At 39.8% G+C, this 144,179-nt stretch overlaps 4 protein-coding genes, 1 long non-coding RNA gene and 1 pseudogene across 18 annotated transcripts in view; 4 read left to right on the forward strand and 2 right to left on the reverse strand.

Annotated features, from left to right (window-relative positions):
• The first annotated feature begins 6,237 nt into the window (after positions 1-6,237).
• Positions 6,238-9,106, forward strand: LOC124880086 (tripartite motif-containing protein 16-like). Its single transcript, XM_047384988.1, has one exon. The coding sequence runs from the start codon at positions 6,425-6,427 to the stop codon at positions 8,114-8,116; it is 1,692 nt and encodes a 563-aa protein (XP_047240944.1). The 5' UTR covers positions 6,238-6,424; the 3' UTR covers positions 8,117-9,106.
• Positions 9,107-14,921: 5,815 nt separating this feature from the next.
• On the forward strand, positions 14,922-16,865 carry LOC124881132 (annotated as a pseudogene).
• Positions 16,866-18,900: 2,035 nt separating this feature from the next.
• LOC124880487 (SH3 domain-containing protein 19-like) lies at positions 18,901-43,275 on the reverse strand. 12 transcript variants are annotated; one of them, XM_047385629.1, is made up of 18 exons: positions 42,808-42,892; positions 33,770-33,806; positions 31,999-32,098; positions 30,956-30,996; positions 29,913-29,970; positions 29,234-29,369; positions 28,910-29,066; positions 27,647-28,831; positions 24,977-25,033; positions 23,461-23,695; positions 22,756-23,011; positions 22,460-22,669; positions 21,557-21,603; positions 21,201-21,451; positions 20,387-20,412; positions 20,055-20,229; positions 19,692-19,786; positions 18,901-19,608 (listed from the first exon to the last, which is right to left on the reverse strand). In XM_047385629.1, the coding sequence occupies exons 3-18, from the start codon at positions 32,004-32,006 to the stop codon at positions 19,501-19,503; spliced, it is 3,045 nt and encodes a 1,014-aa protein (XP_047241585.1). In that variant the 5' UTR covers positions 32,007-32,098; positions 33,770-33,806; positions 42,808-42,892; the 3' UTR covers positions 18,901-19,500. The 12 variants fall into 12 exon arrangements, 10 of the variants coding, with proteins under 10 accessions (XP_047241585.1, XP_047241583.1, XP_047241581.1 ...); XM_047385627.1 differs by lacking the exon at positions 31,999-32,098 and having other exon boundaries at positions 42,808-43,033; XM_047385625.1 differs by lacking the exons at positions 31,999-32,098; positions 33,770-33,806 and having other exon boundaries at positions 20,387-20,409; positions 42,808-43,273.
• A 4,827-nt stretch (positions 43,276-48,102) lies between these two features.
• On the forward strand, positions 48,103-75,429 carry LOC124880023 (FHF complex subunit HOOK interacting protein 1A-like). Of its 2 annotated transcripts, none has more exons than XM_047384897.1 (17): positions 48,103-48,278; positions 53,497-53,761; positions 54,184-54,382; positions 54,468-54,689; positions 54,915-55,077; positions 56,999-57,110; positions 60,632-60,733; positions 61,041-61,097; positions 61,372-61,458; positions 62,552-62,719; positions 62,799-62,878; positions 63,042-63,214; positions 63,300-63,411; positions 70,539-71,845; positions 72,838-73,016; positions 73,092-73,212; positions 74,884-75,429. In XM_047384897.1, the coding sequence occupies exons 2-17, from the start codon at positions 53,657-53,659 to the stop codon at positions 75,114-75,116; spliced, it is 3,420 nt and encodes a 1,139-aa protein (XP_047240853.1). In that variant the 5' UTR covers positions 48,103-48,278; positions 53,497-53,656; the 3' UTR covers positions 75,117-75,429. The 2 variants fall into 2 exon arrangements, with proteins under 2 accessions (XP_047240853.1, XP_047240854.1); XM_047384898.1 differs by having other exon boundaries at positions 73,092-73,200.
• An 18,955-nt stretch (positions 75,430-94,384) lies between these two features.
• On the forward strand, positions 94,385-110,604 carry LOC124880858. 2 transcript variants are annotated; one of them, XM_047386242.1, is made up of 10 exons: positions 94,385-94,994; positions 96,949-97,029; positions 98,867-99,012; positions 100,572-100,647; positions 101,831-101,860; positions 104,321-104,400; positions 104,503-104,593; positions 104,697-104,798; positions 105,121-105,300; positions 109,704-110,604. In XM_047386242.1, the coding sequence occupies exons 1-10, from the start codon at positions 94,964-94,966 to the stop codon at positions 109,841-109,843; spliced, it is 957 nt and encodes a 318-aa protein (XP_047242198.1). In that variant the 5' UTR covers positions 94,385-94,963; the 3' UTR covers positions 109,844-110,604. The 2 variants fall into 2 exon arrangements, with proteins under 2 accessions (XP_047242198.1, XP_047242197.1); XM_047386241.1 differs by having other exon boundaries at positions 94,389-94,994; positions 104,694-104,798.
• Positions 110,605-121,032: 10,428 nt separating this feature from the next.
• Positions 121,033-144,179, reverse strand: part of LOC124880077 — a 28,265-nt gene continuing 5,118 nt past the window's right edge. The window contains exons 2-4 of the long non-coding RNA XR_007041231.1: positions 126,891-126,995; positions 121,478-121,529; positions 121,033-121,367 (exon numbers count right to left, since the gene is read on the reverse strand). This is a non-coding gene — a long non-coding RNA (uncharacterized LOC124880077). The remainder of the gene's footprint in view (positions 121,368-121,477; positions 121,530-126,890; positions 126,996-144,179) is intronic.

The following is a 144,179-nucleotide window of genomic DNA, read 5'->3' on the forward strand; positions in this document are numbered from 1 at the left end:
TCTACTGTCGCTCCAGGAACTGTACACCTCCAGAACCCTGAAGCGGGCCGGGAAGATTCTGGCTGATCCCTCCCACCCCGGTCACAGACTCTTTGAGACTCTCCCCTCTGGCAGGAGGCTGCGGTCCATCCGGACCAAAACCTCACGCCACAAGAACAGTTTTTTCCCATCTGCCACCAGCCTGGTTAACAAAGCCCGGAAACCACCTTGACACTCTCCCTTTCCCCCACACCCCCCCTTTTTTTGCTGACAGGACACCTGTAACCTGCAACTCTATGCGTTACATTAACGCTCAGCTTGGACTCCTGCTTTACTTGCACTGCTTTACTTGCACAATGATCACCTGCACTGTTGTATTGCTCTTGCATCTTATACTGCTCTATATTTACTCTCACTCACTTAAAACTGTGCACATATATTTATATTATATTGTAGATATGTTTATACTGTTTAATTTGTACTGTATTGCACCGACTACGCCAAAACAAATTCCTTGTATGTCCAAAAACGTACTTGGCAATAAAGCTTTTCTGATTCTGATTCTGAAGAATGTCATCATAGTTGCAGTGGCCTAATATCTCGTGCCATGTCTGTATATCGTGGCAGGTGTTACACTTATCAATGTCATCAGCTTCGGTTGGTAAATAATACAACTTACCATGTACACTAATGTTAAACTTAGTACCGTCTTTGTGGGTTAGCATGTCCTGTCCTTGTTTAAAGGTGACTGTTGCTGACTTCACCGAGAAAATGTCTTGGGGATATGACGGAATAAACAGCGCGCCTCTCAGCGTTGCTCTGTGTCGCTGTCCTACACGGTCGATCAGGAAGACCTCAGCATCTCCCCGCCGCTGAGTGACGCCTTTGCAGAGGGTTCCGTCTGCTAACTCCACGCAGTGCGTTTCAGGTTTGAAGGTGTGATCGAAGCTCTTAAATTTGCCTACGTCATTAATGACGTGTGACGTAGCTCCCGTGTCGACCATCAGACCTTTCTCCTTGATGCTACGCGCTGACTGTTGCTGCTGGATTTTGACTTCTGCTTCCTTGATCTTGAAGGCATAATCCGCCGCTGCCGCTCCAGATCCGATGCCGCTCTCATCTGCGACTTTCCGCGCTTCATCTTGTTTGTCTTTGTGTCTACAGGTGGTATCATTGTGTCTACAGGTGGTATCATTGTGTCTACAGGTGGTATCATTGTGTCTACAGGTGGTATCATTGTGTCTACAGGTGGTATCATTGTGTCTACAGATGGTATCATTGTGTCTACAGGTGGTATCATTGTGTCTACAGGTGGTATCATTGTCTACAGGTGGTATCATTGTGTCTACAGGTGGTATCATTGTGTCTACAGGTGGTATCATTGTGTCTACAGGTGGTATCATTGTGTCTACAGGTGGTATCATTGTCTACAGGTGGTATCATTGTGTCTACAGGTGGTATCATTGTGTCTACAGGTGGTATCATTGTGTCTACAGGTGGTATCATTGTGTCTACAGGTGGTATCATTGTCTACAGGTGGTATCATTGTCTACAGGTGGTATCATTGTGTCTACAGGTGGTATCATTGTGTCTACAGGTGGTATCATTGTGTCTACAGGTGGTATCATTGTGTCTACAGGTGGTATCATTGTGTCTACAGGTGGTATCATTGTGTCTACAGGTGGTATCATTGTGTCTACAGGTGGTATCATTGTCTACAGGTGGTATCATTGTGTCTACAGGTGGTATCATTGTGTCTACAGGTGGTATCATTGTCTACAGGTGGTATCATTGTGTCTACAGGTGGTATCATTGTGTCTACAAGTGGTATCATTGTCTACAGGTGGTATCATTGTCTACAGGTGGTATCATTGTGTCTACAGGTGGTATCATTGTCTACAGGTGGTATCATTGTGTCTACAGGTGGTATCATTGTGTCTACAGGTGGTATCATTGTGTCTACAGGTGGTATCATTGTGTCTACAGGTGGTATCATTGTGTCTACAGGTGGTATCATTGTGTCTACAGGTGGTATCATTGTGTCTACAGGTGGTATCATTGTGTCTACAGGTGGTATCATTGTGTCTACAGGTGGTATCATTGTGTCTACAGGTGGTATCATTGTGTCTACAGGTGGTATCATTGTGGTGTTGCTCTTGCAATGACGGCACCACGTCTTTCGTCTGCATGCTTTTGCTCGGTGCCCTTTTGTTCCACACTTAAAGCACACAATGTCGGCATTACTATGTTCTCTGCTCTGTGTACTTGACCTGGTGTCCTTTCGCCCGATTCTTGCCACAGTCTTCATTAAATTGTCAGTGGATTCAGCCGCGGTTAACTTTTCAGTGTCTTCAAAACTACGCAACTCTATTTTAAACTCAGAAAACGTTATATTGTCCTTGTTGTGTGTCACATGTATTGCAAAAGGTTTAAAACTTTCAGGCGGTCCTTTTAAAACCATAGCAATCAATAAGCCATCGCTTAATGTCTCACCCGCGTTTCGTAGAGCCGTAATGGCGGCCTCTGCCCTGATGATGTAGTCAGTAACTGTTTCGTCGTTCCGCTTTTGAAAAGATGTCAGCGTGGTGTACAGGTGGATAATGCGGGGTTTACCCTTTCCGGCGTAGTAGTCCCTCAATATTTTAAATGCCTTTCTTCCATTATCGGGTGCATCTCTCATAATTAACGAGAGGCTTTTATCATCCAAAAGTTGAATCAGCTCGGCATACGCATCAGCATTTTTCTTACCATCTGCCGCTACTTCGGCTTCACCGTTGGGTTCCCTCAAAACGGTATTCTTCAATCCTAATAAGTGCAAGTGTCCGAGGACTTTAGTTTCCCAAAGTTCATACTTGCTCTCATCTCCGTCAAATATAAGTCGAGGTGACCAGCTTGTCCCTCGCTGATCCATGATGCTATCCCGCCGTTAGCACGCTATCCGTCGCGACTTTCTATCGGTGATAAATCATCAGAACAAAAATTCTCCTCGAGTTGCTCCTGGGCCCATAACCTTTTGAGCACTGCAGCTTCACTTGCGCTGAACTCGGAGGAATAATTTGATGGAGGCAGTGATTCTCTTTAGCCCCTGTGGCATATTTATTCAGTCACATTAACAGTGAACATCTTCTTCTCTTAAATTACATCTCAACGGAGGGAGGGAAAAAGAAACGTGACGACACAACATGTGTCTCTGACCTCTTTTACTTACGCCTCACAGTGGTGAACATTAGGTACTACAACTCACTTGGTAATAATACACCTAACACACCTTAGCATTAACATGAGTACACAAATTGAATCTCCTAACAATACAACATAACCACTAGAAATGGTCAATGTTGCTGTTTAGAAATGTTTGAATAAAACTGTGCCTATATTTGAGAATAAAACATGTTTAAATCATTTAGATTTTGTTTTAATATTTAGACAACCTAGTGTTCCAGCTGTACCTGAATGCAGCATGCACAGAATGACAGCCGTATTTGGACATCCGCTGATTTTTCTCTAGTATCTGTGATGCTTTTATTCATCTTGACGTTGTTTCAGCTCAGTAATTAAGTTCAGTTTGAAGCAAGCTGTTGTACATACCGTATAACTATTGAAAAACACTGATGTAAATCTTTGGTTCAGTCACCTTTCTTTCTCCACTGTTGCTGCATGTTCCCAAATAGCAGAGTTTAGTGATAGCTGGGAGTCATCTCTCTCTTGATTTGGTGTCACGTTTTCAAGATGCACTACAGAACGTTGCATTGTGCACTTAGATTGACTCCTAAACATTCTGCATGTGTTCTGCTATAAAACAACGCTGTATACAGTGCATCCGGTAAGTATTCACAGCACTAAACTTTTTTCACATTTAGTTACGTTACAGCTTTATTGGAGTGGCCAAGCCAGAGTCCAGACTTGAATCCAATTGAACATTTCCGGAGAGATCTGAAAATGGCTGCTCAGACGTCTCCCATCCAACCTGATGAAGCTTGAGTTGTACTGCAGAGAAGAATAAGTGAAACTGCCTAAAGATAGGTGTGCTAAGCTTCTGACATCATATTCAAAAAGACTTGAGGCTGTAATTGCTGCCAAAGGTAGATCCACAAAGTATTAAGCAAAGGCTGTGAATACTTAGTTAACGTGATTTCTTAGTTTTCTCTTTGTAATGAATTTGCAACAATCTCAAACAAACTTATTGTGTGTATTGTGTGTAGAATTTTGAGGAAAAAGTTTAATTTGATACCATTTGTAATAAGGCTGTAACATAACTAAATGTGGAAAAAGTGCAGTGGTGTGAACACTTTCCAAATGCACGGTACATTCAGTACACATGCGTACCGAACCAACACGAATGTACTGGATATTTGCTGTATGAATACCATTACAACCCTAGTATTATTGGATACAATGTTTTCTGGGCTGACAGACCAAACAGAGGAAGAGAAATATTCATATATGTAAACAGCAGCTTGCCTGTCGTACTCCATTGTGTATCTCAATTAAAACATGTTTAGTTGTTAACTGTTGATGTAGAAGCTTCTAAACCACTTCATACTACAGTTATTGGTTGTCATAGACCTCCATCACCAATTAACAGGCCTCTGTCCGCTTGGATGAGCTTGTTGCCAGATCTCAGTTCTCATAAACCTATTGTCATTGTAGACCTAAACATAATGACCAGTCTGCTATTCTCTTAATCTCCTAGTTGGTTGAAGAACCCACAAGGCCTAACCAAAAAGGCCCTGAAAAGTCATCCTCAAATAACCTCATCTTAATTAAAGTACGCTTTGATAATTTCTTACAGTTCCCTTTTTAAAGTTGACTTTAGAATGCATTGATGGTCTCTCCCAGAGTTAGTGAGCAGAATGAATCTAAAAGCTAGTGGCACGGGGGTTGCAACAAGAGGAACAGTTAATAGAGGCTGCAAACCACCGAAATACAGAACATCATTTGGTCAGTCAACTGGGAGACATTCACCCCTTCATGACAAACAATCTTTTCATTTATATTCAATCAAGCGTAAAAGTTTTGAATGATAAACATCTAAACAGTGATGGAACTACAACTTCCATCTTGGTATTATTTGATCTTTGTGCTGCATTTGACACAGTTAATCATAACAAGCTGACTGCCAGAAAAATGGGTAGGATTGTGTGATACTGTGGGAAAATGTTTCTGATCCTATTTGGCTTACATCTTATAAATCTGGGCAAACCTAAATTTATTATTGGGTTCCCTTAAGCATGTTTATTTACATGCCTTTAACATCTGTATTTTAACATATGTTTCTTGTTGTTCTTTTATGCAATGCTTTCTGTCATTTCTGTGTGTCCCCTGCTTTCCTGTAAAACCCCTTATATTGCCTTGTGTATAAATATTGGTAAATAAACTTTCATTGCCTTTATTTTAAAAACAAGAATTCAAGACCAGTATTTAACATATCAACGGCAAACAGTTCCCAATTCACTGTAGCTAAGAGAAAGCAGACTGACTAAAAACCCCTGGTACATGTTTCATAAGACCATGAGCTTATTTTAACCCATCATTGAGCACCTGTCATGATTGTGCCTGGTTATTTGCCCACTCTTCCTGGCAGAAGTCCAAGCTTCAGCTGCCTTGCTGTTGATTTGATGACATAGAACATTTTGGAGGTATTTCTTCTTCATTATTAGATGCAATTTGTTTAATGCACCAGTATTGATAGCAGCAAAACAACCTCAGAGTATGATGCTAATAAATTGCAGGTTGGAGATCAATACTGGTTACAGTTTAACTTCTGTATCAACGTCCAACAGTAAGGTCAAAGTGCATAACTGTCTCCCAACTGGTGGCAAATACAGGTCAAGGGTTTTATTTAAAAACTTACATTTTACATTGATATTAAAGCAGCTACTTCTTCACTTAAAAACACATATGTAGTTTTATCACATACAGTCAAGATATTTACATACCCTGTATAAAGAGATTTATCCTTCTTTGTCACTACGTCCTATTTCATGTCACCTGAAGTACCAAGGAATGACCACTAGGTGAAAGCTAAAGACTATCAATGTTCTCTCGTTTTTAAATAGAAAAATTATTTATTTCGGGAAGTGAGGGCACTTGCTTTCATTGATCAAGTCATTTCTCATAAAAATATAAACAGAAAAAATTATAAACCTTAAATTTAATAAAGCATGACAGGAAAAGACTGAAGATGGTTGTGCAAGAAGTAATCTGTCAAACAACAGATTTCCTGGAAGAGGAGCTCCTCCCCGTTCTCAAAGAGAAGGGAGGAGCTTTTGTTCCAGGAAGAGAAAACCTTTTTAGCCCTTCCTTCCGACTGACTAAACAATATTTACCTTTCCTGGTTACTCCTCTTTCACAGAACTGAAACTTTACCGACCTGTTAGGTATCAGATTATTTGCTTCAGAGGAAACAAAACCTATCATGCAGTAACCATCCACCAGACGAGAAATGGCACAGCAAGGATTTCAGATGGATTCTATGAAATTCTCCTGTTCGATCTGTTTGGATCTGCTGAAAGACCCGGTGACTATCCCCTGTGGACACAACTACTGCATGAACTGTATTGGAAGCTTCTGGGATGATGAGGACAAGAAAGGAATCCACAGTTGTCCTCAATGTAGACAGGCGTTCACACCAAGGCCTGTTCTGATGAAAAACACCATGTTAGCAGAGTTAGTGGAGGACCTGAAGAAGACTGGACTCCAAGCTGCTCCAGCTGATCACTGCTATGCTGGACCTGAAGATGTGGCCTGTGATGTCTGCACTGGGAGGAAGATGAAAGCTGTCAAGTCGTGTCTGGTCTGTTTGGTTTCCTACTGTGAGAATCACCTCCAACCTCACTATGATGTTCCTGGACTGAAGAAACACAAGCTGGTGGATCCCTCCAAGAAGCTTCAGGAGAACATTTGCTCTCATCATGATGAGGTGATGAAGATCTTCTGTCGTACTGATCAGCAGTGTATCTGTTATCTTTGCACTATGGATGAACATAAAGGTCATGAAACAGTCTCAGCTGCAGCAGAAAGGACTGAGAAGCAGAAGGAGCTCCAGGTGAGTCGACAACAAATCCAGCAGAGAATCCAGGACCAAGAGAAAGATCTGAAGCTGCTTCAACAGGAGACGGAGACCATCAATGTCTCTGCTGATAAAGCAGTGGAGGACAGTGAGAAGATCTTCACTGAGATGATCCATTTCATCCAGAAAAGAAGCTCTGATGTGAAGCAGCAGATCAGATCTCAGCAGGAAACTGAAGTGAGTCGAGTCAAAGATCTTCAGGAGAAGCTGGAGCAGGAGATCACTGAGCTGAAGAGGAAAGATGCTGAACTGGAGCAGCTCTCAAACACAGAGGATCACAACCAGTTTCTCCACAACTACCCCTCACTGTCAGCACTCAGTGAGTCTACACACTCATCCAGCATCAATATTCATCCTCTGAGATACTTTGAGGATGTGACAGCAGCTGTGTCAGAGCTCAGAGATAAACTAGAAGATATCCTAAGAGGCCCATCAAAAAACATCGCACCGACAGCCACTAAAGTGGATGTTTTAACACCACCATCAGAACCAACGACCAGAGAAGACTTCTTAAAGTATTCAGTGAAAGTCACAATGAATCCAAACACAGCACACAAACATCTGGAATTATCTGAAGGCAACAGAAAAGTAACAATGACCAACGAAAGCCAATGTTATTTAGATCATCCAGACAGATTCACTAAAAGGTGGCAGGTCCTCAGTAAACAACGTCTGACTGGACGTTGTTACTGGGAGGTGGAGTGGAGCGGGAATTCAGTTGAAGTAGCAGTTGCATACAGGAGTATAGAAAGAACAGGGGACTCAGACGAGAGTTCGTTTGGTTTGAATGAGAACTCTTGGACATTGTGTTGCCGGCCAACAGATTGTACATTTTACTGTGATGGTAATGATGTTAAAATCCCCTGCACAGTTTCCTCCAGAGTAGGAGTGTACCTGGATTACAGAGAAGGTATTCTGTCTTTCTACAGCATCTTTGGACCCACCATGATTCTCCTCCACAAAGTCCAGACCACATTCACTCAACCTCTACATGCTGGGGTTTGGCTTTCACGGTCAACAACAAACAGTGCAGAGTTCATTAAATTCAAGAAGAGTAATAACTGAAGCAGGGTAGCTCAGTTTGTAGCACTGGTTTAATTACACCGATACGTACGACTAGTTACGAATTAATTACAAGCTAAAAGGTTCCACTTTTCTTGGTGACTTTAAAAGCAGGGAATCATGTGACGTATTTTCAAAATCTCACATAAACGGTTAAAATATTGATTGAGCAACTTTAAAATATTAGAATGTAATTGTAAATAATGTTACATATCTGACATAATACCATTGCTTTAATTATACAAAGTTATCTTTTACAGCTGTTAATATTAAATCTATAGATTTTAAATTGTCGCTTATTCGAATATGGTTTCAGTCCTAACTAATAGTATGACTTTGTTTTTATTTAACTGAACAAGCATAGGGGTGGCACACTTTGAGCTGTTTGTCATTTTAAAATGTTTTATAACCATGCAAATCATAGAACTATCTATGAGCTATAGGTGCATGTGTGTTTTATTAATGAATGACATCTAATCCAATGTTTAATTACATTATTGTATATTGATTCTTCTTTTTATCCATTTTGGTCCTTTTTGAAACTGATTTAAACTTTGGAAATATGAATACTAGAGTTTATTCCTTAAGATGTTTGTGTTTTAACTTGAATAAGAGTTACTAAATTCTTGCTTTTATTAAATTAACCATTTTATGTACGTTTCTGTCTGCAGTAACTGGAGATTACTGACCAAAATAATAATACAGTATGTTTGCTTTCTGTCAGTGTCAAGTTGATTGATTTTATACCGGTTATAAAAGCCTCACATCTGTTAAGACTGCAATCAACTGTATTTAGAGGCTGGTGTTGAAATTAAATTTTTACATATTGAGATAATGTATACACCTGATATGGGAGCTTTGCTTTAACTTAAAAAATTACAACTACTGCATTCAATTAGAAAGTCTCCACCTTGGTCTAAATTTGTTTTGTTGGTGTAATTAATTTGTATTTCATATTATGATGCATATTAAAGAGGCTTTATGCTACATCAATATTTATCTTACTTTGAGGATGTGACAGCAGCTGTGTCAGAGCTCAGTGATAAACTGCGGGACATCCTGAGAGACACATGGACAAACATCTCACTGACCCTCACTGAGGGGGATGTTTTACTGTCAGAAACAAAACCAAAGACCAGAGCTCAGTTCTTAAAACATTTACAAGAATACACTTCAAATAATCCTAAGAAAGAAATGCAAACTTACTTTACCATCTTATTATAGATGCAAGTATTTGTCAAAAGATATCGACAACTGGCATCAAGTAAGGTGAATATTTGGTCATCATTTATCATGTGGCTTTGAATTGAACGTTCTTCATACAGGTAACAGGTAAAAGAATTAGTACAAGTCTTACTATAGGTTTTATTCTGCAGATCACCCTAATTTTGTGGTTACAGATACATCAAAACAACCATTTATAAACAAATGTGTATAACGAGAAAAAAAAATAACAACCTACCAACCCAAATGTTCTTTTCACGTTGTTGATACAAAGTCTACGGTGTAACAGGTCATGAGTAGTTCTTAATCTGAGGTCACCTTTACACAAGATCTATTGACCAAGTTTACTTTAGTATTGACTGATAATGGTTCATGTAATCTGCAGTACCACCAAATGAACACTAGATGGAAGCTAAATTCTATTTACCAAATAAAGATTTCGATGCTGCATAAATATCCAAGATGTATAATTGTATGAAACAAAATGAACATGAGCAGGGTCCATATAACATTTTTGGTCTTTTTCTCAGGGGAGGACCTACGGTTGTTGCTCGGTCCTCACATTTTTAAATACATTTTTCCTTAACCCACTTCACATAAGGAACAAAATAGAGGGATGCATGGATAATAAAAACTGAACTTGAAGTGATGCAGCACAACCAAATGGTTAAAGCCTTGTAACTTTCTTATAGCATGACTGCATTTCTAGCTCTAAAAACTAAATGTGCAAATATCTGCTTTTCTAACACTGTAAACCAAGCACTTCCAAGAGTTACTATTTTATAGCACTGAAGCTTCTGTTACCCCACAGAATGTCATCATCATCGTCATCCTCACTCTCTTTCTGACCGTCTTCCTTTATTTCACAAATAGCAGAGGATGTGGATGTACCAAGCCTACTCCTTTCTCCCTGGGTTAGCCTGCTGTCTGCATCCACAAGTCAACAGCTGGAACTGGGTCAAAGGTCTGTGCATTAGAGATGAGAGGTGAGAGTCAGATAGGGAGAATTTGTACTTGTTTTTTATGATATTCAAATGTGAAAATCCTCTTTCACATGCAGCACTGCTCACGGACAGTGTAAGGGACATGATAAGGACCTTCTGAATGTTGGGAGCAACTGTCAGGATTGCTCGTGTTCACGACATTCACCAGGTCATGCACAGAGAAGGCTGCCAAACATTTTCCAGCTTGCTTTAAACGCATCCACTGTTAAAGTGGAGTCTTTGTCAACAGACATGTTGGCCTTGTATTTCTCAAGGATGTTACTGAGAGCTGTGTTGCCAAAACTGTGGAGATCTTTCATTTCAAGAGGTCAAGTTATGGGATCAAAAAACAAAAACTGATCACATGATTTAAGGGATTCAGATCTGCATTTAAACACATGAATTAGAGCTTTCAATACATCAATATTGTCCTTGTCAGCATCAGCATGTGACCCAGTCTCTTTCCTTTACTTGCCCTCACTCTCTGTCAGTAGCTCATCTTTGCATTCACCAATAGTTAGATTCTTTTGCTGAAACCTGAGGGAGGCGAGCTGTAAAATGTTTCTAACAACGAAAACGCTCCTTGCAGATGTGCTTCAGGCTCAGGTCATGACTGGCTGCCACTTTAATCTGGATGGCTGGTAACATTCTCCATATTTTCAGCAGTCTCCTGTCTCCATGCGGAGCATCTGATATTGTGAAAATGTCATTTGACAAAGGCTGTGCCTTTCTCCTCCTTTTTTTAAGTAAAATCTTATTAGATCAACATTGGATTAATTAAATGACTCAGAGTATGGGACAGCGTGATCAGCTGATTTGCCGCGGTTCTCCAGGGTGTGGGCGGTGCACAGAATATGCACAAGGGAATCCATGATGTCCACCATCCGACGTAATTTGGGAACAACCCTGCTGAATGTTCCAACGTTAACAGTGGCTCAGTCCGATTATATTGAGACCAAAGTGGTCTTCTGCTCCATCAAACAGCAAGCGTGTTCCTTCTGTCCCCCATGTCCAGTGCTGCTCAATTGACCCCCAGATTAATTAATTAAAGGAAATCTGAGCTGAAATGTCCATTGCTGGACACAGAAACAATGTACACAATTTCCAGTCATATCTTCTGATCCATCAAAGAGCACACCCCAAACTTCAGCTGCTTACAGTTTTTCTTTCAAGTCTGAAGTTATTGTCTGTGCAATGCACTGGATGATACAGCTTTCCCTTCTCGAGAATGATACGCATCCCTGATGTTAACTCCAAGCCTCCTCAGAAGCGCAATATCTTCCTCATATGAATGCATAGAACGTCCATGTTTTGCTTTGGCAAAAACTAAAAGGAGAATATTACTCAGTGCGTGATGCTGTTCTTCATTCAGTTTGTCTTTCCATTAGTTGAGTGGACCACTGGGCCTCTGGTCTTGGCCAGTCTGTTTTCATTATCAATTGCTTGAACTACTTTCTGGTGTTCTCTGCTATGGGCATGCTTATCAAAAGCTGGATGACTGAAGTTTTTAGTACCGCCAGAGTCAGATTTTCACTGCATACTCTGCACCACATCTCTGTGCGTTCATCATTCGTTTGAAGCGAGCTCACCTCCTGCAACCACGTTTCCGAAAACACGCGCTTCTTTTGCGGTTCAGACTCAGTCTGGCATTTCTTTGGAGTTGTAGAAACACCAAAGTAAAGCTTGGCCGAGCTCAATTCGTGGCAGTGGCAGGTAGAAATGGCACCCTCTGCACCCCCAGTCAGCTTTTGGGTCTAACACTGTTTATTAAATAAAAACCAATAATGAAATCATCATTTGAAAGTAATTATTGACTAACAGTCAATAGCTAATGACTATAATTATATCCCGTTTGCCGATAATCAGCATTGGCTTCCACAAAAACAGTGGCAGCCACTGTGGCAGCACGTTAAAGGCTTTTATAGCCAGTCTGGCACTCTCTAGCATCCTCTGGTACCTTCGCGGCACCCCCTGGAGGTGCCATTTCTACCTGCCACTGCCACGAAATGAGCTTGCTGTCTCTCCCAAAGGAATTGCTTAGTGCAGCTTGCTTCTTTGACATTTTGACGACGTTCTAAAACAATGACTCATAGAGCTTATCCTGCAGGACAGATTATGCACCTATCCATCCCCAAATCTTAGGTATGCAAATGAGCCTTAGATTTCATCCAGTATGCTTTTTTATGGACAGCGCATGAGCACCGGCGCACCACTTATCTGCACCTCGGAACATGAGGTTGGCAGTGAGTTGTACTTTGAAGTGAAGAAATTTAAATCACTCCGGGACTTATTTGAAAGACTTGTGGAAGCTGAATGTATTAGGTAATCTACAGGTTGCAACAATTACAGTGATGTTACTGCTATTATTGATCTGTTGTGGTAAAGAAACAAGGAGCTGGAAGCTTGAAACTGTTGATTCACCAGTTGGTCTCTTATCCAACTCTCAGACAAGGTTTAAGATTATGAGAATAGATCAAAAGAGTGGAGTGCAAACACCAGCGAAGGTGCAAAGGGTTCAAGAACTCCTTCCTAGGGATAGAGTAAAGAGCTTAGCAACTACTCCTCCACCCAGCATGTGGGAAGAAGGATTTACAACTTTCGTTTTGCAATTTTTGGGACAGGTGGCCCAATATGACTGCTAGTAGCATGAGGTCGCTAATGAATGTCAACAGATGAGGTGGACTTGTGGGTCCTGATTGGCACACCAAAGCACCACCAGATCATTCTGGGATTTTGTAATATTAGCTGCCACGCGCTTCCTAGTAGCGGGTCAGCTCTATTAGACATTTGAAATTTATCTTGTGTAAATATAATTACAATGGGGGCCAAATTTGGCAAATAATACAAAAGAAAGGTTAAACACAGCTATAACATCTGGAGCAAGGCATAAGAAATGGGGACAAGGTCATTGGAGGCCTGTTGATTTTTTTTCAAACTAAACATGGCTTATAATGGGACCCTTTAGTATCTCCAACTGAACCAATCGTAAATCGTTAGTTCTCAGATGACTGAAATAGTTAGCCTCATCCCAGATGAGGACAACTCTGATTACAGACAGTGGACATAGGAATTGTGGACAGGTGCAATTGGAACCATCTCAATGCAGTGAAAACCAAGGAGCTGGTGGTGGATTTCCACAAGTACAGACCCACCACACTGACACGGGTGCACATCCAGGGAACTGAAGCTGAGAAAGTACCAAGGTGTTCACCTGAACCATTAACTGGACTGGACCCAAAACTCTGATGCTCTTTAGAGAAGTATAAGTTGGATGGTGGATGTTTTACTGTCAGAACCAGAACCAAAGACCAGAGCTGGATTCCTAAAATATTCACGAATAATCACTGGAACCAAACAGGGAGCTGTTATTATCTGAGGGGAACAGAAAGGTAACATTAATGAGACAACAGTCTTATCCCGATCATCCAAAGAGATTCACTTATTATGATCAGGTTCTTAATAGAGTCTGACTGGACGTTGTTATTGGGAGGTGGAGTGGAGAGAAGGAGGAGTTGGTGTAGCAGTCGTATACAAGAACATCAGACGAGCAGGAGGATCGGATGACTGCATTTGGACGCAACTGCAAATCTTGGGCTTTACCTTGTGACCCAAGTTGCTATCAATTTTGGCACAACAGCATTAAGACTCCAGTACCAGGTCCAGGTTCCTCCAAAGTAGAAGTAAATAGAATAGAGCTGGTTGGATCTCAGCATTGATGTAATTTGGTTTAAAATACTTATGTCTGGCCAGAAGGCAGCAAACACCCTGGACAGGTTGCCAGTTTACCACAGCAAATAGAGTCAAGTAGCTAAAAACAAAATATAAAAACACAAATTAGGAAAAACTGAAAAAATAAAATAAAATGATGGCATGTGTCAAAGTTTTTCTAGGTTTAAATGTAGGAGCCGGTGATCATACAGGAACGTTTCTTCTACATTCAGACTCTCAAACCTGTTTAACATGTTAAAGACATCATGACCATTTTGTTTCTGTGTAAATGTAGCATGAAGAAACACAAAAACTGAACTTGAACATACTTATTTACTCTCACTATTCTGACAGAGACTGTTAAAAAAAACACATTCAGGTGATAGAGAGTTAAATAACCTTCATGAATCATTTTTTTCTGCAGATCAAGTGTCAGTACACTGAATTTTACCTTGTTTTGATGAGGGACTTATCAGCAAACATGTAATGTGTGTAAGCATTAGTGAAACATTTACATTATCTATCATTACATTCAGTAAATATAAAAAAGTCTGAAAGTCCTAACAGAGCCTCCACAACAATAAGTGTGTTCTGTATAGTTCATGTCAAAGAATACATATTTTTTGTTGCTGTATAAATAAGATTACAGACACACATAACAACAAAGCTGCAAAAAGTAAAAAACAGGAACAAAGCATGAAAGGTCCCTCCCTTTTTTCACTACAGTTCAGCTGTGACATTTGCTGGTTCCTCCAATTTCACAGATCTGATGGGTGGGGATCAGTGAAATCATTGTGCTGTGGATTACGAGATCTGCCAAGCCTGACTGCTGTGGATAACAGAAGAAAAAAACTAACTTTGTATGAAATTTTTGAAGGAGTAAGTAACTTTGCTTTGACAATAGCCTTTGTTCAGACGTGAAATGGCACAACCAGGAAGTCTTGGATTTAGTCAAATTTTATTGTTCGATCTGTCAGGAACTAATGAAGGATCCAGTGACTATTCCCTGTGGACACAGCTACTGTATGAACTGCATTAAAGGCCACTGGGGCGGGGATGATGAGAGGAGAATCCACAGCTGTCCTCAGTGCAGGAAAGAGTTCATACCGAGGCCTATCCTGGAGAAGAACATAATGTTAGCAGAGTTAGTGGAGGACCTGAAGAAGACTGGACTCCAAGCTGCTCCAGCTGATCACTGCTATGCTGGACCTGAAGATGTGGCCTGTGATGTCTGCACTGGGAGGAAGATGAAAGCTGTCAAGTCCTGTCTGGTCTGTAGGGCTCCTTATTGTGAGAATCACCTCCAACCTCACTATGAGTTTTTTACTTTTAAAAAACACAAACTGGTTGAAGTTTCTACTAAACTTCAGCTAAAGATCTGCTCACTTTATGATGAGGGGATGAAGATCTTCTGTCGTACTGATCAGCAGTGTATCTGTTATCTCTGCTCTATGGATGAACATAAAGGTCATGAAACAGTCCCAGCTGCAGCAGAAAGGACTGAGAAGCAGAAGAAGCTCCAGGTGAGTCAACAACAAATCCAGCAGAGAATCCAGGACCAAGAGAAAGATCTGAAGCTGCTTCAATAGGAGGTGGAGGCCATCAATGTCTCTGCTGATAAAGCAGTGGAGGACAGTGAGAAGATCTTCACTAACCTGATTCATCTCATCCAGAAAAGAAGGTCTGATGTGAAGCAGCAGATCAGATCCCAGCAGGAAACTGAAGTGAGTCGAGTCAAAGATCTTCAGGAGAAGCTGGAGCAGGAGATCACTGAGCTGAAGAGGAAAGATGGTGAGATGAAGCAGCTCTCAAACACAGAGGATCACAACCAGTTTCTCCACAACTACCCCTCACTGTCAGCACTTAGTGAGTCTACACACTCATCCAGCATCAATATTCATCCTCTGAGATACTTTGAGGATGTGACAGCAGCTGTGTCAGAACTCAGAGATAAACTACAGGACATCCTGAGAGACACATGGACAAACATCTCACTGACAATCACTGAGGTGGAGGTTTTACTGTCAGAACCAGAACCAAAGACCAGAGATGACTTCCTGAAATATTTCCAAGAAATCCCTCTGGATCCAAACACAGCAAACACAGATGTGTTATTATCTGAGGAGAACAGAAAAGCAACATTAACAAAAACACAACAGCCTTATCCTGATCATCCAGAGAGATTCACTTATTATGATCAGGTTCTTAGTAGAGAGAGTCTGACTGGACGTTGTTACTGGGAGGTGGAGTGGAGAGGAGAAGGAGTTCGTCTAGCAGTCGCATACAAGAGCATCAGACGAGCAGGAGGATCAGATGAACGCGCATTTGGACGAAATGGCAAATCTTGGGCTTTACGTTGTGACAAAGATAATTATCAATTTTGGATTAACAACATTCTAACTCCAGTATCCGGTCCAGTTTCCTCCAGAATAGGAGTGTACCTGGATCACAGAGCAGGTATTCTGTCTTTCTACAGCGTCTCTAGAACCATGACTCTCCTCCACAGAGTCCAGACCACGTTCATTCAGCCTCTACAGGTCCTTCTCAAAATATTAGCATATTGTGATAAAGTTAATTATTTTCCATAATGTCATGATGAAAATTTAACATTCATATATTTTAGATTCATTGCACACTGTATATCGTGTTTCCACTCGTGATTAACCATTCTACTCGCAGTATGATGCTGCTGGGATTTGGCTTGTGTGTTTTCTTCTTTGAAACTTTTTTTTGTTGTTTTGTCAAAAACAGTAATACTGAATAGTGAATGTTGTCTATAACAATGTGGTTGAGCTCTTACTCAGGTTATTGTACAGCAATAAAAATCTAAACTATTATACGAGGCCTTCATATAATTCTGGTCTGTTGTTTGAAAGCTGCATAAAATTAATTAGTTACCAGCAATTTCTTCTTTTACATCCTTGTTGCTGTCTTTTGTAGTCAGCCTAACAGTTCTGCTGAACAGCAAACGGTCCAAACTCCTGCTTTAAAAGATTTTTCACATGTAGTTCTGTTCAGTTAAAGCGTTTTATTAGCCTAAAATGGGTCCAACTGACCTTTACAACCAGTAAGGTGGAATTGTGATTTTCTTTTTTTTTTTACTTGATTTTGCAGTTTAGCTTAATTCCTGCTCAATAAACAAAATTAAAAAAAGGTTAAGCTGTTTTGTTAATCTGAAGTTGTATTTAGGGGGATGTTAAATACACCGATGAGTTCTGTACAAGCTTCAGAGCTGAAAGAGGGTGTACTTAGTTATTAAATAATAGCCTTGACTATTTGTCTCAAAATCACTCTGTCTCTACATTCAAATATCTACAACATAGAAATAAATGGTATTAAAACTGAATACTTACCCATTTACAGCAGAGCTGCAGAACCCTTTGGCTGAAGAAACTAACTAGTAGTTTGTGTTGAGTGCTGATCCGTCCATCCTTTTAACTGTAGATCCATCTACGTACACCTATTCAACTACCCGCAGCGTGCATATGTACATCTACCAATGTATCTACATTCTACCTAATTACCTGCACATCTATCTACCTTTCTACCATGTTGGCACCTTTACGTCTTGTTTAAATGTTTTTGCCTCTTTACAGATTTCTAGTTTTTGCTAAATGCATCGGATCATCAAGCAAATGTTAATATGAGACAAAGATAACCCGAGTGCATACAAAACTGTTATCAAACACTTTCATTTGTCAAGAGAAAAATCTTAAAATGAACATGATCCTATTAAAATAATATTGTACCCCTTGTTATATTAGGAATTAGCTGTGACTCAGCATATTTTTGGCTTCAGCTGAGTTTAATATCTTAAACCATACCCAGACCGGATTACTTTCAGACTGCAGAATCGACAAACCACAGACCCAGTCTGCACAATTAAAGAAAACATGGAACTGTGCATTGAAACCTGAATTTTCATGCCTGAACCTGGAGCAGATGCTGTTCAAGCTGGTAGAAAACACAGATAATTTATTCATATCATGTTTTCTTGCAATGCTAGCTGTGTTGGAACAAGGTCAGATCACATTTGCACCATCAACAAACCTCTCTAGAGCTCTGAGACCGTATGGAGCAGGTGGTCTCGGTACGGTGGTCCTGGTCCGCACCCTAGTGAATTTGCTGTATCACATCTACATAAATAAACCTAAGGGAGGCAAACAAACCAGAATTTATTTTAAAATGATTAAACATCTCAAGTGTGAAAAACCTCAAGAAATCCACACCTGCCAAAAAAAAAAATAAAACCCTCGATTCAAGACTTCCGTCTGTGGACTGACGAGACAAAAGTGGACGTCCGTCTGTGGACTGACGAGACAAAAGTGGACGTCCGTCTGTGGACTGACGAGACAAAAGTGGACATTTTTGAAAGGTGTTCGTTTTATGCCAGATGTAACGAGACGAAACAGGATTTCAGAAAGAGATAATCACACTGACAGCTAAACACGGTGGTGGTAGTGTGATGGTCTGGGTCTTGTTTTCCTGCTTCAGGACCTCGATTACTTGCTTTATGAATGGAACCATGAATCGAGCTCTCTACCAGAAAGTCCCGAAGGAGAACGTCCTTAAACTCCAGCAGACTTTATAATAAACGCACCAGTATTTTGACAGATGACTTCAACTACAGTAAATCCTTTTAATTAAAGGACCATCATAAAAACAGTTCAATTATATGGCTCCTCAGGCCTTGGAGCACATAGAAAACTGTTACATTTCTTTTCATGTTATCAAAACTGTGTTTCACCTCAGGAGCAGGAAAAGAAAGTCCTACCTGCAGCTAATACTTACCTTAGAGAACTATTCTGCAGCTGAGTTTACAGCTCAACGTTTTTCGTGTTTTAGTCCAATCACCAGACGTTTGAGATGAAAAAAGGAAACAATATCCTTTATTTTGAATAATCAATTAACGGTTCCGTTAAAGTGAATTAATTGCATATTTTCGATTTACAGACAGGTCATAAGAGTTGATGTTTAACAACTGAAAACAGAATAAAGAAAGAATTAATGAGAAGTAAAGAAGAAAAGGGATCTGATCTTTTTTCCAATAATTCCCATCATGCTGTGGTCTACGATCTTCAGTCCTCCTACTAGTCAGGTAAAACAGTGCATAAAAATAATAATCAAGTCCAGATAAAACAAACTAGCAACAATGTGTAAATCATTTCAGTTCATTTCATCTCAGATGTCCAAATGAAATCAAAACATGCCGACTCCCTCCTTCTTCAGCTTAGTAACAACTCCACCAATAACAACAATTCAGGCTGATTTACTGTAGGTCCTTTAATATCTGCCTGGCAATAAAAAAGCTCAGTCTAAAAACACTGGAATGGATTCATGTTTTCATCCAAAAACACTCTAAATAAAATAACAACCCCAGGAAACCTCCCCGTGGTGTCGTTAAAAGTTCAAAAGTCTGTTTAACGATGTGGTTTCAACTTTTCCACATCAGCTGACCGAGCAGATTCCTCATCAGAGCAATGAAATGTAGTTTCTAGGCACCATCCCACGCTTTCCGCCCACAGCTCCCAGAATCCATTGCTCATCAACAGACTCCACGTGGGTGATGACGTCACCGACCTACAGAAGAAGACAGAATAAAATGCATCTTTCAACACGATTTGAAGGCATCCTTAGCATTTAATCTAACAAAGAAGATCCACCTTCAATGTGAGCTCATCCTCGTTCTCTGCCGTGAAATCAAACACAGCTTTAGCTGTTCCCTTTGCTGCAGACTGCTGGCCTGTGATTGGCTGAGCTGATTAAAAATAAATAAATAAATATTTGAAGTTGCATTTTTAGGTCAACAAACCCATGAACTCTCACTCCATGAAATATCAGGCAGACAGGTTAAAAAGTGTTTTTTAATTAGTATAAGCTAATATTCAACAGACTAATGTGACTCAAACTTAACTGTAAACTAATTTTCTTGCTAATATTCCTTGTTTTATTTTCCTTTGTCTAAAGCCTTAATGGTGGCTTTGACCCTAAATCAGCTGCTTTATAAACGAGTGGATCCTTTGTACCCTGACAGGGTTGTGTGAAGGCAGCAGGATAAAGACCCTCCCTCCCATCCAGTCTTCCTCTCCTCCACTCTGCATCGACATGCTTCGTCACTTGAATCAGCTCCCCCTTGTGGAAGGACAAGTCCTCTACAGTCTGACCCGGGAAGTCGAACAGTGCCAGCACCCACTCATCTGTCTTTTTACACAAATAAACTCAGTTTCAGAGACTAAATAATCACAAAAAACGGACAAAAATCAGTGCTGCTTTCAAGGACACGTTGTATAAGTTTTAATGATATATTAGGTGGCACCATAGAAAATATTTGACAATAACAGAAAATACAACTACTCACCTCTAATTCTGATGGTTTGACTGCTGCTGGGGAAAAATAAAAAACAAGACAACAGATTATTCATACAGACAAAACCAGGTCTAAGTAGCTTTAAATGAATGTAGAGGAAACACAAGAAGCTTACAACGAAACCATATTTATCCAATTATACTTTTACATAAACATGTTTAAAAACTAGCTGTGCTCACTGTTTGCTAGTCCAACAAATAAATGACTTTTTAAAAGGAGAATTCTCGGTTATTGTGCTAAAAGACTCGTGTATAATTACATCTACAGCTCCTGTACTCTGAGGCTTTGATTCAATCAAGAAGGATATTCTAGAGAGACTCTATATTTACATTGTGAGGCTGTCTGGTGTCGTGTCATTCAGATACTGACCTTAGAAGAAACCACGACGTCCAAACTGGTGATGACTAGCTGTGCTGGGCCTCTCTGCTACAGATATAATCCTGACTGCTCAATCACAGAAGGTACACTACCATCATAAGGTCTTATTTATCCCCTGTGTCTAATATATAATCTAGATGTTTTTATGGATTTCCTTCAGGTCAGAGAATCTGATTAAACAGAAACATCAGAAGATCTGCTGATGATCTGCTGGTTGCTGAGCTTCCATCTAAATGTGTGGCATAGGGAAAGATTTTATTTGTAAGTCAAATTTGATCATATGTGGTGATATTTTGTAGACAGTTTTGAACAGATGCTCCAGTGGGACCCTCCTTACCAACTTATCTTAGGGGACATCGACTGTGGTTATTAAAGTAGACATTTGAGTCAGCAAAGTAAAGGAGAATACGAGCTTTCTTTGTCTCACCACAGTTTTCTGTTCCTCCTGTTTCTGCTGACTCTTGTTTAGACGTTTCTCCTGGTGAGGATGTAGGCTTTGGGAGGAGCTCCACCACCTCTGTGAAGTTCAGTGGAAATATTCCAGTTCGCCCATGGATCTGGCCCCGCCCCCACTCCTCATCAACCAGCTCCAGGAGGCCGATGACGTCGCCCTGAGAGAAGGTGAGCTCGTCATCATCCTCTCCCTCGTAGTCAAACAGAGCGACACATCGTGGGCCGCTGTAGAAACCGACATCGTGTAACATTCATGGGATTAGTATCTGTGTGGTTTTCTACAGTTCTTGAGGTTTTTAGCTTTAATTCATCGTGTTGTTGCTCTCTCACCTGACAGGAGAGTCCAGTTGCTCTTTGAGCTCAGCAGGCAGGATAGACTGGAGAAAGACAAAGAAAACCTGCATCAGAGTCCTGTTAGTGCTGCTTATTATGCTTTAGTTTGTGTAAAAATATGATGTCTTCACTGTCGGTTTGAACCTTACGACTGTATAAACTTCATCTATAACAAAGGAAAACAATGTAGCTGTATTTATTAACGTTTTCCATCTATAATACACTTTGAAAATGTACTGGAATATCCTGAAGTCTGATTTATTTTCTAGGATCTGCCTTTCTTCATAATCATAAAGCAGAAGACCTCTGCAACCACACAGGATTTGTCTGATTTGTTGCCGCCGCTGCAGTGAACTCTTAAAGCAACCATATTTCCTCACTGCAGCTTTGTGGTATTAAACTGGTTACTCTGCCACCTAGTGGTGTTACTTATACAACATGAGGCTTATTTTTACACTTCAAACTTTGGCTCCTGAAGGACTGAACGATGAATTAATCAGGAATATTAGATATATAATGCTCTAGGAATATGTACACTGACTCTCAAATGGGGTTTTTCTTTAGTAATGAAAAATGAAAAGTAATATATTCAAATAGATGCTATAGATCTCTTCTGTTTTCCATTCTACTTCAGGCCAGCACGTCATCTCATGCCTAACAGCTCCAGCAGCTCAGGCGAACATCCAGCAGTGAGAGAAAAGCTAAAAGTGAAAAGCATTAAAGATTGTTTTGGGGTTTTCACCATCTCAGTGATGAGGACCAGCTGTAATTATCTTAAGAATCAATATTTGGTCAATAAGATTCCAGGAATCACAGTTTCAAGAATAAACTTTTTACAATGAACAAATAAAATGATTTTTTTGGCATCTTAAAACGATATAAAAACTGCCTGAGCGGTACTTGGAAGGTTGATGGGTTGAGGTCTTCTATGGCCATTTTTGACTCGCTGTCCTTATCTTGGACCGGCTCTGGCTGGGGGTCCGAGTCCAGGAGACACAGAGACGGGCTGATGAGGGGCGCAACGCTACTGGGATCATTCCCTTCATTTGACTGCTGTGTCTCAGCAGGAGCAGGGTTTGGGTCGTCCAGGACAATCAGGACTTCCTGTTTCTGGGAAACAAATTTAAATGAAATTCTGAAAAACGAACATCAGGACTATCTGAGATGTATTTTTTTATGTGCATGTGTCTGAGTACCATGTAGCTGTCAAACAGTGGGTGTCCAGGTTTAGGGCGAGGCGGTAGAGGTGGTCCTTTTCTTGCCACCCTCTGATTGGCTGTTGAAGGAGATGAGGAGGTCTGTCCAGCAGGTGAAGTGGAGACAGCAGGTACGGCATTAGAAGCAGCGATCTGATTGGTTGAGGATGCTGCGTTAATGGCTGGGGGCGGCGGTCTGCCTGGGGCAGATTTGATTGGTGGAGGACGAAGAGGGAGGAGTTTAACGCTTGTTGGACTTGAAAAGAAGAAGAAAAAAGACCCAATATGAAGGAAACAAAACCAAGTCTGAACTTGTAATCCTTTTAGCTTAATCTTAGGACCAAAGGGTTACTTTAAAAAATATCGTACAAACACTGCTTTCCACAGTAAATATGTCTGAATAAAAGCTGTGCAATGTGTGAGTTTCTTCAGCTACCTTACCGAAATACTTGCAAACATTCTCAGAAACATAGAAACTGAAGTAAAAGTACTGAAATGGAAAAATTATTTCTTCATCAAACCCTAAACCCTGGTCTGAATATGGATGCGATAAAAACCTCCTACGCTCCAGTAAACCTTAACCCAAACACGGCTGTTGACCTAGAGGTCAAACCCACATCAACAGACAGAATGTGGCTCTTAATTAACGTGTTTAGGCCCAATTATTCACTCCTCTTTAATGTGATGACATCCATCTTTTCTTACCGCTGAGGGAGAGAAGGTTCTGAGGAGCCCGGGTTTGCAGGGTTGCTAGTTTCAGCTTTGGACTGAGGTATGGAGCTTTTCCTCATGGCTGGGGCCGGAGCTGCTGTTGGGGGTTTTGGTGGTCCGGGAGGTTTGCTGGGTGCAGCAGGATTGACAGCTGTGGGTTTAGGAGGGACTGGGTTTGGATCTGGACGTGCTGGTGCTACTGCAGTTGGTTTGGGGGCCAGATTTGGAGCTGGAAGTGAAAAGCAGATGTCTAATTGTATTTATTCAACAGATTATGGTTAACCTCCTAAAATAAATAAATAAATCAGCAACAAAACCTGCAAGAAGATTAAAGTGAAGCATAAATACCCAGCAGTTCTCTGCAAGATTTTCAAAACTACTTTTATAACATATTTCTATTGTTTTATTCCCCTCCAACACACCCGAATCATATCAAACATGTAGATGTGGAAAAAACCCTTCACATGATACCTGCACCTTCATCAGTGGACCATCGCTGGTTACTGAGTTTATTTATCTGCTGTGTCGCTGCAATGATCCGATATGACATCGGCATAAAATGCAGCTTTAGTTACAAGCAGTTCATGCTGTTGTTTCTTACTGTACTTCTTATTCTTCTACATTGTTTTTCAGCACGGAGCATTTAGAAGAAACTTCATTTGGACGTCAGGCTCCTATGGATGAGGACCACACTTTGTGCTTAAGCCCGACTTCTTCGGAGCGGGTTTATGTGTCAGGACTGAGTTCCAGACGTCTTTCCAGCAATTTGGGAAACTTTGTAAAAAAAATGAGCCTTCCTGAGTGACACATAAATAATAGACAACTTAAAAATGAAATTCTCTGATGTATCGTATAAACTACAGATCCCAGTCATTACTGGATGATCGGTATCTGGGTCGCTGAGTGTATTTTTAAACATTTTACTGTTTTTTTTTACAATATGCATTGGATTCTCAGAGTTTTACTAAATACTCACACATGCACTGTTTTACTTTGTTTCAGGCTCAACTGGGTCAGCCTACCTTTTCACTGACTGTAGACAACATGTTTTTGCAGAACTTCAGTGTCGTATTTCGCAGGATGACAGTGAATACTTTGCTATTTTGAGAGCGGACATTTAAGTGTACGCAGTGGCAGGCTTCGATTCCTACAACAAAAAGCCACCTAACGTCTGCAGCAAGAGGGAATAAAACAGCTGAAAACACAGCCAGCAACACACACTGAGGCTTATACACACTTTAAGTACGCAACAACAGAGGGGGCTTGTTTCTTCTCACACAACCATCCCATTTTCCTCCCACAAAGTTTAGATTGCACAACACAATCCTCCCTCTTTGTGTCAGACCCAAGCACACAGTCACATACAAACACGCAGCACATGTTTGAATGTTTTCCTGCCACAAAACAAATGAGCTTCATTTGTGTCACTGAGCTCTCAAACACCCCAGTGTGCTGCAGCTACATCCAGATCACACACAGATCACACACACTGCAGGGACAGCAGTCTCACCGCGAGGGGAAGTCGGCGCTGCCGGTTTGACGGTGGAACCGATACTTCCTCCTGTAACTGAACAGGACATAAACACAACATGAAAAATCATGAGGACAAAACATTGAGAGATTTTTTACTCATAATGCTGCTGTTAGTTAGGACCCTGATTAAGATAAATTAAGATAAATTAAGGGTATTTTTTTATTTATTTTTGACTTTTAATGAATTTTGTGACTGATTGCCATTTAAAAGATGTTTACGACCAAATAAATCTCAGAATTCAGAACTAACTTTTACAGTTACGAGTCTGTCAGAAAACCTTTGAAGTACAGAAAAATAAGTAATTTATTTGCCATTTTGTGTCTATTAAAAAGGCACCAGAATGAATTGTCTTGTGCGGATAATAAGCAGCATCTTCCTTCAGATAGAAATGGTGAACGGCTTGCAGTTCTATAGCACTTTTATCCAGTCTGAGGACTCAGTCTACCCCAGGGCAGCTGTGGCTAACAGAAGTGGTGCTGCCATACAATCAGCGCCATAAGGCCCGATGAGCACCATCAGCAGGCAGGGGTTTGAACCAGCAACCCACCGGTTACAGGACGAGGGTTAGTCATGTCATCAAGGGTGTTACTGAACAAAAAAAACCATTTTTTAGGACACATGTACCAAAGCATTGTCTAAAACCTGAACATAAGCAGAATGTTCATGGTACTTTCTACCTTCTGTTGTGCCACTTTAAAAATTACAAGCAAAACAAAATGAAGAGGACTCCCCGCCATCAAGAGAGTCTGCTATTTGGGGTCATTAACATTTGTAAGGCAGCAGCGACGATGGAGAATCAGACGTGGAGTGAACCATCAGCATGTTTCAACGGCAACAAGGTTGCTCTACACTACATATGTCAAAGTCAAGGCCCGCGGGCCGACTCCGGCCCGCAAATTAATTATCTATGGCCCCCTGGATGATATTTAATTACTATTAGAACCAGCCCGCAGGACACAGCCGCCCGCTGGCGTTTTGTACGCACCAACACTACATTCCCCACAATGCAACGGTAGTCGGCGAAGTCACTGTAGCGTGCACAAGCGGCTTCGTTGTTCATCAGCAATCACAGCAGAGATCAACTTTCAGGTACCCCCCTACATGTTCACGGAGGCAAAAGGCAAACCTGTGTGTCTTCTGTGTAGAAAGTTGGGCTGTAATGAAAGAATATAATGCAATATAAAGTTTATAATGCACACACTTTTATTTATGTATTCATCTTGATATTAAGAAACATACTTTGTTTTTCAAACCAATGAAATTTTTTTGCTGTTTGCCTGTTGAAAATGTTTCCCCTTGAGGTGACTGACAGAGCCATAACAAAATATTGCTTTATTCATTTAAATATTAAATAATGTACTCTGTGTTAGGTCTTGGTTCAATAGGCTATGTGCAATCATTTCAATATGTTTTAATAAACATTGAACCAGTCTGGCCCTTGGCTTGTAGGAAATTTGGTTTTTTGGCCCTCGGTGTATTTGACTTTGACATCCCTGCTCTACACCGTCTCCACGCTCTGTGCAACCTCACTAGTTCAGCAGGCAGCCATGCAGCTCCTGCTCTGAAACAAGTCATCTATTATCGCCCAGAGATCACTGAAGTTATCCTGTCAGCATCGAAAACAGGAAAAACAACAATGTAGCGCATGAAGGTATAAATAACGTTTTCCCTGAATAAGGAAGACTGCCGACATGTATGCCTTAAGCCATTCTTGTAAAGAATAAAAATAAATTTCAATTCAATTAAACCAATTTCAAAATGTCAATAAAAAAAAAAAGAAAAAAAGGTGGTCAGAAAAGTGATGCCCTGACGATGAGAAGCAGCGTCGTTGTTTCCTGAGGACAACACCTCGTTCTATTCATGTTTGTGATTCTGCTCTGAGAAGCCGAGGTGTTAATCTCAACGTGCATCAATGCAATGTTTTTATATGGAGCGAGTTGTCATCAACTGTTGTTTATTTGGGGATTGTTATGAGGATATGTGATGGTTATTTAGCTTTAGTTGCTGAGCTGATCTCTGGTTAAAGATCAGGTTTAAAGTGAAAACTAGACCTGGGATATTGAGGCTATTTTTTAGGATTTTAGACCATTTTAATTTGAGTGACTACTGCAGCATTCAACTTCAGAGTTAAACAGAGCTGATAATAATCATCAGATCTGAAGATCATCTGTGGGTCATTGTGCAGTCCAGTCAATAACTTCACTTCCTTATCTGCAGCGGCTGCTCATTCAGGTTATCAGGTTGATACGCAGCGTAAACAGGAAGCACTTCCTCTCTGGTAAATATCTGGGAAATAACCAGAACCCTTTGCAACAAAACATGTCGAGTTTCACAACCACATCAAATCAAGCTTTCAGAGTTCAACCACCATCGCTGCTCAGGCGAAGTCATGAAAACCAGAATAAACGTGGTCCTTCAGATCAGCTGAAAATGATTTAATGACACCAAACATAGAGGCAGGTTATCTTCCTGAGCTGAGTCACAGCTTTTCCACTGAGTGTCAAAGAGGTCAAGCAGCATCAAAACACCTGATGAAGATGCTGATGACTGAGAAAAAACAAAGACGTTGTGTTGCTGCTGCACCGTTATAACTGAGAGATAATGTGCTGGATTCTTAAAATGTAACCTGACTAAGACAGCCCTCACCAGTTTGGGTCATGGTGTTCTGCGCAGGTTCACCTCCAGCCTCCACTGAGCTCTTTTCCTGCTGTGGAGCTCCCAGGCTGGCTCTGGGGGCCACTGGAGGCCTGCGTGGTGGTAGGGGATGCGGAGGGGAGGGACTTCCGCTGACAGAGCGCGTGAGTTTGGGTGGAGGAGGCCTCGGAGCCGGGACAGGGGTACTAGATGGGAGCGGTTCTGAAACAGTCTTTGGTTTTGGTGTTATGGCGGGCTTTTCAGAGGTTTGGGTAGGTTTGAGTTCTGATCCTGGATCAGACTTCGCCGATGGTTCTTCAGAAGTTTGAGCTTCAGAGTTTGACTCTGCAGGGGCGGTTTCAGATGTTTCTGTGTTTCCTGTTTCCACTGTAACACCTCCATCTTCCCAGAATACCTTGCTGGAGGGTTTGGGAGGAGGTGAAAAGCTTTTGGGTTTTGGAGCAACGACAGGTGGGTTAGATTTGGGTGGTTGACCCTGGAGACGAGGCCGTGGTCGAGGCTCAGGTCTTTTAGTGGCAACAAAACCCTCAAGATTCCCAGTATCTATGTCCGTAGTGTCTCCACAGCTCCCATCAGCGGCCGGCTGCTGCTGCTCGAATGCTTGTATCCTGGCTCTTAGAGTCGCCATGTCCTCGCCGTCCTCTTCCTCGCTCTCTGACTGGCTGCGCTCGCTGCTGTGATCAGGGAAGCCCCAGTCGTCCGAACTGAACGCCTCCAGCAGCTCCTGAAGATACGTCCCCTGGCTCGCCTCCGGGTTTGTGCCGTCGCTGGCTGCCCGGGCAGTTAACGTGGCCAAACCGTCCTCGCGCAGTTTCACCAGAGTCTGAACTTTAACCTCGTTGTTTACTGGCTGGCGACCTAGCCTAGTACGAGGGCGTGGCCTGGGACGCTCCAACAGGACATGTGGGGATGTGTCAGGAGGAGGAGCCTGTTCCGCAGCAGGCAAACACTGGTCGGTTTGAGCCCCACAGGTTGATGTTGAAGGTAAATGCTGGTCACCGAGGAACGAGGAGCACTGGGTGTGTGTGGAGGTGTGTGTTAACGGGTCAGGACGTGTGTTTGTAGCGACGCTGCTCGTCTCCGAAGAGCTAACAGTTGACTGGCTGGAGGTGATGTTGAAGTCAACATTCGATGGTCTCGGGGGAGGCGGCCGTGGGGGTCTCGCTGCTCTTCTTTCTGAGAACAGAAACAAATATGAAACATTTAAACATAAAAGCACATTTATAACACGGTCCTATCAGGTTCCTAGTTTACCACGAGTCTCCTGAGGATCAGGAGCAGATCCTGGCTCAGTCTGCGTGGCGATGGTTGTTCTAAAAACCAGAGGTGAGGAGGAAGAGGAGGAAGCAGAAGGAAGGAGAACCTGCTCCTGTGTTTTCTCTCGGATCACCTCCTCGTAGGAGGGAGGAGGCTGAGGAAGGAAACAAACTTTAAAGTTAGGTTGCCAGGCAGGTAAACACAGAACACAAAGTATGCACGTATATAATAGTTGTACATCTGCTGCTAAATGTCCTATTAATAGGAAGAAATGAACATTAAAGTTTTAAGGTATAACATCCTGTTAAAATGGGACCTCACCTGAACAGACGGAGCGATTGTGGATCCCCAGATATGTGCGGGTGGAGGAGGCGGAGGTGGGATTCCTCCAACGGCTCCTGGAAACCAGGAGGTGGAGGGCAGCGGTTCTGCTGCCAAGATGGTGATCTCTGGTCGCCTAGCAACCGACAAACAGGAAGTCATAAAGAGAAAATGAGGAGAAGACTGTTGAGACGTACCAATCAAATCCAATTAGTTCCTAATAACTAATCAAATGAAGCCCCAGGAATCATAAATGAAATCTTTTCTTCCATTCACGATGTGGAAAGTATTTTGTTCTTATAGTTACTAACATCTATTCATCAAGGTTATCAATAAGAAATATGTAATCTTTGTTATAATTAACAACTTGCTGTTTGTTGAGTCAAACAAAAGAGAAACTATTTTAAAATAAAATCATCATTTTTGGACAACTGCATCTCTCTGAAGACAAAATGAACTTCGTATGTTTAAAGTTCTGCTCAAACCCGTTTTATTATAAAACATGTTTGTTGCAAACTGAATCGTGCTCTTGCGTAAATAGTTATTTATTGCCAACCTTTCAGCACATTCAGACAGAAATGCATTCAAATCAACAGCTATAATTTAGCCGACATGTGCTGGAGGACACTGGCTTCACTGCATTTATTTCAGCTGAGATCAAATGATCCAACGGTTCTACCTCCGGTCCCGGTCTCGGTCCCGGTCTCTGGGTGTCTCTAAGACCGAGGACCTCGAAGCTGACGAGAGAAAAAACACAAGCAGACAACATGAAATGAAAGCAGACAGTAGAGCTGAAAGAATATGAGGTTAGTTATCTAAAACGTATCGTTATGTAATTATCTGTAGCTTCACATGCTGAACCTGAGCCATGTTTCAAAGCATGGACCAATGTCTCGAAAGTTAGCAGAACAATGCTTCTATGAACAGAACCAGAAGTCACATTTAATGGGTTATTTTTTTTATGCCGTTAAAATGTTATAGAGTTTAATTTTAAACTGATGTTTTTACTGTTTTAAACTGGAGGTCTGCTAAGAAATGAGTTTCCTCAGTATTTCAGGCGTTGCTGGAGCCTCCAGCTCATCAGATCTTTATCCGTCTTCATGCACCTGGGAAGCAGGTGAAGTTGTGCCAGAAACCTTTGGACCTAAACTCCAAGTAATACACTTAAATACGACAAGCCTCTACACCTTTGCAATAAATGCAAGAAGCTTGTTTTCCTTTTATTAGCTCCTTATGTCAGGATCTGTAATCCTGACGTTTCATTCAGGTCCAAACAGCCGTATTTAAAGCTCTGCTAGAACATCAAAATATGAAATCAGATGTGTGGGAGCCGTCGATTGGATGATCCAGCTAAGAAACTTTGACCTCTTGAAACAGATTTAACTTTGCAGAAGCAGAACATGTGGAGCATTTCAGATACTAAAAACCCATATATATGGGTCTGTATTCTAGAGCCATGTGAGAGGATGGGTCCATAGACATGGACTTTATTGAACCTTAGTTCGAGCTCAAAAAGCTCAGATAAAACGATGGGGACAGATGCTTTGGAATATATTTGGTAAATGGTATAATTCCTTCTTTTTTCTGCTGGAATAAAAACCCATCAATGAACCGCTAAGATTTTCTTCTGGTTGATGGTATTCAACTTGAGTAAATGTGGATTAAAGGCTGCTTGTGCTGATGTTTCTACTGAACATAGGTCATAGAGAGGTTGTCACCTACTTCTCTTGATGACGGCTCGGATGGAGGAGAGAGGACCTTGGCTGCAGAGAGAGGAGACAGAAAACATCACTATTTCACAACTCTTCTTTGTCTTTCACCTTTTAAAACACTCTTCATGCTTTTCAGCGGTAAATAATGCTGATATCTTCAGTATTGAGAATTTACGAAAGTTATTTTGTTATGACAATTATGTCCACGCAGAGCTAATATGGTGCAAGTTAAACAACAAATGCTTCAACATTCGTCTATGCAAAAACGAATAATCTCTTCATATTTAGGAACAAAGGAAGCATGAATGAATGACCATGAAGGTAAACCCCTGCTGGGTCTCCAGACATTAAATAATCATGATGCGATAGAGCAGAAAAGTGCACAAAGTATTTAAAATGACATGAATAAATAGATTCAAAGCTTTATCTCAAAGAATCAACATTAAAAACATGAAACCTTGATCTCTGCACAAACTGCTACCAGGTAGTGAGAAGCCAAAGATTCGCCCGGGATTAACATCGGGTTTGTTAAGACTTTCTGTAAACACAGAACAAAAACACTTTTCCTGGACCGCGTTGCTAAAGTCAGACGTCCGTCATCCTCCAGGAGCTCCAGGATCAGAGGAAAGTCAAAAACAAAGCCAAAGCTGTTGGTTTTTATTGGAAAATATTCCTATAACTCTGTTGTCTTTCAGTGTTTGGGTCCAAACGTTTTTCTTGGAGAGTTTCCTATTAACAGACAAATAACTCATTGATACTCTGATGGAAAAACAACCCATGTTGTGTTCCTGTTTAAATAAATAGCTTACGGATGAAGCCACTGAAATGAAACATGTATTAAATGACTTCCTCTGAAGTTTCAGTTAGTTTGCTCAGGCATGCTGGATTATTTCTGCTCCATTACATCATGGCTGGGTGTGAGTTTATCTGACTGACAGCAGAGCAGTTCAGGCCGATAGAAATGCAGGGGTGGGGGGGTCGTCAGTATTTTAAAACAAAACCAGTTTTGCACTTTAACAGCCCAGTTGTTCAGAAAACTTCTGTCCTAGTTACCAAAACATGAGTCTCTCTGAGGGAGATGCTGGAGAATCCTGGGAATGAGGAGGACGAGCAGCTGACTAAACTTCAATGGTGGAGAAGTCTTTAGAACAAGCTAGAATGAACAAATAAGTGAACAGAAACCCGTTAGTTGAGCTGGTGTCTGGAGAGGCTCAGGAAAACGACGGTTCTGATAAATAACAGCTGGATGTTGGACAGTGAACCTTATGAAGCCAATTAGATCAAATTAAGATTATATCCTTAAAATGTGCATCAGATTTAGATACTGCATTGTTCAATGTCAACCGGTTTGTCTCTGTTGCACAGAAATGTAGGTTGCAGGTGCAAGTTTTGTCATTCAGCAAAAAACACAGAAAAATGGTGTCGGAATCTACTGAAGATGAGGGAATAAAATGTAAAAGGGAGGCTTATTTTATCCATAAAGTTTACTGTGTGAAGAGAACAAGATGTTTAATGAACGCATTCATTAAAACCACGACAGTCGTACTCAGCAACAAAAAACCTGCTGCAGGTCTAACCTAATCCACTGTTTCTTCATGCTCATCCAGGAGGAGTGAATGCTGCAAGTCACCAACTGGATGCAATCTGCTGGGTTTTCCTTAGATAGAAAACTTTTTAACTACTTTGAATAATAAACTGCATCTAACTGCACTGTTTGATAGTAACACAGATAGTTGAGTCATTTTTTTTTTTATGATACTCAAATTCCTCTTTATGTATTTAGCTTTAAATTACAGCAGATGTCGTCTCCAGGCACTTTATAAAAACAAACCATCTAATTTAAATTCAGTTATATAAGAACCATGCTGTCCCAATTCAATATAATCAAATTCAATGAAATACATTCCAATAATGTTGTCATATTTAGATCCAACCTACAGTCCAAGATGAGCATCATTATTATACAGTAAATTAAAATGAGCTAACCATATAAAGCTATCGGGACAAAGCCGTCATAGAAGGAAACGATAACTCCTTTTTAACAGCAAGAAACCTGCAATACATCCAGACTTTAAAAGAAGGCTCTTAATAAGGATTTATTTCTGAATGTTATCCTTCTTCTCTAAGATCATATAAATAATGGTTTCCAACCTCTCTGGTTGGTTTATGATGTGGTTTACAGTTCTGAGTCATCCTCTGTGGGGGATTTAAGGGACTGCATTCAAAGCTGCCTTTGTTTTCCACTTTTAAACATGTGTTTTGCTAAAGGTCAGGAGCTGAAAGTAATTACTGCGGCACAAGCCTCTGATAATTTGTAGGTAACTTAATTAACATGTAAAACCTAACGTGGCACCGGCAGAACCAGAGCGGTTTAAATGATTCAAACCCGAATCATGGATCAGGTTCCCCTGTTTTTAATGAATAAACTCGGGGGGGGGGGGGCTCGCTGACTTTTACAGGTCGCTATGCCAACCAGCCAACAGACTAAATACTTTCAGGAGAGTGTAATGACCAAAGGGGAGAAAAGTTAAACTTGGAAGTCTGCAAGGAAACAGAAGAAATGTCTGAGCTGCAGTTAACTGCATGCAAATGTTTCCTGAACATCTGAAGACGTTTCTCGTTTGTTCTGCTCAGCCAGATAATCCAAACTCACTTAAAACAACCGTCAGGAAGCGGAGATCCAAAACCTTTCACCTGGATTCGACATCAAATACCACTGATTGAACCAAGCTGTCTCCTACACGGGGGGAGAAATGAGAGCGCCCTTCCTGGTGGCCGCTGCTCAACCTGACAGGCAGAGATGAGGGAAAGAGAAACCTCCTACCTGTGGCGTTGTTCTGGCTTGCGTCTGTCAGGGCGACCTGAGGAGAAGCCGAATAGTAGATTGAATTTATTGTATCTGTAAACTGAAACATTTAGCAGCTAACCTGACAAAAAAAAAAAAAGAGCTTCACATTATTAGGAAAACACGCAGTCTGAATATGGTAACAATACCGACTGCAATGAAGTAACGTCTCCCACGACCCAACCCTCTTCTGTCCCTATAATCAGGATGTTCTCTTCACTCTGTGAGCTTTAGTAAGGTCTGTAAATTATATCGTGTGTGTGTGTGTGTGTGTGTGTGTGTCAAAGTCAGCTAAATTCAATCTAACTGGTCAAATGTGTTGTTAGGAAGCAGCGTGGTGTAGAAACACAGCTTACATGTAGCATCGATGCAGCATCCAGGCAGGCTGGGTTGTTTTGTTGCTCATATTGATTTTATCATGACAGTCATTTCATGTATTTAATCTGGATATAATGTAACAGCTCTAAAAATAGAAAAAAAGACACCAGCAGCTTTTATTTTGTGTTATCCCACAGAATACAACCGCAGAAGACAATAATATGTAACAAACATATGGCAGATCGGAAATAAAATAACTCTCCTTTTGTAACAAAGCAAAACGTTAGGGATAAACCAGGAAAAACAGATAAATCAGTGATTAGTCTGTATTTGTACCATTTCTTCTCTTCCTACTTCTATTTTCTGATATCAGCAGTCTATTTATCCAGGATGTAAAGGATTTCTGGAGGTAAATCAAAACAGGGAAGTCTCATGTACAATTTAATTTAAATCTATTTTATTTTCCAGACATTTTTCATACGTCCTATTGACCGTAATTGTTGACCAGTTGACCATATGACACCTTTTTGCACCCAAACAGTGATCAAAACGGAGCCAAGTGACCAGAACCGGCTCACTTCTACTAAATATAGTCGACTTTAAGATTCTCCGCTCGGTAACAGCTTCCACACTGAAGACTGTTGGTGTCCTTACCAATCACTGATCGGAAAAAGATCGGACTGTTGATGTTCCGGACAGCTGGTGAGGTGGAAAACGGCCCAATCTGGTCATTAACCAAATACTCAGAGTATCTCTAAGGATAAATATTATGATTTGCACGAAGCAGGGAAAGAAAAACTCCCCTACACCGGGCTCTGACCTGTGAACTGTGGGAGGACCAAGCCTGGATCATTTTGTACCCAAACAACCGTGTTACTCTACATGCTGAGTGTTTCTTGCTACTTTTGATTCATCCAGTTAGTTCATGTGTGCAGGAAGTAGATACATCTGTACAGGAAGGTCGACAGATTCATGGATTCTTGTTTATTCTGGTATCTTTGTAGCGAACATGAACAGAAAGAAAAGCGATGAGCTCATCTAAACCTTTTGAACACAAGATGAATCACTGTTTTTATCTGCCTACTTATTGTTGAACTTTCAACACAGGCACCACCTTTTTTCCGTTCCTTTCCTTCATAAACCACCACTTCTCCACCAGTTTTCTTGATGACTTGCGATTTTTGCTCGCAAACAAAGGAAAGTCTTATTTAAAGGTTTCCTGGGGTAACAGGATGAGGCAGCAACAGGAAAATACTGAACAAACTTTGATTAAGCCGTCATTTTGTGGAAAATGGCACTGAACTTTTCACTGTATTTCTGTGAATAAATCCACAACTAAACCTGGGATGAGTTAAAGACAGACATGATCAGCAAGAAGCCGTCTTCCATTCCCAGCTGACAAACAGAGAAGAGCTTAATCCCATCGCTAAAAGCCCAGCTAGACAATGAGAGGAAGAGTCAGTCCCATCCCTCAGATAGATGTTTATCTGTCCGCTCATCAAAACTAGCATCAACCAAGAAAAACGGAAACGAAGAACAGATTACACGTTTCAGCTGAAGCTCCTTCAATCACATGTTCAAACTTTCACAAAACAACTAGAGAGGAAAAGATTTTCCTGTGTGGATATGAATTTTTCCATTTCCTACCTCCTTTCCCCTCCTCTTCTTCACAGTCCAAACTGTAAACCAGGTCAGCTTGATTTGCTCCAGAACCTTAAAGAACTGAACATTTGCTCATCTGAAAGGATTTTATTTCTTAGTTTTCTGTTTGTTCTGCGGGTTTAAAACTTGAAAATGAATCTCCTCACTCTTCTGTCTGCTTCTTCTCTACTTTCTCAGTGTCTGAAACTCTTAAGCGGACCACCCATCAGCTCCAGCTGGCTCCCCGATTGGCCGAGAGCTTCCAGGAAGTGAGGCTGTGATTGGCTGCAGCAGGATTCTGCAGGAGTCACCAGTGTTTTAACATTTCCAGATGTTTGTCTTAGCTTGGTGCTGGAGCTGCGTTCACACACGCAGATGACCAACGCAGCACATTTTACTCTGCACTCGTCATCAGGAAGAGTTCAGAGGTCAAGGGTTAAAGTAAAAAGATGGAATGTTTTTTCCCCAGAAAAAGAAACCAAGCAAAAGGTTAATATCTCTGCAAGTCAGTGGAGGCTTTCAGGTTTGAAGAAACCTTGTTAAACACAAGAACCTCAGGACAAAAAAGTAAAATACTGATATTTAAGATGCAAACTTGTTGATAAAAACTGCTCTATCAGATGAAAACAGAGCAAACTTAAAGCTTCCTATTAATAAGTCTACTACTAGATACATTTTCCTACACAATCAACAAACTGAAGCCCTCCCATGTGACTTTTCTCACCCGTTGGACACCAAGACGAGCATCTGTGTGAAAAGTGTTCAACATTTAGAGCCAGTTCAACGTGTCACCAACATCCAACATGTTTCTGATAACGTCGGTGAGAAAAGGAGCTCTGGCTTAACTTGAGATGGTCGATTGCAAGGTTTCATTAAGCTTCCTTTGCCTGAGTCGAAACAACAATAACAACCTCCTGCCTTTAAAAAAAAAAAAAAAAAAAAAAAAGAGTCCAGATGCCAGAAAAATGAATAACAGATTGACGTAGACCCTCTGAGAGCCGAGCCACAACTCTGCTGACAATCACGTTATTTATCATCTGCTCGGCAGACAACCAGTCAATGTTATTATTAATCTTTCATTGTGTTGCGACATATTGTCTGAGAGGGAAGAAATAAAAGCACTGATTTAAAAATGTAACGATGTAAGCTAAAGAAAATAATTAAGCTCAGAGTCTGAGAAACACAAGTTATTGAATGTTACTTGTAAGAATGTGGAGACCATCACAGATCCAGTTAATTAGTGCTCTGACTGTAAATACCAGCAGGTTTAGACCAGTAGCTTTTCTCGTACCCATTTCCTCACTTAAAAGATCAACATACATCTACATGACTTAAATGGTATGTTCTCTTGTCTTCTTCATTTTATAGGATAAACTTGAGGAAAAATACAACCGTTTCATGATATTAACACAAAAATGCATAAAATGACCCAACTACTTAAATTTAAAAGAGCAAAGCTAAGTCTACAACATCCATTTCTACTGCTGCTAAAATTTAAATAATGTAAGCAACATGCAGCGGTCATTTAGATTTATTTTTTTTACACAGACTTAAAACAAACTAGGAATAAAAACCCACTAAATTTAGTAACAGTTTTAGGTAAAGTAGTCCTTTAGTTTCCACTGAATAAACTGGTTTCCTTCTAAGAGAAAGAAAAGACGAAGCTTTCCGTGAGACAGCTGACTGGCATGGCACAGCAACAGGTGGGGGAGGGGAATCGCTGCATGCTCCAAACAGCTGAAGAAAACAAGCCTACAGGGACGGTTCTGACCACCAGAGTTAAGAAAATTAAAGTAAGATTCATGATCAGTTTATAAATCTCAGATTCGTTCTGGTTCTGTTCTGGCTTTAAGGTCTTTCTCGGAAACACCAGTGGAGGAACTAAAGCAGGCGGTCTTCTGTCCCAATAAAACCAGTAAAAATGGAGATTGAATTTCATTCCCATGATCAAGTAATCTGGGAATGATATTTTGGTTCATATGTTGACCTTGTAGTGGATAAAGCATAATTATTTGTTTAATAAGACTGTAAACATGCTGGACTTTTCTCTGTTTTTTTATATTTAAAAGGTCAAAAAGACAGATTAGAAAAATAGTTCCTGATTAATGTTCTTATTGTAGCAGCTCTAAAAGGTAATTCCTCATATCTTTGTTTTCCGGTGCTTCCTGTAGCCCTGAAAACTCGATCATAGTGAGATATCTTCAGCTGCTTCAGAGCAGCTCTGATCTATCAGAGAGCTGGGAGAACGAGGGTACGTGGATTCTTGGCAAAACATCAGACATTCCAGCTCATGATTCATTATCCAAAATGTTATAATTAAAGGTGAACATTTAGGCCCTGATCTTCAACAGTTTGCATGTATTAAAAACAGGTACAAACTTGTTTGCGTGAACAAAACTGGTCTACAAACCAGGTGCAACATCACCAGCCAGCAGAAAACCATCGGAGCCAAAGGGACATTCCTTCTCATCTAGTTGAGGGATGTGGTGGATGCTTCTACCACCACCACAAAGTGTTAGTAATGTTTCATTGTTTTACATTTATTAGTTTCAGATGACACTCTACATAAGTTTAAGTTATTTTATTTTCTAATGGGTGCACACTTTAGTTAAGATTTGTCTGAATGGTTTACTTATACTTGGTTTTTTTTCTTTGAGGTTCTGCAAACGCAAACCATCTGGAGGTGGAAATCAGGAAGATATCATTATTCCAAAAGACTGAGGAGGGGACTTCACTTCTTAACTTGATAAAGTTGTTATTTTGTCACTTTAATATTCACTTATTTGTGTTAAGTTAAAGATTAATTTGTGTCATTTATGTTTGTTAATTAGTTTGTATGTATTGTTTTCCATTTGTTGTTCTTTTTATGTTGTGGTAAGTCTAGGTTATTCCACCCCTATTTAAGTAGTTTTTGTTTTTTGGTCTGGAGGTCAGTTTTGTTTTGAGTTTTGTTGCTGTTCAGTTGACCTCAGCTGAGTTGGGCCTAAACTCCTGTCATTTATTATCTGAGATATTTTTGTATTGAAGTTGACCTTTTGTTAACTATTTTTGACAGTATTAAATTGAAGTTTTTCCAGTTTTTGAACAACTTTTGTCCTTGTTTAAGTCTGGTCCACCACAGGGGACATAAGTGTATTAATGAGGTACGGGTCTCCGTTCTGGTTGTCATCTACGTTTGTTTACTTCCTGTACTGAAGGTCCAACATCCGTCCTGTTATGTTATCCAGGATATGCAGCAGCAGAGCTGTTATAATATAATATATAACGGCTGTTATAATGTCAACATTGAGAGCGTTTGACAAATATAGTCGACAACATAAATGCACAAAAGTCACAGCATTTAATTAAATATGTCAACATCAAACTGTAACACTGCTAAAAAATAAAGCGGGTTTATTATAAACGTTCAGACACATTACCCACCTGAAACCTGAAAGTATTTGCTGGTTTTATAATGAATGTTTTGCTTTGGTTGACAAACACGGGTTAACGATTAAAACTAGCGTCAAAGTGGTAGTAACCCTCGGAAAGGAACAAGGAAGGATTCGGTGAAACCAAGTTAAGAACAGAAACCTATCCAGGGATAAATAAATAAAGATAAACATACATTAAACATGCAGCAATGCTGCCATAAAACTTGAATTAGGAAGATTTCAACTTGAGAAGAAGAAATAAAACCATCTAGTGAAAAGAAAAACCTCTGTGCGACTATAGCACGGCCCCTTCACAAACTTCACAGTAAACAGAAAGAGATGCAACCCTAAAACCACCTGGACTGATATTATATTACAGACAGACAGGGTCTGTCTGCATGAGGCAGGAAATGTACCATCCAAGCCGTCGCTGGCCAGGCTGATTAGCATCTGAATTAGCTTTAAACCTGCACCAGGTCCTGTCCTGCTGAAAGAGGTCGGCAGTTTAACATTAACAGCCTAAACAAGCAACAGCTAAAAGTAAACCACTGGTTGTAAATAGTTTGCTCCGTTTATATTTGGTCTTTCTCTCTGTGAAGGAGGTCAGACACGGACCTTCGTTTATTCATGAGGTCTGACTCGGTTTAAACTCTGTAATTTAACCCTGTTATATTATAGGGAAGCATTACAGCAGTAAACCTGAGGAAAATCCCAGGAACAGTCAAGTCTGGTGCTTATTTGAACTTAACCCACGTTTTAGTTTGCTTTTTATCGTTCTAAATAGGATGAAGTGGATCCTTATTGACTTTGGCTGACTGAAACTGTGTTTTTTCCCTAAAATCCAGTAAAATTAGCTGGTAAAATTCAAATGAAGCTACTGGACTATCCAGTCTAGTCCAATCTAATCTAAATGAGCTTTTTCCTCTTCCTGTTTAACTTCATTAATCTGCTTGAAAATACTCCGCTCTAATGTGGCGCATTGCTTGGTTCCTTCACTTCTTTATTTTCTGTTTGAATGTTTCCATCTTTTGTTCATCACCGACCTTTGCCTAACTGTAGATGAGACATCCAGACGTTAATATCTCCTGATGTTAAAAGGTTGATAGAATCTGGGAGTCTGGCAGGAAACAATATTTTTTTAAATAAAATTAGAAGCAGACATGTGAAAATAAACTTTCTAAATAAGAAAGTGAGAGTAAAATCCAAGGCTGTGAATTTGGGGCTAAAAAGGAAAATCTAAAACTGTGACTTTCTATAAAGGAATCCACAGCTACCATCTTTTAGTAAGTTATAATTTCTCTGTTAAAAACAACTGAAAATAGCAACGTTGTGGCATCTGGCTGGCTTGTGATGATTAAAGCTGCAACCACAACACTTCAAATCCGGCAAAAGTTGTTGACGTCTAAACCAAGAGAATTTAAATAACCTCAAGGGGAAGCAAAACAATTACGACATAAAACTGGTGCTACTGAGGAGGATAACTGTTTAAAAACCTGCTTAGATGTGCAGCAGGTTGCAGTTTTTCTACATTTACAGCCACCTTAACCGCAGGGAACAAGTACAGGCATCATCTGCTAGGTTTATATGGGATTACACCTGCATTACTCACACAGTAACAAAGAACAGTCACGAACAGGTAAAGGTGTAAAATGACTGCTTTCTGTTTTGATAAATGAACCAAAAATATTCTGGCAAATGAGGAGATATGTGGAGAATCAAATGGCGGTTAGTCACGGAGGAGCAGGCCTTCCCTGAGTTTGGTTTCTGCGAACTTTGGACCGAGCAGCGATGCAACTGAAAGTTGGCTTGAAGGTTTATGGCTTGGGGTCGAGGCAATCCACGCCCACTCTGACACCGCATGGATTGCCCACACTTGTCTCGCTGAGTCACTGAGTGCAAAGCGTAAGCAGCTAAGTTCAAACTTTAATCTTCACAACAGATTTGTGGCGTGTTATCATTGATAATCCTGTTGGATGTTTTCCTTCAGTGATACCAGAGTGATCCTTCAGGTCATGTCATCTCACAAAAATAGCAAGAAACTCTAAGCTAACATGTTAGAACTGCGTATCTGTCCAGCCAGGACTCCAGGGTTTACAAATAAGATCCTTTAGAGGATAAAGAAGAGGAACCTACAATCAAATATCATTTTTCTCAATCGATTAAAGCACTTACCAACAACTGGGTGAATAAAAATACTGTAAATGAACCAACTATTCCAGGTCTGAGCATAAAGTTTTACAGTAGTTCTGTTGCTATCAACGAGTTGCCGGCTGCTGTCTGGCAACCAGTCGATTAATTAGTCAAAATAACACTCTGTCCCCTTAAAATAAAACCTTGTTATTTGTGGGCTGAAGTTTTAAGAAGCTCTCTGATGAAAACATAAAGTAAACATACAGCAGATATCATTTATTTTTAATATTTTTAATCCTGATGAGAATAAAAATGCAGTTACTGTTCGGGTGTGTCTGATTTACCTGAAGACGCTGATCTGATGCATGAGTTCATACTTCATCAGCCCCACAAGAACCTTTCCATCAGAACCATAAAACTGTTTTTATCTTAGTTTCAGAAGGAGAAACAAAATTGCTGGGTGTTTTTTCAATGGTGGAAACACTTTCTATGGAAACAAAATGTGATCTTTTGGCTGAATAAAAAGATTATTGTCATTTCTTCTAGCTACTAGGACCAAACAATAATCAAACATCACTTAGATCGTTTACTTCAATATGTTTTCTATTAATCTGCTGATTACTATTTTTGAATAATCAGAGAGCAACAGCTGCTTGATAGGAGATTTTTACAGGATTTGAACCAGACGAAGCTACAGTTATGCCACTAGATTAGTTCTGGATAGAAGATATTTACAGACAAAGAAGGTTTTTCATCTTAAATGCAAAATCTAAATATTTCTGGCCTAATTATCGCTCTGAGCGGGTTGTTCTTTCAGCAAATCGCATGTTTCAGGGTTTGTATACTGCAACTAACGATTATTTGATTACTAAATAATCGATTAATAAGATTAATTGCTTCAACCCTAATTTGGATTACAACATTTAACACATTTTGATGTAAAATGTCTTAATTGTTCACAAACAACCTTAATCTTATCAGAAGGTGCTCCAGCATTGCTAACAAACCTAACTTAATTAATCTGCATCAGTAGTTAGCCTAAACATAAAGCTTTACAGGAAACTTTACGGAGGCTTAGAAGTCAAATAAAACATTTTAAATACTATATTTAATGAGTCTACTGAGTGTAGGTTGATTTTAAGATTAGACAAGGTGGTGTTTAAAGTTGATACTTTGGCTGAAGAGGAGAGGAAGGTCACTTTAATCAGTATGTACTGATAATAAATACCTCACAGTAAAGTATTTCACAAGAATACTTCAAATATCACAGCAGGGTTCATTTGAAGCTGGGAACAATACTGCCGCACCTTTAAAGAGACAGTGCACTTTAATTGAGTTAATGAAAATGTGTTGTTATGGAGACTAGTTATAGGGTAAAGTTATTCTTCCTGTGTAATAAATCCCATTTAGCCATGACAGCGTGTTTTTCCCACACGTATGAATACACTGAGATGTCAGCAGGTGCATAGAGTTTGAAACAGACCCGTAATATGAGCCTTTTTCTGCTCTGTTTACCTCCGGAGCTGTTCGGCTGTCGTCGGACCACTTGTTCCCGGGTGTCTCTCCTCAGGTTTTCCTCCTCTTCCTCCGACCGAGCCTCTGCCATGTTTAAACCCCTCTTTGCCTCTTGCTTTTGCCCTTCTGCGTGTCCGGGTGGAAACTGAGCCCCGGTTCAGCACAGAAACCGCAGCGATGTTTTCATCTCCCCTCCCGTTTTCCTCCGCTTCTTCGTCGCTTAACATCCACCGCAACCCGGGACGAGTTCACCTAAGCACGGGTAACTTTTCAGCTCGAAAACGTCTCCCCCGGAGTCCGGAGGTCGTTCACGGGTAAAACTGTGTAAAAACCGCCGCGGGTGTCCGGTGGAAACTGGCTCTGAAATCCCGTTTCGTCTGAAGACTTTCTACAAGCTTCCCTGTTTCCCCGCGAGCTCCTGACACGGAGCCGCACGAGCTCCGGCAACGTGACGTCACCAACTGAAAAAAAAAAAAAAAATGGAGATGAGCGAAAATGATAATTAGCTGCAGAGGCGATCCTAGGTTTGATGGGGCCCAAAGCAACATTTCAGTTTACCCAGCAGAAACAGCAGTGTCCTAACATTTAATTTAAATTATTCTGCGAAACATAATTAGCCGTCTAGTGTGCTCGTACTAAATTCAAAAGGTTAATAAGAATTAGTCATTTTACATTCGTGACTAAATAAATATCCTCCTGGATAAAGAATGACGGCTGTAAATGAACTCAGGGTTGGTCAGCATTTCATTATAAAATCTGCAGAGTTTGGAAGCAGCGGCCATGTTTGATTTGTTGTGCTTTCAGTCAATAAAAACAAAATGTTCATTATTTGGTCAGATTTATTTGCTGTATGAAATGTAACGCCACAAATGCAAGCAGCAAAAAATACAACTACAACAGAGATGTGTAATTATGACTTTTAATATTTTCCTCTGTATAACTCGTTTTTTTTTTGTAAATTCTTTAAAATCTTTATTAAAATTCAAATTAGTTTAAGCTCAGTATCTGGAAACAATAGAGCACATTTATTCTTGATGCACACTTTTTTAATACTGCTTTTTTTATTTTAAGAAAATGTCAAACATATTTTATTATACACGAAATTAGAACACAGTTATCTGTTTTTCCCAAAGTACTTCAATATTAACTGAATTTAACCTTCATTTTTGAAAAACCTTTTAATTAATGACACATTTCAAAAAGCTTTAGTGACAATTCAATGGATTGTTTTCTTAGTATCAGTCTGAGAAAATAGGTTTTTGATTTTGATTATGCTTTGTAAATGAAAACAGGCCTTTCTTGGAGACACGGCCCCTTTTTCAGAACTGTTAACCCTTTTACTAGATTGTGAGACATGATTAAAAAGTAAATATACATTACCAACAGATTGGATAACATGGTACAAGAGAGGTGAAGAAGCTAGAACCGGCAGGGTAGAGTAGATGGAGATGAGTGCCAGGAGAGATCTGTAACAGAAGGATGGCTGAAGGAGAGAACGGGAAGCTTTACAAGATGATACTGAGACCTGTTTTGACATAATGTAGCGACGGTGTCACTGAGAAAAGAAAGGAGCTGAAGCCTAAGATGATCAGATGCTGGGAGCAGGAAGTTGGGACTTAGGGTGGCGAGTGGCGTAGCAGTAGAGCGAGTATCATCCTAAATTCGTTTCCCAACCTTATGACCTCTTCCTGCATGTGTTTCCCCCTTTACGTCTGCATATTTACTGTCTGATTACTGTGAACAAAAGTCACTTATGCTACAAACTCTTAAACCAATAATTGAAGAAAGTTAGAGCAGTCTGTGGGGTAAGTTAGAGAGGTGAGGCTTAGATCATTAGGACATGTATTATCGGAGGGACAGTGGACATATAGAGCAAAAGATGTAGAGCAGCAAGATATGAGGGACACCTTAGGAGAGATCACAGAGCAGGTTCATGGATTTAGTGAAGAACATGGTTGATGTGGTAGAAGAGGAGGCAAAGGATGGGCTGAGATGGAAGCTAAAGGGAATAAGGGGAAAAATAGATGTTTTTATGCTTATAGTGTTTCCATCATCGATTATATATATTTCCCCTTGCACAAAGTTTATCTATTATTGTTAAACCTGTGTGGATTAGCTCTTAACATGGTAAATGCTGTTTGTACCCAATAAAATTACCCTTTTAGTATTGATGTAAAAAAGATTTGTTCATAATTGTTTATGCAACGTGCTTCAAACATCAAATGTAGACAGTAACACACAGTGTAGCCTTAGTAGAACAAATAATAAAACAACAGAAACAAATAACTTTAAAAATAGACACAAAGGAGACTTAAAACGCCCTCAAGGACATCCAAACCAACCACACTGAGAGGACTGTAGCAATATGAATGACCTGCCAGCTCGAAGCTTGGTCAGGATTCAAAACAACAATATATATTAAATATGTATACGGTAACAGATGGAAGTCCACCGTCTGTTCATGGGCTGTTTGGACTGATTGCTTGAAATCATTTTATCATCAGTTTGAGTGCAGTGGAATAAAATTAAAGCAGCTGGAAGTCATCACATGGCTAACAACACAAAAGAGAAACAGACTGAGATACACTGAAAACAAGTTGCTGCTGCATCCAAACTAAATAAAATTCTTGCCACTTATTTTGTAGGACATTTTAAATCCTTATCGCCATGTTCTTCGCCTTTTTCTTTTACAAATTTAAGCAACGGAATAAAGTTGCACATATTATTGTTACTAGCCGGATATTTAAAAAAAAATAAAACAAGGTTTGGTACAACATTGTTCACCGATTCCTCAAAGTTTGATTTAGATAATAATTGTAGTTTTAGAATCTTGCCACAAGATGGTGCTGTATTACACAAAACAAATACCAAAAATAAAATCAATAAAAAGATAGAATAAAATAAAAAACAAGGCTGGTGAGGATTGTTTGACAGAAAATTGTGAATGGCTAATATAAAGAAACAATCAATCAATCAATCAATCAAATATTATTTGTAGAGGGCATTTAATAACTTTCTATGCAACACAAAGGAAGATGTTTTACAAAGGTTAAAATCAAAGACACAAGCATAATTGTATTTGTTATTAGAAAAACACCATAGATGGATGTAGATTTTTTAGACATGAAAATGTAAAAATACAAAAAAAATGCTTAAACATGAAGCAAATAAATATAGAAATTATATTTAATTAACATTTAATTTATGGCAAAAATACAACAATAGTAAAAGCCCAAGAAAAGTTATAAATAATCTTTATGAAATTAAGATTTAATTAAACAAATAAACAAATCATATGTTAAAAAACATTAAAGGAAATATTTCAAATCTAGAAATCGCTGGCGAGTGTGGCTGGTGGGAGTGTATATCTTAACAAAATACTGATAAGTTATTTTAGTACAGCATTCAGTTCAGCATAACTCTTAAATAGTTTATTTCCGTTTAAACCATATGCAACCAAAATGAAAATATTTTATTCTCATTATAAAGGTTATATGGTCACTAAAGGTGGTTCCTATAGTTAAAACTTGATTGTGATGAAGAATTATTTAATTAGTTATGTCACATTAAACAAGATTGCTTTGCACAAGATAGAAGGTAATGTTGGATGAAACTCAGGTGACCTGTGCAGACCTACAGGAGTTGGACAATGAAACTGAAACACCTGGTTTTAGACCACAATAATTTATTAGTATGATGCAGACAATACAGCGTCAATTCCTCTTGAGAATAACATATATAAGTCCTGCACAGTGGTCAGAGGGATTTTAAGCCATTCTTCTTGCAGGATAGTGGCCAGGTCACTACGTGATACTGGTGGAGGAAAACGTTTCCTGACTCGCTCCTCCAAAACACCCCAAAGTGGCTCAATAATATTTAGATCTGGTGACTGTGCAGGCCATGGGAGATGTTCAACTTCACTTTCATGTTCATCAAACCAATCTTTCACCAGTCTTGCTGTGTGTATTGGTGCATTGTCATCCTGATACACGGCGCCGCCTTCAGGATACAATGTTTGAATCATTGGATGCACATGGTCCTCAAGAATGGTTCGGTAGTCCTTGGCAGTGACGCGTCCATCTAGCACAAGTATTGGGCCAAGGGAATGCCATGATATAGCAGCCCAAACCATCACTGATCCACCCCCATGCTTCACTCTGGGCATTCAACAGTCTGGGTGGTACGCTTCTTTGGGGCTTCTCCACACCGTAACTCTCCCGGATGTGGGGAAAACAGTAAAGGTGGACTCATCAGAGAACAATACATGTTTCACATTGTCCACAGCCCACGATTTGCGCTCCTTGCACCATTGAAACTGACGTTTGGCATTGGCATGAGTGACCAAAGGTTTGACTATAGCAGCCCGGCCGTGTATATTGACCCTGTGGAGCTCCTGACGGACAGTTCTGGTGGAAACAGGAGAGTTGAGGTGCACATTTAATTCTGCCGTGATTTGGGCAGCTGTGGTTTTATGTTTTTTGGATACAATCCAGGTTAGCACCCGAACATCCCTTTCAGACAGCTTCCTCTTGCATCCACAGTTGATCCTGTTGGATGTGGTTCGTCCTTCTTGGTGGTATGCTGACATTACCCTGGATACCGTGGCTCTTGATACATCACAAAGACTTGCTGTCTTGGTCACAGATGCGCCAGCAAGACGTGCACCAACAATTTGTCCTCTTTTGAACTCTGGTATGTCACCCATAATGTTGTGTGCATTTCAATATTTTGAGCAAAACTGTGCTCTTACCCTGCTAATTGAACCTTCACACTCTGCTCTTACTGGTGCAATGTGCAATCAATGAAGACTGGCTACCAGGCTGGTCCAATTTAGCCATGAAACCTCCCACACTAAAATGACAGATGTTTCAGTTTCATTGTCCAACCCCTGTATATATACATATGTATTTGTCTGTCATATCTGGCATTTTCATACAGCTTCAAAACTGATATGATCTGTTGTTTAGGCCTATTGGAAGTAATCATTTATCTTAACACTAATTTAGACCAATTTTCACACAATACATTTACTTTAAATACATCATGACATTCAATTTCTCACGTTTAAATCAATATGCGATTGCTACTACTAGTACTACTACTATTACTGATATTAATAATAATAATAATAATAATAATAATAATGAGAAAGTCAAACAATCAATTGTATAAATCAAATAAGTCTGTGAAAGACAATCACATTACCTGAGTGGGCGGGGTTTGCATGCCAACGGGGTGGGGCCTATATAAACAATGGGCGGGGCTAAAGTGGACCTCTCGGACAGAGCAGAATGATTGACAGTTGAGCCGCTTAGCGCCTCATTAATGACACAGCGCTCAGAAACAACAGAACCTGTGAGCTAAACCCAACAAACCTCCGGATTTATGGACGTTTCGGGATTTTAATCGATCTGTGGGAAACGTTTCTGTATTTTTAGCTACTTGGAGCAACAGATAGAGAGAGCACAGAGGTAAGAAACGCCTGTTACTAAATCACTGCGACAAATAAGTTTCAAGAGGTAAAGACTGCATTGTTTGTTAAAAAAGTTATGGCATTATTATATATTATTATATGGACTAGGCCAAAAAAGACGGGTAACTCTCACAATAGAAACGCTCTTTTTCAATTAATTAAGGCTATAACGTAAAACACAATAACAATAATCAGCATTATTCTAAAGCAGGAATAGCACAAGATCACATCACATCTCTTCAGTTTGTTTAATAAGTGTTTAATATAATATAGGGGTTTATTGCTGCTGAATAATGCTGGTCCTGTGAGTGTGTGTGTGTGTGTGTGTACCTGTATGATGTGTACAGGATACAGAGGTGCAGCAGGGCTCACACTCCTGATTCATTGCCCCTCGTCGACCTGAACACACTTTAAACTGATTTGTGCTGATCTGGGTTCAGCTGAATACTGCTGTTCAACCAGAACCATGTCCAAAACCCAACCAGAATCAGGAAATGGAAATGTTTAGGAAGAGATCAAAGAAATGTTGCTAATTAACAGCTGAATTTTAAAGAACAGAAGTCAGCACATAGTGTTGCTTGTTCTGTCCTTAAACTGAGATATTTCCTGTAAAGTTCTCAGGCTTTATATTATGCACAGTGTCCCTTCAGATGCTGATTTAACATTTTTCTCATGTGACCATGTAGACACAAGCTGTTTGTTCAGCTGGATCCATAAATACGTAATTAAATATCTAATCAAAAAATGCCACAAAAAGCTTCTAAGCTGTCAGTGTGGACTGATTTGGAGATTTTTATGTGAATAGCTTCATGTGGCCAATTCCTGATTTATGAAGATTAACACACAAATGTCCTGCCTGGATAGCAGGTTCTTGTGTTTTTCCTATTTTTACAATGGGCTAAAAGAAATTGGGCCTCTGTGTCACATCAAAGTTTTACCCTAGGGAAACTGGAACTCCTATATAACAAATTAAATGTTCCTAAACAGCCTTAATCATAAATTATACTACAAAGAACTCTTAAGGGTGCTAATAGATTTTATAATAATTTGTGTGCGGTTTGTTTCCTCTGCAAATAAATGTACTTGAATCATAGTTTGGAACATATTACACTTTGATGAGTGAAATTAGACTAATGCAATAAAAGCAGGAGTTATTTTAAGACATTTGAAGCATCTTTACCAGGGCTACAATGAATTTTTAGAGGGCATTGTATTAGTACTATTAGTAATGTTTAATACTCCAAATACTAGCTTATTTCTCAAGGGTTTAATTCCTATCAGTTTGTTAATATAGCAATGAATCACAACACAATGTGATCTGAGGACACAGAAACAAGCTAAGCCAATTACAATCATGTTACATTCAAACAATGGAGTTTAGTTACATTAGTCATGTTAATATTTAACCCAACAGAGTCCATTTTAATCCATTTGAATCAATCTGATTCGGGCCAGTTATTTAAAAAAAGAAGAAGCCGTTTTTATGATGAAATCATCAGATTGCATTAAACCTTCACTTCCATCCAGAACCAGAGCAAGTGGAGAAGAACAACTCTCATTTAACAGGAAGAAACCTCCTGCAGGACCAGTGATTGTCACTAAATTTAAAAGGTTGATCCAAAAACAAAATTAACCTGTAAACTAAAGTAGTATTGCCTAAATTATAAGAAATCTACCACAAATGTCCATTAAAACCCAACTTACGGACACATGAGCTCAGTGCAACCTAAAAGTTTCAGGAATATCCTTTATAACACAACTTTACTTTCTGGTGAGCCATTTCTCCTCTGTGAAGGTAAGGTACGTTTATTTATTTAGCCACATTCAAACACAAGGTAATATAAAGTGCTCTGAGAACAGAGCCTTGAGGAACCCCACATGTGATCTTTGTTTGCTCAGAGACATAATTACTGAATGACATATAGTTGTGTCAGTCTGATAAACACGATCTCAACATGTAGGTTCTCTTTAGGTTCTGTTGATCAGGTTTTTGCCTGTTGCTTCCTCAGCTGTTTTTATCAGATTTTTAAATGAGAACCAAGCAGCTGTTGTCACACACTGGTGATGGAAAAGACCTTGAATTCAGAGGCTTAGGGTCAATAATAATGCAAGAACTCTTTAAATAGTTAAATAAACCTCCACAGTTTTTGTGCTAGCAGTTAGATTACATCCTTATTAACAAAATACATAAAGCATTAAACTTGTAAAGATTAAAACAGGTCAGAAAAGACTTATTGTGTTTGACCGCGTGTTTAATCTCTGGTCTTTGTGAAGGCATGTGATCGTCTGACTGACACAGACACACAAACACAGAGCGGGTTCGGGATTAAACATCACCGTCTCATCTCAGATTATGCCCTTGCTCCCCCCATCTCTGTCTGAAACAGAAACACACACACTGGTTCTTCTATCTTTGAGAGGACGACGGCTGATCCGAAACATTCCTGAACTCTTATCTTAAATCAGATTCAAACCTTAAAAGCCAGCAGGATGATAGAGTTTCAGGGTCTTAAATTCAGTTTTGTTCTGACCTGCAAAAGCACAGCGAAAATACAAAAAATCCTACATAAGACAAGTTTAAATCATAGTGGTATTTCATTCTTTTTGCCTTCTGCTTTCTGGATTATCTGCATGTTGTGTGTGCAAGTAATGCTCAGTGAATTTAGCTTATGCAGTTTTAGTCCAAAGACACCAGCCATTATAAAAGTGCTAACATCAGCTGCATGTTTTACCTAAACATGTGCAGCCATCTCAGCTTGCAGGAATGCAGTTAGGTCTGTTTGTGAGGTTTCTGAGTCTGACTAGACAATTTTCAGCTAACCCTAACCCTTATTCATGTAGTCCAACCACCAGACAATATTTGAGTTCTTATGAATTTTACACTCATTTAAATAAAATGGTAAATATGCTTTTTAAGGCTAATTTGAATGCCAAGCTATGCACAAAACTATTAAATTGCTTTTTAATTCAAAAAGCGACCAAAGCTGCAGAGTTTAGTTTGATCAAATACAATTTTTTTTGCATCCACAAATTGCTGCATAATTATCTCATCTAAAGCTGAGCTAAGAGAAAATGTTCACAGATCCGAGATCTACAGACAGAAACATGCACACATTAACACACACATCCTGTGATGGTCAAACAGGAAATAGGAGCAAAATCCAACAGTTTATCCCAGACAAACCCACACAGATATCTGAAGACAAATGGCAGGGTTTATTTTAAGTTTTGTTGCAATTTGCTAAACGTTTTCATAGATATCGTTCCTTTCCTGCAGGAAAAAAGGCGTCACATTGGCTCCTCAGTGTTTTCCAGCAGCAGAACAGTGATAGGAACGCTGGGCGGGGAGATATCTTCGAGTCCTTCATGGGTATTCCTGGAATTTCTCGGAACGCCCAGGGTGGGACTTAGACAAGCTGTCACTTTTTCCTGTTTGTATGTTGCCACTGACGGCCTGCACTTCCTGTTTTAGAGATGTGAAGTCATTGAAAGTGACATTAAAACCCGAATCAAAGCCACATAGAAAGATGTTCATGCTTTAAATTGAGTAAAATCAGAGAATAGAAAATAAAACATAGAACATACTAAACAAATTAAACGTGATGCTGTGTTTTTGTGATATTATTAATCATTAGAATACAAATTGTTGTAGTTGAGTCATTTTCTCATGCACAGCTAAAAATACATTTCATTGTGATGGATTACAGTCCTGCAGCCTCAAATCTCTGCAAGCTGATTTTAAAATCATATTGGAGTGAATTAAGCCAGAAGCTGCCTGGTGGGAAGGAAATCTATATAAACAAAGTGGGATATGTGGACAATACATGGATGCATGAGTCGTGTTCATGCATGCGGGGGGCAAAACTAACTTTAGTGTCTTAGTTATTACTAAAGTTGGTCACTAATTTTGGAGGACGTTCATTCAGGTGTTTTCCTTTCATAGTCCATAACAGTTCAGAGATATGATTCAAAACTATTTTATTTAACAGCTGAGCATTCTGACTTTGTTAAATGTTCCTCACATCAAATAAAGCCATAGCTGCTATTAATGACCAAAGGAAGGAGGTTCCAGTACCTTTAGGTCTCGTTTATCAGTGATGGTAGGGCGGAGCAGGAGATGATTATAGATGGTTCAGGGTCTGTGGTGAAGTGAACACTGCTCATGGAGAAGAAACAGCTGGGCCAAACAGAAAGACTTTGTCTATCTATGTTCCAACCCATACCTGTGGTCATGAGATATGGATCATGACCCAAAGAGATCCTGGATACAAGCAGCTGTAATGAGCTACCCCCGTCGGCTTTAGCCTGAAAGATAAGGGCGAGGAGCTCCATCATCCAGGAGGACCTTGGAGTGGGGTCTTTGTTCTTTTACATTGAAGGAGTCAGTTGAGGGATTTAAAGCATTTGTATCAGGATGCCTTCTTAAAGTTTCTTCTGGTTTTCCAGTCACGATCCCACAATCCAGAACCGGCTGGAAGAACAACGTATTCTTTCTAGCCTGGAAACACCTTGGAAGTTCCCCAGAATGAGCTGGAGAGAACCACTGGGTAGAGGACTTGACATGACCTGATGGATGGATGGATGGACGGAGGAAAATAATTATGGGCTGATAAAATACTAATTAGTACCTTCTGTTGCACAGTTCGCCATTGTCTCCAGCATAACCGCCTTAGCTGAGGTAGATTCGGGATTCATCCCAGAATCCCAGCTTTATCCAATCATCCACAGTCTATGACGGCTTCTCTTTGGACTGTCTACCAGTCAGGTGCAACAGCTCATTAAGGTCTGCAAGCTTTCATTTCTAACTTCGGGATCATTTACAGAACTAGACTTCTGCAGATAATGGTTTTAGAAAAATACAATTCTTGGATAAAAACAAGAACAACAAAACATGTTGTAACACACCTAATAAAATGGTTTTGTGACACCGTTTAGGTTTCAAACTAAAACAGCTGACTGCACTATATCCAGGGGTAGTGAATATTGTTTGCCCTAGAGATTTATGAAGAAAAGGCAGTTGCTTTTCAATAGATGGACCATGATGGAGAAGAATGGTCTTGGTTCCTCCGTCATTAATTTATTTGGTTTAAGGTTTGGTTTGACATTAAGCCATTCACACAATGCCGCTTAACCAACACGTTCTCATAGTGCATTGTATGTTTTAAGTGTTGTTGATGACTTACCAGGCTGTGTGTCTTTGAACTCTGTATTTACAGAAGCTTCCCCTGCAGGCCAGCAGAAGCTCAATGAGCCCAGACACAGAGGTTGACTCTGGACCGGCGGAGCTGGGGGATGCCTCCAGGTTCTCCCATCAGAAGCCAGCATCCACCTCACATTGAACCGGACAATGGTTTAGCTGCCTGACAGCCAGTCAACATGATGGCCTCGGTGGTTGTCGGTGGCAACCGGAAGAAGTCCCTCACGTTGAGAGGGGTGGACCCAGAGACCTGCATGATTGTGTTTAAGAACCACTGGATGCAGGTAATAAACACATCTGCTCTTATTTCTATCTGCTCATCAGATCTACTCAATCACTTTTCTCCCCTTTTTGATGCATACTTATCTCTGCTGCCTCTCACTCTCAGCTCGTCCTGTTTTCTCATAATAGCTGGCTGAGTGTATGAATAAATGTGTCTGAGTGTGGTTGTTGGTGTTGGTTTGTTATTGTGTGTTTCTGACCCAGACTTTGGCCCCTAAACACTGAATGCTTTTACAACAGGTCTCTGGCTGCTGCTGCACTGTGTGCACAAGAGTGTGTGTGTGTGTATGTGTGTGTGTCCATGTCTGAAGATTTAAAGTCAAAGGTTAACACAAGTTCAGACAGCATGTTATATGCTTCTTTCTTTGCTAACAAAGTTTAGGTAAATGTTCTTTCACTGTTTGTCATTTTCTTCTCTGTGAAGGTGGCGAAGATTCTGGAGAAACATGAGCCGAGTCGCAGCACCTCCAGAGCGCTTAGCTTTCTCTCAGGTCACCATGACAACAGCAGCAACAGCTCTAGAACGTTCCGCCTGGGTCCGATCCCTGCCGATGAGGCCAGCGCGGTGCAGAACTATGTGGAGCACATGCTGTTTCTACTGATGGAGGAAGAGGCGGGGCAAGGTAGGAGGTTACAACAACTTTCCTCATCACAATGCTCTGTTGAGCAACCGTGTCTCCTCACTGGTAATGATGTACTGGGTACCAGGAGGAGCCATGGGTCCCATCCTGGAGTTTGTGGTTCTGGAGGGTGTGATGGAGAGGCTGTTTCTGTGGAGCCTGAGGAGGCAGTTCACTGAAGACATGAAGCTGGAGCAGCTCAGGATGTACCAGATGCTGTTATCTCAGGCCAAACAGCCTCTGCTGCACCACAAACCGGTTCTACGGCCGCTCATGATGCTGCTCACCTCCTGTGCTGGAGCCGCTACTGGTCAGTTGGTAATCAAGTTATTCATCACAAGGGAAATAAAGTTAAATTGTGCCTCATTTTCTTTTTATGCTTCATTTGGATATAACCTAATAAAGGATCCCTTTAGAAGTACCGTGATTCTTTAAAAACACCTTCAGAATTGATTACCAGTCTAAGAGTTGATTTTACCAGCTGAATGTGTTGCTACTGAGATGTTAACCGTTAGCTGGATTTGTTGACCTGCAGACACCGGCGGTGTGGTGGAGGCAGAGCTGATCCAGCTGCTGCACCAGCTTTGTGTGGCTCTGGTCAAAGATCCTTCTGTGCTGGAACTGTTTTTCCACACCAGTCAGGACCAGGGAGCAGCCAACTTCCTGCTCTTCTCCCTGCTTATACCATATACACACAGGTAGGTACTAAAGATGTCCCAATCAGGATTTTCTTTGTACTCAATAGTGATCCGAGTCATTTCAGATTACTCATTTGTTGACGACAACATTAAACATTCAAGTCCTTCATATGCTAAAATAACCCTACATGTTCCAACTGTCTGATATGGTGTATTAGTGCTGTTGTCTTCCACTTTATTCAATAACAAAGGACCTTTTAGGACAGGGAATATGATGGGTGGATGGCTGGATGGACCTTTTGTCTTTAAACATATTGTACCTACAGTTTTCAGTAAGGTCACATGTTGCTTCTTCTGGCAAATGTTTGATGCAGAGCAGTTTGCTGAATGCTATGCTAACATTAGCACATGTACTCTCTGTTTTGATGGGACTCATTGATCATTTGGCTCTTAATATATTTTAGTTCAAAACATAAGTTATACGAACATAACTGTTGGATGGGTGCAAAAACTTGTTATCACTCATGTAAAAACTTTGTGTTGCAAGGCACCTGCACTATGCCTTCCTCCCTGTGTGTGTGAGATCATTGTTATCTTTGTGAGAACCAGCCTCCTTTCCGTCTCACACACACCCTGTCTGAACTGTCTGTTGAACTGTGCATATAAATAAAGAGATAGGGTGTCAAAAACTTTGTAGTTTCACTGCAAAGTGGGCTACCCTTGCTGCAAGTAACTCTGACTGTATCGTTCTTACCTCTGAGTTGACTAATTGAATACCTAACGATAACATTAACAAAACATAACTTACATATTGGCCCTGATCTTCAAAGATCCCAAATGAGGGGCGCTAACTTGGTTCTACAAAACAAATTGCAATAAGTGGGCGTGTTGCATGTGATCTTCAAAGATTGCACGTGCAATGGATAATACATGCAAAAGAGGTGCAAACCACCTTATTTAAATGAGGAAATTGCGTGTGCTACTGGCTGGCTGCTACTGCCCCCAGCGGAACAAGAGGAAAAGTGAACAAAAGCTCTGGTGCTTGAAATGATTCACTTGCAAATCTTTCCCTTCTGCTCCTGTTTTTCTGGACTGTTACAGTTTGTCAACCTTTCTTGTAGCTATTCACAGCTGCAGGTTTGTCATAATCTTATCAGGGCAGACCCTGATAAGATTATTTGTTCTATTTGGTAGGGGTTCATCCTGTAACCAGTGGGTTGCCAGTTCAAACCCCCACTCACTATGTAGTCTACCACTGTCAGTGTGTGAATGTGTGTTTGAATGGGTGTAAATGCAGGCCATTTACCATCTGTTCATTTGTGCAGGGCGCTTCTGAGTGCGTAATTGAGCTTGCAGAAGGCTGAGTTTGAAGTTGTTCTGTAATCAGATGCTTTATTTTGGGTTCGGACAGATCCAGTGAGGCAAAGACCACATTCTGCTTCACCTTTAATAAAAATAGTTGATTACAGGCCATTGTGCCGAAGGGTAAGCTGTGGTCAGAGAGGAGCACGCCCTCCACCATCGGTGAGCACCCGGGGCAGCTGGACAACGCTGCGTCTGCACCATAGGAGCAACCACAGCTTGTTTACGGTGTTGCTCAATGTAACTCAGTGGTGGCATTTTATAAATTGGCCAGTCAATATTAACAATCAACTAACTGTTCATTCATTTATTAGAGGTTCGCTTTCCTTGAACTCTTTATTAGATTCAGACATCTCTACTTTAGATAAGACAAGCAACCTTATCAGCTAAGTGAAGGCAGCTTTTTATACCCGAATAATCATTAGGTACACTAAAAACGGTCAGGTACTGGACTGGAATGAAGGGGAAAAGCAGCCAAAGTAAAACAAAAACTGCAAAGACAGATAACTGGAAGAACGATTTGCCAAACCCACATGAAAAGATTACAGAAAAGTGTGGCGTGAATGTAATAATATTTGCTGTGTTAAACATCTACAGTCTGTTTCTGTTTGTCTTTCAGACAGGGCCTGGTGGGCCAAGAGGCCCGAGATGCTCTGCTGCTCATCATGTCTCTGTCGGCCTCGGAGCCTCGAGTTGCACAGCACATCGCGGAGAACACGTACTTCTGTCCTGTGAGTGTTCAGAACACACAAACACACACATAATTATACAAAAATCCTTCAGCACTGATAGGCCAAGTCCTCATGGTTCATGTCAAGGCAACCGAGGACACAACTGATTGTTTCAGAGTCATTTCTGCATGCCAAAATAATCTCAGGCATTCACTCCAAATTAGATTGGCCAAATACTTCTGGCCTGAAAACTTTTGCTCCACAAGCCAAAGATACCAGTTTATCCTTCAAACCCCTGTTAGAAAGGCTAAAATAGTTATTCTTAATATAGTTTGCCTTGAAGGATTTAGATCTGAATGCCTGGGATTAAGGGTTTTTCCTTGTGTTTTATAAAAAAAAAAAAAAGAAACAGCCAGTAACAGAATGTGATCAGTGAATATTTAACAGATTTTCATGAATCAAAGGGTTGTTCAAATGAATGGAGAGTGTTGCCTGAGCTTTTCCCCCATTCATCTCCCCTCTGCATTGTAATCTTATTATCATGAGTTATGTAATAAACTAATGAGCCCATGATGCCTCCTCATGGGACTGAATGTGTATGGAGAGGGAGGAAGAGAAGCACTGAGGGGGCTAATGAGGGGAAACCAAGAAGGAATGGCAATGAAAAAAGGGAAAGAATGGGTTGAGACTTGTACAGAAATGTGCACATTAATGCACAAAGGTGCCCCCCAGGGGTGTGTTCTCTCCCCACTCCTCTTCTCCCTGTACACTGATGACTGCACTTCCGCAGACCTGTTGGTGAAACTCCTGAAGTTTGCAGATGACACCACCTCACCTCAGTGTGGTTTGGCTCTAGGGTCAGGAAAAGGGCAGCTAAAATCTCTGCAGACCCCACACATCCTGGTCACAGGCTGTTAAGGCTTTTAAACATAGGTGGCACTACAGAGCGTTGTCTGCTACCATCAGCTGCCACAGAGACTGTTTCCTCCCCCAGGCTGTTTCTCTGATGAACAGTTGACAGAGTTCCCAGATCCATACCATGCATATTTGCACTAATTCAACCATGTGTTTCTATTTTATAAAAACACTTTAATATACTAATTTACAAATATACTTTTACTTCTCTTTTATATTTCTGAAAAAATAAAATGTCCTCATTAAGAGCAAGTGGAACCTAAGCCCAATTTATTGTTTGTGTGCTCAAACTTGGCAAATGAAGCAGATTCTGATTCTGCCAAGGAAATGAAAGGCCAGGATTTATTCAACCTAGTGATCAGTGAACATTAGCAAAAGATCGAACTAAGAGAAAAGAGGCAGAAGAAAACTGTCAGCCGTTATCACCAGTTTCTGCTTTGATACATTTTCTAAGCTTGTGTAAGAAGGAAATAGAGATGTCGGGAGTTTATATTTAAAACCCGGAGGCAGCTCACCTCAGCACGTGCCACCTGTGAGCATGTTTGTGTTGGAGTTTTCCAGCTTTAAACCCATGTGACCAAACTCTGACCTCAATCTTTTTGAAGAGAGCAGATTAGTAAATCACCCAGGGATTGTGCCGTCCACATAGAGGGGGGGGGGGATTAACAAGGCTGCACATGATTGGACGGTTGCCTGATTGTTAACAAGACTCCAGGCTGCAGTTGTTGACCACCGAGAATGATGATGCTGGATCTCATCTGGATGACGAGTCTCTCTTTTCTTCCTCCACCAACATCTTCTTTCATGTCTACTCATTTCATTTCTGTTCTCCTTGATGCTTGTTGTTAGTAATAATGAAGATCTTAATTTGTTTTGGCTTTTTAAAAAATCATTAGTCATACAAATTGAAGACTGGACATTGTTTTGACATTAAAAAAAGTTAAGAATCAAAAATAGTGAGAAACATCTTTAGTCACTCTGCTCAGAGGGAATAAAATTGCTGAACCAGCATGTCTTACCATCATTAGGATTGTAACAGAGAAGTAGAAGAACTGAACTCAGACATCAACCAGTACTGAAACTCTATTAAAGCCGCATTAAATGTTTAAGGCCAAAACACCATAACATTTTTAATTCTTTTGTTCTTTATTTTACTATTGATTAAAATGCAAATTGAAAATACATAAAAAGATGAGGATTCATTCAAGCTGAACAAGGTGGAAATGTGGTTGAAAAGAGAAACATAAACGTTTTCCAAGTGTGGAAGGAAAAGGTGTTAAGATGTCTATTGATGTATTCATTTATTTGAATAAATTCTTATTTTTAGCATTTCTACATTAAATTTGTACAGGTTTTGAAAAAGCCACATTTGAAACTTTCTGCTGACCTGAAATCTTTTTAAAAATGATGTCCTTTGACTTCCAGAGGTTGGAAAACCATAAAACAATGAAACATCCCATCTTCTATCTATCTTCAGTAGTTTATTTGACACTACATTTTGTAAAAAAAAATGTTTTGTGATTAAACATCATAAACAGACATTAGTGTTTGATTGTTTTAAACACTGATCTGTCTGCAGACGTGTGTAAAAAGATATAAATATATCAATGGAACGTTATAATTGTTGCTAAAACGCAAACATTCAGTAAAACTGTGGAAACAACAAGCTTTACGCATGAGGTTTCTTCATTACCTTTTATTTAGCTGAGGTAAAGAAATCCAGCTGATAAAATAAAAGTTGGTGGAAATTAATCTCACTTTTTGGTGCAACTTTTAGCAGAAAGTGTTCTAGAGAGAAATCCTGCAGAATGCAGATAAGTTTGGTAAATTAGGTAAGAATGCAAGCAAGTAAGGAAGGAAAAGTATTTATCTTTTGATAAAATAATAAGAAATATGATTGTATTCCTGAAAAGAAACGTTTTTTCTACCTTTGTGATGATGAAAATGTGGAGGCTTTTATCTTCAGACTGATCTAAATAATCAACTTTTCCAGTTGGAGCCAATTTTGAAAGCTTAGAGAACTGTTATCTGCTTTACAGTTTGCCTCTTCTTGAAGGTGCAAGGATTATCTGAACCATTTTCCCTAAAGTACAAAATAAAACAGTGTAATAATTCTTATTAAGAACTCAGATTTCCTCCTATCTGCCCTAAATCTGCTAATCTGCTCGGTAATTTAATCTGTATAAAAGCCTGTGTGTGTTTTCTGGGTCTGTGGGTTTGACCTGAGACTACAAAGAGGTCACAAATAAACAGAACCACCAACATACGATGAAGTGTCTTATTAAGGGATGGATCAGCAGATCAGCTTCGGTGCTTCTTTCCCACCGAGACACGAATATTCTAGAAAAACAGATTTTCCAGCTTATTGTTTTGATGATGGAGCTGGAAAGCATTGATGCAGATCTCAAAACCTTACTAGGTTGTGACCATCTGATAGGAGACGCTGCTATCCCTGAAAACGTAGATCTGGTTTTTAACACAGGAAAATGCCTGGACGATCTTCATGTGAACCTGCTTCTGAAGCAAGATAATGGTCTGGTGGAGAGTCTGGGTGTTGGTTTGGAACCTCTGTGGTCTGGTTTCAGGCTCTTCGTTCAGTTGTCACCTGTCTGTTGTATTCATTTTCTCGTAAAGTCATTACCTCGCCTGTTTCTGTGCATCTGCAGGTCCTGGCCACAGGTCTGTCTGGTCTGTACTCGTCTCTTCCAGCCAGGCTGCAGGTTTATAGTGAAGACTGGCACTGTCTGGAGCCTGCAGACTGGCAGCAGGTGAGGATGCTCATCATCAGCGATTTCTGTTAATGTAAGGCTGACAGTAATGATGTTCAGCCAATACCAGCATATATGTCCCAGGTTTATAGAGAATCTATCTATACAGACGTTTTAATGTAAACTGTGGGGGACGGCGAAGAGAATCTTTTCAATAGTTGGATTTTGAAACTCTGGACCAAAGTAGTGGGATTAATTAACAGAAATCCAAAAAAATTACCTTACAGAATGTAATATATTGAGGTAATTTAGCTTTAAGAAGATTGTGTGTGTAACTGAATCAATTGTTCTTATCTGGTGTTAACAGGTTCCAGCTCTTGTTCATTTCCTGCACTCGCTGGACTTCTGCAGTGCTGTTACCAAGGTACAAACCAGCTCTGAAACACAGAAAAGTTTGCAGATATACACTCTCCTCTGACACAGTGCATTTCCAAGCCTCTAACCTTCATCTCAACCGTTACAACTGAATGCGTAAACTAGATCTTAATTATAAACCTCACTTACTTCATATTCAGGAGCATCACAGTTTGATCCCCGAGTTATCTGTATGTCCCCGGAGGTTTGGGTTCTTTAGGTTCTTCCCAGACCCCATTATGATATAAACCAGTTGTCACAGGTTCTCCATCCATCTGTTTCAGGTGGCCCATCCTTCCATTCGCTCCCAGTTGTTGAGTTACATCTACAACGGCTTCCTCGTTCCTGTTCTCGCTCCTGCTCTACACAAGGTAACAAGCTTCTAAATAAGTAATTCATAAATAAATTACTGATTTATGTCATTACTTAGCCTCTGAAATTCATTGATGTTCCTGTTTTTGTAGTGTAACTGTTAGAAACATTGCTGCTAAAAATAGAGAAATACGATCACTAAATAATATAATCATATGTAGGGCTGCATGATATTAGAAAATCTTGCAATTGGGATAATAATGTTAAATATTGCTATGACAATATCAGGTGAGATGTCTGATATTTTCTTCTTTCCTCTCTTTCTCATCTGTGCTTCCATCACACTGTGACCTTTAGGATTTTGGGCAACCTCATAAGACTCTTTCTGACAGGATAAATATTACATTAGCATAAAAAATGCTAGTTCATAACTATTGGAATATATAAGCCAACAATTATTGCACTCAAGACTGTCCTTTGCAATATTAATATTGCACACACTGATATTGCAAGGATGATATATTGATGATATTATGTGCAGCTTTAATCACATGGCATCTCTCCTGCAGTTTAACCTTCAATCACCAGCTACGGTGAAGTCCGTCTGAAGCTAAACGTTTAAAACATCATGCTAAAAACACAACGCTCTGCACATAGGATGTGTAAGTGTTGGGGAGGTCTTTGCTTGTCCCACTTACTATGTGTGAAAAGAGCTGAAACATAACGTTATTGGAATAAGAGAGAAAGGGTGGTTCTCAGAGGTTATTGGTGGAGTTTTGTTGCAGATAACTGATACATGCATCAGTATGGTAGAATAAAACCTGCTGTTCTCAGTATATGAGCTTTTGGCCTCTGTGTTGCCTTTTGAGTTTTGTTATTAAAAGTTCTGAGATAACACATCTCTGACATGTTTTACCACTAGTGGGTGCTATGTATAGTGAGGAAGCAAATGCAACAGAAAAATATCTGAAGCATGTGTTGAAGTGATTCCTAAAGAGATTCGAGAAGCAGATTTACGTGTTTTTTGTTTAGACTTCTCCAGTGTTCCTTCTGAAAGAATGGAGGAGATCTCTCATGTGTCTCACAGGATATACAACATGTCTTCCCTCACATCTAACTAGTTGGTGTGTGCATGTGTGTGTGTCTATTTAGCTGACCGTGGAGGAGGTGATGACCACCACTGCGTACCTGGACCTGTTCCTGCGCTCCATCTCTGAGCCCGCACTCCTGCAGACCTTCCTGTCCTTCATTCTGCTGCATCACCATGACAACGTTCACATCCTGGACACGCTGGTCAGCAGGGTCAACACGCCTTTCCAGGTACAACACTCAAACGTATAACTCCACTCCTCTGTTTCTCATGTTCTGAATCTTCTGAAGTCTCTCTGTTTGCCTTTAGTTAGGAACCGCGTCTCTGGCTCTGTTCAGAACTCTTATTGGACTCTTCTGTGAAGACGTTATGCTGCAGCTGGTGTTCAGGTCAGTCTGAAAGGTCCACAGAGCAACATCAGTAAGCCTGTCGTCACTATTTCTTTTACTTTTAATGTTAAGTTTTCCTCTGGCTGTGGTGCAGATGTTTTCCTGACTGGCCATAGGGGGCAGTAATGAGCAGTACTGAGCAGGATGGATGTTCTCTCCTCAGGTATCTGATTCCCTGTAACCACCTGAGCAGGAAGCAGCGCTGCTCCTTGAAGCAGAGAGACTGTTACTCCTCCAACGCCGCCTCCTTCCTGCTTCTCATGCCCTCCTGGTGCCCGGTGTACCTCAACAGCACACATTCACTCTCAGAGCACATCCACTGGCCTAAAGGAGGAGGTCAGCATGGCTTTTCAACATGAGACATGGAGAAACATCTTCTAGGAAACAAGATATTGACCTTGATTCTGTGTGTTTGTGTCAGATCTGTCGGTTTCAGACAGTGTTGGTTACTGCCGAGGTTCAGACTTCCTGATGGACGTGAACTACATCCATTACCTCTTGGACGCCCGCCAGGCGATCTCCATCTCCTACAGGTTAGTTGGTCTGATGTCCTGCCTGCTGCTGAATGTGACTGAAAATGGAAAAGTAATGTGGAGAAGATTTTCATTAAAAGAGAAGCAAAACCTGAAATCATTTTGCCACTTTGTACTTCATCAGGACAATAATGGTCAAATAAAAAATAAAAATAAAAATAATGTTTAAAGAGTGCCACATGCTGAGCAGCTGGGGTTACTACATGCATAAATAAACAGTAAAAACTCATAAAGTAATACAGTAAATTTCCTTTGATTTTGAACAAAAAATAAACACAAATTACTTTTAGGGACATATCAGAAGTCTGTTACCTTAAGTAGCACCTGGACACTGTAAACTGAAGAAATAAGGTTGAAAATGGCTTTTAATTGCCATCTGCTGGACAGATGTTGCTATTACAAAGTAAATATTGGCAAAGTAAAGGAAATACACAAAAATGTAAAAGACTTTTTAGAATTTTCCTACTTAATGTATATTTGTTACTATGTTATCACAAAATGCAAATACTGTTTTAAAAAAATCTTTCAGTGTTATTAGGAAGGTTAGATAATGCCTTAAATAAACCAGCTCTTATTCATGTAGTCTCCTTTTTGAAAAGGTCACCAGTAATAAACAACAAATGTCCTCTTGGTTTCAGAACTGCCTTAATTCTTTGTGGAATAGATTCAACAAGGTGTTGAAAACTGTAAGGTATTAATTAGTCAACTCAGAGGCAAGAACGATACAGTCAGTTTTACTTGCAGCAAGGGTAGCCCACTTTGCAGTGCAAACTACAAAGTTTTGACACCCTATCTCTTTATTTATATGCACAGTTCAACAAACAGTTCAGACAGGGTGTGTGTGTTATGCACTCAATACTTGGTCGGGAATCCTTTTGCAGAAATGACTGCTTCAATGCGGCGTGGCATGGAGGCAATCAGCCTGTGGCACTGCTGAGGTCTTATGGAGGCCCAGGATGCTTCGATAGCGGCCTTTAGCTCATCCAGAGTGTTGGGTCTTGAGTCTCTCAACGTTCTCTTCACAATATCCCACAGATTCTCTATGGGGTTCAGGTCAGGAGAGTTGGCAGGCCAATTGAGCACAGTGATACCATGGTCAGTAAACCATTTACCAGTGGTTTTGGCACTGTGAGCAGGTGCCAGGTCGTGCTGAAAAATGAAATCTTCATCTCCATAAAGCTTTTCAGCAGATGGAAGCATGAAGTGCTCCAAAATCTCCTGATAGCTAGCTGCATTGACCCTGCCCTTGATAAAACACAGTGGACCAACACCAGCAGCTGACACGGCACCCCAGACCATCACTGACTGTGGGTACTTGACACTGGACTTCTGGCATTTTGGCATTTCCTTCAGTCCCCAGTCTTCCTCCAGACTCTGGCACCTTGATTTCCGAATGACATGCAGAATTTGCTTTCATCCGAAAAAAGTACTTTGGACCACTGAGCAACAGTCCAGTGCTGCTTCTCTGTAGCCCAGGTCAGGCGCTTCTGCCGCTGTTTCTGGTTCAAAAGTGGCTTGACCTGGGGAATGCGGCACCTGTAGCCCATTTCCTGCACACGCCTGTGCACGGTGGCTCTGGATGTTTCTACTCCAGACTCAGTCCACTGCTTCCGCAGGTCCCCCAAGGTCTGGAATCGGCCCTTCTCCACAATCTTCCTCAGGGTCCGGTCACCTCTTCTCGTTGTGCAGCGTTTTCTGCCACACTTTTTCCTTCCCACAGACTTCCCACTGAGGTGCCTTGATACAGCACTCTGGGAACAGCCTATTCGTTCAGAAATGTCTTTCTGTGTCTTACCCTCTTGCTTGAGGGTGTCAATAGTGGCTTTCTGGACAGCAGTCAGGTCGGCAGTCTTACCCATGATTGGGGTTTTGAGTGATGAACCAGGCTGGGAGTTTTAAAGGCCTCAGGAATCTTTTGCAGGTGTTTAGAGTTAACTCGTTGATTCAGATGATTAGGTTCATAGCTCGTTTAGAGACCCTTTTAATGATATGCTAATTTTGTGAGATAGGAATTTTGGGTTTTCATGAGCTGTATGCCAAAATCATCCGTATTAAGACAATAAAAGACCTGAAATATTTCAGTTAGTGTGCAATGAATCTAAAATATATGAATGTTAAATTTTCATCATGACATTATGGAAAATAATGAACTTTATCACAATATGCTAATATTTTGAGAAGGACCTGTAATTCGCATGCTCTTACGACAGCATATAATTCTGCTGTTTGTGCTGAGCATGTATTGGGTAGAGATTTAGCTTCTATTATCCTATCGATGGTTGTTATTGCATAACCAACTCTATTCTTTCCATATTCATCTTTAGATGCTGAGCCATCTACAAACACAACACATGAATCTGGTATAAGGGTTTGAGAAATGTCTTGTCTGGGTTTGGTGTCTTCTTCAACTTTTGCTTTATAAGAATGTGGTTTTCCATCTTCTGCAGTAGGTATTAGAGTACTTGGATTTAAAGGGCACATCTTTTTAGAGTTATGTTTGGCTGTGATAATAATAGCGATGTCAGTGTGATATGCCTTGCATGTAGCGTCAGGTGCTTCTCTTAATATTCCTGACTTCAACATATCTTGTATTACTGGCTTAGTACCTTCTTCAGCTTCTGGCTTTAAGGGGTATTGACGGACTAATGGCCTTTTTTCAGATATTAGTTTTAACCTTGTATGGTGGGAACCCCTTTATAAGTCCTACATCAGTTGATGATTGGGACCACAGTTCAGGTGGGACAGCAGCTAGGGCAGGATGCATGTTGCTCTCTTTGCTCTCAGCTAAACCCTGTATTTGTCCCTCTGCCTCATCTAAATGTGTCCTTGGATGGACTTTGACTATCCACGCCAGAATGAGCTTCCAGATTCCTGTATTAGGATCTACCTTTGACAGTGTCAGTGCTGTTCCTGCAGAGGTTTAAAGCCTCTGTTTTTCCAAATTCTTATTATTCTTTTTTATCCTATTTTATAAAGTAAGTCCTTATTACATTTAAAAATGAGATCAATATTTTTGGTAGTTGCTATTATTATAAATAATGCTTGGTTTAGTTCTTATTAAAAATAAAAATAAAAACTCACTCACTGATGAACACAAAAAATGAAGGGCATATTATATCTTATAATCTTAGTTTATATTACCCAGTTTTATAGATACAACATACAGTTTCAGTCAGCTTTGTATTTAGTTCAAGTAACTAAAGTTTGTTTCAATTAACTAAAGTTTTATCTATTTCAGTCCAGTCCAGTAATTCTGTTAAGGTTAATTTCATCTTATGTTAAGTTTGAGTCTAATTCAATCATTTTGAACCTGACTGGAAAAAGTCTAAACATCTGTTAAAATCTTTTTATTTTACCATAGAGAACTGACCTAATATTATTATGGTAATGTTGAGGACTCTAATTTTTACATAACATGAAACAGACATTTATTTCACAAGAACAGAAAGTCAAATACAGACATTTGGCCACATGAAAGTTTAAATAACCTGTTTGTAAAATAATTGTGAAAAATTGAAGACGGATCTATGAACTTTCTTATGGTTATCAGTATTTTCAATACAGGTAGAACCTTTGCTATCTTTATATGATTTTTTGGAAAAGATTCTGGAAACTTTATCAAGATATAAATTTGGCAAAGATCATCAGAACATCAGACCTTTATTAGCGCTTTTAAGGTCCCTCAAAGATGCATTACAATGAAATCAGTCATTCCCATTCACACACATTCACACACTTCTTACTTATTTCTCTGTCAGAGTCATTTTATTTGCAAACATTTGAACATAATTTTACTTCTATTATTCTTAAAATGCACATTGTTTCCTCATAACCCCTTTTGTTTCCACAAGGTCTGTTTTGAACGCTTCAATTCTTTTTTTTTATTCACCAAGAATCAATAAGGTGTTCTTAGTGGGGTCCACCTTAAAGGTGTTATCTGTTGGGTGTCATGTTATCATTGTCAGGTCAGTGAGGTTCATAAGTCAGTCAGAACCTTGGTCATTTGGTCTGTGCACATAATGTTTCATAGATCCAGGCTATGATTAGTCAGCAAAACTTCCACCTATAGGAGAAAAATTGATTGTTAATGAATGAGCTGCATTTCCTAGGAACACTGTCTTCCTCCTGGATGAGCATCACCTGTTGAAAAACTTTCATCATTGTTTGTTTCACATATTCAATCAGATCTTTATATTATACCAGTAGGTGAAGTTGTTAGTATCTCATGTAGACTGACATATACTGTTGCATTTGGAGAGGATCTCAGATTAAATAAACTTAGTAAGAGCTTCAATCCAGGTTCATTTTGTGTCTGCAGACTTTAGCCAATTTTTTACATAAAGAGCAAGATTCAAAACATTTTCAAAAGCCAGATTGTGGCAGAATGTAGACAAAACTGCTTATTGATTGACAAAATAACATTCAAGCACACAATCACCATATTAAAAGGCTCTACTTCTAGAGAATCACTAAACTTCTGGGGTCCGGTTTTGGCCCGCGGACCTTGAGTTTGACACATGCAGGGTAGAGTTATTTTCAGACCTTTCAGCAGAGACAGGCTTCTGCTGTTTGCAGAAGTTTTATCTTTGTTTTCAGGCAGCTGCATCTCTTTGTCAAGGTCGTTTCACAGAGCTGAAATTTAACTTCTCTCAAAGAGGAAAAAATCAAGAATGCAAACAATCTGAGCCAAATATGGAAATATTTCCCTCTAAAATGAATCTTTTGCATTTTATCATGGTATTGTTGGTAGTATAACACCATTATAATTTGGGGCTACCTTGGTATTCTAAACTGGGATGGGTGGCGGTCCGCCCCCCTTTATTTGTTATCAGTTAGGCTGAAAGTTTTTTTCTGTGCTTTTCTTAAGGCATCAGTATTATGGTTATGTCAGTTAAAAGCTGCTCTTATTGTTGTTTTTTTAATTAATCTTTTTGTTTTAATCTGTTTATCAACTGTGTGCACTCAGGGACTGAAAGGTCCCCTTTGAAATTATAATCTGGCAAGGTTTTTTATTGTCTCTTGAATCTTTTGAATGCATAATCTCCAGTTTAAGATCCCCGTGTAGTTTTAGGATTTCAGTGATAATTAAGTTACTTGAAAATCCATATTTTTTATGCCATCGTGTACATACTTCTGTTAAATCAGAGATTTTTCTCTGTCCCTTCCCCATTGTTCTTTGTTATTTTTCTTCAAACTATGTATGTCCCAGATAAAAGGTCACTGGCATGAGACTTTAAGGAGAGGACATTAACACGCCCTTCTACTGCGACTAATTCACAGCGGTGTTAATTTTCTGGAATGAAATCCGACCTGAATCTCCAAAGTCACCAGTACGTAGTTTTAATCTGGGCAAAAGAAAACACAGGACTAGCAGAATCCTGCTATGATTCTATTAAAATGCTTAGTCCTCCAAACACACACAACACAGTCACACTGTTAGTTTCAGGTACCTTGTAATTTTTCTAAGTTAACTTGGTGTTATTTTATGAGCTCAATTTACTCCGTTCTTTTTACTTTTATAGCGCTTATTCTATTCCCTCGCAGGGGAATAACCCTTAGTCGTTTTATTTGGCCCCCTTCTTGGCGGGGCCCTACCTTAATTTGTCACTATTCCTTTCACGGTGGAATAAAACCATCCGAATGCAGCGTCCTTACCGGCGACGCACTACCAACGACTTTTTCTTATCTTATGTACTGTATTTTAAAACTGTCTCACCTCGGAGTTGACTTCTTGGTGACTCTCTGGACCCTGTGAGAGTCACCCCGCGCCGAGGAAGGCGATAACCCACTGGCCAGGTGTGAATTCACACACACCGGGACTTTCAGCCACTCCGGCTAATGGAGGCTGTGCAGCGGTGCTTCGCTCGACGTCAGGCTTCCCCCACGGATCCCAGAGTCACTGTTAAAGCAAAGAGAAATAAGGTTATTGAATTAATCCGGCTACGAAGGACCAATAAATGTTAGGTATTATTTAGTCAACTCAGAGGCAAGAACGATACAGTCAGAGTTACTTGCAGCAAGGGTAGCCCACTTTGCAGTGAAACTACAAAGTTTTGACACCCTATCTCTTTATTTATATGCACAGTTCAACAGACAGTTCAGACAGGGTGTGTGTGTGTGTGTGTGTGTGTGTGTGTGTGTGTGTGTGTGTGTGTGTGAGGCTGAAAGGAGGCTGGTTCTCACAGCATGCGATTCAGCCTAGTGTGTGAAATAGATAACGGTCATCCTACACACAGGAGGGCTGCATACCAGAGTATGATACAAAGCGGAGTGCAGGTGCCTTGCATCACATAGTTTTTACATGAGTGATAACAAGTCCTCGCAACCATCCAACAACAACCCTCACAGATTTATTTTGGCTGCAAATCTATGATGTGAATCTCCCATTCCAGCATATCGCAAAGGAGCTTTATTGGATTCAGATCTGCTTACTGTGGAGGCATGTTGAAGTAGGTATCAGATGATGGGAACACTGTGCTCCTAGAAGGAGGAAGCAGGGAGGAGAAATATAGTAGCAAGTTTCACCCACAAAGATGATGAATATCATCTTAGACAGTTTGATGAATGGGTGGAAAAAATGAAAGAAGATGGGATTTTTGGTGATGCAGAGGGGCCCCCATCAAATTCCCATTCAGCTTTTACTTAGAGGCCAAAAGGACTAAAATCCCTCACACCACCTCCAGCCATGATCCATTGATACAAGGCAGGACGGATGCTTGCTTTCATGTTTAAAACAAGTTTTTTTATTTTTTATTTGTGGATCTAGTGGCCTTTATTTAGCACCACACAGGAATATGGGCAGGAAGACATGCAGCAAAGGTCCCAGGGCAGAGAATCGAACCTCAGACAGCTACATGGAGGACTATAACCTCAGTATATGGTGGGCACGCTCTGCCTCTACACCACGTGCCGTCCCTAAAACAAGTTCTGACCCTGTGATGTGAAAGTCACAGCTGAAATTCAGACTCACTGGACCAGTCAACATTGATCCAAAGTGTTATGGTCCAGTTCTGGTGAGCCTGTATGAATTGCAGCCTCAGTTTTTCTTTTCTTGACAGGAGTGATGCCTCCAGACGTAAACGTTGTTTTTCCAGAACTGAGTGAATAAACTTCTGTTTTGTCTCCAGAGCCTGCAGATTTTGGTCGGCGGCATATGATGGCTTCGGCCCCCCACCTCAGGAGTACCGATCCGACACCCCAGGAGATGATATAGAAGACGAGGAGGAATTCATACAACGATTGAAGAGTGACTCTATTTGCTCTTTGGTTGTCCTTCGCCCCCCCTCAACTCTCTCCCCCACACCGTCATCCCCAGATACCGTCTCCACTAGCAACCAGGCAGGCAGGGCCATCTCTGCCATGGAGTTGGAGTGGGACGACATTTTTGGAGAGGAGGATCTCGCTTCCTCGTCAGCCATCTTTACTTTAGCAAATGGATATGTGGAGTCGGAAGGATGTAGGTTTTCACCCGTACCTCCACTGCCGCTGCCCCCTCGGCACATCCAGGAAATGCGACTTACCGCAACCAAACTGGTGCGTGGTGCGTACGTAGAGGAATCCGAGTTTCAGGACGACGTTATCGTCTATGATCTCGTTGCTCAAAAGGACACTAGGACGGGCCTGTTTGAGCGGATCAAGGCATCAAACCGGCAATCACGTGAAAACCTCTCAAAAACCCGGCGGGGGTCCACAGCACCGACAATATCAACGGTGTTGACACCGACAGGGAAGACGGTGATGCAGACGGTTAACAACATCATGTCAACACGGAGGAGGAGCGAGGATGGAGGGAAAGAGGAAAGAAGGAAGAGTGAAAATTATGGCAGATCAGCGAGGAGGAAAAGTGAGGGATTTGGCAATGGAACCAAAGAAAAAGAAGATGGAGCGCCGTATATTGTCTTCAATGGTTTTGATACAAAGAATCACATCATCTGTGAGTTTGATGATTCTGATCAAGAAACTGAGTTTTTTAAGCCAAACCACCACCATGATGACGTCCAAACTTGTTACAACCACACAACACATGACAAGCAGAAACATCCTCAAACAGAGCTCACTACATCTTTGGAGACAAATTATTTAACAAATGACCACTTAGAACCAGAGTCCCTTTGTTTTTTGACAACAAACACCCAAGACTCAGTTCCTCCTGATAACCGAATCACCAAGAATGACTTCCTGTCCCAATACTACGAGCTCATGCTCTCTTTAGGGGTGGAGCCTGACAGCGACGACATCACAGACGACATTGGTACATTCAGGAGGCGAGTCCGAGCCCTGAGGCAAAAACTAGCAGAGGAGGAGGAGCCGCCCATCTCTGACTTTGGTTTCAGCTCCTCGTGGGATGAGGCAGAGCAGGAAGGAGAGGTGGAAGCCATCGAAGCAGAGGAGATGGAGGAAAAGAAAGGCAGCAGGAGACAAGTTCCATTTACAGGTTTGTGTTTGCATGATAGGAATTAAATGCCGAAGTAATAAAAAGAATAAAAACTGCAAAAACCTGCTAGCTGCACGCATTGACCCCGCTTGACGTTTGGAAGCTTAGAACAGAACAGCGGCCCGTCATCTTCAACCCCCCTTTTACTTAAATTATACCCAGGCAGGAGTAGCTTCTGTGGTTCTGCTGGTATTTCATCCAAGGAGCTAGTTTTAAAGTAAGAACCATCAGAAGCGATCCAGTATTTAGACTGATGCCATTTCTAAATGCTTAATGACTACAATTCAGCTCTAAAAACGTTGATCTAATAATGTCTCAGTCCAGTGGTTATGTTTGGGTTTTACAAGCCCATGAAAACTAGAATTACACTGCTTATTCAACACCTAAGTCTTATAAAGGAAATGCCAAAACATATTCTTTTAATATTTGAACAATGTTTAAATATTTATTGTTGGGTCTGTTTAGAAACAATTATTAATATTGCTGTAAATTAACAACTTACACAATAAAACAAACCTAAACCATCTGGTTTTAAGTGATAAATAAGTCAAACAAAAAACCTGTAATATAAGGACTGCAGCAAACAACTTTTTAAAATTTATTGATAAACAGAAAAAAAACAATTTCCAGTTTCGGTTTGATGTGAAGAAATTCAAATATTTTTCAGCAGTGTCATCCATCCGTCTTGGAAGACACTGTACTGCATGTTTTAAATGTGCAGGTTCTGCAGAGGTCTTCTGATAAACCATACCTTTGAATTGGTTTTGTTGAACCCGGGAAATACCCAAACAAACATGTGGAACATTGGTTGTCAGAAACTGTGCTGTTTTAGATCGCAAGATCTTTGCTCTAAAAGGGGAAATGAGATACCAGATAAGGCCTTAAGCTGAAAATTGGCATTTGAAGATTCACTGTTACTCTTTATGGAAGACTGTATGTTTTCTCTTTACCTCTCACTCATACTGACCTGTAATCTCAAAATAATTCACCAGGTCCCTTCATCAGTGTCCTGTTGTCCCGACTGGAGAACCTTCTGGAAAACTCCATAGCCGTCAACCTGCTGGTGACGGGCATCCTGGCCCAGCTCGCGTCGTACCCTCAGCCTCTGCTGAGATCCTTCCTCCTCAGCACGGAAACAGACGACGTGCACAGCGTTCGGACGTTATACCAGGTAGCACCAACAACCTGGGCACATGTTTCTAAAACTGTTTCAGACATGACAACTCTGCCTAAACTGTGTCTGCAGGTGCTGGTGTCGGTGCATGCTCAGATCGAGCGCTACGTGGAGGACAGACCTGAATATCACGCTCTGGTCACTCAGGCTTGGAGGTTCTTGTTGGCTAAAGACCAGGATGGCAAGTTTAGAGGTTAATGAACACAGTCAAGTATCAATACACAGATAAACAGGCTGGAAAAGTTGCCAAACGTATTGGGCTAGTTGCCTCTACACACACATGAATTTTCATGGCATCCCACAACAAATTGTTTATTCATTGATGCTTAGTGATGTCAGACCTAATGGGGCAATCCCCAAACTGTTCCCACAAAGTTAGGAGTTTGAAGTTATCTAAAATGTTGTGGTGTGCTGAAACTCCTAAAATCCCCCTCCACCAAGCTCTACCCCTGACACTATGGAGTCAGGCATGGGCTGTTCTCCTGGTACCTGCCAAATGCAGACTGCGCCATTAGATCGCATGGTTATTTGACTCCAGAGAAAACTTAACCACTGCTCTAGATTCCAGTGGAGAGGTGTCCACAGCTGCAGCTGATCCCCTTTGCACTTGTTGACGGACGACTTGGATGCAGCTCCTCGCCCATGTAACCCATCCTCTGAAGCTCTATTTGTGCTGTTCCTGAGCTAATCTGAAGCCCACGTGAACTTTTGACTTCTGTAGCTTTTGCAGATGGCAACCAATGCCCTGAGCTCCTGTGAGCGACCCATTCCTTCACCGTCTGTAGAAGCAGTCTGCATGCTTAGGTGCTGGATTTTATACACCTGTGTCACCATTCAGTGATTTAGATGGATGTCCCAGTGTTTTTGGCAATATGTAGAGTTTATTTAACACATATTCTGTATGTTGGTCGGTTACGAGTGAACTTACTTTCACTCAAGCAGCCACATCATCTTTTATAGTAGTCTTGACTGTAGTTTTGAAGGCTTTTTAAAAATCTTTTTTCTTTGGACTTATGCTGTATTTTTCTAAAGTCCAGAACCTGTTGTTTTGGGTGATTTGTTAATCCTCTTAACTCTGCCCTATAAATCACTGAGGCCTGAAAAAGCTGCCAAATTCAAGGGATTAATCCGTTTTTGGTCGACTCATAACAGATGATTTAGCAGGGAAAGATTTTACCAGCGTCACAGAGGCAGAATGTGTTAATTCAGAAAAAACCCTATATACCAAAGCTTGACCGGCAAAGAAATGTTAGCAGCAATGAGATAAAATAAGGAGAAAAACTGCAGTGTAAATTGGCATGTTATGAGTACGTCCCTAAAACACTGTCACAACCTTAAGTTCTTGATAGCACTGCTGTTTGTTTTCCATTTGCTTTCATCTTGGTGATGTTCTCATTAGTAAAGTCCTCCGTGCTTTTTTAAAGTCCTGTCAACATTTTTAAATCATGAAAGTTTTATCCACAACATGTTTTTCTAACCCAGACAGACTGGTCATTTGACTGAATGTAGTCCTTAATCTGGAATACACAGTTTATTTATTTTTAATTGCTCAGAATACATTCAGGTTTAAGAATGAGTGCAAAAGCATCTTTAGAAATCTGTTATTCCTGGCAGGATTAACAACAGACTTTAAGGCTTGGTTGCTAATGAATACCATATTGTTTCTGGTACTGTAGTTCATAAATCATTTGGGTCTTTATGATAAGCTGACAGATGTATTCTCTGTTAAACTAAAAGCCAATAAAGATACAGAATCCATAAAAGATTGAACCAGTTGTGTGCTCCCACTGAAAGCCAAAGTTTGAAATGATTCAGTTTAATAAACATAACGAACCTTTTTTTTTTTCTGTTCTGTGTCTCTCAGAGGCGCTCCATTCTCAGGGCGGGGACATCATCCTGGATCCATCTCTACCTAACGGCTCGGTAAAGAACGCCCTGCCTTTGCCTCCCCTCAGTGTCTTACCCCCCTGCCCCTCCATTCCCCCTCAAGCCAAGAGCCGAGTGTTCGCCATCATTCTGTATGCTGAGTTCCTGAAGGAGCTGGCAGCCATCGCCCAGGAGCACAGCATCGCACTGGACCGTTGTTCAGAGGAATAATGCTTTCATCTCCTGGGAAAAAGTGCCGACCCGGTTATGAAACTCTGCACTGAAGGCCACAAAGGACCCTCTAAAAGCCCATCGAAGATCATCAGTAATCATTAGAAGAAGACTTGAGCTCTAAACATTCATCACAAATCAACCTGTGGATTTATGCAACTTATGCGGACAATTTAAAAAGATTTTACTTTAAATTATTCTTTTCTTGCCTGACAGACCTTGAAAATGTTTGCCCATGTGAAAATAGATTATATTTATGAAATGTCTGGAAGGAGATTATTTTGAAGTTTATTGACATAAAATGTTTTATCAATTTGTGGAATATTTGAAACTCATTTTCTATGGTTTCTTGAATCTTTGCATATATTTGTTGTAAATACAGACAACATACAGACAATTGTATTCCTGAAGTGAGACTTTATCTTGGAAAATATGTTGATAAAAGTAAAAATAGATACAATTTCCCTTAAATACACTGAAGTGACTTAAATTAAACATTAAATAGATTTAAAAGAGGTTACAGTAAGTTAGCTTGAGCTGAATTTCTGTAGATTTAGTTTGATTTACAAAACTGCACATAAAAGCAAAACAGTGTGGGAATCCTGCTTTAAAATTTAGATGCGCATAAACATCAGCAGCAGCTGTTGTAAACCCATCTAAAGGAGGTCTCCCTTACAGTGGCAGGTTTGCATTGGTCCTATTTTTTTTTACATACGCTCTTGTTTCTGAGTGAGAAATCCTAACCTAAAGGCTTCACCTCACAACCTGGAGTTGTGTGTGGACAAAGTGCTCAAGAGACACCAAGTAAGGGGTGGAAAGAGGTTTCTGAGTTAGATCATTCATTATGAGATACAGCAACCTACACAGTTATCGACACCTTTAGTAAAGACAAGAAATATATAGTCATCCCTTTTCAGAAAATTAATTTCAATTCAACCTATGAGTTGAGTAAATTCATTCACTTCCACAATGTCGCAACATCTATTTCCATCTAGAGTTGATTAAATGTTTCTGCAAGAACTTGAGGCAACACGGGAGTCGAATCGCACATCTAATAAGATTCTCGATGGGGTTCTGGACTCTGGAGGCCAATCTGTGTGTAAAAATGTCATCTCATGCTCCCTGAATCTCTTGCCCAATTTGAGCCCAATGAATATGTCCGTGCCATCATAACCTGGTCATTCAGTATATTCAGGTGACCTCGTAACGTTGCTGAATCCAGACATGATGAACTGCTGCACCCCAGATCATCATAGCACCCACGGACTTGTCTGAACTAGGCATGACGGGTACATCCCTTCATGTGCCTCTCTTCTTGCCCTGATGCACCCATGTGTCTAGAACAGCGTAAATCTGGCCTTATCAGACATGATATTGGTGTCATTTGCTAATCCTGGCCTGGTGGTTGTGTCAACCTTTTAACATGTTAAAGAAAAAGATTGCATGCTGTCCTTTTGCCACTTTAATTTATTTGATATTAGATATAGGTATTACTTTAAAGCATTTTACACATCTTTATCAGGGGTGGCAATTAATGCACATGGCACTGTTTGATAAGTGCAGAGGACAGCAGAAGAAGAAGGCTGTTGTAAGCATGCACATCCAGCCAGAATCTTCTGGAGGAAGAAGCAGTCTCAGCTCTGAGACATTGATTCATTCTGAAAGTCTGGAATCAGCCTGGTGCGTTTGACAGAAATGCCAACGCAAGCTAGTTTACCTTTCAACTGTGAGAAAGATTTAGATCACACACAAAACACAATATATATTTCATGATACGAGACAGATGAAAAGCTAGCCGAGGCTATGCAATGAAGTAATTAATAAACTCAGATGAAGTTGAACTGGTTCACGTTGGGACTGCAGATCATGGAGCTGATGAACTTAGAGCTAGCTCTTATTGAGGCTGAGCTAGCACATGTTGGATGTTGTAATAAAACAAGAAAAAACTGAAGCAAAGAAAACTTGATATTTATTCATTGATAATCTTATCATCAATGCAGTATGTTGAAGTGATACCGCAGACTGCAGAAAGCATGCAACCCCCACCCACAGAAACAACACCATGATAAACCCAAATTCAGAAGGAAATCCTGTTTTTGCTGCTAAAGCCAAAACTTTTATCTGTTTTTTTATAACTTTAATATCAAAATGTTTTTTTTTCTCTGTTTAGGCAGAATTTCAACCAAGCAAAAGTGAGGAAGAAGCTGCTCAGTACAAAGCAAACAAGTAAAACTGCTTTTTTCTCGTTGACTTACAAGGTGTGAAAAAGATGGTGAGAGGTGTTTGAGAGACAACACGATCTGGAACGTTCAGACGCAGAAGAAAGTCAAGTACATCTATGCCCACCTAAACAAGCTTTCTTTAAAAGAGCTGCTTTTATCAACACGGCTACCTGAGTGCCGAGTCCATCTTAAGATTTTCTTTTTTCACATTTTGTCATATAAAAACCACAAACAATGCATGTCTCTATTATTTTACCAATAAAGATCTGAAAACTGCATTTAGCATTTGAACTCAGCCTCCTTTAATCCGATGTTACCTTCAGAAGTGACCTAATTAGTAAAAAGGCGTGCAGAAATGTAATTTAATAGAAACCCAGCTGTTCTGTGAAGGCCTCAGAGGTTTGTTAAAGAACATTATTAAATAAACACCATTTTGAAGACCAAAGAACACAGCAGACAGGTCAGGAAGTTCAGCTGTTGTCCACTGTCGGAACCTGTCCAGTAATTAGCAAACATGTCTAAAGACATTTAATCAAGATTCTTAAAATTATTTATAAAATTAGCTATTTCTGAGTGTAGTACCTTGAAAACAGGAAGTGATAATTAACAATACTAGTATTTATTGAAGCTTTTCAGTCTGAGCAAAGACAAATGATAACTAACCACATTGTTATCAAATAGTACCACAAACTCAGAACATTGATCCTAAAATCCTAATTATATACTTAACAAACTCTACTACAGTTCTGTTTACTGGATGCTATTGCTATAAGTGTCTTTATGTAAGTGAGTGTGTGTGGGTGTGTGTGTGTGGGAGTGTAAGCATGGGCAGGTGTGAAACAACAACCACAAAGACAGTAGTCAAGGCACTATATTTACCAAATGATACCTTGTGGCAAGTCTGATCTCACAGCAAGATGGCAACTGTGACTGGAACCAAGAAATCAGTTACAAGGGGGTAGATCAGGAGTACCAGCTCACCAGTTGAGACCAGATGCTCTGCACCCGGTGGTATGTAGCCACGTTTGTCCAGAGGACAATCAAGCTATGGAGGAGCAGGATGCTTGAATCTCTCTTGAGAAAGGAAACTTTTTAAAATGTTTTTAGTGGCACTAGTGGCCTTTATTGTTCTCAGTTTTTTAACAGTAGGTTGACAGGAAAGGGGTAGAGAGAGGGAAGAGGGAAGAGATGCAGCAATGGTCGTCTGAGCCGGAGGTCGAACCTGCGACTGAGTTCGTCAAGGACTGAAACATCTGAACATGGGTCTAGTGTTGCACCTCTGTGCCACTGCCACGCCTCAAAGGGTACATTTTTGTTGGTGACTGAGAGGCCAGGTTAAGCAAAGGAGGGTGAGCTGGCATGTTAGAGCCCATCTCAGGGCACTTTCACACCAGAGCTGTTTGGTCCACCTTCAGTGGACCATAATTTCTTCTCAAAGATAGTCTGCATCATTTGGGCAGATGGGAAAGCTTATCCAGGTGCAGACCAAACAAGCAAGCTCTTTTCCCCTAGAAATGTGAGTCTTGGTTCAAATGTAAGTGGGGTATTTGCAGTTCGCTAACAGTGGGCATTGCAAATGGACACTCCAGAGAACCTAAGAGAGGAAGAGAACCTGTTGCAGTCATCTCATGTACAAAGTGCTGGATAACCACCCCACGTGCTGCTCATACTGCGCAGGTGGACAGCAAACGTTATAACCCAAAGAAACCTAGAATCGGGCACTGTTTCATTATTAGCTTTGTTGTGCATAAGGAAGCTGAATAGCTGGATTTCTGATTTGGTCCGGGCCATTGGATGAGCTGAGTTTTCTTCTTCATGTTGTTTTTTTTTCTTTCTGGTCAGGGCTCATTTTGGTGAATACCGCCTCCCAGTTGTAATGCTGGCAGTTTGGGCTTGCATTTCCCCACACAATAAAACCCCTAGGACTATAATGGTGGGGTTGTGCTCTAAAGCACAACTAAAACCACTTAATAAATTAAACAACAATAAATAGGAAGCTGGAGAAAGCCTGTGTCCCTCCTCCACCAATTAGAGCTCAGGCGGCAGAGCAGTAGACGGAAAATCCGACGCCCTTTTCACTTCTCTGAAGAAATGTGCTCTTTTTTCACTTCAACTATATTTATGTTATATATATTTCTCTGTTATTTTTGTTCCAGTTGTAACAATGTTCGTACAGTGTTTTGCTCATATTTGCACTGCATGAGCCTAAAGGAGAACATCAGAGATCAGAGAAGATAATGGTGATTAGAATCTACAAAGATCTGATTGGTACGGTTAAGTGTAGAAATCTAAGTTCACTTTTCTAAGAGTGTTTCTTCAATCTTCCTCTCAGACACACACTTTGCCTTTATGTCTACCGTCATCATCAGGTCCAGTCCAGAGCAATTAGCTTTCTTGACCTTTAAGTTTCTTCACCATCCTTATTAACACTGTTAGCAACCATACCTGCACAATATATCATAAATGTATTGTTATTGCATCACTCTACACAATATGCATATCACATAAAACTAAAGACTAAATATTAGCTAATTATTTAAGTATCATGCATTCAGGCTCTCAGGTCCTGCAATATATTTGCTGACAGAGTTGTAAATAAATAAAGCATCATAAAAAGTCATTAAAGGTAAAAAGGTGATAAGATGGGGAAGTTATTTAGAAACTATAACTGGCTTCAATTGATCAAAACAGCAGATATCAGTCAGACGTTTTTGAATAAAACTTTGCTCAGATGCAAATAATGAATTTTATTTGTTTGCCAATAACTCCAGTCCAGCATGTTTGAGTGTAAACAATCTGTATCTTGCAGAGCAAGTACGGATAATCAGTAGCAATACCTACAGTCCTTTTGTCTTTCAGAGTTTGGGAGGATGGCCTGAAAAAGTGGACTCTGATTAAAAATACCAGCAGTTTTATGTGTCTTGTCAACTTCTCTGCCACAGACAAGAATGGAGGTACAAAAATAACTTTTTGTTCTGTACTAATTTGCCATTCTCTGTGTTTTGTAATCCCTGAGAGCTCGTTAGTTTCTAAGTGGTAATTTTCTCTTTTCTGTTGAGAATGAGATTCAGAGACGGGAAAGAACAAGGCATACTTGTTACTTATTTTCAAAACCTAAAATAGTAACTGATCTTCACTCAGCAGCGCTGTTTGTTCTCTGGTGGCCCAAGCAGAGGGGTTAGGGTTTCTATCCTCCCGGGGCTTTAGTTTACAAGAACAAAACACCCAGCTGCAGGGCATTCTGAGTTAGATTCCTCATCATGATTCCTCCTCTTTTGGTAACCTTTTGAAAATCTTCAATTATTGTCCATCCGCTTCACAATCATGCCCTACTCTGTGTTGGTCTTCATATAAAATCCAAATAAACTACATTATTAAACTACATTAATAAACACACCTGTGATTGTGGAGAGGTTCAAGGAGTACGATTACTTTTGCAAGGTCGTGTATTTTGCAATGAATATGACGCATATCTACTTTACTTTTTAATATCTTGGCTCCACATGAAGCACGTAGCTGCTGATGTGTTCACACTGTGGTTAGCTAGTTCCTGTTAAGCCATTCGACTTGATCTCTTCTCTGTCGAATGCTTGATCACACCTCATATTGACAGACAGCCGAACGTTCCACCAGCTGACGAAGACAGCAGGACAAGATGATGGAAGTGTTAAAGGTTTACTTGCTGATCTCAACTCTAGGTGAGGCTCTCTGAAGAGAACTGTTTGAAAGTCTTTACTGTATCGTGGTAGCGCATGCTTCACTCTTGTGGTAAGGGTTCAGGTGGGTTGGGGGGGTCTTTTGCTACTGATACAGTTGATCCAGTGTTTCATAAGTAGTATTTGTGCACGGCTGTTACAAAACATATCAGCTACTTTGTAGAATTAAGGATTGGAGTGACATTTATGACAGAATCCAACCAACCTCAGGTTTATAAAGAATAAGAAGAAAAATAGGGGAGACCAGCTTGTGTGTAACCAACTGTACAGAACAGGTAGATGATTATCAGCAGCAAACCATCAGAGCCTTTAAGGTTTACCAAGGAGGTACTAAACGGACCTGGATATGAACAAATGTAATTTTTAATTTATATTATTTTTCTAAAAAGAAAGTAGTTAAAGAGAGCACGCATATTTCAAACTTATAGGGTAAAACTTGACCTACAGTGTTTTGCATGTTTGTCACACAAGTGTTTCAGATCATCAATCAAATTTAAATAATAGTCAAAACACAAGTAAACACAAAATGCAGTTTTTTAAATCAAGGTTTTTATAATTAGATGAAGGAGTGGGCCAAAATTCCTCCGTAGTGCTGGAGAAGACTCAAGTTATCGCAAACGCTTGATTACAGTTGTTGCTAAAGGTTAAACCAGTTATTAGGATCAGGGGACAACCACTTTTCACACAACGCCATCTAGGTTTGGTTTTTTTTTCTTCTTTTATAATAAAAACCTTCATTTAACAACTGCATTTGGTGTTTACTTGTGTTGTCTTTGACTAACATTTGAGTTTGTTTGATGATCTAAATCAATTAAGTGTAACAAACATGCAAAAAAAAAAAAAAATCAGGAAAGGGAAACCACTGTACAGTATGTGAAAGAGTATTTTTCCATTGAGAGTTTTGCTTTTATGTTACACTTAAAAGTTTCAAATAATCAAAGATGGTTGAAATCTGAGTGAACACAAAAAACAGATTTCAAATTCTGATTTGCTGTTTTAAAGGAAAGAAGTTAAACCAACCGGACCCTATGGGAAAAAGAAATTGCTGGTTGTCCCTGACGTCAAGTGTTTAGGATAACTACCAATGAGTGTTTTGCATCAATGTGGGGGGATTTTGGGCCCACTGTTCTTTGCCACCTTTAATTAAACCACATTGGAGGCTTTTTAAATATGGATGATCTGTTTAGAATCACATCACAGCAGCATTTCAATTGTATTTATGTTCAGACTTTGACTAGGACACTCTAAAACATTCTTTTATTTGATTCATTCATAGGTGTACTTGCTGGTGTGTTGAGGTTCATTGTGCTGCAAGATGTAACGTGACCTACACTACCGGTCAAACGTTTTAGATACACTTTCTCACTGAACGGGTATCTTTATTTTCATGATTATTTACATCGTAGATTCTCACAAAAAGCAACAAAACTGTGAATGAACGCACAGATTGTTCAAAATAGTCACCCGTTGCTCTGATTATTCTCTTCAAGAACTTCATGAGGTGTTCACCTGAGATGGTTTTCCCAAGAGTCGTGAAAGAACTTCCCAGAAGTTCATTGGGATACCGCCAAAGGTTAATATTTCAGTCGTCACAGCAAAGGGCGGCTACTATAAGCAATCTAAAATATAAAACATATTTATAGTTATTTTACAATTTTTCGTTTGCTACATAATTCCACATGTGTTCATTTAGAGTTTTGATGCCTTCAGAGAGAATCTATGTACAATGGAAATAGTCATAAACATAAAGAGAACCAGAAAATGAGAACGGGTGTCTAAAACTCTTGACCTGTAGTGTGTTGGGATTATGATTATTGATAAATTAATATTTGTCAAGAATTATAATTAAAAATCATAATTTGAGAAAATTTGTTTCTTAACCAAAAATCCTCATTTATGAATCGAAACCAGAGATGTCCTCTGTGTTGTAATTGTGGCTCAAAGCCCTTGATAATTACAATTATTAAATTCTCAGTAATAGTTGATAACTATTACTAGATGTCACTGTTTAATCAACCGTTTGTGCCAAAACGTGGGGAACTTTAACCTTATTTCGACTGACGAATCACTCTTGCACAAAATAAACACAAACGCCTCCTCTTTATCTACTGAATATTTATTAAATCAACAGCCCTGATACAACTCGCTCTTCTGATTCAATAATCTTCACCTAATCAAGCATGCAAAGTTCTACAAAAGGGGTAAAATATCTAACTAAACAAAATAAAACAGCATTGAGTCTGTATGAAATCAAACTAGCAGTTAAGGTAGTTATGGCAAAATACAAAAGGACTTTGGTTGAACGAAGCTCGGGGAGGCCACTCCCCAAAGTGTAGCTCAGTGGGACACAGGCAGTCATAAAACTTCCCCCAAGCAAAGTTGTAAACCCAGAGGACAAAGAATAATACAACTTTTGGTGGCAAGCTAGTAAAGCACGAAGTTGAAGACCAAGAAAATGGTTGATTTTCACCATAAAGTTATTATAGCTGTCCAGTTTCACAGCGCACCTGCGTTCAGGTGTCCAGACAGTAAAACACAACTTACGAGACTCAGCGGCCTCCGAAATTCAACAGCAATCAAGTTTCAAAAAAACAATAGCATGCACATACAATTCAGAACACATTAGACTATAAGTGGCGATTCTAGATCGCACTAAAATCCTACTCTATCCTACCCAAGCTCTTCCTAAAAAAGGAATAAAAGGAACGAACGGACTTTACTTGTTGAAGTCTTCCTTGGGGCAGAGAGGCAGAGAAAGGAAGGGGGAAGAGTTTCCACGCGTGCGTGGGTAACTCCTGTGGGGATTGGTCTGTCTTCCCTCCTTGGCAGAAAGGTGAAAAATATGACGAAAAATATCACTAGTCGACTGGAACCAAAAAAACAAGGAGGAAAATTGCGTCTCCCTGAAAACTCTGTGGGTTTTTTTTTTGGTTACATGTTAAATCCACGCCTTCGATTGGTAAGGTTGAAAACTCCAGGCCTTCCTAGTCCCGGAGCCTCTTTTATGAGTTTGTTCTCGTTGGCCAACGGGGAGAATGAATAAAAGTCCACGTGGGATTTTCTTCTCCAGAATGATGCCGGTAACCGCGTCTCGGTCCCAACTGAAAAAAGCACCCCATTAAAGGGCTCACCTTACTATATAGCCCACTGTGACGTCAGAACTGTGACGCCCCGTCCTATCAGCCGCGGTGCCCGCTGGGATTTGTAGTAGCGGACTATCCTGGAAGGCATGGTGGCATCCAGCAACGTGCAAATGGTCCAATATTCAGCAAAACATGGTCCAACAAGTGTATGTCTTCCAAAAAGTTCCACTTTTGTTTCATCTGTCCATTTCATCATCAAGATGTTTGTTGGGAAATGTCAGCAGTGGTTTTGGCCTTTGAATTCTCCAATATAAAACGCTTTTGCTCAGTCGTCTTCTTATTGTTAAATCGTGAACGCAATTAGATGCCGTTTTGGATTCTTCCGTGACATCTGGAATGTGTTGTTAATGTACTCATGAAGAAATGTTGGTGGCCCTGCCTCTTCTAGGAAGGTTCATCACTACTGTTTTCTCCATTTGTGAATAATGGTTCTCACTGCGGTTCACTGGAGTCCCAAAGCGGAGTCAGAAAGGGCTTCACGGGCGCGGCAGTGGCGCTGTGGTAGAGCGTGCAACCCATGTATGGAGGCCTCAGCAGCTGTCCTCGGTTCGAGTACTGACTTGGAGACTTTAGATGCATGTCTTCCCCTTTGCTCTCCGTTTCCTGTCAGTCTTCTTTCAAAATAAAGGCCAATCGTGAAACAAAAAGATCTTTTAGCCTAATTCTTGTAGTCAGACAGGTTCTATTTAAGCAATTTCTTGATTTTGAGAGTTTCCCAGTTGTAGCCTACAAGTAAAGAAACAAAACAAAGTTAATTATTTATACTTTCATATAGTGCCAGATTGGTTTGGATAGTGTTTTCAATCTAATCAACGAAATCATCATAGGAAAACAGCCTTTCTACTTACTCAGGTTATTTAGCTGTTATTGCAATTTATTTGATGATGTTAAAAATCTAAGTGTGACAAAAAAGCAACAAAAGAAGAAATTTGTGGGGAGGGGAAAACACGTTTTCTATCATTAAAATACAGCAATTTACCAGCAACAATTATGCAGGAGCTTCTATTCAGTACAAGTAATGTTAAACTGAACTCTACAGTAGAGCATCAGTTCTGTAAAACTAAAAACAGTAAAACACACAGCAATTATTAGGCCTTCTGCTGAGTAAATTACAGCATCAACTCATGTAAATGATTATTGTGGGTCATGTTACTGTTAAATGGCAAACCCCAGAGCATTTATTACTGAAAAATGTGTTTTACCTCATGTAAAAATGGAAGAGAACACAGAGAACTTCGCAGTAATGGAAAATATTTGTATGCATTATTCACAACTAAACAAAAGAATCAATGTTACGTTGAAAATGTTACGTTGAATTCACCAGTCAATATATCAGCTACACTTTTGTGAAAGTACATCCCTCCATGAGATGCAATGACAAGTAGCTGAAGAAATTGTAACAGTAATCAAGGATAATTAAAACAACAGTTTTAATAGATATATAACATTTCAGTCTTTCTTAATTTATGCAAATTATATGCTTAAAAAACATAGTACACCAAAATATTATGACAAAATGAAAAAATGTTGAGCTTACTACAATAAATGGCTGCTTCTACTACAGCTGCCCTGTAAAAACATTCTCCCACTTGAGCTATCTTTCTGCAGCTCCTCCAAAGTTACCATAGGCCTCTTGGGTTCTTTTCTGATTAATGCTGTGCTTGTCAGTTTAGGTGGACGCCCATGTCTTGTTGGGCTTTCAGCTGGTCCAACATCGCTCCACGTTCAGATGATGGATTGAAAAGAGCTCTGTGAGGTGTTGAAAGTGTGGGATATTGTTTAAGAACCTGACCTTGTGACCTTTCTGCTGTGTTCCTTGGTCTTCATGGTGCTGTTAGTTCTCTAATGTTCTTCAAAGAACCGAGGCCTTCAAAGAACAGCTAGATTTATGCTGAGATTAAATCAGCGTATCACAGCGTGCAATCCTTCAAAACTAAACCATGTAAACTACACTGCGTAAAAATAATTAGTCGAAAATGCTTTTTACGTTGTTTTATTAGATTTTGTAATGTAATTTGCCAAGGAACAATCCTAATAAATTTGAACACTTTCACATGTTTTATGTCTGCCATGGGTTTTATGTTGAATCAACTTGGTTTATGATTCAATGTGTTTTAAGATCTAAAAAAAAAATGAATCTATCTCACAATAGATTACAGACATCCGCAGTTGCAGATTTGATACTTATGAACCATTTAGATCCGACTGCGTATTTCCGGCAGGAAACTAGAGGTGAAAAAGTTGGGTTAAAAAACGCAAATATTAGGGGACATGCACACTTGAAAGGTGGTTAAGATAATGTTAAACAAAAATTATTCTGCACAAAGTTACCTTTAATGTCTCAAAGCACTTAATTAGGATTTTTACAAATTTCATGAAGTCAATATTTTTTGCCTAAAACTTGCCATGTTTTAAAAAAAATGGAAAGTAGCTGCAGATGTTTGCATGATTTTATTTGGGCAGTTTTGAATTATTCTTTTTTACAGCTTCTCTTTATATTTTGTAGGTGCTGCTGTCTTTTTATCAGAGAAAATTTCATACGCTGACAATGATGGTGACTCTTCCGGAGATGATGAATACTCTGGAGACAGTGAAACACAAAATCTTCTGATCAGACCTGTAAACAACGTCAGCTCCCTTCCCTCCTCAGGTAACCTCAGCCTGCTCAGCTAATGCTTGCAGAACCTCCCAAAATGATTGTTTTAATGCATTAAAACAGACTGACTGGAGGGGTAGACAGGTCCTTGCTTTGCTAAACGTTACATGTAGTGTGAGTTTCTAAAGATAGAAAAAAAATGTACGGCGGCAATATTTGAGTAGATCTTTCATTTTATCGGCTATTCATCAGACGATGTAAGTAAAAGGTGTGAGGTGTAGACAGTAAGAACTTCTAGAAATGGTAGATCTAGAACTTTACAGACGCGAGATCTAAAATCATCTTCAAAAATACCTTAGGTTCATATTAAGCCCAAATTTGTGTAGCGTTGGTCAGAAAATGTACCAAAAATAAGACTGAGTTAAACAGTCATAGCAGATCTTTTACTTTAACTCATTTTACAGATAAACGGAAACATGCATGAGAAGCCCTTCCTTTCCATTTAACACAGTTTATAACAGTCTATCTTCTTCATCTTGGGCTTGACACTGATGTAATCAGATTGCTACAAGCGGGCGACAAACAAGGCTTTGAAAACAGTATCACTTCCAATTTAAGCCAAATTAATTGCTCCACAAACCACCATGAACCCCTACATGTTTTTTTTTAAATAAAGGCAAAGAAATGAGCATTTAAACCTCTGTTAAATCCAGAAACTCGCTTTGCTGAAGATGCTGATGAAGATACTCGACTCTGAAGTTGTGACTTACTCCTATGTTGGCTGTTTATTTGTACGACACTTTCACCTTTTGGCTCGATTTTCAACCTCTGGGCAGAAACATAGTATAGGTGAATGAGACTGAGCTCCGTTATTTACTAAAAACCAAGAGCAAACGCTTAAATGTATAAAATTCTCACAAAAGGAGACATTTGCTCCTGAAACTGTGCTGCCTGGTGAATATTGTCTCTCTGTAATGCAGTCGTCCACAATGAAATGAGGCATTATGCAGGCATGTACAGAGGAAAGACTAAAGCACTGAAGCAATGGCTAGTGTAATTTATTTAACCAGAGTAATGGTAATAAGAAAGTGCACCCCGTTTCAGTTGTAACGGACGTAATAAAATGATGTGGTCTTGACTTCTAATGTGTAAAAAAAAAAAAAAACACCAAACTGATTCCATTTGGTTATTATTTACTAAATAAAGATGAAGCCTAAATGCTGTTCGTGAAAAGCTAAATGCACCCCTGCTACTGTTGCAGGATTTAAGCGGTAAAGTAGCGGCCAGATACTGATAATTAAAGCATTTAGTTAAGGGATTATCAGCAGGTATGATCATGATCATGGTTTTTAAAAGGTCAGCAGAAGGAGATGATCATGACCAAATGATCAGCAGGAGACCAGCACCATAGCACACCCTGCAGGATTCACTGAAAGACAACCAGCAGGGAGAGCGGTGCCCTCATTTCTTGAAGATGCCCTCCATGACTAGTGCTCTGGAGCTGAGGGACTGCTGTGAGGCCCCAACATGGCTTGGACCAAACATTTTAAGCTTTTTACAATGTTTACTTTTGGGTTTAGTTCATTTTTTATTGTAATAAACATTTTAACCCTTGGATCTTTGTCTTCCTTGGTCGACAGCTTTGTCGGCTTCACCTGGTTCCTAAAAGAACATTCGGACTCTCTGGGGTACAATCACCTCTATAAAAGCAGGGGTTCCAGCAGCTTGCTGTATGCTCCTGTATGCTCCAGATATATTTGCTGGTCTGGAGCATACAGGTGTGTGTTAACACAATGCCAAGTTGGAAAGACCTCAGCAATGGTTGTTAGTCTGATAGGAAATCAGAGAAATGACAAAAACACATGAGCCCCCAGTTAAAACAATAAATATAAAGAAGAATCAAGACTTAATGCTGCCAAAAGGCATTTAAGATGTTGAGTCATGGGGTGTACTTAATTTTTTCACACACTTATTTTCCATTTTGGCTTCATATTGCACATATACTTAGATATAAATGGTTTTATAACACGGTGGTGCAGTTGGTAGCACTGTTGCCTTGCAGCAAGAAGGTCTTGGGCTCGATTCCTGGCCAGGGGTCTTTCTGCATGGAGTTTGCATGTTCTCCCCGTGCATGCGTGGGTTTTCACCGGGTACTCCGGCTTCCTCCCACAGTCCAAAGACATGCCTGTTAGGTTAATTGGTCACTCTAAATTGCCCTTAGGTGTATGAATGAGTGTGTGCATGGTTGTTTGTGTGTTGCCCTGCGATGGACTGGCGACCTGTCCAGGGTGTACCCTGCCTCTTGCCCATAGACTGCTGGAGATAGGCACCAGCTCCCCCGCGACCCACTATGGAATAAGCGGTAGAAAATGACTGACTGACTGACTGACTGACTGGTTTTATAACAGATTTATGTCCTCATCGATAAAACGCTGAAAGAGGGTGTACTTACTTTCATGTGTAATTTTAATGCAGTTCTTACCAATGTAACAAATAAACACAGTCTGGTCTAATAATATTCACACTGCATACTTCAATATAAAATCCTGTTGCTCAGAGCCAGTCTGAAACAGGAAGTAGTTTCCGGTTCCCAGCTAACTTCTAATGGTTTTCTTCTTCTCTTCTTCTCTCCTCTCAGCTGTCAAACACTCACCACAGAGAGGAGCTGTTGCCAAAAACTACAGCCTCTGCCTGGTTCCTGCCATCTTAACTGTGTGCATGAAAGCCTGAAAACAATAATGAATAAAAAGAGCAGAGGATGCTGTTTCACACTCTTTATTTATTCTACATTATTTAACTGTGACCCTGCTGATATATGAGATCATGTTGAAAATGCTCCAAATGATTCAAAATTTTCCCCCATCCTCCTAAATCTGTTGGGGAAAACCAACCAAATGAAATGTTCTAGTATACTTTGGGTTTAGTTTTATTTGGGAGCAGATAAAACAATGTGAGCTTCTAGTTTAGTTGTGAGTTGAAAGTAGCTGAGGAAATTCTTAGTTTTTAGGTAACATTTTCTGCTACTTTGTGCCAACATTTAAGAGGGAATGTTTTTGAGGTTTTTTTTCTACATAAAATGCAGACAGGTTGTGTTTTTTGAGGGGGGGGGATCAACATTTTTTTTTTGCTTTATGTTTTCAATATGCTTTCAGAACTAAACAGAACTATTCGTCCCATCTGCATTTTTGTGCATTTTGTTTCTCTTTTTTCTCTTTGGTGTTTAAATCCCTCCAGACCTGCAGGTATTTTAAGCTGTTTGCTTTCTGTTATTGCTATTTTTCTTATTCCCTTGTCTTGGAGTCATTCTGAAAAGGTTTCATTATGCTGTAAAACCACAATTTTGCATATGGGATGTAAAAAATAAATCACATTTGTTGATGAGTTTTTTACAACCATTTGAAACAGTTCTGTACAATATGAGGGAAATATCAACCTTAATAAACCCACATTTTACTGAAACTTTTCTTTACAATGACACCATGTCCCCACCGCTTTCATGAGCTGTATCATCTCAGCCACTAGAGATGTACAGCCGGTGTTGGCATTGACACAGTTAGAGTCCATCCAACTCACCAAACATATTATTGAATGCAAAGCATGAACACCTGATATTTCACCTGTAGCATCCTGTCAATCAGAGCGATCTTTCCAATCGTCACACAGAACAAATCAATATTGCAAAGACAAGTATAATTTATTATACCGTGCAGCTCTAGTTTGAAAGACCTTTAGAAACTCTGGAGAACAACTGATCAAGACACATTTATGAGATTACAAGAAAGTCTGGCTTTTTGGTAGGAAAATAAAAAAGAAATGAAGGAAAGAATGAGACTTTTGCACATCATTAAAGCCTAAAACTCCCTTCTAATATCTTGATGGAAAGTTTGAAATACAGAATAAAAATAAGATGCACACCAAACAGTCTTAGCATTGTAACTGGATGGACTTTAGGTCTTCTGGGGCCAAAAACAGCCAGAATCTTCACACATGTTGGGTGTAAATTGGATGGCTGAAAACATCTTATTTGTTTCGATTTTGAATGTTAACAGTTTTCTTACTTCTGTTCCTTGTGGAAACTATATACTTGACTGTTTGTACAAAAGTCATAGTTCACTTTTTTCTCCATCCTGTCTCTAGATTATTTCATTTTCGTGTCATTTCCAGTAAGTTACTAACATTTTGGAGGGAGAGGAGGGTGCTGTGACTCATTGCTGTGAGAGGAGATGCAGGATATCAACTACAAGTTTTAGGTGCTATGTATCATTGACACATTTTGTCCTCTATTGGACTCTGAATAAAGCTAAGATTCAGCACCATGGATAATCCTGGAGGACTTCCTCCTTCTTCCACCTCTTAAGAGCTAAACAGCCTCTTTAAACTCTGATCAGTAGAAGCATAAGGAAGCCATGAAGCCTGCATTCCTATTGTAATCGTAGTGTCTCTTGGGGATGTACCCTAAAACGCACAGGAAGTTGGCCATTTTGGATCAAAAAATGTTTGCCCGTTTTTGTCATGTTTTTTCCAAGAGCTCTGACCCACATGCAGATAACACTCAGAAGGCAAGGCAAAGGTTTTGAGATTTATTTACACAGATGAATGAAAATGTTCTTCCGGAACTGGAACACGGCAAGGATTGGACAACGGCAGATCTATGGAGAGTCGCACAGTTAGATTTGAATCCAGGAACTTGCGATGTAATAACTTTGAGCTGACTTAGAGGTTTGGTGAATGGATTCCGCCAGGGAGCAATGAGTGGGGTCTTCACATGAGGACAGGTTCAGACCAGGAAGTCTGGAACAGGTACGTTTTTGATCACACAGGTCAGTTTTTACCAGAATCTCTAGATTCTGGTAGAGGTGTGGTGGAGGGTGAGCAAGGTTCGACTGAGGAGGATTCTTGGAGGAGAGGTTGAGTTCTGCCAGCTGGGACTGAGAACCAGGTAATTTTCTTGAATACTTGAACTCCAGAGAAAAGAATCCAGGAGGTGGACAGGAACAGGATCCAAGGAGCAGATTTCCTGAAAAAGACACAGATAGTGTATCTAGGTTCTTTCACTGAACAGGGAACTTACACTATGAGGGTAGAGGGTACCACAGGTCGATATCACTCTGGCGTGCAAATGTTGGCTCAGACTCCTCTTACACCTCCAGTCACGAGGTTTGATTGGCATCACCTGGGAATCTCATCTGGCCAGCACGCTCCTGCTGCCATCTAGAGGTTGAATTTGGATATGACTGGAACACAAAAGGAGAACAGGGTCTCCAGACCCCAACAGTTTTTCACTTTTACACACCTTTAATGAACTCCTTCTAGAGATTTTGAGCTTCGCCCAAATTTTGAATACTTCTCACCACAGCATAACTCAGCATGACCGAAGATCGTATGACAGTTCGCTCAGTGCCAGCTAGTGGCGACGTGTGGAATCGAGTGGCGACCATGTTGGTGGCATGCAGGTGGCAATGCCAGGCTCCCGCGGTCGCTGCACAGGCCGAGTGGCGCTGAGCTGCGAGGGCCTACAATGCTGCTTGCAGCTTTAATTGTTGTTTGTTTTGGTTAATTCAGTTTGTAACATATCTGCTTCTCCAGTAAATTCATGTCAATACAGATTAGTTGGATTAATAAAACATTTTTACTCTTATCAAAGAAGTAGCTGTAGGAGATTTTCCTCTTAGCTCTTGACTGATGTATTTGTATTTCTGACAGTGATAGGTTGCAGCACTGAGGAAAAAACTGACTCCTGGATTTTTTTTAAATGTTTGATAAATGGAGTTTAAATGAAAATTCAACATGGAAGACTCACCATCACCTCCAGCTTCGTCTAATTACTCCTAAATGCAGCTCTGTTCCACCAATCAGCGTCAAGTCTACTTTTCCCCCCAGCCAATCATCCTTCAAGGCTCCGTTTTAAAAGATCTTCATCCATGAATCCCTTCGTTATGCAGTTGAACTTTGACCCTCCTCCACTCCATCTCCACCATTTGGCTTCCAAATTCCTTCCAAATCTCCTCAGGCCTCCACTCCACCACCAGGATCGGATCCCTGGGGGGAAAACATCTCTAAATCTAACCCTAAGATGTTCATTCAAGCGCATGTCATTCTCAGCATTCACGTCTTCCACCGGGGTCCGAGCACCAAAGAAATAAACATTCACTAATACATTTTTCTAATTGCATCTGTGTCTTCTCTTTGTGAGTCTTTCCAGATTGAATTGATATTTTAATGGGAAAATAAAGAGTTCATGTCATCTGGCTTTTATAAAGATGTGAATAACCTGGACAACCCGAGGTGCAGCAGCAAATATTTAGCTAAAAGGCCACAAACCAGACATATAAAAATAATCGGACCAAGACTTATAAAAAACAATTAAAACTTTTATCCTTTTTAAAATCAAAGCAACATGGAGGCTGTTTAACACTAATATGAGACCATAAACCAACATAGATATGAAAAGGATTCATATTTAAACCAAGTAAAAGACCAAACTCATTTTGTGTCAAAGTCACAAACATTCCCATTAGTTTAAATCCCAGCCGAGAACTGGTCAGAGAACTGATGCCACACGTCCCACTGCATTTTCATATTTAAATACTTACGACTAGGCCTCTGTCATATGAAATGCTTTCTGGGCTGAGCATCCAGTGTTTTAGGATCCTGCCAACACCTCTATGCAAGGCAGGATAGATCTGGGCTTTCATGTCATTAACAAAACATTCTGACCCTACCATCAGGTCAGGTCCGACTCCTCGGACCATTTTTTCAATCTGTAATTGTCTGGTCTTAGTGAGCCTGTGCATATCGTAGCTTCAGAGATGGCATTCTGCACTCCTTAGTGATTTGGACCACCTCCACCTTTCCATAATCTCTACCCATTCTTCTCCTGTGACGTCAACAAGACCTTTCAGTCCCCAATTGCTGTTTACTGGGTATTTTCTCTATTTCAGGCCCTTGTCTAGGATCCGGAGAGATGGCATTAATCATGTAAACCCGAGTAGAGCAACAGTTTCTGTATTAGTCAGAGCAACCTGTCTGAAACCCACCCAACATGCCACCTTCAAAGTGACCAAAAATCCCACTTTCTTTCGCACTCTGATGCTCAGTTTGAACTTCTGCAGGTTGACTTTTCTACGTCCAGTTATAAATGTATTGGGATGTTATAGAGGTGAACCTGTAAAAGTGTCTGGAAACTAAAGTGTGCAATATAAAGCTGAGAGGTTGAAAACATCTAAGGTGAAGATAATTGAGGTTAGTAAGTATAATGGCAGGAGAAAACCCTCAGAAAACAACACACAATCAGATCTGAAGCAACATTTACTTTTAACTTTATTCTACAAGCTGTAGCCTCACAGCATAAAAAGCCCGGTTTAGTTTTAAATAACTGATACCTGTGCTAGTGAGGTAGAAGCAGCGAGAAAACAGAGTTACTGTTGCATCCTGTGGGGATGTAAAGCTCGCTCTGTGGGTGATGACTCAGTTCCTGAATACTGAGTGATAACGAGAGTGATTTACAGAAAGACACCCAACAAGGGTGGCAGATAGAAAAAGAAGACTGACAGCGATTGATTTTAAAGAAATATGAGTGGAAGAGAGGGGGGTAAGGAAAAGGTTAAGATGGAAAGAAAAAGATTGCTCGTAGGTGGGGAGACAGAATAGAAGGGGGGAGAAAGAGTGATGAGGAAAACCGAGTCCAAATGACCAATTTCATGCACATACAACAGAGTTTTTTTTGCTGATTTTCTCTCAATTCTGTAGATTTTTGCAAAATTTCTGGCAAAAGATAAATAAGAGAGGCCAAAAAGATCCAATTCTCATCGTCGGCTCCACCTCACAACAAAGAAGCCTGCTGAGATCAGGAGTCGAACGGGCAGGTTTGAATTCTTCAAACCACAAAGCTTAACGTACATTAAAGAGAAGACTGAGAGGCTGAAGAGAGCAGTGCTGAGTATAAGTGTGAGATGAGAGAAAGGGGAGGGTGGGGGAGAGAGGAAGAGGAAGGTAGAGCTTCAAATGTAAAAAGTCAAGGACTGAGAACCGCTGCAGAGAAGGAGGCTTAAAAGAAAAAGGAAAAATAACGCAAATAAAAGGGAAACTTTGCTGCCTTGCTGATGATCACAGCTCATTGTTGAAAAAACATTTAAGTGAGGGAGACACAACAGGAGTTTGAACTATAACGATGAAGCTGTTGTTTCAGCTCCGCTTCCTGGGTGAGTTTACCTCAACTTCTAACTGACTTTTCCTCTCGGCTTCTTCCGTTTTACTCGAAGCATTAATAAAGGATATAAAGATGCTCACTCAAACGTCTAATTTTAAACTTTCACTTCTCAAATTCAGTTGACCCGGATGCTACAGGAAGGTTATTTTCCAGTCATAAATTAGCTATCATAGCATGTGATCAACACAGCTTCATTTAGTGAATGCATAAATATGCATTTGCATAATTTCCACTGACTTTAGGAGTCATTTGATAATTGCCTTTCATGCAGGAAGTGATATAAGTCTTGCAAAAGCCACAAGCTTAGGTTTCTGTCAAAATGAAGTTTTAGATTTTTAATTAGCAATCATGTAATGTGTGTGCTGAAGTGTAAATGTGCATATATTCTGTTTAGGATGAAGTAATAAAATGTCTACATTTATTTGGCAGCGCTAAATAGATCAGTTCGCAGGTTAAAAGGAGCAAAGATGGGTGTGTCCAAAAATCCTAAAAGTTCATTTTAATCAGAAAACAGAAGCAAAAACACTAAACAATAAAAAGTTTGAACAAATAAGACGAACGTTGGAATCCGGTTATGAAAGAGCCACAACCTGATTCCCTGTTTAGACAAAGAAAGGGAAGAGGTGCTCCTTGGTTCTCATGGGACTACTTCATAAATATCTTCTACTACATGAATATCTTCAGACGTTATTGTCAGCTTTATCCTCATAAAAATATGCTTTTAATTATTGAAAATCTGGAACCACTCATAAATTTGGAAAAGTAATTAGATTTTAACATCTTGAAAAACCTACAAAAATGAGAGGAGGAGGGATGCGGAAGTTGTTGGACAGGGGACTCACAATATGGAGGATTCCAGGAAAATAGGAAGACCACAGAGAAGGTTCAAGGATTGGTGAGACAGAGCAGCATGGAGAGACCAGATGATATAAAGGGTCTGCCTTGTTGACCCCTGAAGGGAGCAGTGGAAGATGATCTTAAACAACCTTTAGGGTTTGGCTTTATGTAAATAAAGCCACATTAGGTCAAAATTCCCTTCCTATTCGTGAAATGTTAATATATTTGCCTTTGAGGAACATTTAATTAATACATGTAATGGCTTGTTTATTATGGTAAAAACAATGAATACCACAAGATGTCAAATGATGATCAAGGAGCTGCAGCAACTACAGCATAAGTGAGTTTAGCTAGCTTTTTCCAAGGTATCTTTAGCTTTGTCTCATTAACTCACTAAATAACCACCTAGACCTCTTAGGTCTGAAAAGCTGTTCCTTTTATGTGACGGTTTTAAAAACCCTTAAATCTATTTCTGAAAGTATTCATTTATTACAGCTAAACACAGGCATGTCTCAAGTGTCTGTAACACTACAAAATCAAAGTAAGAAACTACAAAAATGGTGGACCTTTAGCTCCAAGGCTGATTACCTGAAGAATCTACCTTTATCTTAAGATCCCTCAGTCGCTGAGTGGTAGCACCATGTCTGGTCATGATGTTGTTTAGGATGCATCATCTCTGTGGGAGGAGACAGTCTAATACATCACAGCAACAGTTTTTTTTATTGTTTTTTTAAACTTACAAGCTGCAGAACAAACTACATGCATAGAATATATAAAGCTGTTGTTTCTATTTTCAAGCTTAAGCTTTAAAACTAATATATGTCAAACTTTAGCAACTATACAATGCACTAGATGGATGTCTTCTATGATCTAAACATCAGACGTTTGCAGCAGATAAAAATAGTATACTGATGTGATCAGAAAACTGGTGTGTCTTCCTTCTCAGACTTTTAACACCTCTTTGCTCACATTTAATTTTATACCAATAGTTTTTCACACATCTGAAAATCAGCTGCATCTATGAGAGCCTTGGCTAGTGTTGTTAACAATTAAATTCACTTCATTGGTAAATATTGCATTTTATAAAATTTACTTTTATTTTGTTGCAGTTTTAGCGATTTCTTCTGTTTCAAGAGGACACAGTGTAACAAGCTCACCACAAGTTGCATCTCATGATTCGCAGGATCAAGGTAACTACAAGCTTACTAAATATATGATTTGCTGTGAAAGATATTGTGGACTACATCATGTAAGCGCTAAAAAACATAGTTCTACAAAGTAAAGAAATTACAGATGTTAAGGAACTGTATTTATTTGTAGCACTGGGTGGTTTTGGTAAAATCACTGCAGTAGGTTACTTTTATTTTTTACATATTTACTGTCACTATGTCCTGACAGTAGAAAATGGGACAGGTAATCTGTGAAAAAAACCTAACTCCTCTGGCTCCTACCAGTGGTTCCACTGACATTTGCAGAAATACACCGCTCCCGCTCAAAAGCAACCAATCAGACCCAGGAGGAAAGTCTTAGCGGTGCTCAAACCCCTCCCCTGCACGTTGCTGGTGATCTGCAGCTTGCTAATGGTTTAAGGAGCAAGTTTGTAGTCAATGTAAAGCACATTGTTTCACACCTACCAGCGAGTGTGCCATAGCTGGTTATGTGCCGTCATCGGTGGCTCTACTTACCAGCTCTAGCAGATAAAGTATGTATATTGTATTTCTTACAACACTCTTATCTCCTGGTATTTACTAGACCTCTCCATCCTAAGGTTTCCTATTTTGTGTCTATCTAGCAGCGTTTTCATCTCAACAGGCAGTTGTTCCTTGAGTTGATCTATTACTGGCCTAGAACTTTAAGTCTAAAATGTTTAATATTTTTTCCTGAGCTTAAAGGTCCGGATCATCTTTTATTCAGATATAAGGTCCGTGAAAAACTTTTCGGCTCATTTTTGGGGATTCCAGGCTAGAAGGCTTTAATTTATGGTTAACCCCAAAGTTATTTATACTTATTTATACTGTAAGATTTAGAGTTAAAATCATTTTCAATGAACCAAGAAGTTAGTTTCTGATGGGAAATGGGACAGGTACCTCTGAAAAGATAATAAATGAATGTAAAAGGAAGGTCTAATTTAAATGTTTCTTATTTAACTTTATAAAAACTATAAACACATCAAAAAGTTATTTATATCCTCCTGATAGTCTACTGAAACATCTTTGTTGTCATTACAACAATCAAACCTACAATTGCTGCTAGCTTTTTGCATGTTTCCACTTGTTTGCTGGTAATTTATATTTCGTGATGAGCTCCAAACCTTATGAAGTCTTTATCTGATACAAGTCAGTGTTCTTTCCACTGCTTGAAAATAGCTTCTGTCTGGGTCAGCAATTCTCCCCCAAACATCCAGGAGCAGTACGGGCTTTCCCTCTCTTTGACAGAACTTTGTTGAGGGCAACCAAAACTCCTTCTCCAGAGTCTCTTTGAAACCAAATCCTGAAGGCCTTGCTCTTCAGCTTGATGGCTTCCACTACTGCTCTGTGTCAATCACCATTAAAGATGTAAGTGAGGGGTGTTGAGATGACCTCCACAGGTCTAATACATAACAATGATTGCTTGGTGTAATTGTAGGCCATCATTGTTAAAAAAAAGAAAAAAACAACATCATAAAAACTGGTATTTTGGTTGCTATTTTGCCATTGGTTAAATGGTTTATTAGAAACTAAATACCTCAACAAACAATATTTTAGGGTCACAAGTTGCTGACACTGCTATTGAAAGTGAAAAAGCCACAAGAATAGCATTGGAGAACCTCCGGCTGTACATCCACAGACCTGAACCGCTCTGAATTCACTTGTTGAGGTGCAGGAGTGTGTTGTTTCTTATCCAGCAATGCTTGGATGTTTTGAAGAGTCTGCTGCTCTTTTCATACTATGGTTCTACCTACAGCTCTCATACTGTTTTGGAGGTGTTTGACGTGGGATGCTTCTTCAGAAAGTATGGATTATTAATGTATCATTTATGTTTCCCAAGATTCTGCGAACTTCACAACATGGCAGAGCCTCAACCAAACCAATGACAACCTAGAAAAGGCGCCAGACAATACCTCAATGGCAACACCGACACCAGTGCCGTCGGGCCCAACCTCGCGACCATCATCAGTAACCACGGTGACATTTGTGAGTAACCTGATTTTATCCAGTGGGTGCAGCTCAAACCAGAACATTCTGCGATGTTTAGAACCTTCCAGTCAGAAACAAAAATGTGTGAGTTCAATTAGAGCTTCACAACATTTCTAATCAGAAATGTGTCACTGGAGTATCAATGTTTGGAATATTGCGACCACAAGGACCTGCTTGGATGCAATATTTAGTACGATATTATCTCTCAAGTGCCATACATGCACGTCTGCATGCCAATATACGGCTTGTTGCTAAGACTTTCAGTCCTCTGGATCTCAACACTCAATGTGTTTTTAGTAGCCAAAGGTACTCTGGCTTATTCCCACAGTATATAAAACAAATTAGTTTAATTTGCCACCTGAAGTGACTGTAGACATGAATTTCCATGATTTATTGTGGTATTTGGTGCATAGTTGTTTCTAAAGGTGCAGATTTGTTGTGTGAGAAGGTGTAAGTAATTCACCAGCTTGTACTGTGCTGAGGAACAACTGGAGGGACCGGGGGTGTTCCTGTTAGTGATTAATTCAATGTTACACCGTCAGATGCTTGTTAAGACAACGCGCTACAGAAGATCCTTCCTGTCTGCAGCCATCAGCATCTACAGCAGCTCTATGAAGAAACCTGAATGACTTAGAACAACAGTTCGTTTTCCTCTGGGCCTTTGAATTTAAATTGAATCAGATCTATTAAAATCTGCCCAATAATATGTTGCTTCTTCTAGTTTTTAAACAAACAGGGAAGGTAAATATATGGACTATATGGAGATCAGTAGATTCTAGGAAGGCTGAGGAATAACTTTAAACAGCCTCAGGTTCTTAAAAGTGCCACTGAAGGAGTCTATTTGGATATTTTTCAAATATTTTGGTTAATTTACCAGAATAAATCAAAGTTATTTAAATTCTGTAAGATTAACTTTTTTATTGTAAGAAGGAAGTAATATTTATAGATGTAGGACCCTGGCATTCTGACTCTCACACTTCTACAGATTTTGTGCAGGAACTTACCTGAAGATATTTTCAGGAGCTAAAACAAATGAAAAGATTAGCAAATTCTGTTCCCCAGCTGAATCTGAATCATTGTTCCTGCAGTTAATAAGTTATAGCATGGAGTTGGACATTACATGCAACAAAAAGTGCTTCATTGTTGCAAGAAATTCAGTATGTAATGTAATTATTAACCTCACGTCTTTACACCAGAGCTCCTGAAAGGCAGCTATGGCTGTTTTGAAGATGCTTGACGCGTAAAGTTATATAAAACGTTCTTTTAGCAGCTTTGTTCGTGTGAGCTTAATCCACCCAAACCACTGCTACTGTTCTAGAAAAGCAGCAAGCAGACAGGAAATGAGAATCCGGGTTATAGTGCAAAGCCCACCATGAAAAAGGAAAGCCTCTGAAATTCAACGCCAGTACTCAGAACTTCAGAAGCAGAGACTAAGATTTCAGATCATCAGATGCTTCCAAATGTGCAAAAGACTGAAGAACAGAGAACTGTCGATTTATTTGATGTAAAACTCGTAATAAACACAAATGGGTGTGTTTGTGTCTGCTCTTTAACAGCTAGGGGGAGAATTGAGAGAAAGCCCCACCGATGATTCAGTTTCAACATCAAAATCTTCTACTTCATCCAAACCAGGTACTTGAGCAGCTTCATGCAGGCTGAACGTTCATGCTCTCCCTCCATTTGTCTTCCTCTGCGTCAAACCACAACCTCTCGCATGCCATTGTTCTCTCTAACTGCTCGCAACACAAACACCATCAAATATGTCTAATCTAGCAAAGCAGCACACAAACACCTCAAACCAGAGGACACACACATCCACGGACATGACTTTCCTCCACCGAGGAGAGAGATTTATGATAACCTGCATTAATTTGTCAGAAAATGAAAGATATTGAAACCATTGTTCAAGATAGCTAACTAAGCCAATTCTCCACAGAATTTTGTATTCTTTATAAATGTAAAATTCACTTATTCATTTATTTGTTGTTGTGCTTTCCACCTTTTTGGTCATATTTTAATAGGGTGGTACGGTGCAGATCAAAGTGGAACATTTAGTTAGTTGGTCTGCTATTTAATGACATTTTCTGATAAACATTAAGCCAGCCTTTGTGATATTTGTGACATAACGTAAGTATAAAACCAGACTGGTGCTGTGACCTACTGATTGCAGCCATGTTTAATGTCTGTGTACAGATCAAAAAAATGCAAGCGCTGTGATTGGTTAGGAGTGAGAGTATGAGCAAGAACTTCCTTTGTTGCTGTGAATGTCTGAGAGATGCTGTTTTTTTATCGTTGGATGCTTTGCTTCTAATGAATCTGTGACCTGCTTCAGCATAATAAAAAAAAACAAAGGCTATTTAGCTTCTTCTTCTCATTGGCTGGCCTTCCTAATCTGTCAGTTTTAGGGGTTTTAGGCGTTGTAGATTAAACAGAGCCTGGAGCACTTTCCTTCTTTTTACTGATTTCTGTGTTTTAATACTACTACTACCACTACTATTACTGCAATTTATAAAGCATTTTACATTTAAAACAAATCTTAATATGCTCCATAAAAAAGTAAAACAAAGACAGACCAAGAATAAAAGGACAACATGTTAAAACAGCAGCGCTTCTGTTTGAAAGCATTCTGGAGCAGAAACACCATTAAATGTTTTATTAAAAAAGAATAAATGCAATGTCTGCTGTGTAAATGTCTGGTAGAAGAGTCGTTGCTCTGTTAACAGCAAAACAAACCAAGGGTACACATAAAATGAGACTGATCATCTATCAGATTTCTCCTGTAAGGGAATAACTAAATCTTCTGTGTCTCTTTCAGTGTCTGTTGATAAAAGCGGCACCTCCTGGGGTAAGGTTGACTGTGTTACTTTAGTTTACATTTTCTTTTATTCTTCTTTTATTGGAGCCAGATTCATTTCTAGTGAGCCACTCTGAGCAGCATTATCACTACCATACCTGCTGGACGATAACCAGACACCATCATTCTGCTTTTGAAACAAAATAAAATTACACACAAATAGATGAATCAGAACTGACCAATAAATACTTTTCTGATCAAACACATACAGTGCCTTGTGAAAGTACTCGGCCCCCTTGAACTTTTCAACCTCTTGCCACATTTCAGGCTTCAAACATAAATATATAAAATAAAAAATGTTTGTGAAGAATCAACAACAAGTGGGACACAATCGTGAAGTGGAATGAAATTTTTTGGACGTGTCAAACTTTTTTAACAAATAAAAAACTGAAAAGTGGGGCGTGCAATATTATTCAGCCCCTTTACTTTCAGTGCAGCAAACTCACTCCAGAAGTTCAGTGAGGATCTCTGAATGATCCAATGTTGTCCCAAATGACTGATGATGATAAATAGAATCCACCTGTGTGTAATCAAGTCTCCGTATAAATGCACCTGCTCTGTGATAGTCTCAGGGTTCTGTTCAAAGCGCAGAGAGCATCATGAAGACCAAGGAACACACCAGGCAGGTCCGAGATACTGTTGTGGAGAAGTTTAAAGCCGGATTTGGATACAAAAAGATTTCCCAAGCTTTTAACATCCCAAGGAGCACTGTGCAAGCAATCATATTGAAATGGAAGGAGTATCAGACCACTGCAAATCTACCAAGACCCGGCCGTCCCTCTAAACTCTCATCTCGAACAAGGAGAAGACTGATCAGAGATGCAGCCAAGAGGCCCATGATCACTCTGGATGAACTGCAGAGATCTACAGCTGAGGTGGGAGAGTCTGTCCATAGGACAACAATCAGTCGTACACTGCACAAATCTGGCCTTTATGGAAGAGTGGCAAGAAGAAAGCCATTTCTCAAAGATATCCATAAAAAGTCTTGTTTAAAGTTTGCCACAATCCACCTGAGAGACACACCAAACATGTGGAAGAAGGTGCTCTGGTCAGATGAAACCAAAATCGAACTGTTTGGCCACAATGCAAAACGATATGTTTGGCGTAAAAGCAACACAGCTCATCACCCTGAACACACCATCCCCACTGTCAAACATGGTGGTGGCAGCATCATGGTTTGGGCCTGCTTTTCATCAGCACGGACAGGGAAGATGGTCAAAATTGATGGGAAGATGGATGGGGCCAAATACAGGACCATTCTGGAAGAAAACCTGTTGGAGTCTGCAAGAGACCTGAGACTGGGACGGAGATTTATCTTCCAACAAGACAATGATCCAAAACATGAAGCCAAATCTACAATGGAATGGTTCACAAATAAACGTATCCAGGTGTTGAAATGGCCAAGTCAAAGTCCAGACCTGAATCCAATCAAGAATCTGTGGAAAGAGCTGAAGACTGCTGTTCACGAACGCTCTCCATCCAACCTCACTGAGCTCCAGCTGTTTTTCAAGGAAGAATGGGCAAGAATTTCAGTCTCTTGGTGCAAAACTGATAGAGACAAACCCCAAGAGACTTGCAGCTGTAATTGCAGCAAAGGGTGGCGCTACAAAGTATTAACGCAAGGGGGCCGAATAATATTGGACGCCCCACTTTTCAGTTTTTTATTTGTTAAAAAAGTTTGACACATCCAATAAATTTCATTCCACTTCACGGTTGTGTCCCACTTGTTGTTGATTCTTCACAAAAAATTTGAATTTTATATCTTTATGTTTGAAGCCTGAAATGTGGCAAGAGGTTGAAAAGTTCAAGGGGGCCGAGTACTTTCGCAAGGCACTGTAGTTTTTGTGGGTTTTGGCTTGAATCTTTGGCTTGAAATTACAGAAATTAAGATCACATATTGCTTATTTGCCGAAGCTGGTAGCATTGCAGCAAGAAGGTTCTCAGTTTGAATCCCAGTCTGGGATCTTTCTGCATGGAGTTTGCATGTTCTTCCTGTGCGTGCGATGGTTCTTTCTGGATATTTTGCTTTTTTCCACAGTACAAAAACATGACAATCGATGACTCTAAATTGTCTGTAGTTATGAATGTGAGGGACTGGCGACCTGTTCAGGGTTTCCCCCACTTCTTGCCAAATGACTACTGGAGATAGGCACCAGCAGCCTCCAGCGACCCTGCAAGGACAAGAGGACAGACTAGAATGGATGTATTCATAAGTTTCTACTGACCCCTAGTGGTTGTAGTGATAAACATAAAACAAGCCAAATTAATTCAGAACAATATAAATATTTCCAACTTTCAAATATTTCCAACAAATACAGGATCTTTTTCATTTCTGCTCAAATTTAAAATCAGAATAACCGGCAGATGTTTTAAAGATCATTTGGTTGAGGGAAGAAATGATACCTCAATGCTACAGATTTCAAAACCTCACTAATGTTTTTTTCTCTACAGGTTATGTGATCCTGGTGTTGATAATCATTCTGATTATTGTGCTGTGTATTATCCTTTTCATGCTCAGGAGGGCATCCAGGGTGAGAAACCAACAAATACATTTTTGTTTCAGCCTCACACTATAACACCACCAAGATCTACCGGCTAAAACTTGTTTTTCTTTTTCTTCATTTGTTTTTCAGACATACTCATTTGATCTCCAGCGCCCTGCACCCTGCCGCAATTTGTATGAGCCCACTGGCACCTTTGGACAGGTCTACCTGGATGACCTTGGTAAAACCTGCTTAACTAACTCCTTCTAAATGTCTAAAAATGTCTAAATACACAACGACCAAAGGAAGAATGCTTTATTCTATGTGTGCTGATTTCTCAGAAGGATCTACTCACAAAGATGTGATCTCTGAGGATCTCTCCACCCCACCGGTACCGAACGGCACCAGTCCACCACTGGAGGAAAAGGCAGCCGATGAAGAGAATGGTACCAATATTTCCTTTTTGTTGTTGAGCAATTTAAACGATTTAAACTGCAGAAATCTTGACAAACAGCTAAATATTAGGAAAACGTTAAGGTTTTCTCAAAGGTTGGTTTGAAACTGCACCAAAACATGTTGAATATGTGGCCCAACGTCCACAGGTGAGCCAGGTTAGTTGCTGTTTAGCTGTAAGAAATTGGAGTTTTTAGCAATAACAATAGCTTGCATCCTAAAGCCAACATTTGATGACTACGTCAAAAAACCTCACCCAGCTTTGGAGAATTCAGATAGTTCCTCCTTCTTTTAAAAGCTCTTCCCTTCCTGCAGCTCCTCAGGAACAGCCTGGAGCAAGCGACCCGCCGAACTCTTCCTCCAGCAGCTCCAGTTCATTATCAGGAGACGACCAAACCGAGAAGAAATCCAACCAGATGAGCAGCAACAACTTGTTCTTTGATGTAGCCGAGGAGCTGCCGCAGCAGCAGCTGAATGAAAACAACAACAATCCATGTAAGCTCATTTAAAAAGTACAGATCAACGGGTGCTATGAAAGGTGCATTTTGGTGGAAAAAAAAACGATTTTGTCTTTTTCTGATAACTGAACTCCCAGCCCACCTGTTGCCTCTCATTACTAAGGAGCAGAGCATCCCAGTAGCTTCAGCGGTGTGGGAGGTAGAGCAGCTTTAAAGTCCTTTAAAACTGATGTTTCTGAGGCACATCTGGATATAAAGGGCTTGGAGCTCCGTTTGCAAAAAAGCCCACAAAAGTGGCTCAATAATAAGTTTAAAGTCTATTTTGGAGTATTCCAACTTAATTTATACATTTATAAATTAGCCGTAACTATGGAAACAAAAGTAAGACTGGGACAGATTTCACAATCTTTTTCTTTGTTTGAGTTGTTTTGTTTCAAGAACAAAAACCACTGTGGTATCTGTTCTGATGTATGAAATTAGGGAAAAAAGTACACCAAACTCCACAATTATTCATACCCTATGGCAGATTTATGTTTATAGTAATATTTTCATTTTCCACATGCTTCTCCTGACTGAAAGTAATATTAACATTTTGGAGCGGTGAAGCCAGAGTTCTGACTTGAATCTAATAGAGAATCTGCAGAATGAGCCACAAAATTAGGGTGATGGCAAGGAGGCCTTCTAACCTCAAAGACCTGGAGCTCATCACCAAGGATAAGTTGTCAAAATACCGGTGGAAACATGCAAAAAGCTGCTCAGCAGTTATGACAAGGGATTGCTGTCATTTCACTGAATATTGAGAAGGGTGTAAATAACCTTTATCGTGCTGCTTTTTAATTGAATGTAAATAAAACAGGCACATTGTTAATGTTTTGTTATCTTCTAAAAGAGGCCTGTCTCATATCAACATTTTTAATTGAATGAAAATAATCTAAAATCTTAATCTGTCAGCGGTATGAATAATTTTGGGCTTACATTTTTACTGAGTGTTAACTTGTTTAAAAGTATAATTGAAGTCAGATTATTATCACTTTACTTGCGTTTGGATCCATATACCAGATAAGAAGATTCAGTTAGTATTCTGGTAGAACATTAATAACAAACCCAAATACATTATAAATACAGTAAAGTAGATTTATATTTCACCAGGACCGATTTGGCAGTATGTTTCTGTTCTTTTTTGACAAGGATAATAAATAATAGGTTGAATATGTTTAGAAGCATCCAGGGTCCCATTTCTCAGTGAAACATTTGAACTACTTCCTGAATTTGCACCTATGTTAGAGCCATAGGTGCAGGCTGGGGTTAGGAGTGACCCCGAGCCTTAGTCTAAACTAAAATAAACACACCAATAGCCCCATAGAGAAATTAAAGAGTGTATTTTGTATTGAGAAAGTAACATTTTACACTGCTGAATGGGAATATTACTTGATGAAACATCGACCAGTAGGTGGCACACACCCACCACCCAGTAATGTGCAAAAGTCCCAATCCACCTGCCATTTCTTTATACTGATCTGCCACCCGTGAAAGCTATTAGAGAACCCTTAAAGTGGTCTCACTGAATATTTCTCCAGGCTTTCTAGAACTCTTTATTTGGACTTAGACTGCTATTTGTCTTGCTTTTCAGTCCTTTATCTGACCTTTTCCAGAGGAAAACGTCTTTTTATATCTGACTTATGAATCACTCAGGCATAAACCCGTTTTAACAACGCACAACAGAAAACCGAGCAAACCCATTTTAAGATGGATCTTTAGGCTCTTTGTTACATGCATCCTCTCATAAAGACACAATTTGCTCCTATTTAGTTTGATCTATGATAAAAAAAATAACGTCAGGAATAACGATCATCTATTTGTATTCCACTTTCTATTCCTCTCAACCATAAATTATGTTATATGTGCTTGTAAAGCAAGAACAAAAGTATGATGTAATGTAAAAAGAAATAAACATATGATACCAATTATCAGCATACCAGCATAAAAAGAAAATAAACTACACAAATCGGGCTTCAGTCACTTTGTTCCTGTAACAATATATTTTAAAAAGAGAAATGTATCAAAAATAATGTATCCTGACATCTGCTGGATGGAAAATTGAGGTTAGCTGGCCAGCAGCTTCTTTTTGTTCCAACCTTCTTCAGACAAGGCCCAGTGTATGGAAGAAGCTCCCTTTCCCCAGCACTCTTCCCCATCACTAAAGGTTTTAAATTAAAAATCCAGTTGTTTTCACAGATTTTTTAGAAAAACTTTTGTCCTATTTAAAATATGTTACATAAATGACACCTAGCTAGAGTAGACAGGTGTAAATTAATGCGTCTTAATGTGTGTGTACCCATGTTAATTGATGTGCCCATTTTTAATAAATTAACCAAAAGTAGTAATACTGCAAACACACAAACATTGTGCAAAAATTCCTGCCTGGATTCTTTGGTATCTCTTTCTGGATTGAAGGAGGCTAAAAAGTGTGAGTAAAGTCTCAGTGGGGTTCTCCCCACTGCAGGAGGCTTTATGTTTGTTTTATAAATGAAATTAATACACTGCCTGGCCAAAAGAGAAGTCGCCACCTGGATTTAACTAAGCAAATAGGTACGAGAATCCCATTGGATAATCGCTGCATGGGCGATTATGTTTCAGCTGGCAACAAGTTATTTAACCCCAACTGGTTCAATGAGTTGCTTCTCATTCCTTAAACAACCATGTCGAAAGACACATGCTGTGGTCGTGGAAAAGATGTCAGTCTGTTTCAGAAGGGTCAAATCGTTGGCATGCTTCAAGCAGAGAAAACATATAAGGAGGTTGCAGAAACTACCAACATTGGGGTAAGAACTGACCAACGCTTTTTTAAAACCTGGAAGGATAGTGGGGATCCATCGTCTTCAAGGAAGAAATGTGTCCAGAAAAAAATCCTGAATGATCGTGATCGGCGATCACTTAAACGTTTGGTGAAATCAAATCAAAGAAAAACAACAGTAGAACTCCAGTCAATGTTTAATAGTGAAAGTAAGAGCATTTCCACACGCACAATGCAAAGGGAACTTAAGGGATTGGGACTGAACAGCTGTGTAGCCTTAAGAAAACCACTAATCAGTGAGGCTAACTGGAATAAAAGGCCTCAATTTGCTAGGGAGCATGAAGATTGGACTCTGGAGCAATGGAAGAACATCATATAGTCTGATGAGTCCAGATTTATCCGGTTCCAGAGTGATGGGCACATCAGGGAAAGAAGAGAGGCAGGTCAAGTGATGCACCCATCATGCCTAGTGCCTACTGTACCAGCCTGTGGGGGCAGTGCTATGATCTGGGGTTGCTGCAGGTGGTCAGGTCTGGGTTCAGCAACAGTATGAGTTCAAAGAATGAGGTCAGCTGACTACCTGAATATACTGAATGACCAGGTTATTCCATCAATGGAGTTTTTCTTCCCTGATGGTGCGGGCATATTCCAAGATGACAATGCCAGGATTCATCAGAATGGTTCAGGGAGCATGAGACATCATTCTCACACATGGATTGGACCACCACAAAGTCCAGACTTTAAACCCATTGAGAATCTTTGGGATGTGCTGGAGAAGGCTTTGTCCAGCGGTCAGATTCTACCATCATCAATGCAAGATCTTGGTGAAACATTAATGCAACACTGGGTGGAAATAAATTGCAGAAGATTGTCGAAACAATGCCACGGCGAATGTGTGCCGTAATCAAAGCTAAAGGTGGTCCAACAAAATATTAGAGCATGTGACTTTTTTTGTAGCAACTTTTTTTGTCCGGCAATGTATATGGTGGCCCAAACAGAGGCTGCAAGGATCCTTTTAACTCTTCTACTTTATCTAAGGTCTTGCAAAATCTGATAAGTTGTGGTTTCTATACCTCAAAGCTCTATCAATAGCGCTCTTCTGGGCATGCTCAGAAAGTTTTTCCTTTGAACTTTGATGGACCATAAGATATGGATGTTGGTGCCATCTGTTGGTATAGTTTATGTATTAAAGCATTTTTGGAACGGTTTTTATTTGTCTGGTTACAGATATTTTTTCTATATGGATGGTTCCATATCAAGTGTTCACCAACATATCACAGTTTAAAGATAAACAGACTTTCTTCTTGAATTCCCTGTTAAAGGCTGGTTGTTATATCTTCATCTTCAGTGTGACTGGGAGGTGCAAGACTAGATGTTTGCGGCACAATGTGTTATTAGAATGAATCGTATGGCAGTTAGCACACAGCGTCAATCAACATTTAGCAACAATTAAGTGTTGAGATTTGGCAAAGGTTAAATGAATGGAAGGTTGTAGCAAATGAAAATGTAAAAAAGTTAACCATGGTTAAAATTTTATAAAGATTTCTACTGTTAGAAAAACAACAAATATAAACACAATTGTTTTTAGAGTGGTTTAAATAATGCAAACTAATTTCTTACCTCTTCTTTTCTCCTTTATTGAACAGGTGGCTCCAGCAACCCATTTGTTGAAATAAACCTGGATGAGCCGCCATGGTCCGATCAGCTCCTAACTTCTCCTCAGCCGACCTCCTCGGTCCTCCCCTTCTCTCCTTTCTCCTTCTCCCCCTCTTCAACATCTTCGTAGCCCCCAGAACATCAACCTGGGAGCAGAGACTGAACACCCGAAGGAACAGAAGATCTGTGAGGATTTCTTTTGTTCTTCGAAATGCTTCCCTGCTAACTTGAAATGTCAACAAGCTCAAGGTTAGCTTGAACTGTTTTGAGGTTTTTAATCCGTTTTTTCTATTCATTTTTTACAAAGAAAGCTGGAAAAAAATCCTGAAAATTATTGCAACCCAACATTTGTGTCAGTCAATACAAACTACTCAGACTGTTTTGGTTCAGCTTTTGTAAAAATCATTGGCTCCATCATTGGCTTTCTGTTTGCACTTCATTGTTTCTCAAACTATAAAAATTGCTTGGAGGATATTGTCTCCTAATTACCCTCAACATGTAAAGTTTTGTAAAAACATACATTTAAAATCTATATTTTGCACCTCTGAATACTTCTTCACATAATACCAGAAACCCAAAGGCTTTCATCTACTTCTAAAGAATTGTTCTTGGTTGAACTTACATTTTATGAATTATTTCTTTATAGAACAAATTGAACAGCCTCTGCTTTAATTAAGTCTTTGGCCCAAACTAATAAACAGCTGTGGAAAGCATTTGTATTTACAAGCTTTATTTTATGTTACACATCCAGATGGTATTGTTGATATTGATTGATTGATATTGTTCCTAATAAATACCGTTTTATTGTTACTCAAATTGTAATGTATATGAATCAAACTTCCTGTAGTTGCAGCACATTTTTTGTTTGTTTAAAATAAAATAGTTTCTTGATTTTCTGTGTTTGTTACCTTCATTCAGGACGTCCATTAAATCACGTTATGAACGGTGTGATAAAATGGAAAAGTTCTGGTCCAATATGACAAATTCTAGTAGAGGTTAGAATCAAAGATTGACGATATACTACAAATTATTCTGTACAAACACTGGAAATTCATGGGAAATTTTCAAGGCTATTTTATGTAAGCCATCTATTTTCTTTAGTTAGCCTAGAATAAAATGTTGAAATCTGACTTTCTATATGTCTTGTCTGTCTATTTATGCTGTTTAGATGTCGTTTGTCTATTCAACAAAATGTTTTCAGTCGGTTGTGTCTATTACATGATGACAGCAGGAAATACCCACCAACATCTAATAAACAAAACTTATTTCAGTGGCGAAACAGACATGGGCAGGCTGGCAAGACAGGCTTGGCATGAGTAAAGGCCATGACACGAATAGAGATGAATGATCCAAAAACCTAACTTGACAAAACATGAACTAGAAGACAAAAACTAAAGCATGACCAGGAAAATAATAAACAGAAGCATGATTCAAAACCTCAAACGTGAGAAACATAAGAAGAAAAACCAGCAATCAAAAACCCAACAACCCCAAATCATAATGTTTTCTTAATCTATAAAGGTCCAATTTGTTGATGGACCCACCATTGCCAGCAACAACAACTTTAACTATTTGGTAAACATTTTCAACAAGGCTTAGGAGTGTGTTCATAGTTAGATAAGACAAACAGAATTGCAGCCGCTGCTAATTAATGCCAAAGGTGTTCAAGAAGGTTGAGGTCAGGACTCAGCAGACCAGTCAAGTTTCTCTACTCCAAACTTTCTACACCTGCAGCCATGGAAATGATTGGAACACTAGAATTCATTGATTTTAATGGTGGGATCAATATGTCTGGCAATACATTGTATGTACAACATTTAGTGTAATTATTTGATTTAAAAGTGATGTGTAAGAAATGAGTATTCACGTGAAACACGCTGACTTCATTCTGATGGTTTTGGAACTTATTGATTCGCCCACTTGATCTCTTGCTGCTGATAAGATACTGCCTACTCATAAACACCTCACACAGCCACACTTTAAATTATCGCAATTGACCCTTTACCATTAATGTGTAAAAACGTGACATGAACATAGAGGAATAGATGCAAGATGAAACCACAGTGCCGTGAAGAATGCTAAATGGTTTTGACTCATCTACGTCGCATGGTTTCACATTCATGTCCGCTTCCTGTTTTTAATGACAAGTAGATGAAACAATGTGGAAACACATTTTGAGCATATTTTGTGATCTGGATTGCTTCCCAGAAATCCTTGGGAAACATCTGGATGTAGATAATGTCTTTCCCTGTTGGACATTAAGTACCACTGAATTACATATGTAGATAAAAAACTAGAATTGTATAGTATTTTTCTATAAATCTAAATAATATCCATGCTTAAGATAATCGTTAATGGTAAACCAAAGCTTCATTACAGTCAGAATAGTGTTTCATTTGCTGATATTTCCTTCCTGTGTTTTACATTTTCAGTTTACTTAGTCACAGTTTCTTGCACAACTGACAACTTTATTTTTCAAATTTAAATTTTCCTCAAGTTGGTTTGGTAGTACTGACATTTAACAATTTAGAGACAAATAGCATCTTATACAGTTACAGTAAATTGGTTTCATTTAATGCTGAGAGAAAGTCTGAAATAATGTGATGAAAAATCAGGCACTTTTCAAAGATTTGGATCTTTTTGCTTTTTCCCTTTAGGAGCTTGAGCAGCTCTTCATTTAATGTCAGTGAGATTCTTTATATTTTAGGTTAAATTAGCAATTAATAATAGTTTGTCTGTTTCCATAAATGTTATATTTTCATTAGTTTTTGTTATCAATAATACAGTTACTAATATTTGAAATTTAATTGTGACCTTAAAATAAACGAGTGAACAGAACCACAGAAACCACAGGAAACAGAGCACGACATGTTTGCATCATTTAAATCTGTCTTCTCATCTGTTTGTGGCTCTGCGTAGCTGCCAGTACGTTACATCGAGCAAACTATTGGTTTAGTTTCTCCACCCCTTAACCTTTCTCACAGGCTGGAAAGATCCTTGACTGTCTGAACTTGTGGAAACCCGCATGGTGTGCCCGAAGTCCCGCCCTGCCTGCATTAAGCAGAAACTGCTGAAGATTCATCTCTCTCTGCTTTCACATAATCTGCTAGATCTAAGTTTTGGTTCTTTATCTGTGAATGTGATCAACTCTTGTTTTACACAACATGCCCAAATATCTATAGTTGCAAAACTCAACATGAGATAACCAGCACTTCCATATTTTTATTTTTATGGTCAGACTACCAAAAGATGCCATGGATATGCTGAACCGTTTAGGATTTCATGTATTTGTCAGTCAACATTTAGATTAACATGAAATCCTGAAGCAGAGCTCGGTTACTGAAAGGCTATCTTGAAGGTGATAGGTGATACCCTTCCTTCTGCAGCCACCCCACCGAATGACAATACAGGAAATGATCTCAATTCTGGGGCAGGATAAAGTTCACTGCAGTCCTGCACAGAGCACATGAAAACGTTTCCCTATTCTCAGCAACAATCAGGGAGGGTGCAAACCCTACTGAATACACAGGCAAGAAGGAGAAGGATTCTATATTTTTATTTACATATTTATAAATTATCTGATCTGTTTGCTCCCCTCCTTTATTCTAAAGCCGCCCTGGGTAGCTACCCACATCAAAAACGGTGGCGGTTCAGGAACCGGCTGAAAGACCTTCAAATGTAGAGGGTAGCGTGTTTCTTCTTAAAAGGGGAGGTTTCATTTTAGAAGATCTTAGAAAGTTTTAGGCACAAGAAAACTTCAAGGTTTGATGACATTTTATTGTTTATTGAATATAAAGCAAATCAAGCTCAAGGAACTGAGCTTTTTCTTAAAACATCATTTTTTTACTATAACATGTACATAGTAAAAAAAAAAGTTACAATAACCCTTCAAATAGAAGGAAACCAACAACAACCATACAGAAAAAATATTTTTCTGGCTGAGCGGAGGCAATAAAAAGAACTTAATGTTTTTATTTAAGTATAAAAATGTAATACTGTATTGTGTTTAGTATTATGTAACCTCCTGGATTCATAAAGTCATAAATCACCCACGAGATGCAGTAATAAGCAACCCACGTATGGAGTTACTCACCATCCATCATCTGCACTGAGTGAGGTCCAACTGGATGAACTTCAAAATAAATATTTTCCTGCAGATCTGTATTGTATCAAATGATAGTCCTGACTTGAAATGTGTTGTTTGGTCTTTAAAAATTCAAGTCCTGCTCTGTGTCTGTTTCACAGTTAGCGCTGAGAAACATTTAATAACGCTCCACAGAACCTAATTTATCACTTGACATGTAAACAGCACACTGGAAGGAAAACAAGAGGAACAATACGACCAAGATAGAATTACTCAGGGAATGTGATTTTATGACATAAATGACACATATTTCTATGGACAAAATTAGCTAAACTCAAACATCCTGGAACCAGGTTGGTTAGAAGAGGTGCACTTATAGATCAGCTAAGCAATACACTTCTGAAAACTATGGACAAGTATTAGGGCCAATGGAAAATAAATCTGAATTACGACTTTTTTCTAAGAATTCTGATTTAATGCAGATGGTCACCAAAAAAAGCACTACACCTTCTCTACTATTCCCTGATTTACCATATCTGAATTACTGTGTGGAAGTTTGGGGTAACATCTACAGGACGTCATTCTCACCGATTTGCACGCTCCAGAAAAGTCCATTAGGATGGTTCATATGGTCAGTTATCACAATCACACTTATCCAGTGTTAATTAACTCCTGCCTCCTAAAATTCCCAGATCTGGTAGAATTTCAAACAGCACAGATGGTGCATAAAGCTAGAAATAAACAGCTACCAGATAACATACAAAAAACATTATGTTAAGACAGAGGGCAGGTATAATTACAGGGAAAACCTTGATTTCAAAACGATATATAATCGAACAAATATGAAACAAACGTGCATTTCATTGAGTGATGTTAAGGTTTGGAACAAACTCAACAAAGTCCAAGAAAAAACTCAAACTGAATATCTTAAAAAGATATGAGATAGAAGAAAGGCGGTGAACACAAATGGGTACCTCAACCAGAGCAGGTATGTGTATAACATACATACAATGGTCCTATGTTGCTGCAGGTGCATATAAATTATAAAGTTATGGGTACATATATTGGTATAGATGTGTATTTCTGTATGTGTACATGTAGGGTTATATGTAAATGTTTAAATATTGGCTTTGGAGCATTGTCACCTCATACGTAAAACGGAAACAGGAAGTGTATTCATGTTAAAGACTACAAAAAGGTAAAGGGGAATGATTAAATAAGTTTTACTTCTACATACCCTTTTTAGACATTTTCAGTTCAGTTTTTTTCAGTTTATTTATTTATATAGCACCAATTCACAACACATGTCGTCTCAAGGAACTTCACAAAAGTCAGGTACATACTGGGGTTGGACAATGAAACTGAAACACCTGGTTTTAGACCACAATAATTTATTAGTATGGTGTAGGGCCTCCTTTTGCAGCCAATACAGCATCAATTCGTCTTGGGAATGACATATACAAGACCTGCACAGTGGTCAGAGTGATTTTAAGCCATTCTTCTTGCAGGATAGTGCCCAGGTGATACTGATACGTGATACTGGTGGAGGAAAACGTTTCCTGACTCGCTCCTCCAAAACACCCCAAAGTAGCTCAATAATATTCAGATCTGGTGACTGTGCAGGCCATGGGAGATGTTCAACTTCACTTTCATGTTCATCAAACCAATCTTTCACCAGTCTTGCTGTGTGTATGGGTGCATTGTCATCCTGATACACGGCACCGCCTTCAGGATACAATGTTTGAACCATTGGATGCACATGGTCCTCAAAAATGGTTCGGTAGTCCTTGGCAGTGACACGCCCATCTAGCACAAGTATTGGGCCAAGGGAATGCCATGATATGGCAGCCCAAACCATCACTGATCCACCCCCATGCTTCACTCTGGGCATTCAACAGTCTGGGTGGTATGCTTCTTTGGGGCTTCTCCACACCGTAACTCTCCCAGATGTGGGGAAAACAGTAAAGGTGGACTCATCAGAGAACAATACATGTTTCACATTGTCCACAGCCCAAGATTTGCGCTCCTTGCACCATTGAAACCAACGTTTGGCATTGGCATGAGGGACCAAAGGTTTGACTATAGCAGCCCGGCCGTGTATATTGACCCTGTGGAGCTCCCGACGGACAGTTCTGGTGGAAACAGGAGAGTTGAGGTGCACATTTAATTCTGCTGTGATTTGGGCAGCTGTGGTTTTATGTTTTTTGAATACAATCCGGGTTAGCACCCGAACATCCCTTTCAGACAGCTTCCTCTTGCGTCCACAGTTAATCCTGTTGGATGTGGTTCATCCTTCTTGGTGGTATGCTGACATTACCCTGGATACCGTGGCTCTTGATACATCACAAAGACTTGCTGTCTTGGTCACAGATGCGCCAACAAGACGTGCGCCAACAATTTGTCCTCTTTTGAACTCTGGTATGTCACCCATAATGTTGTGTGCATTTCAATATTTTGAGCAAAATTGTGCTCTTACCCTGCTAATTGAACCTTCACACTCTGCTCTTACTGGTGCAATGTGCAATCAGTGAAGACTGGCTACCAGGCTGGTCCAATTTAGCCATGAAACCTCCCACACTAAAATGACAGGTATTTCAGTTTCATTGTCCAACCCCTGTACATTCCAATTAATCCTAACCATTGAACAATGCAGTCAGATTCAGTTATTTATTCAAATTCGATAAAACGTTTTTCTGAGCATGTAGAGACATTGGACAGTCACTGGCGTTGACTTTGCAGCAATCCCTCATACTGAGCATGCATGTAGCGACAGTGGAGAGGAAAAACTCCCTTTTAACAGGAAGAAACCTCCAGCAGAACCAGGCTCAGTGTGAGCGGCCATCTGCCACGACCGACTGGGGGTTTGAGAGAACAGAGTAGAGACACAAAGAGAACAAAGAAGCACTGATCTAGGAGTCCTTTCTATGCAGTCTGAGAACGTAGTGCTCTGTTAGGAATATATGGAACAATCAGATCTCTGACATTTTCGCATAACTATAGTTGTGTGTGTGTGTATATATGTTAAACTATTCTGACTATTATTTAATGGGTATTTCGGGTCCACTGAATTGGTTTATTTGTATTTAGGTTGCATGCATTGTAACCTGTTCCGGGGTAAAAAGTCACTTAAACCTGACATGTTCCTGCAGAAAGTTAGTTGTCCTCCTGTACTTCTCACGTCTCTCATTGAAGCTGGTTGCTTCCAGTTGTTTCCAGGTGCCCATCTGCACTAAAGTCAGAATTCAGAGAAAAATGTCAGAATTATTATTATTATTTTTTTAGTGGCCCTAATACTCTTCCATACATAACTGATGTACTTAGCTGTATTATTTAAACAGTCTGCTGAAGTAAACAAAAATATTTGTTAAAATCCTCCAGCATCAAGAGAGCATTACACCTTCTTCCTTTGTTTAGATTTATGTCCCTTTAGCTACTAAATGCTAAATTATTTTTTGGTGAGCAGATACTTAAAAGTTTTTGGAGCTGAAAAATGCAAGTGGGTAAATCAAAAGAGTAAAGAAAGGATAATAATGCAGAATCATATTCAAGTTACAAAAATAGTTGGATTTTAGCTAACTAAACTAGCTAAGTAAATTAAGTCAAATAATTAAACGGTCTCCACACTTAGTGTAAGATCTGGTGAAAACAAAGAAAAAGTCTTAAATTAATATTTCAATGGAGAAACCTAATCTTAGATTGAAAACTTTAGAAAAATCCAACCTTTAAACTGAAAAAACTAACATGTTAAAAAAAAACTCTAGTGCCACAATCATTGGCACCCATAGCAGTTATGTAATTTAAGTTTCTTTCATTAGAGGTCTATACAAACTTTTTATTCCTGTTTCTTCAAGGTATAAACATGACATTCCACATTTCTCCTAGTCTCTCTTCAAAATGAGAAATACAAGAGAACATGCCACTCAAATAACGCAGATCTGTGTTTATTTTCATAAGATGGGGAATGGCTACAAGAAAACACAATTGAGCCAACAATTAGTCAAATACCCGGCAGACTTAGATCCATTTAGATCCAGATTCCACAGAACAATCTGGACCTTGTGGCCTGGCCACGCCATTGTTCGCTCCATCATTTTATTACCCTTGGGGTTTCCAACGAGCTCCTTAGAGATCATGACCCTTTGTTGGACATTTGGGGCTATCAGTTGCTATTTGCTAAGGGGCGTGGCCCTACCGTTTTACCAGCTCATAGCCACGGCTGAGAAAACACACACGGAGAAAGGCTTCACGGCGTAGTGGTTTTTGATCATCTTTCCAAGTTAATCCAAACTGTTGTGTTATTCTCATTTGTCCATAAACTGCTAGTTTGATCTTCACCTACCCTCCCACACATGTCAATATTTTTTATTATTAGTGTATGCCTTTTTGTAGAATAGTGCATTCTTTGTTAGGTGAACATTGTAGGACTGGAATAGTTTGAATTTAAGAGGGACTATTGGTTTAATAAATTTTCACATAGTTAAAGAGACAGTTTGTGTTAATTTTGAGTAAGATTGATTATCTATCAAGAGAAGGTTAGCGTTCCACACCATTCGCTGAAACGGTTGATAACACACTGACATTTGCTGTAGTTTTGGTCAATTGTTATTAATGATAATTAACTAATGGTAATTAATAAGTGGTGTGAGCCCAATAATCACACCACCATAGTGTATCTCTGATCTTTATTCATAAGAAATTATTTTGGTTAGAATTTACTTCTTCTAAATTATGATTTTTTTTATCACAAATTTTGATAAATATTAATAATCAATAATCATATGACCATATGACCAAGCACTACAGTAACCCATGAATACACACATGGCACATGCCATTTGGCTTGTAGGGGTGTAGAAGTAGACGTAACAGAAACACCCACTACACTGAAAGTGGTCTGATGAACAATTTCACATGAAGAGGAAGATGTAGCTGAAACCTGAAATGTCCACTTCTTCAGTCACATTTAGAGAAGTTATTGATGATTTTCCACAACTGAGCTTAATGTCTTAACTGTGAACAAGACCGATGCAGCTCCCATCCTTAACAAAGAAGCAGAAACCGTAATTAGATTCAAATCTCAGAAGAATAAGTTAGAGTAAGTCATTTATTCTGAATTAGACAGAGTCACAGTGAGCATACCTTTGTGTACTTGTGTACTATACACTAAAAAATGTAAACCATCAGACCCACTACTGATAAGCCAATAACACATCTATTCCTTTGGACTGATCCTCTTGGAGGGTGTTCAGCGTCTGGATGGAGAAAAAGCATTAATGTCTCTGAAATCAGATCAAACAGAATAAAAACTAAAAGCACAAATATTTCAACAGTTTATCAGGTTATCTAAAAGAATTAGGAAAAACTAGATAAACACATATTGATCTGATTAAATCTGAGAACTGACTCAAGTGGGGAATTACCTGACCTCTCCACCCACACCCAATCATATAACATTAATTTATTCGTCTTTCCTGGATATTTTCTCTGGTAAAAACTTGTCATTCTAAAACATGTACAGCTTGTTGTGGTTGATGGGGACAAAACCTGAGAACAGTTTTCAAACATGAGTCTAACTGAAGTGGCATTTTGCTTCTCTACGATAACACTTGACCTGCACTTGTCAAGCATTTAAATATTTCCTTCAGTTTTAAATGTGAAATCATTACATCACTCCATAACTTCCCCTCACTAGTCTTCCCACGACATGTGTTGCATCATAATGATCAGGTTTGTTCTTCTGTCATGATTTCAGTATTTCTTAACAGCAAACAGCCAGAGGTTTCTTTCCTTTCAACGACTCTAAAAGTATAATAAAACACTTACTGAAGATGAACTTCCATAATAGGAATTCACAAATACTTAAGGTAAAAAAGACAAAAAAGCTAAAAGAACCCGCATTGGTTCAGCATTATTTACAACCAGACCACTGCCATCACAGCTGTAACCAGAAAACTGTAACCGGGATTGAGATTAAAATGCTAATGTTGAGGTGATCAGCTGGCTTTTGTAATCACTGTAACATGTAAGTAATTTTTCAGATTCTAATGTGGATTTTAAATCGTTTTTCCATCACTTTTCTGATAATTTACTTGAGTAATACAACTTAAGGTTCCAGCTGTGACCCCCACATCCCCATGTCCAGTTAATGCTTGTGCCCACAAACCGGGCCCTGTGACAGAAACGGTGCCAAGTTATGTGACAGGCCAGGGTGGTGGCAGGGCGGCAAAACATCTAGTTAGGAGGAAGTGGGCGTGTTTCATCACTTTCATTTTTAATGACTGGAATGACTGAGATGGGGTAGGCCATTAGTGTGCAAACGTTTAGAGCTGCAGGCCAAAACCACCAAATTACAAGCACTCAGGAGTCACTTGTCTGGTAATTTTTTCTTTCCAATTAAAAACGCTAAATAATTGTATTGTGATTTCTTTTGTTTTTGCCTTGTTAGCAATAAATGAAACATGCATTTTCTTACTGAAACAAAGTTGAGAAGAACAACTTATTGTTAATCTATTTAATGGATGGGCATGGCGAGTCTGTGTTTGAACAAAAAGTTGCTGGATGTTTTTGACACTGCCTATTATGATGTTAAACTTATAGAAAAAATACATGGCTATAAAAATAATACTTTCTTAGGTACTCTGCGTTGTACCTAAAATTTTCCATTTAAGGAAATATAAATGTGTCATTGAAAATCTCACCCTAAAAGACTACAGAAAGCGTCCATCTGCATCAGCTCCATTTGCTGGAGGGCCAAATTTTTACCATTCTTTAGCTGCGGTTGAGGGCCACACAAAATTATTCCAAGGGCCACAAACGGCCACCAGGCCGCGTTTTGGACACCGCTGGTGTCGGTTGTAGAAGGTGAACTTAGTAAAGTTGCTTCCACACTGGAAGGAGTGTTGGCCCAATGCTGAGCTTTCCATCCAGCGCCTTGCGGTGAGTTTGAAATGATTCTAACCTAAGCAACGTGACGAGATTCCCAAGATCTATGCAAGTGCACCGAGTTTCATTTGAAAGCAATGAGACGTTATTTTAAAGCGAAGTCTTGCCTTTAAGCTTAAAATCCACTGATTTACCTGCAGTGGATGCGATGTTTGACGGATTGTTGTTTCCACCAGTTGTAACATTCAGATCAAAACATTCTGTGAAAAAAAAACATTGCAGTGTCATTTTTTCCCCCGTTTGACCACAACCTGAAATCTGAGTTTTGCGTCTTCATTTTTTAAACCTGTCATTTGAAGTCTCCACCGCTCAGCGACGATGTCATAATTAGCATTCATGAAGCAGCAGTAATACCCAGAGTCTTCTGTTTTGAGTCTGGACAGATGGAGTCGGATCTTTGCTTCTCTGGGAGCGTCTATGTCCAAATGAACCCGTCCTACAAACTGCTCATCTGGAGACTCAGAGGAACCCCTCTTTGTTTTGTATAAAATCTTAACATTGTCAGAGTAAAATTCACAGATTATGTCGATGAGAGTCCAGTCAGTTTTCATCTGAGTGCTCCATTCGATGGCGATGTTCTCGTTTTCTTTGGCTGTGTAGACCTTTGAGCTGTTCATGACACACATCTCTGAAAAGGAGACAGAGTTCATTTCAATTGTGTTTTTCATGTATATTTCTAATCCAATCTGCATAATCTTACAATAAAAGAACAAAGAAATATTGAGAAGACAAACTGACCACAGAGACCACAGATGAAGATGAGGAAAATTAGCTCCCATCTCATGTTCTCCTGCAACAAAAGACAGTTTGATTAAGTTTTCCCTACAAAGTTAACATAAACATATACAAAACAAACAATTATAATAGTCTGTTGCTTTAAATATGGACAAGATAAAATGATGAGGAAACCTTCAAAAATGTTTACAAGATGGCTGACTGCACCCTGCGTCAATGTCATTATTTTAATTCTTATTAATAATGAACGAAACTGTGAATATCAATCATATCTAGCATCAAGTGTTCATCACCACACACCACAGATTTAACTGTAACATTACTGACTGAAAGAAGATTAAAGCAAATCATCAAACAAATTTTACCATCATATGCAGTTTCAAATGATGATTTCAGTTCTCACTGAGTCACATACCCTTGGCTGCGACAACTGCAGTGGAATTACTGTACATACCCACCATTTTGTGTCGGGTTTTGTTATGGGTAATATTTTTCAGTCTGTTCAGTTTTTCCAACTGTTAAGTCAGTATTTGCTGTGGATCTACTAAATAAGGTCATGGACCTCTGGCTAATCGATTCGCGTATCCGCCATGTTTTGTAGCCCAACTCAAGTATGCCGATGCTGCAAATAGATAAGTCTAAATGTTCAGTTGTTCATTACACCAACCCCAGCATCAGAAGCTGTTCAAAGTGCCTGGTTAAATTTTATTTTTCATGTTCCCACATCAGTGGGGAAATTCCTCTTAGTTTGCACAAAGCACTTCAAGGACGAGTCCCTTCAGCAACCTCCGCCAGTATCAAGAATGATTTGTTGAAAGGCTTAATCTAATTAAGGGGTCAGTTCCTTGAAAACGACGGACACAGCAAAGCGGTGAGCTGCAAATATCGCCAAAATGACAACAAACTTTATTTTAGACATGAATTTATTGTGTGTTGATATGACATCCTGGCCACCATTCTAATAACAGTAGCATCGTGCCTTCTGCTTATGTTGGTGCTGTCTTCGCTTTTAGCTCCTTGAGGACAGAACTGTACTGAACTGTTTTGAATATTATTGTTACATAAACGGTTTTTCCCGTTTTTGTCTTGTTTCTGCGCTGCTAGATAACTGTAACTCTGCTATCAAACTACAAAAATGGCCAAATGGGGTGGAGTGGAACGAACTTTGACCTTGAGGGGGCGGGGTGTGAAGTGCCTTAATAGCATTTAAAGAGACGGCACCAATACGAGTTGCTCTCAAACACACCTCAGAACAGGGGTAAGAGAGCGGCCTGTGGAGCTACAATAACGAGTTCAGACCAAAGCGTTGCAGGTCCACTTTATATAGACCACAACTAAATGATTTAAGTGTGAAAAAGAAGGAATTAAGAGCCTGATATGTCCCTTTTAGAGGTGGAAGGATCATACAACAGTACAACTTCAATTATTTTTTAAAAGAAGAATAACGTGCACAAGTTTAAATCCACACAGGGTTGAACTTAAACGTAAAGGCTGAAATATATATCCACCTTTACCATGAAGCTGCAGAGAAACCACAAAACCTTTCTTTGCTATGATTAAGGTCTTGGCATAACTCAGGCTGGATTTTTATCATAATTTACCTTTTTGATGCATATTTGGCATCGTTTTCCTCTTAAAATGCACAACTTTGCCCAAGTTTTAATCATCAGACCCAAACTGTGACCCTCAGAAAAGACAATTTGTAAGAATGATTAGAAACAATCCAGGAACCAGCAAATGACTAGAAGTGTTACATCAGCATTATAAAATGCTACTGCCCACATGACTTATGGAAAAAAGAATCCGCTATTTTGCCATAGTGACAAGGTGTGTATTTGGAGGAGTTAAAGTGAGGCTTTTGAAGCTAAGAAAACTGTTCCACCCTTAAAGCATGGTGTTGGGAGCATCATGCTGAGGATGTATTTCAGTGCCTGTCGTACTGGTGCAGTGCATAAAGTGGACTGAATAAAGAATAAGGAGATCTACCTTCCAACTCTTTAATTTAACTCAAATAAACAGCTAACACGATTTGGTGTTGTACGAGGACGATGATCATAAACAAGCATGAAGGTTGCTTTTAGAATGGATGAAGCAGGATAAAATGAACCTTCTGGAATGATCCTGACCTATGAATGAATAAAAGTTGGGTTTATTCCAAGAAACCAGCTAATTTAATTGAGCTCTTGTCACAATTTGTTGGACTTGAATTTACTTTTGTCAGTTTCGCCTCAGTTTGTCGTCATTTATCATATTTTTCCTTTACCTCCACTCAGGCTACGTTCACACTGAAAAGTCTTGTTGCTCAGTTCCGATTTTTTGCTGTAATCAATTTTTTTTGTGTGTGTCGTCATTCTGACTACTAATTAAATGACTTCAGTCTGAACAGTTCATGACCCCGAAGCGACCTGCATGAGCAGAAGAAGAATGTAGACGTCAGACAGCAGCGCACTATTTGCACAAGCAATAATGGATGTTAGCGTCTCTGTGTTATTATTAAGTTGTTGAGCAACAGGAGCTGGCAATATTATGACAACATCATAACAAGATGAAGAAAGGTAAGAAAAAAGAGAGAACTATTAACAATGACCTCTTGATGTGAAAGTTGGATGAAATGCGACATGACCTTTCTGACTGTGGACATTTTGAAAACTATCAGTTATGTATTGGATTTAGTACCAGATATGAAAGTGTGGCAATTTAGATTTATTTGGAAGGGGAAAGATTGGAATTGGGACGTTCTGACTGCCATGAAAAAGTCGGCTAAGGGCAAAAAAGTCCGATTTGGGCGCATTTGCCTGCAGTGTGAATGTAGCTCCCTGTAGTTCCCTGCTCTCCCACAGCTGTTCCTCATCTATTCATTTACTCACCTATGCAGCATTCAGTAATCATACTCCCCAGATTAAATACTTCGTGGTTCAATCACTCCACTGTCTGATGCTCTGTGGTCCTAAGCCTGTTTATACAGTATGACCCGCCTGTAGGTTCCTGAATTCTGTCAATTAAAATCAGTTTTCTTCAAGCACGTCTCATCCGGGTCTCTACGTTTAGCTAACTACACTGAAACATGATAGCTCTACCATTCTGATAAGAACAACGTCCACCTAGATTATGCCAGAACCTTGCATAGTGGGTTGTTTATTTGCAACTTGCTAGGGGAAAATGAACCATATATTAGTGGGAGTGGACATAAACTGATTGGCAACGCCGTTAGATATACCTGTTAAATTGCTTGTTAACACAAAAACCAAATCAGCCAATCACATTGAAACTCAGTGCATTTAGATAACTAGTAACGATGACTCGTACAGCATCAGAATGGACATTAACTGCAGTGACGTGCAGTCCCATACAATCTATAGCCAAAATATACTGAAATGATTTTTAAATACTTTTTATCATCACTTTTATTGCAATAAAGTATTGTGAAAAATGTTCAAGTCTCTATCGCTCACCTCTCTGTGTCTCTCTCCACGCCCAGCTTACCTCAGCTTTAGCAATAGGTGTCTGCGTCTCACCTTCAGCTGCGACATTCAGATAACAGGGTCAGAATTTGGTGTAAAAAACATGAAAGCTTGGACCCATCTGAGACGTAGTTCAGGGTGGTGGTGGTGTACTATTTTTGGAGATATTTTCACGACACACTTTGCACCTTGAGGAATTATTTAAACAACACAGCCTACCCAGTGACATGCAGTCGGGGGAGGCAGGGGAGGCACTACCAACACTAAGGAATGAGAAATTTTTAACCTAAAAGTATGAAGACCTTTTTTATTGTGGTCATATTACAATAATTTAATCAATTAATGCCATGGAAATTCTAGATTTAAGCAAAGGTTAATAGAAATAACTCGACATTGCTCTGTTCTGGTCCGGCAGGCGGCTGACTGTAAAAGTGAATCAGGGTGTCTACTACCATCAAAGTGCAGACTTTGAGTGAGATTTGTTTGAGAATATGCAAAATGTTTAAGTACCATTAAGATGTACGCATTACGTCAGCTTCTACGCCGACTCTTATGTTGACAATGTGTTAATATTCAGGTAAAAAGCAGGTTGGCGAGCAGTGGGTGCAGCTACGTTTATTTCCTTGACTTTTATTTGAAGATAAAGAGGAAGTCAGTTTTATGGACTTTTCATTAAGTAAGAAAAGCTCTTTATATCATGGCATCTCTCAGAAAATGGCCAGATTTTTATATGAGGTTTGATAATATGTATGTGATTTTATATACTCAAGGCTGTGGTGAATGTTATCTGGAAGGTGGCAGGCTGCTTTGTGAACTGGTTTGAAGTTCCTGCTAATAACTGATATCAAGAACATGATTATATAGATCAGCATCGTTTAAAGGGAAGAGTTGTTGCATATCTATGTGGAGCTCTGCAACGATGGAAAGTTGTGGGTTCAATTCCAGCTACCTCCCTCGCCTCAGGGTGATGTGCCCCTGTGCAAGTTCACCGATCTGTGTACTGGTGCATGAATGTGTGTGCATTTGTGAGTCCGGCTGGGTGATTCTGGCTTTTGTGTCAAAGAGTTTTGAGTGATGCACTATATAAGTTCAGTCCATTTATAACTCTGTTATGTCTCATCAATGCCTCTCTTTGTGCTTTCTACCTATTTTTATGACAACAATGTGAGCTGTAGCAGCGCTTGTTATGTGTGGTGTTAGGGAACACACTTGTTTCTGTATTGCATAAATTATGTGTGAATATTAATATGAGCAAACAATATTTGTTGATGTATGAAGTATGATTCTAGGCCTGATTTTTGGGTGGTCCCATGGCACAACTCCATGTCTACCACAGCTTACCTGTCCCTCTCTTTTTGTCCACAATGTGCCCATCTTCTGGTGGCTTCTTCCAGCAGGGCAATGCACCATGTCAGACAACTTCAAACCATCTCAAACTGGATGACAAGGAGGTCACTGTACTGCATTGTCCTCTAAAATCAACAAATCTCATTCCAACAGAACATCTTCAGAAGGTGTTGGAAGGGAACATTTGAATCATGGATGTGCAGCAACAGCGTGACTCCATCAGCTTGTTGAATCTGTGCCACGTAGAACTAAGAGTTCTGAATGCAGAAGAGGGTCCGACCCAGTACTAGCAAGGTGTACTTAATAAAGTGGCCGGTGAGTGTTTTTGAGCTTGCGTGGATTAGAGAGATTCAGCAGCAGAATCACTCAAGTTTACCACTTCCTGTCTTTGAAACTCATTGAAGCCATTAGATGTATAATCTCTCACACCCTGAAAAAACTTATGCTGCAAATGCTTCTTTAAAATCAATGAATTAATATGCTAATTATGATGAAGAAACGTGTCACGGCCCTGCAGGTAAAAATGTTGCACACATCCAGATCTTTTAACCTGAGTGCCAATCATGGTGTGAATGAAGGTGTTTGCATTCATCTGCATCGTGACTTACCTCAGGGGGTTTACTGTCAGACGTTTACACATCCTGAGCTGAACAGGATCTCCTATGAGCGGCTGTTTCAGCTCGTGAACAAGCAACAAATTGGATCTGCAGAAACTGGAACAGAAAATAAAACATTCATAATGAGAATCAAGTTCCAGTCCAAGGATGGCTTTAGTTAACCTACGGCTGTGATGTTACAATTCATGATCAAGCAAGACTGGCAGAAAGCAGAGTTTCTCTTTGAGCAAACTGAAAAAAGGGCAGAACAAAGGACACATATCACTGAAAAATCTCACTTCCAGGTTCTTTCATTCATCCTTTGCAGAAACAAAAGCTGCGCTACTGAGTAATGTGGTTAAAAGATACTTCAAACTTACACAGACTCACCTTATCGTTTGTTCTTGCTTAACTGTGCTTAAAGGTCCCTACAGAGTTTTATGAAGCAAACATCAGTTCTGGTAGAGTGGAGTCAAGAGAAGAGAGGAGGATCACCTCCAGCAACAACAACCAGTTTGCACTTTAACACATGAAGGTCTCTAAAGGTTGTTGTTGCTGAGCCTGATGTCATCATGTTTCCAGTTTAAAGCCTGTGTGTTAGATGACTGCTGAAAAAATGTCCCTACTTAAAAAACTCCTGAAAGTAGTTCAGTGATACCTCAGATGCTCAAAAGGACCACCGATTATTGTCAGTTTGTCTTTAAGAAAAAACTGATTCAGACGTTCAGCCGCCAAACGTAGAAAGTGGTTTTTTCACCTTCTCACATCTCTTTTTTTTCTCACTCCTCAACTTTGCTACGGTTCAGTGACGTTTGAGGTGAATTTGCTTATACAAAACTCTCTTAAAGTCCCATCACAAGGACTGTTGCAGGGATTTGACAATGTAACATATTTTTTCTTTTTAACCATTGTGAAGATTGAATCTGTCGGACAGATGGCCTCAAGTCTTACTCTAATATAATTTGGTGTGCAAAGGAGTTCACAGTCAACTCAATTACTCCAAGCTGCCCTGGTCGTTTAGGTTCAGTGTTGGGTTTTAGTCTTCATTTTTTACAACCCAATGTTGTAAAAGTAGAAATAAGCTTTGCTGAAAACACTGATAACCCCTCACAGAACCAGGCTTTTGGACTTGTTGCTAACAATTGGAGCAAACTGTGTCTGATATACTGAAATACTGATCTTTTCCCCAGCGGTCCATGTTCTCACTGTGTGGTAAACCATCGCAGATGGTTCCTCTGAGCCCAGAGGAGTTACCTCCACCCGTGTTCCTCCACTTATGTTCTCCACAGCAAAAGTTTAAAGTGGAACAAAGAAAGCATCAATACAGGCATCACACTAAAATGTTATGAATTATTTTTAGTCAATCTCTTATTTATTCATTCAACTTCTAGCTAAACTTGAAAAACACATTGAACAAAGAGTTCTCCTACAAACACGTGTAAAATAAACAGAACAAACTGCTACAAACAGGCTAATAGGGCTACACAAAACTTAAAAAACTACAGTACAGACCCAAAGTGTGGACACACCTTCTCATTCAAAGAGTTGTCTTTATTTTCATGACTATGAATATTGTAGCTTCACACTAGAGAGAATTTAAGTACACCCTTTCATCAAACTTTTTGACAGGTGGGTGGGACTTCCGGTGAGGGCGGGATTTCCGGTGGGGGCCATATGGGCGCCATGTGGTTGCCACGTGGGCAGGAGGTCACGTGGTCAAGCAGGTGGTGTGTCCAAGGGGGGCGTAACAGTGGATGCTGATTGGTTGTCGTCATTAGGGGCAATACCTTAAATGAGTCAATTAAAACACAGGGGTGTGTTTGTTATAAATAGAACAAGACAAATACGGTATTATCGGAAACTGTTTGGCATCAGCACCAATTAAAAATAGAGGGGGTGTGTTTGTAAGCATCGTTAAACCTTGAATAACCCAATGAAAACAATAGGGCGTGCCTTAGTGTTTACTTTAAATACAGAGATAAAACTCTGCACTTTACATGCAGCATTCGTTGGAAAAAAAAAAGGACACCCGTTCAACAATGGCTAGAGTTAAGAGAGTTTATCGTCAAGCGGAGGAGAAACGCAACGCGTGCCAAGATGATGATGATGAACAAGCAACTGCATCATATACTTCCTCAACGGAGATACCTATCGGAATTCCCGTCGTGACATACTCTACCGATGATGAGGATCCAAAATCAACTTCAACAACCATGGTTGAAAATCTGACCTCGGTTCGGCCAAGAGGTATGTCAGTTCTGTGCGAAACCCCAGTGACCGTCTACCAGTATTCATCCCGTGAATTGAATGCTCCTAAGAAATCAACATACTACATCTGCAGGGTACAAAGACCCCCGTTCAAGACTCTGCAGGAAGAATGGTCTTTGGAGCCATATGGCCTGGTTGGCAGCTGGGGTTATATTTTCATGTATGAAATAGGAGAGCTTTGCCTGTATCAATTGGATCAAGACGAGGTATTTAATGGATCACTGGCTCTGTGTACACTCACCCACAGCGACTGGGCTGTGTTAAAGCTTGCAATCCCGCACCTTAATGATAGCCCTGAAACAGTCTCAAGGCAGGAGAGGGAGAAAGAAGAAGAAGAAGAAGAAAATGAACTGTCTCCTCGACCTGTAAAACGGGCGAGAATGTTTCATATACCATCCGATGTTGAAATAGCTGAGAGAGAACCTCTCTTTAGCGCAGTGTGGGGGTCAAAAACCACAGCAAATGGCCGCTGGTCTTTTCGGGCAAGCAGACGCAGGAACAACCGGACGAGTCCCTCAGATCTGTTTGTGTTGGAGGCTTTCAATCAGGACTGCGGCGTATTCAAGACAATGCTGGCTCTGCCGTTTGAAGCTTGGGCAGAGAAGATGAGTGAAATTGGACATCGTCTTTCCGACCTTTTCCAAAAGTCACGAAGTTGGATCGATGTCATGTCAGTGAAAAAAACGCTGACGTTTCCTGTTTTACGTTTAGAACGAACCCTCTTCTGAGGACACGCCCCTTCCTATGATATATATACGGGGGGATAACTGCAAGCTCACAGACACTGAGAATCGTATCATGAGAATGAGTGGACCGACACCATACAGGGATCTCTACAACCACCGAGCAGAGATCCACTTCTCTCCTGAGCACGATGAAAGCTTCAACATTGGACCATATCATCCGCCTTCCCCTGACCTCTTCTCACCATCCACCTCAACATCCTCATTCTCAGAGAACCACTACAGTCCTGCATCACCTACAGGATACAACATGAAATATCTACCGCTTTCTCCAGACCTCTGCTCACCATCACCGCTATTCATGGCTGAGTCTGTAGACGCGAATGTCCTGCCTGAAGACATGAAGGTGGTCGTGGAGGAGGAGGTAGCCACCGGCTACTCACCCTCTACCGAAGCCCCTACACAAACCCTGGAACCGATGGAGGACCCTCAGCCTTCAGCAGAGGATGAGAGTAACCAGGAGGACGAAATTGACGGTTGGTTCTCAACCACCCTCATCAATACGGTGAAAACAGCGATACTTCATTTATTCAACATAACCTCTTTGAACTATCTCCGAGAAACCTGCTATGGATGTATAACGAACCACCCAAGCCAGCGTCAACACCATTGCCTGGAGGTACTGGGGGAGGATTATTACCAAGTCAACTTTCAACGCATCGTACGACGACTCGTAACCCCCAAACTCATTCCTGCTATTCAGAATCTTCTGGTACTTCGAAGCATACAAGCGGATGACTTCAGAGTGAAGACGATTGCCAAGACGGTTTTATATGAACTGAAATCGGTACAAGGCATCCACAGTGCAATAGCGCACGTTTATGATCGCATGGTCGATGAGAAACATCTCAAACAACTTAAATCTGTTTCAGAGTGCTATGGACTGACAAACTGATCTCACATGTTTGATGACTTGTTGTTGTATCATTTTTTTTTTTTAGTATTCCAGTACTTTAGTTAATCTGCATTATATGATTTTTCTTCTTTTTTCTTTTTTACTATTAAATACAATTAAAGTAGGAACCTTTCCCAAAAAGTGTTGTTTTAAAAAGCTAGTAGTGTTTGAATTCATCTGCATTTTATCTGATTTTGTTTTCTGGTTGTTTTTTGTTTATATTAAATAAATAAAAATAAAATAAAATAAAAATAAAAATAAGGATAAAGCTACCCTCCTGTGTGTTTTTTCTCATTATTTAACAAGTAATCGGCAGAGATGGCAGGAAGACGGCTGATGAAGAAAGTATATTATAGCCCTTCAAATCCGGGAAGTTTTGGGGGTGTAGATAGGCTGAGGAGGGTTATGCAAGATGAAACGGGAAAGAAGGTTGCGGTTGAAAAAGTTAAAGATTTTTTATCAGGAGAAGATACCTATACTCTACATAAACCTGCAAGAATAAAGTTCCCGAGAAACAGAGTTTTTGTCACCAGACCATTGAGGCAGTTCCAGGCTGATCTCTGTGACATGCAAGCTCTGGCCATGGAAAATGATGGTTATAATTATTTATTAACAGTCATTGACATCTTTTCAAAAAGGGCGTATGTACGAGTTTTGAAGAGGAAAACAGCCGCTGAGGTGGTAAAGGCATTTGAATCAGTTTTTACAGAAAGTCAGATCCCCAAAAAACTTCAGACTGATGCCGGTAAAGAATTTTTTAACAAGAAATTTAAAGTTTTAATGGAGAAACACGGTATTGAACATTTTGCCACAGCGAGTGAAGCAAAAGCTTCAGTGGTCGAGAGATTTAACCGCACATTAAAAACAAGGATGTGGAGATATTTTACAGCTAACAATACCCGGCGGTACGTTGATGTACTGCAAAACCTAGCTAGAAGCTACAACCATTCCTACTACTCCAGCATTAAAATGAGCCCTATGGAAGTGACCCCTGAAAATGCCTTTCAAGTGTTTCAGAATCTGTATGATGTCAAGTCCAACAGATATTGCAAGGACTCAGTGACAACGTTTAAACAAGGGGATCTTGTCAGAATATCCAAGGTCCGTGGAGTGTTTGACAAAAAATACGAACAGAGTTTTACGGATGAAGTGTTTACAGTCTATGACCGGATACCCCGTTCTCCTCCTGTATACAAACTCAAAGATTTGGATGGAGAACCTATCGAGGGTTCCTTTTACGCTGAGGAACTTCAAAAAGTAAAAATATTTAACGACAAGATGTATCAAGTGGAAAAAATATTAAAACGACGTACGGTCAAGGGAGTCAAACAGGTTTTTGTAAGCTGGAAAAACTGGCCTGAGAAATTCAACAGTTGGATCAAGTTTGATGAACTTCGAAACGTATAAAAAAGGTTTGCACTAAACCTCACAGTTGACACAGCATCATGAACCGTCAGGTAGAGGATGATGGCTTTTACGTTACTCTTCCATCTAATGCTAGCATGGAAGTGTTTAAAAATAATACCAGTTCAAGTTTCCGTGTAAATTTAGCTCAACATATTGATTTAGAAGGCCAATGGATGGTTGCATTAGCCGAGATTTCATACCCTCATACATGGCATAATTTACCGGATTATGATGCCTACTTTGAATGGAGGAAGGTTGGTGATGTGGAGATCAATACGCAAAGGATCAGAAGTGGCTACTATAACAGCGTTGTTCAACTCGAGACAGAGATGGAAATGTTTTTCAAAAAATTGAAATCGGGTTTACGCATTAAATTCAGCAAAGTTCAAAAGAGATTTGCATTTCAAGCAAATAGTCCGTATGAAATACGCTTCTTCAGCACTCTAGCTTATATGATTGGCGTGAAACCAGGGGAATGGATTCATGTTTCTGAACCAAAACTGGCTCCTTTTCCGGCGGATATAAAGGCTGGTTTCTATCACCTATACTGTTACAGCGACGTGGTCAGCCCACAAATAGTAGGCGACACTTTTGCACCTTTACTGCGGACCGTCAAAGTACAAGGCACATTCAGTGATATGATTACTCAGACGTTTAACCCCGCCCACTACCTTCCAGTCTCCAGAAGACATATTGAAAATATCAATATAGAAATTAAATCGGACCAAAACGTTCCTGTAAATTTCGTCTATGGAAAGACCGTCATAAGACTACACTTCAGACCGGTGATATCACAACGTAGCCTGAGATAAATTTTATTTGTATAAACTATTCCAGAGATATGTATATAACCTCTAAGATTGATTGGTTATCATTCATATTACGCTGGTCATTCAACACTGCATCAAGCAGGCAAGAGAGAACATGGCACATCTAAGTCTGAGACGTGATCCAAATCGCTTTGTAAATTACTATGTAAGTCAATCAGGCGGTAATCTGCCAGGGTTTTATGGGGCCCCGGTCATGTACGGACGCGGAATTGGATCATTATTTTCAAAATTATTCCGCTTCGTATCCCCTCTGGTTAAAAAAGGATTTGCAATTGCAAAACCCCATCTTAAAACGGCTGCATCAAATATCGCTTCGGATGTCATCGGTAGAGCCGTGAGTAAAATTAGTGGTTCTACACACATCGACGGTCAAGAAGGTTCAGGAATTATGGTTTTATCCAAAAGACCCAGAACAAGACCCCCTGGTGATCGTTTAAGGACGGTTAAAAAACAACGACAAACGCGAAAAAGGAGATCAGTCGCAGCTGACAAACGAAGAGGAAGGAAGTCATCCGCAAGTTTTGATATATTTAAATAATGGCTCTTTTACATAACAAATCATCAGAGTGCACGCTGGCAGAGTTGGACTTATTTTCTGCCCCGATGACGCAGCTATCGATCGAAGATAAAATTTACACCGAGATCCAGCCTTTATCAGCAATCACTGATGGAGGGCCGATCGAGTTTTTCATTCCGGGAGACGGAGAAAAGTATCTGGATCTCAACGATACGCTGTTGCATCTCAGAGTGAAAATTACTAACGAGAATGGAACAAACCTGCCAGATGATGCACCTGTAGGGCTCATCAACTACCCGTTAAACACCATCTTCAGTCAGTGTGACGTCACTCTCGGAGATCGAATGATTTCACAATCCAGCGCTACACATCCATATAGAGCCATGATTGAGACATTGTTAAACTTTTCTGAGGATTCTTTAAAAACCCAGTTTAGCTCCGGTCTTTTTTATAAAGACACTGCAGGTGCTCTGAACTCTATTGTTACAACTAACGGCCCTAACCAAGGTCTTAACAGCAGAGCAGGCTTTACGGCAAATTCCAGGGAGGTACATCTCCTAGGCCCCCTGCATGCAGACATATTTTTCTGCGAGAGACTTCTTTTAAACTCTGTTGACCTTAAAATTAAACTTACAAGAGCCAACGATGCCTTTTGTCTCATGGCCGCAAGAGACTCCACTTACAAACTCAGGATATTAGGAGCATCTCTTTTTATCAAAAAAGTTACTGTCTCTCCAGCTGTACGACTGGGGCACGCTTCAGCTTTAATGAAAGCAAATGCTCTGTATCCACTTTCACGTGTGAATGTAAAAACATATTCCATCCCTGAAAATTCAAGGGTATGCAACCAAGAGAATCTTTTCTTAGGCATCTTTCCCAAGTATGTGGTGATTGCGTTACTGGATCATGACGCTTTTACAGGAACACGCAATCTCAATCCGTTTGACTTTAATCATTTTGATATGGAATATTTAGCTTTGTGTAAGGATGGCAGACAAATTCCTGCTAAAGCCTTCCAGCCAAATTTTAACCAAGGTCATTCAGTGAGAGAGTATTACAACTTGTTTACGGCTACAGGACGACATCTAAAAGATCTTCCACTGAGTATAACACGTCAGGAATTTAATCAAGGATACTCTCTATTCACATTTAATCTTAACCCGGGTGAGGACACAGATGCTCTATCTCCAGTTTCCAGTGGGAATTTAAGATTGGAAATGCGCTTCAGAAACCCGTTGCCATATACCACCACGCTGATCATCTACGCTTGTTATGATTCTATTTTAGAGATTGATTCAAAGAGGCGTGTGCTGGTGGATTATTATTAATCTAATCAGGCATGAATAATCATGAAATTGAGAGCCTGATGCGTCATCTGCTGGGAGATTTGTTTTGCGGTGTGTGGCCGTGCGACCAGCTGCCGCTGCTAGCTGACAAATTCCCAGGGCCGGCCTACTTTATCGTGAATACACATCCTTCACACATGCCGGGGGAACACTGGCTAGCTCTGACATTGGATGAGAATGGTCAATCCAGCTTTTTTGACTCTTATGGATTCTCTCCGGATTTCGAGTTCTACCCGTCAAGCATCGTAACATTTTTAGAAGACAGATCCTCAAAAATATTGTATCATAATAATCAGCTTCAAAACACTCTGTCCACTGTGTGCGGTCACCATTGCATTTTTTATCTATGTCATAGAGCGTGCGGATTATCAATGCAGCAAGTGTTGTCGAAATACACCGGAGATGTGATTAAGAATGATTTAATGGTATCTAACTTTGTGAAAAAATATCAGAAATGTGTCATTAATCAAAGTTGTACATTTTATACTCACGGAACATGCTCTTTGGAGATGTTTCTGGATTGTTATGGAATTTAAAATGTCTTTTTTTTTTCATTGTTTGTTTTTTTTTTCTTCTTATGATTTAATATTTGTGTAATGATATTATATGTTAGTGTGTGAAGTAGAGAACGAAGTTAGACTTGAAAAATATAATCAATAAATATTTTATTGAATAAAAGAAATAGGCTACATGTTTCATTTTCTTATAACGGTTTATGGTGAAAATGTAATCCATCGGGGTGGTAGTGTCGTCTTACGAAGAGACTTTTTTGATCTCCCATCAGCATTTTTTGGATCTTCCAGCTCAGATCTCGACCAGTGGGGAGAATGAGTTATCTGCCTTCTTCTTCTTTTTCTTCTCTGCTTAACGCTGGGTGGTGTACCCCCATTTTCAATCGATGTACCCTCTGTTTTGAAACGTCTATATTCTTCACGAGCATAAGGGTTAATGACTGAAGATATAGGTATGTTTACCTCTGACAAGGTGTGTAGAAAGTCAGACCATCCTCGGGTTTGTGATGCTCCAGATTTTTTAAACGGAAGCATGAGATTTTTCAACAAATCAATCATGTGGGACCCCTTTATAATATTTCCGTTAAATACAAATTCACCTCGCGAAGTCCAACTCTCACTTCTTTCGGATAATTTCTTCAAAATGTACTCGGCATTTTTACGATTGTGTTTAGGAAGGCTTTTCAGTACTTCCGTAAGAACCTGATCCTTAGGGGCCTCGTCCTGCCCTGGGCCTTGTTTTTCTTGGGACCACTCATGTTCAGGAACCTCTGTGTCACGCTGCAGCGTTAAACTGACCCGCTGTTTTTCTTCTTTGACACCTTGCTTAAGTAAAGTCAGATACCTCTGGAGAAGAGCATCGTATCTCTTGATTTTTTCATAAGAAGTCAAACCCGGCTCGTTTAATATCGCTCTCATTTCAGCATCCAAATTCTCCTCCGCCGTCTGTCTGATGGACGTGTCTGACTGGGTCAGACGCTTGAATTGATGAGGGGAAATGAGAAACATCTTCTGCGATGTTCTGAGAGACATTATCTCCTGATGATTCCACCCACTAGATCACCGATCAAGGGTGCAAGAGCCGTTAAGATGGGCAGAATAAAACCACCTCGTTGCTTTTTGAGAGCCAACTGTTTAGTTTTTATCCCGGTTCTTTTATCACCCAACAATCTGATGATATTTCTTTGTTTCTTCAATTGTCGGTGTTGAGAGGGTGATAGTTTAATGTTACCTTTTAGGATATTCAGTGCAATCTCGCACAGAGCCTGAATAAAGTCGGGAGAGCAGTGTGCGAGAATATCTTTACGTTTCTGTGGACAGGCCTGGTACAAAGCTCTGAATAATGGTAAATTCCTTTTTATACGCGCTGACATGATGACTTACTTTGTTCTGGGTACGTACACAGCAGGCCACTGCTGAGGAAGTATCCCCGTTCTCAGTCTGAAATGTTCTGGGCAGGTAGGCGTAAAATCGATGATTAAATATCCATGAGCTTCTCTCGTTGCGTCTTCAAAACTCTCCAAGAAGAGACCCTTTTGAGATGGAAACATTTGGCGGGCCAATATGTTCAGCTGCAGCTTATCTCTCGGGTTCTTAAACAACACCATATAATTACAGTTCAAACTAATAGTGCGACTGAACTTTCCCTGATGAAATACATTCTGAGTCAACATCATAACACTCATATTACGATGGTGACGAAACTGGGTAAAGACCTTCATCACGTTTTCATCATCTGAGGCTTGAGCAATAACATCGTCTAGAATGATCAAATGATTCTGATCAGGAGGAAACAGGTTTTCATCTTCAAAAGAATGAGGCAATCCTTCCACAAAGGTAATATTTTTATTCATCTTCTGCAATTCAGCATACATGGGTTGAAAAGATGTGTAAATCCATACAATATTTTCTGGAACAATATCCATGACATGATTACAGTTTTGTAAAATACTTTTTACAAAGAAAGTTTTCCCGCAGCCGCTGGGTCCAACTATCATACATGAGAAAGGGACTCTAAATCTAGGATCAAAATCAATCTCCTGTAAATCCATGTGACTTTTTATTTTATTTCTTCTTCAACTCTAATAACCGAAAGGCAGAGTTGTCCCGTCAGAAAAAAGACGTCTCTTATCATACACCAGTCGAAACTTTTTAAGAAATGTCGCGTTTGTCAAACGGAATCTCTTTTTATCCCTCCTGATCGTGTGCTGAGGGATTTCAATGACACCCTCACTTGACCCCTGTAAGTAGCCCTCGACCAGCCCTTTGATGCTGTCAAAATTGACCCTCTCGCTGCATTCATGCGTCTGAGTGATGCCTTTAGCACGTATCATTACATTTTTACGGTTTTTGGTCTGGTATGCATAACTCTTGGGTCCTGTCGATGCAAACTCCGAAATGCTGTCACCATCTAACTCGTCAGTAAGATCACCCAGATAATTCCCCAATTCCAGAGGAGTTTCACCACTTTTTGTCACATAAATCAAACTGTCCGTGTCAATATAAATCAATCTGTCCTGTAACTTCTCCATGCTGCTGAGAAGTTTTAAACGTGCATAAGTGGTGGTGAATGCTGCTATAAACACATTATTTGTCTTACTTGGTGGATATATGACACGTTTGCTGTAGTTCCACTGCACTACACACATTTCAGGGTTGAAAAAATGAAAATAGTTAACCCTGTATTTACTCGAGAACATGAAGCTGAAAAAGTCTTCAGGGTTAGTGATGACTGTGGTCTGAGACAGATCACTTCTTTGCGCAAATTTCCCCCAAAAACTGTTTAAACACAATTTTGCAACCTGCCTTTTGGCAGGATTCATCTCGATTTTCTCAGGGTCTAATTGGATGCCCTGATGCAGTTTGTAGTCGCTTATATACTTTGACTTACTCTCCTGATCCACTGCATCAGATGGATAGCCTGAAGCCTCCTGCTTACCCTTTAAAAAGCAATGAATGTAACCTTTAAAGATTGTATCACTTCTCTTTTCAAAATGCCACACCTCTGTGATTTTAGCAAGACGATAACTACACTCCAAAGCTTTACATAGTTCTACAGTCACCCAAACTCCCGTCAGAGCTCTTTCTTGATCATTATGCATGCAGGGACCTGACTGGTAATTTAATTCAGCGCATGTGCGGCAGAGAGTGAACACAAGTTTACCTTGGGATGTTCTGTAAGGTAAAACAGGGAACAACAGGTTACGTGGTGGGTAGACCACAGCTTTGATTATACCGAAGTAGCTGCTGGGGTCATCAAAATCTTTGTAAATGATGGTGGGGTGTCCGAGGGGAAAAACGCAGTTGGCGTTTACATAAGGGTACAGAGATGTGTAATCCACATAGTGTACAGTTTCATCCGGTTCCGCTGTGTACCTCAACTTCATAAGACAGGTGCGTCCACCATACAGAGCATCCCGGGGGATAGCGGTTCGGGTGCATTAACTTTCTCAAGAAAGCTGATCACCCCTGGGTCTGATTTTTTCATTTCAATCCACTCATGCTCCCATATGACTTCGAGACGAAGGCCGTACACAGTTTGTAACACCTTGCTTCTCTCAACAGTGGCTGCGTAAAACTGTTCAAATGCGACCCCTCTCAACGGACACTTGTCATGAGGCATGTAACACTTTTTACAGCCGTGGAAAAAACAGCCATAAAATTCAAACGCAACTTTGACACCGTTAATCTCTGCATACCCATCCACTGAATATGGCCCGATTTTCTTTTCACCCCTATTTAATGCATGCTCGATAAATATGGCTCTGCTGTCTGCAATCCAGCCGAGCCATTGAATGGACGCGCTGGAGAACGTTTTACTGCTACGTCTGTAGTCCAGAGGTGATGGAATGGCTAAGGTTTGAGGAGGAAGAAAATTGGTTACAAAAACCTTCATGCAGGCTGATGCTATTGTGATACTTTTAAACGGATCCACACTTGTCTCCTTAAAGAACTCGTCTCTGAATTTTAAGCATCCTTGAAAAATAATTTCAACGTCATTTTTACAATAACGAATTGCTTCTTTCTTAAAGTCAAAGACCTCTTTGCTCGCTTCTCTGTACCAGCTGCTAAACACCTGTTGTTCTTGAAGACTCATGCGTTCTACAGCGTAGCAGGATGGAGGAGGAAAAGCCCCCACATACTGGAGATGTTGTTCAGAGGAAAATAGGTGGGGAAAAAAACCCTTGCTTTGATCGGTAAAGCCTAACGCTTTCGGCATGGCACTAAGCTTCATGCACATGAAGGACAGGCTATCAATGTATTTTAACCTGTAATCAGGGTCGGTTAAACAGAGAAGTTTACTCCCTACCATGACGATATGTGGTTTAATGCCTAACTGCAGCATTGCTGTGAGAATCAGGTAACCATCGTACCCCCGCGCATTGTGCGCTATTAAGGTGTAACCTTTGTACATTGGCCTCCTGAAATGCAGGAGAAATTTTTGGGTGCAATTCAGTCCATAAGCGTACCATTCATCACCTTTCAATGTTTTAGCACAGACCAGAAAGGGGGTATGCACGCCGCTGTCATTGACGAGGCATTCGAAATCATAAAAAATCAGTTTATCATCAAGCTGATTAATTGCACTGCAAGGCAGAATGTAACACTTATGATCATCACATGTAATGTCTAGGCTGGGGGGTACATTTTCACCGCAAATACTGCATTTTACATTACACACGTGTGGTTTATTCGGTTTACTGATTGGAATAACGTATATCCGTTTGCATACTTTACAGAGTTTTACCAACTCACAGTCACTCATAGGCCTTTCAGCACTATTTCTGATGCGCGGTTCCCTGTGTCTGCTGAAACATGAAGAATTACGACAGATTCTTTGACAGCCTGCACAGCTTACAGGATTGCTAATCTCTTGCATACATTTATATGTTCGACACACTGGACAATAACCTTCACAATGGTGTGTATTGGCATTCTGATAGCTGGCGTAACAGTAATTACAAATATATCTGCACCCCATAAAACCTTTGAGATTTTTTATCCCATAGTAATGACCTTGAAATAACAGCAAAAACAGAGGGTTTGAACGATCGGGGAAACTGGTCTCAAATTTACACAGAGCAGTAGAGCCCGTGGTTCTGTGAAACACTACAATTTTTCTCTTCAGAATGGTTTCAAATTTACCAATATCACTAAAAGTAACTGCTGTTTGCTCGTCAAGGCCTGCCTGATGGTGCCATCTCCTCCCCAGTTCTACAGCACGGTGATCCGTGAGCTCAGGATCAGAGACGTGTGCGAGGCTGATTGCAAAACATAACTGATTACCGGTATTGTTTATAATATACAAATGACGCATTTTCTTATTAAACAGTTCACAGTCTAACGTTCCTGCAGCTTTACGCTTAGAACCTCCTGCTGGGTCATTAACAACCTGAAGAAAAAATTCCATGTTATTATCTACAGGTATATTTGCATTCGATTGTACTAAATCGTCGAGGAAGTTTTCGAAAGCAGGCAGGATCATATTTCCATCATCTGTAACAGTAAATGTGATGTGACGATTGAGATTTTCACCCACTAATTCCAGCTGCACAACGTCGTTACGTCTGGTTAACGATCTCGCAGCGTCGGCTAATTCAATTATAATACGCATGATGTCTGTATAGAATGCTGCTAAATCTGGAACGTTACTTGGACAGGGCGGCGGTATGGTAAAAGGTCTCCTTATTTCATGGTTATTAAAATGTTCACTTTCAACCACAGCTGGAGGATCTCGCTCTATTTGATCAGAACTAACCGCTACTCCCGTATTGAAATTACCCCCGTGATGATCTGCGGAGTGTGACGTAGAGGGGTTATGATGAGTGTCAGGTGGATCATTTTCCTCAATGCTGCTGCTGTGTGGAGACGGTTCGCTGTTCAAATCGGAAAGAGCCTGATTGATTACGTTTAAAACGTCACCGTGCCGATCTGCGGCGTGTGCAGGTGAATCATTTTCCTCAATGCTGCTGTGTGGAGACAGTTCGCTGTTCAAATCGGAAAGAGCCTGATTGATTACGTTTAAAACGTCACCGTGCTGATGTTCATTTATTAAATTTTCACTGTTAGCAGGAGATGCATTAACGGGGATTTCGTTAAGTTCATTAACTAAATTTCTTATTTCATCCAGGGCAAGTCTGATTACTTGATCAGAACTAACCGCTACTCCCGTATTGAAATTACCCCCGTGATGATCTGCGGAGTGTGTCGTAGAGGGGTTATGATAATTTTGCTCAATGCTGTGTGGAGACGGTGTGCTATTTTCTTCTGCATTAACGGGAATTTCGTTAAGTTAATTAACTAAATTTCTTATTTCATCCAGGGCAAGTCTGATTCGGTTATCCATTTTCTATGAACATAAGAAACAAAAATAAAAAAAAAACTAACCTACAGAAAAAACAAAAAACAAAAAAACAAAAACACAGTGATCAGTTCAGTTTAAAATCACCTTGATGTCACCAAAATGCTTCTTTAACAGAATCTGACATGCTGCCAGAAGCGTTAACGATGAGGCCTTATTACGAAGATTCCGTGAGACTGTAGAGACTGTCTTCCTGCGCTGTCCGTTTCTGTATCCAATCTGTCCTACCATCAACGTTACCTCTGTAAGGAGAATGAACAAAAAATAAATAAATAGATAATAAATATATATATATATATATATATATTGAAATAATCACATTAAAGCTGAAAAAAAAAAAAAAAAGGGGAATTAAAATTAATTCAGTATGTATGTATGAATTAAAACGTACCGTTCATTAAACCACTCACTAGCGTTGCTCGGGTTTGTAGCGCAAAGAGTCGCTGTCTTTTGGCCGGGGTTAAATATTCTGTAAAAACAGAAGACAATAAAAAGTTATCTTACGCTGCGCAGCACAGTGTTCATAAATAAAACGAAAATAGTTTTTAAAATACACAAGTTTTTTTTTTAATCTTACTCCGATTCTTTGCGGTAAAACCTCCAGATTTCACTTCTTGTTGGACTGAAACTGTGCCGTTCTGCTGAAAGCTGTCTTGATCTTTGAAAAGCGACCTTCTGGTGGGCGGATTTAATGTGGCATCTTTGGATGTATCTGTAAACAGGTTTATATGACATTTTTATTGAACTATGCTTAAAATACATATATATATATATATTGTTTTTATTTAATTTTTATTTCCTTACCTTGCTCCTGCTCGACAACTATGTCTTCCACAGAGCTCTCAGTCGAATCTGTAAACAGTTTTATCTGAGGTTTAAAACAAAAGTCTCTAATAACACATAAATAAAATACATTCACTCTCAAAGAAAAACAGTTAGTTCTTAGGACTTACTTTCTGGAGGTGCCGGTAACTTATCCGGTGTGTCTTCAGGGGAAATGATGATAATTGGCGGAGGAGTATTCAAAGAATCTGTCGTAATTTCTGTGTTAGAAGAAAGTTCAGATGTAGTTGGGAGTTTTTCTTGTTTGGAAATAATTCGCCTTCTTAATTTGGAGTGTCGATTCCAGCTGCTGAACCCTCCAACTTGATCATTCGGGTTTACCTCTCTCATCAAATCTATAAATTGAAACATTGTCAAGGGTTAACTATAATATATATATATATATATATATATTTTATTGCATTTAACATTTACTTACCATAATCTGATTGTGTCAAGATGAAATCATCAAGGTCATCAGCGGTGGGTTCTATGACAAAGAAACAAAAAAAAAATATATATATATATATATATATATATATATAAACAATATATATAAACAAAATTTGAGAACATTCACATGCATTTAATGATACTTACTTACTTACTTACGTTTTAAGATGTCATTGTGCTTTTGTGAATTATCAGAAGAAGAAGCCACAATTTCCGGGTTTCCTGAAATATTTACCGACATTTTTTCTTGTCAGTACTGGTATTTTTCAATGTAACAAGTGTTATGGTTCAAAGACATTCAGCATTTGAAGACCCTGACACTGAGGTTAACCAATGAAACAGAGCCCCAACATTTACACACAGTATTTATACCAGAACATGACAGTGTTATCTCAACTGCAAAGACTATGTTTTTAAGACCAAAACCCTTCTTGAGTTCAAAGGTGATATGTTATCTAAGAAACAGACGTAACTGCCCCTTCCTGACATCGCCCCTAACAGTTGTAACCCTGTAACTCTAAGATGAAAAAGTAAAATGTTTTAGAAAAGCTACAGGTAACTAAAATTATCATTCCTTTTTCCTAAAATGGAGTCTCTCATGATTCAAAAAACAAACACATCATTGCTAGTCAATTTGTAACTTGGAAACAGTATACTGATGTTCTTTTTTTTTCTGTTAATCTGATATTCGTCTTACCTATTTCAGCTGCCTATGTTTTTAAGACCAAAACCCTTCTTGAGTTCAAAGGTGATATGTTATCTAAGAAACAGACGTAACTGCCCCTTTCCTGACATCGCGCCTAACAGTTGTAACCCTGTAACTCTAAGATGAAAAAGTAAAATGTTTTAGAAAAGCTACAGGTAACTTAAATTATCATTCCTTTTTTTTTTTTTTCCTAAAATGGAGTCTCTCATGATTCAAAAACAAACACATCATTGCTAGTCAATTTGTAACTTGGAAACAGTATACTGATGTTCTTTTTTTTTTCTGTTAATCGCATATTCGTCTTACCTATTTTCAGCTGCTTTTCCAGTATGTTGACGCAGAAGCTGAAGGTTTTTCTCATTCCATCGATGTAGTGAAGCACAATTTTTTATTTATTTACTTTTTTAGGTCTTTTCTATTTTGAACGGATTTAGACTGGCT

The sequence above is a fragment of the Girardinichthys multiradiatus genome, chromosome 14 (genome assembly GCF_021462225.1).
Source record: "Girardinichthys multiradiatus isolate DD_20200921_A chromosome 14, DD_fGirMul_XY1, whole genome shotgun sequence".
In the NCBI taxonomy this organism is placed as follows: domain Eukaryota; kingdom Metazoa; phylum Chordata; class Actinopteri; order Cyprinodontiformes; family Goodeidae; genus Girardinichthys; species Girardinichthys multiradiatus.

Coding starts and splice junctions, on each gene's coding strand:
- LOC124880086 (XM_047384988.1), top strand. CDS start 6,425: ATGGCACAGCAAGGATTTCAGATGGATTCTATGAAATTCTCCTGTTCG.
- LOC124880487 (XM_047385624.1), bottom strand. CDS start 43,034: ATGTTAAGCGACGAAGAAGCGGAGGAAAACGGGAGGGGAGATGAAAAC. Junction 28,832..28,909: donor TGATCCTCAGGAGACTCGTG/GTAAACTAGGAA, acceptor TTCTGTTCTCAG/AAAGAAGAGCAGCGAGACCC. Junction 23,696..24,976: donor AGCGCCGACTTCCCCTCGCG/GTGAGACTGCTG, acceptor TTTCACTTCCAG/CTCCAAATCTGGCCCCCAAA.
- LOC124880023 (XM_047384897.1), top strand. CDS start 53,657: ATGATGGCCTCGGTGGTTGTCGGTGGCAACCGGAAGAAGTCCCTCACG. Junction 53,762..54,183: donor TTAAGAACCACTGGATGCAG/GTAATAAACACA, acceptor TTCTCTGTGAAG/GTGGCGAAGATTCTGGAGAA. Junction 54,383..54,467: donor GGAGGAAGAGGCGGGGCAAG/GTAGGAGGTTAC, acceptor ACTGGGTACCAG/GAGGAGCCATGGGTCCCATC.
- LOC124880858 (XM_047386241.1), top strand. CDS start 94,964: ATGAAGCTGTTGTTTCAGCTCCGCTTCCTGG. Junction 97,030..98,866: donor TCATGATTCGCAGGATCAAG/GTAACTACAAGC, acceptor ATGTTTCCCAAG/ATTCTGCGAACTTCACAACA. Junction 100,648..101,830: donor TTCTACTTCATCCAAACCAG/GTACTTGAGCAG, acceptor TGTCTCTTTCAG/TGTCTGTTGATAAAAGCGGC.